Genomic DNA, 132657 nt, shown 5'->3' with positions numbered 1-132657 from the left:
GCACCTATACCCCTTACAAAAAAAAAAATCCTCAACACAATGCTCCCATCGGTGCACATCACAGTAGTGTCGGTATTCTCTGGCCCAGCACTTCATTTCTGGTTTAGGGCATATTTTCACAAGTTTTATGTTTTTTTTTTTTGTCCCTGAGGTTATTTGCAAATTGCAGTCTGGCAATTTAATATTGGTTCGGAGACAAAGCGTCTGCGGGAGTGTGAAACAACAATCTCTGATCTCGGCATCTTCACGGGGTCACTTGCTTTTGTCTTGTGGTTAATTTGTATATTTTGCTCAAAAACATGTTTATCTCTGAGACACAGAACCTGTCTCGTTCTGAGCCGGAGGGGGATGGCGGCACATTCCCATGGGGTTTACACTTGCGCATGTATATTTTGCCTCCAGGCATCTAGGAATTAAAGACGAAACAGATTTCTGAGGATCCACAATTCTTTTCTTGATATGTAACGCCAGGAAGCAGGGTGTTTGAAGTGTGCCTCCAATTAACCTATCAAAGGTTTACAAAGCTTAAAATGATGTGGGCTTACCTAAACTGTTTGGAGGCAAAGATTTCTCATAGTGTATGTAAACTTCTCACAAGTAATATGCACCTTCCCAAATAATGTACTTTCTTACTACTTTATTTTCTAATTTGATGGAAAAAATGTAACCCAGACTGATGTAAAACAGTAAACATTTGGTATTATTTGCTGGTGAGAAAAAAAAAAAGATTGTCAGGGTATACACTGTATGTAATAACAGGGGAAAAAAAAGGTTTACAAGCTTTTATAATAAGACTCCTGTGAATTTGTATCAAATTAAATCAGTCTGTCACACAGAAGCACACAATCTCTATTATGGTGAGTTGTCACAGAGTTTGCATCCATATAATAGAGAAAAAAATAAGATATTTTTACCAGTCACTGACCTTCACTAAAATATATACGTAGACACACAGTATGTGCAGCTCAGATTATGCCCGATAGGGGGCGCGGTAGGATGATTCGCTGTTTGTTTTGACGCGGCTTCTTACCGAGGAAGAAGAACTGGTGGGAAATTTGACAGTGCGGAGAAAAAGTTGGCTAACACCGCCAAGAAGCCACAGTTTTTAAATTATAAACACTCAAACGACATGGACCGCTACGTTTTGGTCATATGCTTTTGTCAAAGTGATGACCACTCGACGGACGATCATAAATGTAAGTTTTTTTTTAGCTTTGAAGCGATAATTTTTACACCGATAACAAAAGCCAGGAGGCGCTGAGACATGCTGGGCTAGCCAGCTGTCTGTTGTTGTGTTCAGAAATAAAACAGCTGTTAGTTTATATTCACGCTCAGCAATGTGATAATGTGGAACTGCGTCGTGTTTATGTCTCATATGGGCTTTGATTCAGCGATAGCGTTAATTTAGCGTAAACTTAAGTAATGAATGCGGCTGTGGACGGATGGATCTGTGAGATTAATTACAACAGTAATAAATGCAATCATAGCTATTGTAGTTATTCAGCAATGAAGTCCTCAAACAGATTTTTGGACACTTTAAATACAGGGAAGAATGCTAATTATTTGTATTTGTATTTAAATCAAGGAAATTAACTAAATATTCTCAATCTTTTGTCAAGATACCAGTGCTTGACATTTTCTGCATCTAAACATCGGATAACATTTGGTTTCACTTTAGTTAAACCTATAAAGATATGCAAGATTAATACTAGTTTTATGACCTGAAACTCAATATATATTTTTTAGTTATTAATGGCTGATCATGGAAGTATGTGTTTTTTTTTTTTTTTGTTTTTGTTTTTTTTTTGTGGCTAGTAAAGCAAAAGTCTCATTTCACGAAGCTTGACAGCATTTTGTTGTTTCCAGGTCTGGAGCCATTAAATAATATCTATAAAAGACTCGTGGAGATCTCCGCTCAGGAGTCAGAGAAATGCATTTCCGAGTTTCCAGGTAACACGATCTATAGCTGTGGGGATCGGTAATTAAACACGTTTGTGGTTTTTAATGCCGTAATCTCTCTTGTTTCCTCAGCCTGCTCCCTTAGTGGCAGCCCAACAACTCCGAGGTGGCACTTCGCTGCGCAGGCGTGCCGGGGAGCCGCACAAGTTAGACAATTCAAACCATTTTTGCAGAGGGTTTTTAGTTTTTCCAAATCTACACAAATGCTGTTTACTAGTGAACGAACCACTAAGTTAATGTAGTTATATTTGCCCATTCAGACTGCTGATTTAAGCCTACAAATATGAGTTTCATCCTTAACTCGGTGTCCTTTGTTCTGCAGTTTTGCAGCTCTGATTGGGAAGAGTTGGGGACAAACCATCAGAAAACAGACTCTGAGGAGGAGAGCCTTACTACACCTGAAGCATGTCTGACCTCTCTTGACAACCAGGAGGCTGCAGACCAAACAGATGGCCGGCCAGCACTGGCAGAGTAAGGCCTGATTGGATTTTGACAGAACATTTAGATGCACTATATGTTCTCCATCAGTTTAGCTTTATTACAAATTTAGTCATCTGGGTGTTTTATCTTTTTAATGCAATTGTATTTATTGAAATAAATATGATCCCAATCAGGGCTGGGTATCGTTAAAGGTTTATCGATATTACTACTCTTAACGATACTCCTTATCGATCTGTATTTTCTCGGTGCTATTATTGACACTTTTTTTTTAATTAAACAAAGAGGTTAAAAAAACCCAAAACAAATCATGATCACTGACTGGTTTATTTTTTTTTTAAACATTTGGAACAAAAGCAAACAAAATAAAAGTACAAAATACATATATTTTTTATAGAAATAGAGCAATAAAAACATTATATAAACAACTTTATAAATAAAAAAGCTAAAACACTATCATGAATAAAAAGTATTTTGTAGAGGAATGGATCACAGCTGATGGTTTGCTGAAGAGACAATAAACTCAGAGCGATCGGGGCTTTTACTTGATGCCAAAGCCTCAAACATGGGGGGGGGGGGGAATCACTAGATCCATTGTTTGCCTCTTTTGAATAAAAAAGTCACTAGAATGGTCTGAAAAGTTGCTAAATAGTTGGTAACAGTGTTGATGTGCGAGCAGAACAATAGTCCCTCCCATCATCCCCCTCGGCGTGTTTCTTAAGGTGGAGAAAATCGGCTAAACAATGTTATTTCACTTGGAGTCTCCCTGAAAAATTTAATGTGACCTTAAAAATACCTCTTAAATATAAGAGGACCGATAAGGCTGAAGCTTGATGTGACCCCGGGGCCGTTTTGATACCGGGTTTTGGTACTCATCCCTAATCCCGAGTTAGATTTTGCATGTTAATAAAAATAGTAAAAAAACCACAACATTATATTATGAAGTAATTTACAAGGACATTTGAAGCTTAATTGTTGTGAATATCTTTTGTCAATCAGGCTGTTAGAAGAGGCTGCAGACGGACTTCATCAGCTGACGGACAAGCTGCCACCACCAGGTAAATAATGCATTTGTTTAATAATTTAAAAAAAAGTCTATATGCTTGTATTAGTCAAGCTCATTGTTTAGTTTTTTGTCTGTGAGGCCCTCTGAGATAGTTACAGGCTTTTTCCCTGAATATTTCCTCACTATCATTTATAGTTTCGATATAATAACAGAAAATATGTTTAGTGCAGAAAACAATGTTTGTTGGGTAAAATAGCTCCTTTTTCCATTGCCATTCAAAAGCCTGGGGCTTTTCAAATCCTGAGTAGCGTTTCCATACGCATTTCCCCGACTAATTTCAGTTTCCTGGGGCTTTGGTCCCTCAAGCCGTCCTGTATTTCACCGTCTGTGAATTCCCGCAGATTGGATCTGTTTGCTGCGGCTGAAAATTTACCACAAAGCGTTTACTAAGCTAGTGTGGAATATCTGCAAATACTGGATATCAAATGTCAAAATCCTGGCTGGATGTTTTCAGCATTTTAAGTTAATTGTAAAAAATTTTGCCACAGTTCTGTAATTAGACTGACATTTTAGTACTAATCATCAAATGGAGGCCTTTCATTTTCCTTGTGAACAGAAAACACACATTTCCCTAAGACTGACTTTTCATCTAAACCTAAGCTGGTGGACTGTGAACCCTTTTACTATTTGCAAACCACAGATGCGCTCGCTGTATTTAGTAATCTGTATCAGATCGGAGAAAGCTGGCTCTGATTTTCTTCCGCAGCAGCCAGATCTGCGCAGCGCGTATATCCTATAACCTTATAAAAATCTGTTTGCTCCCATTAAAAGTCTGCTGTATTGTCCTGACCCCCCCCCCCCCCCCCCCCTCTGCTTATTATTCCCATGGATGAGGCAAACCTTACTCATAAAGCTCGCAATTTTAAGTCCACGAGGCAAAGTTTGTATCAGACAGATCAGTCTATCTGCTCTCCCATGCCGTACCAGTGCGGCCCCCGCGTACGCAGAGAGAAGCTCTGCTTTATTTTCATTTATTTATAGCAACAGGAGTCAAATAGAGTAAAGCCCGGAGGATCTGAGCGGGTAAAAAAAAGGTAGGATGGGTGTAAAAGGGGTTCAGGAGGTGTAACGGCATCAACAGAAGTTGTCCATCCTGTTTTATTCGGAGCCTGGATGAGTGGCAGGAGGACACGGATACGGCTTCTCAGTCTGCCTTTCTGTTCGACCTACGGTGTCTTTTTGCTACAACTCACTAGACCGGAGTGGTGCCGCAGTTTTCCTCACAACTTCCCCAGATGTCATAACCCGTTTTACATGAATGGCCCTTAGCAGATGGAAACACGAAACCACAAAAGCCCCAGACTTGGTTCACCCCAGGAAACCAAAGTCTGAGGCTTTTAATGGAAAAAGGGGCTATACTCCTCTCTGCTAAAAGCTGCCAGTGACAAGGAATCTAAACCTCTCTGCTCAAGCTGTGGACAAACAGGCAGTGTCATAAGAATAAGGCTCTAACAATTGGACTTGGTGGTTTGCAGCTGAGTGTAAAGTGGCTGGGATGAAAGACGGGTTAAAAAAAAGGGATTGCAGCCTTTCCTGCAGTAATGCAGGCGCTTCTCTGGTCTGTTGTGAAGCAAAAGCTCTCAGCTTATCGGTCTGTCTGTGGTCAGATCCACCTATGGTGAGGAGAGATGAATTAAAACCGAAATGACAAGACGACAGAAAAGAGCTTAAAGCTGAAGGGAGGCTGGGCTCAGCCTTCGTGATCGAACGAGGAGCTCAGATTAGTAGCTGTGATGACAGGGGCATCTGATCAGGAGGCCTTCTGGCTGTATAACCTGTGTTAGACTAGGAACATGTTTCCATTACGGTCCGAGAACTCCCCCAGAATGAGCTGGTCAGTGAGGTCCCCCCTGGACATTTTACTCCTGTTGTCCAACCTTGGAGAAACACCGATGGACTGTTTCATTATGTATATTTACAATTATTTTAGTTTTTTTTTTCTTTTATTATTGTGTTGTTTCTTTCTTTTTTTTTTTTTTTAGTAAAGCGATGTTTCTTTAGCTTGAAAATAAAGTTTTACAGAAACACACTATTAAGACGCTTTTAATAAATCCAGTCCAAAAGTTTCAGTGTTCAAACTCTGCTAACTTTGAATTTTTGGCTGGAAAAAGTTGACTAATAAAAGGAACCTCTGGAACAGGAGACCCATCTTTTTAGTTGTCTTTTTTTCTCTTTCTTAGGAAAAGCCTTGCTGGACGTCCTGCTGCTGGCCTCGGCCGAGAAGCCGCCCTCAGTCAAAGAGCTGCTGGCTCTGCTGGGAGCCCTGAAACACATGGCCTGCTGGCATGCTGCAAAGATCAATATCGTCACACAGAACGTTGATGGGTGGGGAGACAACAATAGCACGCTAAAAAAAGATCAATCTATCTTTGTGGGAAAACGTAGAAATATATGTACATCATTTACATACAGGGATTAACCTCGAGTTCTTCCAAATCTATAGTTTCTATCTCTAGTTTACCACTAGGGGGAGTTAGACGAGTAAAAATGAGCAGGTGAAGGCAACTGTTAGCTTTAATTGATTAATAGTATGTTCAGTATTTATATTAAGCCCCAGCTTATCACTAATTGCTATGATTGTTCTGATTAGTGGACATGAATCAGGCCTAGAGAGGTCAATAATGGTGCCTTATTTTCATCTGTTCCAGGTGGGAAAAGGTAGCATCCTCTCTGAGCGCCGGTCTGATCCAGCCTGCCGACCTGTTCACCTGCATCGACCGCAGGGAACTGTGGAGGGGAGGCCTGCTTATCAGGGAAAACAAGGTGAGGAACCGGGATCTTTCATTGCAGCTTATCAGAAAGTTGGCAAATGTGTTGGGAAGGAGATATAAATATGATTGAAATCAATGATGTAAAGAAGAAACAGAGAAAACCTGAATCACTGGTTCCTGTTTAAATTGGCTAACACCCAAAATAATGTATTTATTACCTCGTTATTTTTATTAAATGTTATTATTTGATTCTCTTTTAGAACCATTAATAACTACTAACACTTCAAAATCATTTCAGTCACGGTTTCAGGACTCCCAGAATAAAGGAGCTGTTCTGAAATCATTGCATAAATATTGTATATTTTGATTCCTCTGGACCAGAAAACAACCAAAGTAAAGGAGGCGAAAACTTAACGCAGCGCATTAAAAAAACATAGTCAGTTTTCTCTCACAGTTTATAAGAGAAAAAGAAAGATGGCAACATTAAGCAGTAAGAAAATGGCTCTTTTTAAATAATTAATTTAGCATTTTTCTTATTTACTTGTTATTGAAGTAAACTGTACTTGGCTGAAGCAGCATGACGCAGCAGAGCGGGTGGTACTGATCCAGAGCTCCGGTCGAGGTATCCAAACGGGGCGTCTCATTAACGGCCGGGAAGAACAAAAGTTTCTGTTTTTTTTTTCCTTCTAGATGACGTTTGCATGTCTCAGCAGGTTTTTGTTGGTCCTTTGTCACGCACAACAAAAGGAACCATGCGCATAAATGCACACAGGAGAGGGAAAAAGTAACAATAAATCTAAAAGTTATTTTTATAACTCTGTGCAAACAAGCTGAAAGACTCCTGGGTTTAGGTCTAGCAGAAAACACCATTTATATTGAAAGCTGAATTCAAAGTCGGTGGGATTGTTTGCTTGCTTCGTGGACAAAAACCTCACCGAGCGGCAGACAGAGTAATGTCATTGTAGGCCGAATCAAACTGTTGGACGGTCTCAGGGAAAAAATATGATGAAACAATGTTTTCTTGCGTCCGTTTTAACTGAAGAGCGAAGCTACAGTGTTGTGAAAAGGCCTTTGGCCCCTTACAGATTTTGCTCTTCAGTCACACCTAAGTGTTTCAGTTTTAAACAAATGTTATCAGCCAAAGATGATTTGGTTCATTAAAGAAAGCAGCAACACAAACCAGCCATCCAGTGTGAAACAGAAATCACCTTGTTTAATAATGAATAAACTCCCATTACGCTTGTTTGGTTGAGTTTCTTTCGCCACACCCGCACTTCATTGTTATCTGGCCTGTAGAATCAACAAGCCCATTAAAATGTAACTCACCCCAAAATCAACTTTTTTTTGAAGATAAACTAGGCCTGAAGGTGCTATTTTAATCAGGGTTCCTGCGGATCCTTAAAAAGTCTTAAAAGGCATTAATTCTGTAATATAAAACTAAGGTCTTATTTGGCATTAAAATGTCTTAAATCAGTCTTTCTTAGGTCTTAAAAGTGTTACCAGGTCATAAATAGGATTTTATTTTTGTAATCCTTACCAAACAGTAAAATAATTGACACAATTATATTTTTTTTAAATTTACCGAACGGCTCAATGTCACCATTATTGTTTCCGTCCCGATAGCGGAACCAATAAAAACTGTTGCGGCCGGACCATAGCTGTGAAAAAGAGTTGGCACTGGTTATGTTGTGGTTTTTAAAAGTGATTTATAGTTTATTTTAGTAGGGAACAAAACAAAGTTTGTGAATTCAGTTCAGTAGTTGTTAAAAATAAATCTGTAATTTGTGTGTTTTTTAGCTTTCTTCCTATATGGAATGTTTTTCAAAATCTTTAACATGTCTGCTGAGCCAGAAAGTAATGGTTTATGTTAAAATAAACATTTGGGTGAAGTTGTCGCAACCAGGTTTATCTTGTTTATCGTGAAGTTGGTCTTAACTTTTTATTTCGAGTGGCATTAAAAAGTCTTGAATTTAACTTGCCTTATGCTGTAGGAACCCTGTTTAATGTTACTGTGCAATCTTTTTTACGTTTTTATGTGAACTTGTTTAGTTCTGCAATAATTGTCTTAAAAATGTGTTAGTGCTGCCCTCTTAGGGTTGGACCGTGGCTATCGCAGGTGAATTTTTCCTATTGGATGAGGCTCAGGCCCGCTGGGCTCCACAAAGCCTCTCTCAACGCGGCGTAGCTATCAGCACCACTCAATATACATGTTTCAGCATATCAAATTAAACTAGCTGCCACTTTCCCTCATCCAGCCTCTTTGACCACTTTGGTGGCATTTTTCAAAATGTTTCTGGGGGCGGGGTTATGCTTTTACGTCGGGGTGAGTTCCACTTTAAATAGGACCCGTCTGCAACATTAATAAGGCTGAATGATTTTGAAAGACAAGACATCGTTCCCAAATCTAATGAAATTCAAAAAGAGATGAGAAATAAATCCTTGACAAAGCCTTTTGTAATAAGGCTTAACCAGTATCCACATACGAGGTAAAAATATAAGAAAGGGGAACCTTTCTAGGAGAGCTGGCTGACCAAAATTCCTCCAAGAACGCGTTGGTGTCTCGTCCAGGAGGCCAAAAAAAGAACTGCTGCAGACCAAGTTAGCAAATCAACAACTGAATCTCTAAAAAACCCAACCTGCAGGCTTTGGAATGGTCTAGTCAAAGTATGCACTTTGATCATTATAAAATAAGGTTATTTACACAAAGCCTCCATCTTGATAGTGTTTTGATTGTCCTTTTTGAGCTAAAAGATAATTCCCTCTCAGGCGCAATTAACAGATATAAACAGAAGTTGCTCAATCTAGTGACAGTATCACAGAACTATCATAATGCCAGTTTTCTTAATTTATAAATCAATTGTAGATAATGCAGTGGCACTGACCTTCTGCAGTGCCTCTCAGCTCGGTAGCTCAACATGATCAAAGACCAACCGTTATTAATTCAATAAACCAATCTACAAAAACTTTAAGAGCCTCATATCAGAACATTTACTCATGTCAATTAACTCTGCGGTCACATCTGAGCAATCGGCTGGTTTAGCGTCCGCTTCAGTCAACACCAATGGCCATGCTGTATTCCCAGCGACGTTCTGGACGTTTTCCTCTTGGAATCATATTTTTTTGTGCTTTTTTTCACTGGATCTTGGACTTTTCTTCATTGTTTCGCTGGGAGATGCTAATAGCCGTTCGCTGCTTCCTTGTTTTTAACCCCCTGCTGCGCATGCGCAGTACGTACTTCTGTTAAAATCATAAATAAACACGAAAGGCTTTAGTTACTAACAAATTCAGCAAAAACAAAGCATAAAACACCAAAATAGCAACTAATACGCCTGCAAGATGTGACGATTTTTCATAAAAAGTTTGTATGCAATGAGAGTGAGCTACTGATGCATAAATAAAAAAAGTCAAATAACGTGGCTATGCACCTTTTAAACATGCCCATCATGCTTGAAAACCTTCCCATGTGGCTGAATGCAAATGATGGAAAGACGAATGGAGTTGAATTTCTCTGTCGTGATTTTTTTTTAAAGGCTCAATATCAGTTATCACAGTTAGATATAGGGTACAATCACTTTTTCATATAAGGTCAGGTTGGTGTGGACGGCTTTTTTCTGAACACATGAAAGTATCATCTTAAAACCGCAGCTTGTATGGATTCAGGTAATCTTTGTACGATATTGAAATTTATTTTTTGATCTCAAACATCTAGACGTGACAAAAAAGAGGGGAATTTTGTGAGGTGTAAATGCTTTTTTAACGGTACTGTAAACAGGGAGAGATGCGTTACACCCAGTCCTAATTCGTTCTGATTTCTGTATATCAACACTAATCCCAGTTTTCAGACTCGAAGCAGGCCTCCGTTTTTTGTTGCTGTGTCCTTTAATTCCAAATTATTCATGCAGTCAGACCGGGCCACAGGGTAAATTTTTACACGTCTTCTCTTTTGTCTCTCCCTTGGGAGGCCAGCAGTCTTTCACTGCTGCTGAATGAATCTGGAGCAATCAGTGCAGGTCCTCAGGAGGTCATGGGAAATATCTTGGGGTTGCCAGCACTACACTGGCAGAGCTGACTCTGGCTGGCCCTGGCCAGCACAGCCTGGCAGAATTACCCACCAAGGACGTCTCCAAGCAAAGCTTGCAGGGATATTCCTGCTTCATTGAGGCAAGTGTGATAAAATGTTTAAAGGGCAGTTTCTGTCTATAGGGAGAAAGTTGCAGGTGAAAATGATTTCTATGATAAAATATGAGGAGATTTTTGTTTCTAGTATAGGTGGAACTATGTTCTGTGTGAATCTGCAACAAAGCAGGGTTTAGCTAAAATCTGGTACTTGGGATAGATTCAACTACGCGGAGGAAGATGGGTGAGCTGAACCTAACCTTTGCGTCAGCCATTGTTTTAACAGCGATAATTTGCTTTTCTCTGAACTTTTTATGGCTCTAATGAAACGAATGCAAACATCGCTGTCTGAGTCCAGCGGCCTTTGGCGTCCGACCAGCCCCAAACGCTCTGGGAGTTTTCACAGCCGCAGACAAGCAACCAAACTCCAGAACTGCGTCCAGGGGAGTCCGTCTGTCCCCAGCCAGGTGCACCAAACACAACTAAACACAGAACTTAGTTTTTAAATGAACCTTTTCATTATTAAAGGAGAAATAAACCTACATGTGAAAGTGACTCCCACCACATACCTGAGGTTTATCACACCTACTTCACCTTTTCTAGCAGCACCCAGGCCTGATTGCTGCCTGACAAAGAGGAGTACACCGAAATATCCTCAAAAGCTAGACATCATACTGAGAAGTTCAGGAACAAATCGGTTTGGAAAGGCTTACAAAGTCATTTCTTAAGCCTCGGGACTCCAGAGAACCTCAGCGAGAGCCGTTATCAGCAAATGGTGAAAACATGAAACAGTGGTGAACCTTCCCAGGAGCGCTGCGTTGAGTCATCCAAGAGGTCACAAAATGCTGACCCCACAACAACATCCTAAGAACCGCAGGCCTCACCTGCCTCCGTTAAGGTCAGAGGGATGCCTCCACCATCAGAACGACTAAAATGGGCCGCATGACCAAAACCGCTGCTGAGCAAAAAACAACATTTAGGGTTGGCTGTTTCGCTGCTGCAGGACCTGGAAGGTTTACTGTGATAAATGGACCCACGAATTCTGCTGTCGACCAAAGAATCCTGAAGAACATCTGGCCATTTGTTTGTAACCTTAAGCTGAAACAAACTTGGGTTCTGCAGCAGAACAATGAACCAAAACACACCAGCAAGTTCACCCCCTGAATGGCTGAAGAAAAACATAGTGAAGACTTTGGAGTGGCCTAGTCAAAGTCCTGACCCGAATCCTGTTGAGATGCTGTGGCGTTCCCTTAAAAAGGCGGTTCATGCTGGAAAACCCTCCAATGTGGCTGAATTACAACAATTCTGCAAAAGTGAAGGGGCCTAAATTCCTCCACAGCGATAGAAAAGACTCAAGTTATCCCAGACGACTGGTTGCAGTTGTTGCTGCTGAGGGCGGCCCAACCAGTTATTAGGTTTAGGGGGGAAATCACTTTGTTACACACGGTCATGAAGGTTTGGATTTTTTTTTCTCCTTTAACAAGAAAAACCTACATTCAAAAACTAGCTGTGCCATCTTTGACTAATTTTTTAAATCTGTTCGATGGTCTGAAACACTTAAGTGTGATAAACATGCAAAAAATACGAAATCAGGACAGAAGCAAACACTTTTTCACACCACCAACACAACACACGGTGTTATAGAGTATATATCGTCATTGTGCGCTTATTAACTCATCGGTGAAGATTAAAAAAAGTGTTTTGTCCCGACCGCAGTAGATCCTTTGGATGTCTTATACTTTTAGTCTTTTATTCCAGTTTTGTTTTGTTTATCTGTCAATTTGATGATATTTTCTGTCAAATTTTAAAAAGCACTCATGTTTTTTTTTTTCCTGAAAATGCATTACAAGGTTGTTTTAACTAGACGTTTTATTTCTTTAGTGGTTGTAGCACAGCGTTCTCTATTTGCAGTGAAAGCAGAGGGCTCAAGGTTTCTTTTAGCGCCTCCAGGAGCCGCGCGATGTTAAAAAAAAAAAAACATTCCTCACTTGTTAAAGTTTAAACGCGGAAGTTTGAACTCGACATCATCAAAAGCACAGATGAAGCAACGTTCTCTGAACTCTGAATTCAGTCCAGATCTTTTTTTGATTTTATTTTTGTAAGAATTTCTTTTATTTCCCGGCGGACCCTGGGCTTCCTGCCCCATGGTCCGATGAGGGGGGGGGGGGGGGGGGATCATGAACTGCGACGGCAACATGAGCACGTTTTCTAGTTATAAAGTTATAAACCGGCAAGGATCTGATGGAGGTAATTGAGTGTTTTAGCAAATTGATTGAAACGTTTCAGTAATTAGTCGCTTGTTGCACAGTTTAAGACTCTACTGATGCTGGATAATGCCGTGAGCGTAACATCACCTCTAATTATCAGGACGTGGGGGTTAGCAGTCTTGCTCACCGGTCAGGGTTAACATTGCTGTAGATGATTCATCCATATGTCCGTGTGCTGGTTACTCAGCCGCATGCAGGAGGAGACGTTTTTTTTTTGTTTTTTTTGCCTCTGCCGTCCCTGTTCTGTCTGTTTAGCTGAGAGTCTGCTGAGGCAAGCATCCTGCGTCTCCTTCACTAAAGTGACCTTTTCTGAGTTGCTGCCTTCAGAAGTGAGTGGGCTCCAGCTGCCACTTGCTGAAAGGTACACGGTTGGAGGGAGGTAAAGCAGTCTCTACGGTCAGCGTGGTTTTAAAAGAAACACCACCACTTGCCGGCGCGTGCACTGGTCTTCGTACCCGCAACTGAACCGGCAGGTTTGCAGATGCATAACACGGCTATTGTTTCAGCTAATACTGCGTAACAAGCACTCGATAAAAGGATCGTTTAGCGGAATATCGGTATTTGATTACGTCTGTGTGAGCTGATAAAGCCGCAACTGGTTTCTAACTGGAGCGGTGCCTGTTTACTGAGAGAGCTTCTTAGTAATTTCCTATTTTCTTTTCCCCCCCTTCCCATGGGTGTTTGCCTCAGTTTGTGTCAGAACTCCGCTTTGATGGCTTTTCCCTGCGCTCTCCTGGCAATCAGACATCAGACCCCAGGCTCTTCCAGGCTCCTACCACAGATCACAAACTAAACTCCGAGGTAAGTCGCTCAAAACCAGCAGTCTATGCATCCCTGACCTTTATTAACACTCGTGGTATTAAATACGAGAGCTTGGACAGCTCTGAACTAAACCTCAAGTTTATTCACTCTTTAAATCTGAATATTTGTCACTTTTTTCTGTGAAATTAGAAATGCATGAAGGCCTGAACTCACTCCCAAGCTTTGTTCGTGTGGGCTTATTGTAAAGTTCAATGCGATGGCGGTTGTATTTCCTGGTCTTGTTCCTGCGTCCGGGGAAGGTTTTGATTAATGGGATGAGCAGATAACCGCTGGATCGCCGCTCTGTCTGTTCCCAGGACCCCATTTGGCCTCCTCTTTACCTCCCAGGTGCTTAGCAGAATGGACTCCATGCACTTCTGTCTCCTCGCGGTTTCTGATGGCCACAAGGAGATGAGGTCAAGATGGCCACTTTCTTCTTGGCCTTTAATCGCACAGTGGAACCTGCAACATTCAGGCACTTGAATCAAATCGATTTTATCAACCAAAGAAAGAGGGGAAAAAGTACCGACCTCTATTCTCCCCCATGGCCATTCAGCCAGAAAATTACATTTTCATTATATACATTCAGGCCATTGTCCCGGGGGTCTGAAGAGAGGAAACGCTTCTTACTATTCTTCCACCTCCTTTTGTCCGTTCTGTCAGATTTTCTGTTGTGTATTTTTTTGACCTGTTTTATCTTTAATTGTTCCCTCATGTTGCTACATGTTTGATTTGAATTTCAGGAGCGACTCAACGTCATGATGTTGTTTTGGTCGAAATTTAAAACATTCAAGCCGAATCCCTGTTAGTATATATTTTTTTTAAGCAAAAAATACTGATTTGTGTCTGTGTTTGATGCACTACTCTGACAAATAGTGACTTAAGTACCTGCACCCTAGATAACAGGTCAGGTCTGTGCGACGTCCAGCCTTAACGTGAGCAGCTGCAAACTACCGTACGCCGTCTGTGAGGGATGTTTGTTGGAGTTCTTGCAGAAACGTGAGAGTAAATCTCATCTGCGGCAACAGCTACCAGCTCAGACATGAACTGCGTCTGCAGAGATTTGGCCAGACTCATTAGGCAGAACCATTACTGTTGCGGCAAAGGGCCGTTCTATCCCTAATGTCTGTTGTCTACAGACAATATGCACTTTTAAAGAGCTTTATTTGCCCGGTTTGTGGGTTATTTTCCTATTGGAATGTGTTTTGTAACAATTGCATTAGAAAGGCTGGCGTAATGCAGTAATGGGTTTGCTGAACACATTAATAAGTACCAACAATAAAACATAAAAGTGGAGTTTTTCCTCAAAGGATTGACTGATATTTGGCTGTTCATATGTGCTCAGAAAGAGGATATGTCTGTTTTTTCCTAATTAGAAGACATTTAAAAGAATCTGATAAAAACCCTAAAATGAAATGCATTACTTCTTCCAATGCAAACATTAATCTAAGTAAATCCTGTTTTTATATTGTGCATGTTTGACTATTTTATTCATTCTGTGTGTGTGTGTGTGTGTGTGTGTTTGTAATTATTAAAACAGCTCCAAAGTTTAGACGCGTCTAGGTGTTTGTTGTGTGTGCAGCTTATTTACTTGTCCGCGGGGAATAAAACCGAAAGCATGTGTCTGTGATCTCATCAGACTCCTGTACAGAGAAACAGATGGCAAAGATTGTTTTGGCATAAAAAAAAGACGAAAACAAACAAAAAAAGACAGATGACAACAATCATATCTAAGCACTACTGGGAAAATGACTTTAAAATAACCTGCACTCAAACACTCACACACAGGGTTTATTAACTTTCCCGAGAAAGGATATCTAGCTTCGGTTTTTTTCCCCGAGTCCACACAACAGAGTCGGGCCTGTGGGACTCCCGTGGGACTCCCGTGGGACTCCTGTGGGACTCCTGTGGACCGTCCTGCAGGAGGGACGGGGTGGACTGAGGCCGAGCCCAGGGTGTGCAGGAGTTGTGGATTGTGGTTGTAAGACATCTCTGTTTCAGCACGGCTCTGTGGGATTTCAGATGCTGCCTGGCTGCCGTGGTTTTTAACAGCCCAGATCACTGCGCTCCATACTGCTTTTTTTGTTTTTGTTTTAAGGTTTTATTTATCTGCTGATTAGATATGTGTATTTTTATAAGTCTTTGTTTATTTCTTTATTATTTTCATCACTCTTCTCTGGTATCTACTCTGGTTTTGCAGGTCTTCCATTACTATGCTCCAGTTTTAGACTTGGTTCAGCTGGTTGATCTCTCAGACCTGCCCACCTTCCTGATGTCCAACACTCAGTTCGAGTTGTATCCTTCCTGACGTATCTGTCTACTATGCGCATATGTGTGCTTATGAATGCAGGGGCAATTGGCCATATGTCATTTTCAGGCCTTCATTTTCAAATTTATCATGTCACAGATGAGCACATAAGTATTTTTTTGTCCTAATGACACATGTAGGTAGGTGCATGGACAGGCAAACGTTATAATTACATAATTATGATACACTGTGTGCTGATATTGGTAACCTGGAAAAATTAAAGCTCAACCAAAATGCAGAAATGGTTGGGAGGGGGAAAAAAACAATGATTTAAAGTGTGGTATTTTATGTTAAAAGTCTGAATTAAAAACAGTCGCCAGCCTTCCCAGGATTAAGTCCTCAGTCATGTTCAATCCACCTGCGCACCTCAAAAATCCCCGTCCCGCAACTATTTTACCTGTGCAGTCGCTGACTTGTTGTCTGGTTTGCTTTGGAAATGTTTGCTCTCTTTGGCCTTTTTTTTTCTCTCTCCAAAATTCACTATTGTTCTTTATTAGACATTTTATTGCATTGAAATATTCAGACTGGTCCCTAAATCAATTGAAATGCAATATTGTCAATTGTGAGAATATTCAAATAGCCCCGAGCTTTTTTACTGTGCCTCTACATAACAGATTATGTGGCTTAAGTGTGCATACAGTCCTTAGCAGCTAATGGACTCATTTTCTGGTTGATAAAAACGGATAGCAGTCTACAATACTGTGCAATAAATTTAGTTACAGAATTGATAGATCCATCCCATTACATCCTTGCAATGTGCATGGATGTCTAAACAGGCAGTCCCTGAGAGATCGGAGCGTGCAAATACACATCCGCCAGTAAGAGGCGGTATAAATGATTTGATCTACATCGGATCAGAAACCTCTGTAACCACTAGTGTGTTTGTAACATGTAACACAATATGACCTGGGCTGATGGTTTATGTGTTTTCAGCAGGGGGCGATAGCCCTCACAGCTTTGGGGAAGAAGCTGTTTTAAGTCTCTTAGTTAAATAAATAAATCAATAAAACAAGTTTTCTGGTTTCCTTAACAACAAACAAAAAGAGGCCTGTCTGGGAAGTCAGTGAAAGCTCAGCTTCTCTTGGACCAGCTGAGGACTCTTCGTGGAAAGGTATTTTCTACCTGTGCTGTATACATACTTGCATACCTTCAAAAGATTTTTGTTCATATATATTTGAATCTCCAGCCGTGTAAAATGCATTCAGAAACCTTTGGATAAGATGGAGATGCCATTCAAAGGACTGGGGGCCTGAGCGGTGTCATGTTTACCTGATTCTTTTTTGCCTCCGTTTCCAGATTGGCGCTTTGTTCAGCCTGTCCTGCATAGTTACTCCCCTCGCCCAGCCTCCAGCCAGCCAACTAAGCTCCCAGCGCTGGAAAGACTGTTTATCCCGCACACAAAAGTTCTTCCTTGGTATGACTTTGTACTTTTAAGCCATGAAAGAAATGACTTGCAGCACCTGAGATGTGCCCCGTCACCTTCTGCAATCAACAGCAGCTACACTGAATTATTGAGGCACTTTATCAGGGATGCAGCCGAGGATGTGATATACCAAATTAATGTGGAAAATAAAACAGTAATGCCAGGCAAATCCAAACACAGAGTAGGGCATGAAATAAATGATTACCTTCACCTTGAGTAAATTCAAATTTGCTCTCCAAATTGAACAGCGGGAGTATGAATACAAAATCTGAAATCACCTGTTCAGGAATGGAAAATGAGAAGAGCAGGGGATTACTGTGGAAAACATCCCCCCCCCCCCAGGCTTTTGACTCCGCGTAACATCTTGTCCTGCAGGGCCCGACGTTGAGGTGAAAGGTGAGAGCGCCGTCTACTTCCTGTTGGTCCAGGGAACAGACGATGTCGGCTCTGCTACCTGCAGGGTCAGGATGATGCGCTCGCACAGTCAGCTCAATGGAGCTGCTGCTATGGCAACCGTCTCCAGCTTGCTACGGGAGAAGCCTCTTTCAGCAGGTAATTTATATAAGGCTGTTGGTTTTGTTTTTTTTGTTTGTATCTGTGTCAAGAAAATTTACTGAAATGACCTTTTTATATGTTTTTTATTTCATGTGTGTGTCTCTTCAGTCTGAATCTCTTAATTGAGCGGACAGCGTTAGTTTGCCGGCTGCGTCATTGAACGGAGGGGGCAAATGGGCCCCACTCGTGTCTCCTTTTAATCCCCGATCCTGCAAACACTCTCGCCCTGTGTTTCTCGTTCGTCCACTCACACGCAGCGCTTTACATTATACAGTTTCTGCTCTCTGAAAGCAGCCCGTTTTCTTCTCAATCAGCATTTTTCTTTACACGCTAATAAGTCGAGATTCACCAATCAGAAATCTTGTGGCTGATTTCGTATCTTTAGAGATTTAATGCAATTCTCTTTAAGAGCTAAAAATGACGACGCTTTACTTTTTGTACTGATTTATGGATAAAAAAACGTAGCAGTCTTAACAATTGAAGGTTTATTGCAAAATAAAATAACTATATCTGGAAAACCAGCCTGAAGGAACAATGAAAAAAAAATTGTGCAGAGCTGGAAGGAGCTGCCTTTTTTATAATGCACATAGCTTGGTATATGCTGCAACATAGCTTTAAACTGATGCAATGTCTTGGTTTGAGTTTATAAATACTGATCTGGTTGATTTAAAGCATCATTATCTTAATCTTTGGCTCCTATTCTTGTTCTCTTTTAGCGCTTTGTTTTAATAGCATATTTTGCCGTTGCTCTGCTTGCGCTGTATTTGATTGTAAAGTATGCATGTGAGAACTATTAATAGTGAGGCCTCTCCCTTAATGGGCTTTCACAAGATTAAATGATGGTAATACAAAAGTCAGTCTCTATATCCCTCACAGAAAATGTACAAATAATGTATATCTCAGTTCTAAAGGGCAATTTGAACTAGTTTTACTTTACTAACTTTGTTTGGCACACTCCCATGTGTGGAAGCTTTGCATATAAGAAATGATCATTTTAAATTAACAGCCATCTTACTTTAAATTGTACCCAAATTAAACTGTTAGATTGCTAAATACATTTTTCTTTTATCGTTTTTATACAGGAGAATTAAAGAGCCTTTCTGTCATGATGGATCATAAATATTTGAGTTGCAGTTTGTGCTCTACAGTCAAACAGGATTAAATTTTTGTTTTAAAAATAGCATTTAATATAATAAAGCTAGCTTGATTAAGGTTATTACTAAGTGTGTGTTCCCTGTAGTGTAAGTGGAGGCTTGCCTTAATAGAGATTACCAAAAGGTAATTTGTAATTTGGTCTATGGGATGACAGACATAATTAGACTCATGAAGAGGATAAAACAGAGCACTTTTGCTTTCATATCAGCTGAAGTTTAACTTCCTGCGTAAAGTGTAAAATACGTCGTCCTTTCCAAAAGCTCTTCACCCAACTCCATGTTACGAGGATGATTTGATTTTAGAAATAGCCGAGTCCTTATTCTTTACCAACTTTCACTCTTAAAAGTGTTGCTTGGCAGTTCGACTTGGCAACGTTTGGGGTGGTGCATTCACTGACCGGAAAAAAGATGGGATACTTAGCTTCCGATCTGCCAGTTCTGCGAAGCAGCTGATTTCTTGGTGCATCTCTAACAACGCAGCTTAGTCTTAAGTTATTTCTACCCTAAGCTGGTTTAGTTTTAAATTAATCTTTTAAATTTTACCCAGCTGCTTCTGATTAAAAGACACATTGACATTTTTTTTTACAGAGAACCAGGGGATGGAGCTAAGGATTAGTGATGTATAGGAGGCGTTCCAGCCTCAAAGACTTGGGGCTCATCATTAAAGATCAAAAAATATTAGCCGAAACAAGCAAAATGGTGGTCAGCAATTACAAGAAGTGCTTGATTGCTGGAATGTCACATGAAATAATAATTTTACTTTCTACTGATTAGGGAGAAAAGTCTCTAATTTATGGCCTTTTTATTAAAAGATGAGCAAAATCAGATTTTTTTTATCGATACTTCTGTATAATGTATAACAAATCTCTCAACTGACTGAAAGTCATTTAAATTTTGAGGCTTTACTATCAGCATGTTGGGTATTATCAGAGGATCAACCTTCTCATCTTTCGATTGAAAAACAACCATTTAAAAACAAAGCCATCAACTTCTTGCACTGAAGAGTTGCATTGAACTCAAAGTTAAAGTGCATAGTTGTGTTTTCATGCTGTTATTTCTGTCATTTTGACAATATAATAGGAGCAAGGCTTAAATACGCATCATTCGTTTGGGACAGTAGGAAGTAGAAGAGTGACGTTTGTGAGAAAGAAGACGCTGGATGGTCTGATTTCGGCGTAGTTATGAGTAAATGCTAGAGTGGACATGTAAGAAAGTCCTTCAGCTGAAAGTTTCTATTCTTCCTCTTTGGCTTCATATGAGATTTCAGACCTGCTGTGAGGTTTCCCCTGGTGAGTTGGCACTGTTGCTAACATTTTATGCAACCTTGAAGACACAGTCCTTTGTAGTTTAGATGCTTTAAAATGCAGAGCTTGGATACAAAAGGTGCCCTTTATGTTAAATAAGGATTTTGTTGCGTGGGAAATCTGAATCTGAAGTCCATTCTGAGTGCCGTGCTAATTTCGCAATGACTTGTGGCCGACTTCCCATCGTCAAGCCTTTTAAAGCTTGACCTGCCATTAGTGACTTTGTCTCACTCCGATTGCTCTTTAATAACTGTAAAAAGCCTGGTTCAAAATGCTTCTTAGAAAATAAGCCTTTTGTAAGGCTGTTTAAACTATATAAAATATTTCTCAAGTAAATGTGATAGTGTGACTAGTTAATGCTAACTGTAAAAATCAGTCTATTTTGTATTTTGTTGAGACTGCAGACTCTCAGCTGGGTAATTTTACCAAAAGCCAGCCAGTATTTCCAGGTCCAACATGTACAGACTGGGATGTGAGGCTTAAAGGAATAAAACAATATTATCTGCCTTCCTGATATCTGCTGATATCTGCTAAATTGTTTCTTAACCAGCTTGGTAAAGCAGGCTACAAACTGATATCCTGTGGCAGACGGCTTTTTTTTTTTTCCTACGTTGAAAATTGGGTACAAAACAACCCCGGCTGGTATGGCACAAAGTGGCCAGGCGCTAAAATGGCCAGCTCTAGCCAAAGTCTAACTCTTTGTTTTCGCAACCTGAGGTAATGACTGACTTTGTTTCCATCTTAAAAAAAGCTTCTAAGCGTGTGTTGACTTCATTTTAAACACGATTCACTGATATTGAAGATGGACTTTATCCCTTCATGGTTCAGGGCAGCAAAGAAGTGGACTGATTTACCATCAGGACGAGGGGTCATAATGTTATGCCTGATTGATTTATCTTCTACGCGGATTTTAAATATTTCCTTATCTGACGACGATTGTATTTTTTTTCACCATCCGGTAAACTTGACCAAAGCTAATGAAATACACTTTTATATGCAATCGAAGGTATAAATCTATACAAGACCTAACCAAATAATAAAAATTTTTTAGTTCCTGTTATGAATGCAAAATATAATCTACATGGTCATCTATTATTATATCCCTTTTACTTAATTACTTATTTTCTGTTTATTTTCTCTTTGATCAGGAGACGCCGACAGCAACTTCCTCCATCGTCTGAGGTGTCTCCAAGGAGAATCCCTCCTGAAGAGGGAAAGAAAGGTGGCCCGGGTTCAGGCGCTGCTTCTAAAAGAATATATTAGTAAGCGCAACACTTACTAATATATGATGTGTTAGCTGTGATCAATAACCCTGCAGAGGAGCAGTGTGATCAGTGATCAGGAAGATTTCATTGTCCCTACAAGATGCAACTTTTACTTAATAATACTACTACTACTAATAATAATAATAATAATGATTATAGTTATAATTATAATAATATGAATAATGATAATATTAATACTAATAATAACTAATGAGTTTAGGTAAATCAGTGTGTTCATACAGAACTAATCAATACTGGCGAATGCTGGATCTGACACAACCAGACACATCTTTTAATGTTTGATCTCAATAAACTGATATCTTTATATATATATATATATATATATATATATATATATATATATATATATATATATATATATATATATATATATATATATATATATCGTTAGCAGCCATGCAGAAAAAAACAAAAAAACATCAAATATCCAATATAGTTTTTCACCTGTTTTGAAGATAACCTGTTGAATACTTTCATCATTTCTGTCTGAGCAGCTCTGCTCAGCACCGTGGTTTCATACTGGAAAATAAGCCTTACTGAGATTATCAGATCAAAATATATTTTAATAGCCACATGGTTATGGTTATCTCTGCTTGTAGCCAAAGGGTATAGATCTCTTTTTTTATATATATATATATATATATATATATAGCTGATTGTAGAAAATATGATGGTGTTGAATGAGATGTATTTACAACTGTAAAAGTCAGGGGACATTTTTTTTATTTCATAAACTGCCGTCTAATTTTAATCTCCCTGCAGCCTTGTCGTTTTCCTGATGTTTCCTTGTTGGCCAAAGATGCAGAAACACCAGCACAGTTGTGCTAGATTAAAGGCAGCTCAGTGAAAATCTTCACGCTGGCGGAAAAGCAGCAGGGCTTTTTTAAAAAGGCCCCCGAGCAAAGCGTAACATTTCTGACAGGCTGCTAGACTTTTTTTTTTTTTCCCAGGCATGGCATTAAATAGTAAAATAGCGTGTGGGCCAGCTGCAGTCGTTCTCAAGTCTCCTCGGATGTTGTTGTGATTATTATGAAGCGTGCTCCCTATGTTTGGAGAGGCTTTTTGTGCTCATCAGCCACTCTCTGCACTGTGTGTGCGGTCACCGTACCGGCTGAAGCTCGTGTGCTTCAAGAGCTTCATCTATCATTCTCTTTATGTTTCCCTCCCTCTCTGTTTGCCACGAAACTTCAAAAATCACAGCCACACCTACGGTCTGGATTGTGCAACTTAGTACATCATAAACATCGCTTATGATTAAAAAAAACAATTTAATCCCTAATGTTTTAGATTACCTTGCTGTTTGTTGTTATTGTTTGACGTGGACTATAAAGATGGACCTTTATAGTGTTTTTAAGCTTTAAGCTGCCAGTTTTAGCCGAGTCTGTTTTTGTTTAAACAGTTCAAATAATATTTTGTCTTGCTTGCTTGCTGTATTTGGTCATACATTCATATTAGAAACAGAGGCAACGTCACACTGTGTGTCAGAGAGGAGTCGCTCTAAAAGAAGGTTTTGCTTTGATATTAAAACGCAGAGCAAATTGCGTCTGTATGGACGTTTTAACTTATTTTCTTAGACTTAGACAGCTTTATTTGTCATTTTGTATGCACATAGTGCGTACAGAACGAAATTTCGTTTGCATGCAGCTTGAAAATTACAGTAAATTGCAGTAATTTACAGGATAAAGTAAATTACAGGATAAAGTGCAGAAGTGATTTAACAGTAAAACAATTGAAATGTAAACAATGCAGGAGAAAGAGACTGTGCGATCCCAGTGTACAGGTGAGTATTTTTTAAAAACCATTTGTATGTGCAGAAATGATTAGTGCAAGAATGCATTTTAGAAACTGAGAGTTCGGCAGCATTTGTAATGCTAGATAAGGATGCAATGATGCAAATATGCAAATGTGGTACAGAGTCCAGTTTATAGCTTCAGCAGTTCAACAATCTGGCGACAGGGAAAAAGCTTTTGCAGAACCTGGTGGACCTTCAGCATCTTGCTGCATAATAATCAGCATTACTAACTGTAAACATTACTCTCTTTGTCTAAACCTTATGGAAGGTAGCTTCCTTATACTTAGATTTCAAGATGGCTGCCAGTATTTCCTGATTTAGCCTTTTCTATTACAGATAGCTTGAAAAGACTAAAGCAGAGCAACTATGTATTCAGCCTCCATGTTATCTGAAGTCTTGCTCCCTATTTAAAAGCAGGATTCTGAAGGCTGTTTTACTGTCTATGATAAAATGTGTAAATGCCTGCCTGATACCTAAAATAGCTAGCTGTGTCTTATTCCCTCAGTAAACCAACTTATACAGCAAGCAGCACGGCTGTTAGTGCGGCTGTGATGCATTCACTGACCAGTGAGTGGTGGGAACTTTTAGGTGTCCAGCTGGCAGGTTGCCAGTCGTGTGATTTCAGTGACTAATTAATTGCTGTTAAAAAAAAAAAAAATTTACAAGCGTTAAAGTCAGCTTTACACAAAAAGCGACGTGTTGCCGAAACTAACACCTGCTTCTTGGTTTTATTTCCAACCAGGGCAGAAAGAAGAAGCTTCGGCCTCGTGTCTGGTCCCCGTCAATGACCTGAAGGCCATGCTGAACCTGGCCAGGGAGCAGTACCTGAAGATGTGTGACTCCACTCTTCCAGCTGCCGCCAGCTGTCTCACAAATGAGCAGCAGGCCGGATGTACAGGTGGGACGCGAGAAAATCCCACAAACCAGCAAATACCTGCATTTTACCCAGAGAGAAGAAAAGCCGGCTCATATATGGATTTTTTTTTCTTCATCCTGTCATGTCAAATAATGCTTTTTCACTTTAATATCTGATTGTTTATAATTTACCAATTCTATGATAACAATGCTTTATGTTGTGCTAAACAATAATAATAGTAATACCTAGTATCGAAGCTTGTATGAAAAAGGTTAATCGTCTTATGTAGGATTAGGGCTAGGCAACATATTGAGATTTTAAAAATATAAATTTTTTTTTTTAAAGGAAATACAAGATGAGATTTTATAATTTATATCGAGATGGCCTATGTTGCGTTAGAATTATACTTTCATGTATTGCAGGAGGTTATTTTTCAGGTGTTGCTCATATTTATCTACAGCTGTTTAAGAAATGTGCCTGTGAGACATTTGGGGTGAAGCTTTGATTCAGAGATGCCTTTTTATAATTACTTTATGAAAAGAAAAGCGTATCGACATAAATATCGTAGGCTGCCAATTTTAGGCTGCAAATATCATATACAGCCTAAAATTATCAAGATATTATTTCTGGTCCATGTCGCCCAATTTAGCGCTTCAGTCGGTTGTAGTCAACTAGGAAACAAGGCGTTCGACATACTGTCTGCTAGAATAGTTGCATTATTTCTGACTACTCTCTGTTTAGTTCATCAGTTGTCACACCATTTAGGGAACAGGACCGTTTTTAGATTTGCAAATAAACTATAATAAAATGAGTTAAAGCTAAATGCGGCAGCGGAGGTAGCACTAACGCTGCGAATGTAGCTTTAGGTCTTAAGGACCCAGATGTCAAGCAGTTTTCATGTCATAAATGGTGTCATATTAGCTGGAAATGAGTCTGCTTTACTGTCAGTTATGTTTTTATTATAATTTATTCGTCTGTGCTCGACGGTTGAGGCTTTCACGCAGCGTGTGCAACAACAACATCAAGAGAAACGGCCTCAGCGGAGCAACGATTTGTCGACACGTCTCCCAGAACGGCCTTATTATCGCGTGTCTTTTATACGTTCTGGATTCTGCAGCGCTCGCATAAGCGAAGCGTCCCTGAACGCCACGCAGAAGAAGCGCCTGGGTTTTGTAAACGTTTGAGAAAGGAGGACCCGGGAACAGCAGCTGATGAGCTGCTGACAGCATGTACTGACAAGCAGCCTGGAGGGCAAACCAGTTTATTTACCTAGAAATCCCTCATCACCCTCGGCTGGAGGAAGGTGAGAGCTGACAAACTTTTAGGGCAAACCGTCATCTCTTCATGAGAACCACCCCCCCCCCCCCCACCAACAACAAGCCCTCGGGCCGTGGCCGTGTGTGCGTTCATACAGCGGTTTGTCAGCAGTATTCAGTGCCCGTCCCGTTTAATGTTCTTCCTGTCCGAGCACAAGGAAATGTGCAGAGCTGGTAATATTTCGCCGGGAGTTCATTCCTTCAGAGTCTCATTCTGCCAAAAGCTCTGCGTGTTGACATGCATCAGGGGAAAGTTCAGATCACTCTTCTAATCCATCAGGCTGCTCCTGTTGCTTACATTATGCAGCTCGCAGCACTGTAAACCCTGCTTGTTTGTCACGCGGGCAGCTTTTGCTCCTCAGAACTGCTTTCATGATCTGGGACATATTTTTCCTCGCCTCTAATATATAACACCACCGGTATAATGTCTTAGTTATTCTTTGTGGCGGCGGGGATCGTCTTCCTTGTGAGGATGCTGATAAAGGTCGTCCATCCACATCCGAAGATGATGGATGCGTCCCGCTTCTCCTCTCTCTCTCTCTAGCCAGCCGCTGCTGTAGGCTGCAGCTTGTGGGGCGAGAGCAGAATAACTGAGCACAGGAGGTTATGTCGGAGCGCAGCGCCTCACGCTTACTCATGGTGGGAAGGCAAACTTTTTATTGAGGTTTTGCACGATGGACCAACTCAAAATAACCCAATATTGTAAAGCTAAAAGAAAAAGATGGATGGATTCCCAGATTCACTAAAAACATGTGCTTTTGTCGCTTGACCAGTTTATTCTGCTGCTGAATATTTGACTTATTTTGTAGAAAGTTCTTTCGTTCTCTCTCTCCTTCTATAGGTGACATTTCCAGCTGCACATTCCCACTCAGCCTATTTAATTTGAAATGCACAGTATGGTTGGCTTTGACCGTGCAGGTTTTTGGAGATAACTGGTCAACTCAAGCTCCCCTCAGACTTGTGTAATTTTTAAATCCAGCTCTGAGATGAATGAACCCGCCTTTCATTTCAGAGTCAAAGGCTGTTCCCCAACAACCCTCAGACTGGCCTGAGAGAACCGTCCTCCACAACGTGGAAAACCTGCAGAGAACGCGGCAGAGGAAGAGGTGAGCGGCGTTTTCTCGGTCAGCTCTCTCCCCGGGGCGGACTCTTGTTTTCTTAGGATAAATGTATTTATTATCCTTATGTTTGTGCGTCTCTTAGGCTCGGCCTGCTAGGCCCGGGCTCCAGTGAAAGCCTGTTGGGTCCCAAAGACTGCCAGAGGGGCTCATCTGCTTTGCTCGATGCCAAAGAACTTCTAAAGCACTTCACATCTGATGGCTTGCCCACCGGGGATTTACAACCGCTGGCTGTCAGCAGAGGGTGGGTTTCAGAGCTCCTCTCTCTGATGGTTCTTCCCAGGCTTGCTGTAAAGGATCTCTGGAGTGAGCGCAGAGGGGAGCTTGAAAATCAGCTTTAGCTTCCCCTCGGCTCTATGACTGACCTGTCCGCTGTGCTCCTCGGTCTCCACCAGGATGTTTATTCACTAATGTTCACTAGCAAACCTCAGAGGCCTTCTCAGAGCAGCTGGAGGTAAACTAGAGGCTGACATTTTTTCAGGAATCCAGCGGGATGGTAGTCAGTATTAGTAAAGATCACGTGATTGGGACGGTACAGGATTAAACACGAAGCCAAACATTTAGTTTGAGACACGGGAGTGTCACCCTCTAATGTACACTAAGATTAAATCACAGACTGGTCGGCTGTTTTTCATTAAAAAGGTGACCTATGAGGGCAGCTGGTGGCGCTGGATCTTGTTGCAGGGAATCAGTGAGTCGCCACACTACTTTCAGGGTTTCTTCTTGCAAGGTTTGGCAGGAGCATCATTAGGATGTTAAAATCGAGTTATATCAGGATATTACTCAATTCATAAACAAAAGCCTTTTCATCTTGCCCCCTCCTGCCTGTGTCTCTCTTCATGTCCTCATCGCTGCTGTGTTCCCTGTTTCTCCCCAGTAATAACATGTTCCAGCTGACGCCGGACCTCTCTCCCAGGAGGATCAGCAGGATGCCCTTCAGCCAAGCCTCGTCATCCCATTACCACGGCATAGAGTAAGTTTCTGTGAAGCCTTCATCACGCTTTGTGAATGTCAGCAGGCTCAGGTTTGGACTCGGATGTCTTTGCTTACACAGATTCTGCCTGGACAACCAGCGATCCCTGGACCGAGACCAGGCTTTCCTGCGCCTCCAGTCCCGTCTCATTCGCTACGAGACCCAGACGACCTGTTCCAAGGAGCCCTGTGCTCTCCCCTTCGCCCTCAGCCCCGCCCCCTCGCCTGCTGTTTTGTCAGAACCGGGAAGCGTTCCCGACGGAGAGACCCTCCAGAACAACGACGTGGCGCAGCTGAAGCGCAGGTCCTGGGACACCGACGTGGCGGCAGGTTATCCTCGCAAGAGGTTCGAGGTTTTATTATTGCCCTATTTTCGCGTGAGCCAAGTGGAAGATCGGATGATAGCCCAGGGGAATCTGGAAAGTGCAATACCATGATTTCAGTTTTGCACCTCTGTGTTCATCAAGGCTGGTGAAGTCGGAGAGCAGTGACTCGCTGTGTTCGCAGAGCAGCGGCAGCAGCGGTCCACCTCCAGCCCTAATGTGCCTACGGCAGCAAGCGACCAGGTCTCAGTCCGCCTCATCCTGTAAGAGCGTCTCCTCCGCCTCAAGACGCCCGTCAGGTACAACAAGGACGACTGAAGCAGAAACCTGTAGGAAGAACTGCTCTTTCATGACTCTTCCATCTTCTTGGCACTTCTTTTTTTAATTCAATTTTTTTTTTCAATTCAATTTTATTCATATAGCGCCAATTCATGAAACATGTCATCTCGAGGCACTTTACAAAGTCAAGTTCAATCATATTATACAGATTGGGTCAGATTATACAGATTGGTCAAAAATGTCCTATATAAGGAAACCAGTTGATTGCATCAAAGTCCCGACAAGCAGCATTCACTCCTGGGGAACCGTAGAGCCACAGGAAGAGTCATCTGCATTGTACATGGCTTTGCAGCAATCCCTCATACTGAGCAAGCATGAAGCGACAGTGGGAAGAAAAACTCCCCATTAACGGGAAGGAAAAACCTCCGGCAGAACCGGGCTCAGTATGAACGGTCATCTGCCTCGACCGACTGGGGTTACAGAAGACAGAGCAGAGACACAACAAGAGAAACAAAAAAGCACAGAAGCACACATTGATCCAGTAATCTGTTCTACATTAGATGGAAGTAGCGGGTGATCTGTCTTCTCTGGATGATGTCACAGTTAACAGAACGTCAGACCAGGTGTACCTACTATGAAGATAAAAGAGAGAGAACAGAAAGTTAAAAAATGAAATCACAACGGTCATTTCAATTTAATGCAATGCATAATTGGAAAACAGTAGAAAAATAGGCCCTGATGTCATCCAGTAGCCTAAGCCTATAGCAGTATAACTATAGAGATAGCTCAGGGTAACATGAGCCACTCTAACTATAAGCTTTGTCAAAAAGGAAAGTTTCAAGCCTAGTCTTAAAAGTAGACAGGGTGTCTGCCTCACGGACCAAAACTGGGAGTTGGTTCCACAGGAGAGGAGCCTGATAGCTAAAGGATCTGCCTCCCATTATACTTTTAGAGACATGCTGTAAAGCAAGTCTCTAAAAGTAGCAGCCAGTATAACAATCTAGTTTTGCTGTTGCAGAATTAAAATATATAAAATAAATGTATGCATTTAAGTTGATCGGACTCTGCAGGTTTGACGAATCCACCGTGTCCTGAGAGACCTAAACTCCAGCAGCAGAAGGTCACCCAGGGACAAGCTGAGGACAAAGCTGCCAAAGAGTCCCGCTCCCAGAAACACAACAGGGTGAGCGATGCGTGCCTCCTTATGCTGTTTGCTCAACATTTAGGAGCTCGCACATATTCATTTGGCCTAAAATCTGATTGAAACTATTTCTCATGTTTTGTGCTGCAAGTTGTTCTTTTCTCACACAGAGTTACAGGAGGAGCATCTACTGTAAGCCAACACAACTAAAAACAGCTGTGGTTGGAAGCTAACGCGCATTTGCAAAAATGGATCATGGATTTATTTATTTTTTTCCAACGGTGAACCGTTAATACGAATCAGAACTTGATACATAAGTTTATAGATTTACTGTGGATTTTCTCTGACCTATGCGGCCAGATTTGGTGATACAGGCCCGAAAATATTTACAGCCAATGCTAATTTTTGGCTAAATGTTTCTTTAAGTTGGACCACATCGGGGCGCGGCGGTGGTGCACGGGTAGAGCGCCACCTACGGATGCCCCGGTTTCTGACAAGGTCCACGGGTTGGGTTTGAGTCCCGGCCCATGGTCCTTTGCAACATGACTTCCCCCTCTCTCTCTCAACCCATTTCCAGTCAGCCTGCGGTCAAAAAAAGACCACAAAATAAAAGATTGAGCACAAGCTGTTTGTAGCCACTAGCAAACTTCTGGTGCAGGTCTTGTTGGATGCTTGACCAGCCTTCTTGGCAGAATAGGCAGTGCTTATTTAGCTCGGTTTTTCAGTAGGGATACTTCTAGAAGCCGATTGTGAGCTGGCAAAAGCACTTTTGATTTCATTTTGTATATTTTTAGGTTGGAAAACCCAACTGTGTCCAAGTTTCAACGTTGCAGCTATTAATTTCTAAGCTGCTGCGGTGAAGTTGAAGCAAACCAGCCCGACTGCATGATGCTGCCACCGCCACGCTTCATAGTGGGTGTAGATTTCTTAGCTTTGTGCCTGACCTGCCCTCCTGAAATGTGCTCCTTGCTTGGATCCTTCACAGCTTGGAAAAGCTTGGACCTTCATTTTTATGGTTTTAATATAATATAATAATATAAAGCAAAAGTTTTGAAAGATATTTGTATTTTTAGACTTTTTTCCCCCCAACCCATCTATTTAAATGTGCGCTTTTGTCTTTCCTTCCTTCTTTCCTCCTTTCCTCCTCATTCCTCATTCCTTGTGCCCCTCTGTCGTTTCCTAGTTGAGCCCTTCCTTCTTTCCTTGTGTTTTCTTCCTTTCCTCATTCCTTCCTTCCTTCTTGCTTTTTCCTTATTCTCTCCTCCTTTCTGTCCTTCCCTGTACGTGTCTTTCCTTACTTGGCTTGTCCAACGGGGGAGCTACAAATATCAATCGTGTTTGGTGGATTATATTTTTGAGCCAGGTGCTTCGCGTTGATCTCAAACCCGTTTCACTGTGGAGAACGATCCTGATGTTCCAGCAGTTTCCATTTTATAACCTGCTTGAGCCTTGTTGTTGGTTCCTGGGTTGTTTTTAATCATCCAGGGTGTCTGTCTGTGTCAGACGGTTGAAACGTGGATAAACTGAGTGTTCCTTTGTTTAAAAGCCCAGTCAGTCCAAGGAAGCCAAACATTTAGTTTTAGCTCGAAAGATTCAGCCAAGAAAAGCAGACAAATAATCTCCCTCAATTATAACAGGCTCCGAAAAGCATTTGGTTTCTCTTCAGCTTGTTAAAGGACATTCTTTGAGTTCAGTTTCTTTAAATAGCAACAACACATCATCTCAAGGCACTTTATGTTCATTTTATTTCCCTGTGGGATTAATAAAGTATTTTTCAAAATATGCAGACTATGTTCTATCCAAGGATACCCGGCAGATTGTATCGGGTTATTGACCCGCAGCTTCCACTCCTCCAACAAAGAGTTCATAGGGGTCTATGTATCTATATCAATATTTATACATCGATATTTGTGTCGATTAGAGAAAATCATGCAATAAATTGCAACTTTTTTACCCATTTTTCTTCTTTAAATCCGATAAAAGTTGTCTGTTTTGTAGCAACTTAACAGAAGAAAAGGACTAGTTCAAATAAATCGTTAAAAGATGTGCCAATCATGTCCACGATAAATATATGTAATCTGTACAAAAAGGACAAACAGCACAGAGTGATACCTTTGAGTCTGTTGGTCACACTGAAAGTTTTTGTAAAACCAAACAATCAAATATAATCTTTTTAATCTTCTTTTTGTTGTAGAAAAAAAAAATCAGCACAGAGAAAAAATGTCCTTTTGTGAGCATAAACATCTCTAAAGCAAACAAAAAAACCGGGATGTTTTCAAGCTTCTAGAGTGGGATTGATTCTCGCTAAAGCTGTCAATTACTGCTTGTTATTTTTGCTCCAATTGTCTGAAAATGCCTCAGAACAACAGGGTCTCCCAGCAGGAGAACGGCTTTTTAAAAAAACAGATTCTTGTACGTCTCTTAAAACCACGTCAACCTTTTAAATTGTTGAACAGTGTATAAGGGGTAACGTCCAGTTAATTTGAAACAGCATGAATAAGGCGTACTGCTCCTTTAACTTTTAAAAAACGGCCGTGTGGAAGCCGAGCCGGTAGCTCCTCGCTATCTTAAAGTTTGTTTCATTAGTTCTGGTCACCTTGAGTCTTTTAAGATTCAGATCTGCTCTGTCTGTAGAATATCTACAGTGTTTGTATGCTGCTGCTGTTTTTTGTTGTTGTTTTTTAAATCAGCAAACTGAATATTCCTCCCCCACTGGCCACCAGCTCTAGTGGCAGATGGACACACAATCAAACCCACAGTCTGTCTGTGTCGTCTACAGATGAGAGCCGTGCAACAGCTCCAGCAGGAATAAATATTTTATTTATTCTGCACCATCACTTTGAGAGTGTGGGCTGCGGCGTACCGCTGCGGCATATCCACCATTTCTCTCTGACGTTACCATCAGCTACTCCCTGCCTCCAGAGCCACACGCAGACTCTTGTCCCTCGTCCATGGGAGTCATAGTAAGAAACCCACGCAGGACTCGGCATGGAGTCTCCGCTCCCACGTTCAGCGCACACGCCGCGTCCCGACCGTCACTCGTTTTGATTGGCGATTACTATGCAAACGCGCTTATCATCCGAACCCGAGTGAAGGGGAGAACAGTTGGCCCTATTCAGGAACAATGATCACTCTCTTTATTCAGGACGGAGATTAAACGCTGCCTCTCCAGCCCTCCTGAGACTGAAAGGCACTGATGATTCCTCACTGTGGTTTACGGTGCTCCCAGAGAAGCGTTGCTCCGGCGAGATTAAAGGCGGATCTATTTATTTCAGGAATGCGTCTTTCCCTATCAGGACCGCCAGTGAAATATTTCCATGTTTGTACCTGCAAGCTCGGGGCGTGAATGTAAAAGGCGAGTATTTACGCAAGGACGTGTCTCCCCCTCCTCCCAAAGTAAAGAAGTAAAGACTCTTTGGCATTCGTTCTTCTTAAAAGGAAACCTGTGCTAAAATTAGTCTCTGTGAACATGCCTTTGCATTAGTTGGTTGGGGAATAGACAGAGGTACTTTTTGTTATGTTTGCGCAGTGATACTAATGCAAAAACGTCTGTGTTTTGTCCTCAGATGCTGCTGGAGATTGTAGCTAAAACGCTAAAACACCATGGGATCACTGGCGAGCATGAGTGCTTTGAGGCCTGCAGCAAAAGACTGTTTGACATCTCCAAGTTTTATCTCAAGGTTTGTCTCTTTACTGCCCCCACCATCACTTTGTTTCCCTTTAAGTCAGGGGTGTCCAAACTTTTTGGCACGTGGGCCGAAATTCTCAAGTCAAAAGTACTCGAGGGCCAAAAAAATGGATTAGTGATTAAAAAAAAAACAACCCAAAAATATATATATATTTTTTTACTTTACTAAATATGATAACTTTAATTAAACTAATTATTCAGATTTTCTGAAGGAAAAGAATGTTAAATCCCTGTGGACCCCAAAGTTAAAAACATTGTGGTCACCCAGTTTGCAAATTATGTGTGACTGGATTGAAAAACAAGACTTTTTTCTATTCTAGCAACATGAGAACAGGATTTGAGCCATTATTTCTTTGAAAACACTTGCTGTATTTAGCCAATTTTAATAGATGGTTCGGGAAAAAAAAACAAAAAAAAAAACAGCTGCACAATGCACAAATGTTTGCATCTGAGTTAAAGTCCTCAGACAGATGTCGTATTTAGCATGAAATTAACTAGAATGTAAAACGTGTGGTTATTAAAACATGAATACATTGTGTTTTACCCAACATTTTCGTTTGTAAGATATTAATTTTACCCTAATAAAAATAAAACGTTTCCATCACCATCAGCCAAATCTTTCCAATAGATTTGGCAGCCATTTTTGCCCTCGGTCCAGCTAAACTAATTTTGTTTAGAGCCGCAAAAGTTACACATCTCTTTGAAACAAGAGCTTGTTTTTATATTATGCTACAGGAAATTAGTTTCCTTTTTTTTATATCAAAGATCAACAGTTATTTAACCAACTGTGTTTTTATGTTTAGGTTTAATGCATTTTCTTCAATTGGACATTTGATTTTTATAGCAAATGGCATCAAAATGATGAAAAAGCAACCTATTGACAAAATGATTAATTTATCTATAGTAAAATATTCTATAGACTATTAGTTTCTTTCTTTCTGGAAATGTTACACATATATTGCAGAACTAGCAATTTGAAATTACCTTTACATTTAGAATCATTGATAAATTTTTTTCCCCCTCGCATTTTTGGTGTAAGTTTTTAAGATCCAAAGCTGAAGGTGTAAAGAGCCTCATGCGGCTCTGGAGCCACAGGTTGCAGATCCCTGCAGTAGACCAAATCTTGAAATGCAATTAGGGGGGGCCACACACAATCGGTCCAGGGGCCACAAATGGCCCCCGGGCCGCACTTTGGACATGCCTGCTTTAAGTGAACACTTTCTTTATTTGTGCGGCTCTGTACTATGAAACCTGGTATATTGTTTGTTTAAGATCCTTCTTTCAAAGACAATCTTTGTAACAGGAACTATTGAAGATTTATATATATATATATATATATATATATATATATATATATATATATATATATATATATATATATATATATATATTCTTTGCCTGTTGTTTCCTATCAAACTCTTAGAAAAGTTATACTTTGCTGAGGGAAAAGCTAAATGTGAGCGGATAAATGGGAAAGGTTGTTTACTGTGGCACTAGTAGCGTTCTAATTCTTCAAACTTTGCGTGTGGACGCTCATATATACAATATGCTACTTTAGCTGGTACCCCAGTATTTGTACAGATAACGACAGGAAGTCATTTGGTTATCTCTTAACAGTGCTGTAAGAGATTGTAATTTCCTGGAAAACAATGAAAACATCCTGTCGCTCAACTGTGGTCTTGCTCTCGGGTACCTGGCAACTCTCAGGGCGTTTTATTCCTTATTATAATTATTATTATTATTCATAATTTAGTAGGTTCATGGGTCAGAGGTAGATTCGGATCATTTACTTGTCCTTTGATTGCATAAGGTTACCCAAAAACCTCCAGATCTATGTTTCTCATCAAGGTACTTTGGTGTGGCATGAATGCAACATAAAAGCCCATCACATGAAACCAATCTTTAATTTGAGTCAATTTGTTCAGTGAGAGGGAAAAGAAAATCCCACACCAGTCATTGCTCTAAATGTAGACAGGGGTATATAGGGTATTTTCCTTACCTTAATGTTCACTTGTCTTTACCCTTTTAAATAGTTTGTTATAGAAGTTAGTCTGTGCCTTATTAATACCTCAGGTACTCACAAATTACAGCTAGACAAGTACAAATGACAGAAGTGCTTCAGCTATATTTGATAAATCCATGAATAAAAATGTACTGTGGTTCGGAAAAACATCTCTTTCTACTCAGCCAGTGGCTTAAACCTCCAATTTTGTGTCAACATTACGTGGTTTCTGGCCAATTTCTCTAAAACGTTTTCGTTTTGCCAGCTTAACATCTGCGGCCCCATGTGGAAACTGAAGACAGTTTCTGCCCGCAGCCTCTTCTATCAGAGCCGTTTTATATTTTAATTATTTTACGTTGCCACTCATACCTGGTCTAATCTTGGGTTTATATTGATATAAAAAAAAAAAACATGTAGAAAGTGCTCGGGGTTATTATCAGCAATTAGAAAAATGATCGCTGCAAAGAAAATAAGCGTCTGCACTGGCAGGTGAGCCGGCCGTTTAATGCGGCTGATGATAAAAGCAGATAATGACGATTAAAGCTCCGTGTATTTGAAGGAAAGCTGACGGCAGAATTTCCTGCAGGTTACAGCGAAGCACAAACTGCCTGCTGTACTGGTGGGGCTCACTGGGTCCGCACCGATGTGCTTTGAAGGTTGTTGGTTTTATCTGTAATCCTCTTAGACGGCAGTCAAAGCTGCTGCTTTTGTTCATTACTCTGGTGCAGACAGTGGGGGAGATATTTAAAACAATTAACAGATATATATTATAAAAGCACAGGGAAGGCTACTGGCTCAGCGCAAAAGACGGATTAAAGTTCTGATGCATTACGATGTTTTTTGCTCAGAGAGACGGAGGGTGAGTTTTTTTTAGGAACTGCGAGCTCTCTCTCCCCAGCTCCTTCCTGGTGCTTTTCTGCAAAAGAAGACTTGAAACGTGGAGCTAAAAATTCAGTTTTAAACACTATTTATATATGCAGTTTATTTAATGATAAAGCGTTTCGGAGTGTCCTAAAGGCTTCTGGTGTTTTTCATTGTTAAATAATTACAGCTGAATACATCAAACAGAATAAAATAGAAATAAACTCTACAAAAAAAGGAGACTAAAACTGGCTTTTGATGGGGCTAGAAAGCTGTTATGTTGAGACCCGAAGTCAAGAATTAGCATTTCTGACTATTTTGTACGTCCAAGAGACCCAGGTGGAACAATTTATTCATGACTTTGTCCAAAAAAAAACATGTTTCTAAAAACATTAATCTTTCATCACTAACGCTGGCATTTGAGGGGTTTAAATAAAATAATTAAAATCAACCAGTTATGTGAGCACTGAAGATGACAATAGTGCTCATAAAGAACCTAAACTCACCTTCCCTGAGCAAAAATGAACTGATGGACAAACATTAAGCTCTCTGTGCTATTGTTATGATTTTGCCTACTTAACGACGTGTAGTTCTGGGATTGCTGGCTGTTTTAGACCGAGACTAAGTTTGAATAATTTATCTATAATGAGTTTTTTCCTCTTTTAACCAGTTTTTTTGTTGTTTGATCCCAGGATCTGAAGACATCTCGTGGTCTGCATGATGAAATGAAAAAAGCAGCCAGCAGTAACGTTAAACAGGTACAGCGAATCGTTTAGATTTTCCTCCCGTCGTTCCCATTTCCACTGTTTTATTCATTGTTTCTGTTTGCAGGTTGTTGACTGGGTGCTGGAGAAAAGCTCCAAGAAAGGGAGGTGACCATCAATAACGAGCGCCACGTAGACGGCTTTAATTGATGTTTGCTGAGGGTTTTGCCTCAGCGAGCAGCTTTTGTTATATATTTTAACACGTTCGCAAGAGTGATTGATGTTTTAAACTTTTGATTGGTTTTAAATTGTTAGATTAAGCTCATTTAATTAACCTAATCCTTTATTTGATTTCCCTTTCTTTTTCTTTCCAAGAAACTTTTCAAAGAAAGCTGGCATTTTTAAACCTGTGTGTGTATAGTTGTGTGTGTTAAACCTACTGATATGTGCCAAGCAGAACACAAACCAGACAGAGCCACCCTGCTCAAGAGGCCCCTAGGGGGGTGATTTTTGCTTTTACGTAGCTAAAGCTATGCTTGCTTACTGGTTTCTGTTATTTCAGACTTAAATTTACCTTTGTTTCTAAACATGAATCATTTTTTATTTGTAAATTTAATTTTTAAACACAATAAATGTATTTTATCTTTTGTGCACCTTTTTGTTTTATCGTGGAAAAAAGAGTTTTTGTGGCACAGATAAGAGTGCTTGTTGTGTTTAAGAAGAATATATTATATTATATTATATTATATATTATGATATCCGAGCTAAAAGCTTCCAACCCACTCCAGATGTTGGTTGTTAGTTTGACAATGAAAACAGCTTCCAGCATCGCAGAGGATTATGCAGCACTAATTGCTCCTTAATATCACATCTCTTCTATCTCTGTTAGTTTAGGTGCGGCTAAAAAAAAACATGTTGCCGGGATTTCACTATAACTGCAAGGAAACCAAAAAAATAATCGTTTTACAGAATTTTTCAAACCACGCAGTGAATTTTCAGAGCTGCTGACTAAACATTTGGTTTTACAGAGTAATTCGTTTTTTTGTGATGCTTGAGCTTCTTCATTTCTTATTTTGCAAATTGCAAAAAAAAGTTTCCAAAAAAAAAAAAGTACTTGGATTTGGTAGATGAAGCATTTCTGTACAATCATCTCACTTTCTGCTCTGCTCATCAGACAACAGATTATTCAAAGCAGCTCATTTAGATTTCATGGCAACTTTAAAAAAATAAATAAAAAAATCATTCAAGGACAGTGAAAAGGAAGAGCGAGAGCAAATTAGCTGAGAATGCTGCCGAAAATTGCCCAAGAATGATAAACGTTAAATTTCACCATGATGCACTAGTGTATTATTCATGCAATAAAAACAAAAACAATAAAATAAAGTGAAGTTTGTAGTTTTAGGATAACATGAAAAAGTTCAGGTGGTATGAATACTTTGAACGTATACTTTAAAAAAAACAAAAAAACATGAATGGTGATTTAAACTCAGGTTTACTAAGTTTATAATGCCAGAGAGATGTACACCTCTGTGGATTTGATTTACATTTCTTAATATAGAGCTGCATAACATGTTGAGTCTAAACTTCTAACACTTAAAACTATCACTGTAGTGTTATTGTGCTTTTACCCTTTTTACATCAAGATTTTAAGAGTTCAGATTTGACTGAAAGGGAAGTCAAAAGTTAGCTGAAAGAGCAAAGCTTTGCCTGAACTAGAGAGAATCTGTCCATGCATGAAGCCTGAGCTCATTTTAACCCTGAGGCCCAGAATGTGCTGTGTTTGGGATTCTCCGTGCGAAGGTCAGCTCCAAGCTCGACTGCTGGCAATCGACTCTGTTAAACATCTGAATTTCCTGGTCAGTTGAAATCTACGGATCACCGTCAAAACGACCTGTCACCACAAGGATCTTCTGTCAGAGATAGTAAAGGGCGTGTAAACAGAACCGATAACTTTGCTGTTTGCATTGGGGAATGGACCTTAAACCACACCAGGCACATGTGTCAAAACAAATAATACTATCTGCCTGTACTGAAGTTATTCCAACAGACCAACAAAGCAGTTAACTTCTATATTTACGTCAGACAAACTTTGTGATAAAATCTCCTGTAAAGGAAATTGTCGTTATGAAGGAGATACTGAATGGTGCCTTTTTTCACTAGTTTTAAAGTACAAGCTGTTTGAAATGAACTGGAGCACACGCTCCGTGTGACTGTATGTACACTAGATTAAGTCATTTTTGTATCAGTTCAAAGAGGAGGGGGGAAAAAAAAACATACTTTAGTTTTTTTGAGGGGAAAACAAGTTGACTGCAAAAAGCCTAAATCATACACAGAGAAGTTCAGCAGGGCACTTTAAATGAGTAGAAAGGTGATGAAATGCGACAGCTGTTTGCTGTTCTAGCATCCAGAGTAAAGGTTACTAATTCTCGCTCCCAAGGGTTTGATACACATTACATTCAGTGCTGTGGACAGTTAGAACAAAGGGATACAGTCCCTTTCACAAGTATTCACGCCCCTTGAACTTGTCCACATTTTGTTGTGTCACAACTTATCTGACAGGACAACAAAGTAGAGCAGAATTGTAACATGTAAAGAAAATTATAAATAGCTTTTCAATGTTTTGGCTTAACATTTGTATTTAGGTCTCTTGATTCAGTTATCCATTAATAAAATTAATTGTAACCAGTTGCTTCCAGAAACATAAAGTGCATAATTCAGCTGTTTCTTTGAAGGCCTCGGAGGTTTGAACCCTGGTGAAGAAACAGCCACACGAAGAACGAGAAACACAGCATTAAAGGTCAGGGAGAGATTTATGGAGAACTTTAAATTAGGGTTACGATAAAAAAAAAAAATCCCCCAAGCTTTGGACGTCTCACCGAGCTCTGTTCAGTGCATCGTCCCAAAGTGGCAGGAGTAAGTCACATCTGTAAACCTGTCTGTAAACTTGTCCAGTCTGTGTGTACAGACTGGACAAGGACGACATCAATCAGAGGTTCAGGTAGCACTCCAGGAGCTGTAGAGATCCTCGACTCAGGAGGCGAAATCTACAGATGGGGTAATTAGTCATGCACTTTAACACTGCACAAAATCCCAAACACAGCATCCCAGAGGTAAAACATAGTTGTTGCAGCATCATGCTATGGGATGTCTGTTTGTTTTTACAGCAAGGGGAGAAAAGCTGGCCTGAATTGATAGGAGTATGATAGTATGGTTTGAGCTAAATGCAGGTCAATCTTGGAGAGAGAGAGAAAAAACTTAACACAGTTGCGAATGACTTTGGGCTGGGATGGGTAGGATCAAAGCTTACTCACATTTTCAAATGGTCCAGTCTAAGGTCAGAGATAAATCTAGTTTTAGTTTGTGGCTAGATCTGAAACTGCAAAAACCAGACTGAACTTGCTCTGTCGTGTATTTCCTAATTAGGATGACTGTGGCTAGGTTGGTAGGGTAGTGGCCTTGCAATGGGAAGGTTATAGGTTTGATTCCAGCTTTCCCTTGGCACATGTCAATGTCCTCCTTGGCAAGGGGCCAGGTTAAGTTATTCATTGCAATGTGTGTCCTGGCCCAAAACATCCACCCGGGACACCATTGCAGCAGCCCTTCATTATTCACTCTCCCACCTGGAAAATAAAGACGTTCACATTAGAATGCTCGCTAATAAAGTGAAGCTCAGCCTTCAACGCGGTTCTCACCCACAAACTGACCGCACTTGTCTTGAACCCCACCCTCTGTAACTGCCTCCTGGAGTTTCTGACAGGCATGTCAGGGCTGATGACAGGACTTCAGCCGTCGGCACCCCACAGGGGTGTGTCCTCAGCTCCATCCTCTACACCCTGTTCTCCCATGACTGTGTCGTCTCCCACAAGGACAACATCATCCTGAGGTTCGCAGATGACACTGCAGTGACAGGACGCGCCACTGGCGGGGATGAAGTGGCTAGTCTTGTGTTCTGTTGAGAGGAAACCAACCCCGCCCTCAACGCAAAAAGATCATGGTAGATATGAGGGAAAGGAAAGGGGTTTCTTAATGAGCCACTGATTATCCGGGAGCTTGAGGTGGAGAGGGTGGACAGCTTCAAGTATCTAGGTGTTCACATCAGTGAGAACCTCACCTGGACACTCAACACCACGCAACAAATTAAAAAAGGCTCAGCGGCGGCTGGACTTTACGAGGAGACTGAGAAGGTCTGGTATGTTTCTGACGATCCTCAGAAACTTTTACAGCTGCATTGTTGAAAGCATCTTGACCAGCTGCATCCATGTCTGGCACGGCGGCACGAACGCAGCAGATCACGAATGCCCACAGAGAGTGATGAAGACAGCGGAGGAAGTCAGCAGGACTCTCCTGCCCTCTGTGCAAAGCATCTATCACTCCAGAGGCCGCAGAAGGGCTGCCAGCATCCTCAAAGGCCACCCTCACAAGGGCCTCTTCACACGTCTCCCACTAGGCCAGAAGTTCCAGACAGAAAAACTAATTCTTCTCTTCTGCCATCAGGCTTCAAAACTGCTGACAGTTCTCTATAATCGTGTGCAGCACACACTCCCTTCTACTAATCTTACTACTATTTGGCAGGTACTCCTCTGCTCATTGCACGCACCTGATTTAGAACATTTGCACACTCATTTCTTTCTATTTTTGCACACATTCATATTTGCATATCGCTGATGTGCCATCTGATTTCCTGTCGGTTCTGTTCTCTTTTCTTTCTTTTTTTTTATTTGCATTGTTACTTCTCCAGTTTGTCGGCATTCACGCTGTCGGGAAAAAGGAAGAATTTCATGACACAGGGAAACACGACAACAAACTCCTGGAGAATGCGCTCGGGGCTCATCACAAACTCACTTTCAGTTCGAGTAGAGAGTCTGCCGCTACCTTTTGGAGACATCCTCAAGGACCTCCTACGCTGTGTGTCCAGACACAGCATTTCTTGTCGACACAAACACATGCTCCTCAGCCACGAGTCTCCGTAGACAGCAGCAATTCATCCATGGCTGATGGATGTGATGGAATCCGTCTGCTGATGCCAACAGAATAGATGGAGGGAATGTGTGTGTTCAGTAAAAACTGAACTCATTCAGACAGTTAAGAAACTTGCTTGTAATGGACTCAGTGTGGCAGAAACTTAAACAGACTCTGTCACTTTCCATACAATAATTAATAGGACATGCTGCAGTCTTCAGGCTGGCTTAATATTTAACCTCATGTATGAAAATCACACTCAAAGCAATGACGATGATTTCTGTGTACCTGAGATGGAGATTTAATTGCAGGGAGTTGAAAGGAAGAACTCCCGTGAGACAAAAAAAAAAAAAAAAAAAAAAAAGGTGTTGCAAGTGTGCATTTTCCCCAACAGTAATTAGTGCAAAACAGACTACAAAGCTGCTGTAAGGGAAGTGTGTGTGTGTGTCACGCAGTGTGTGGCTGCTTCGCTTTGTGTCAGCATCGGTAGGTGGCTAATTTGAGTGAGAGCATCAGTGTGTGACAGCGCTCAGTTTGCTGGTAAAGGCAGTGATGCAAAAAACACACGTCTGCAAATGTTTCACGAGACTCGATGGAAGCTGGGAAGCTGTTCTGAAGAGATTGTAGTCTGGATTGCACCATCTAGTCTGCACAACAGCAATCTGTGTGGAAACTTTTTTTAAAAAAATAAGATAATAATAAGGTAGCCTGTTTACTAACATTCATCCATTTTCTGACCTGCTTAATCCCTCATGGGGACCCAAGGGGTGCTGGTGCCTATCTCCAGCTGTCAATGGCCAAGAGACGGGGTACATCCTGGACAGGTCAACAGTCTGTCGCAGGGCAACACAGAGAGACAAACAGGACAAACAAACATTCATCCACACACCTAACGAGAATTTAGAGAGGACAATTAACCTAACAGTCGTGTTTTGGGCTGTGGGAGGAAGCTGGAGTACCCAGAGAGAGCATGCAGAAAGACCCAGGGTTGGAGTCAAACCTAGGACCTTCTTGCTGCAGGGCAGCAGTGCTACCCACTGCAACACTGTGCAGCCTCTCTCTAATGACAAAAACTGAAACATATTATACACCATTTTTGGAATACACAAAAATAAAAATTAAATGTCCAACCTTTCTGAAGTATCACAACCTCTGGTCTTGTAGGATTGGCCAGTATTCACCCACCTCATCAGGCTCCCTGCTCATGCTAAAGAAAAGCATTCTTACAGCGTCATTCATCCATCACCTTGTATCACCACAGGATGGTGAGCAGTTGAGCTTTAAGTGGAGTTTGAAACCGTTGTAAATAAAAAAATATAGAAAATAATCAAGAAATAAATAGAGTTTATGTAAATGGTGCACACTGTTTACTAAGTAACAATGTTAACATAAGCCATCCTACCCCAGTGTCTGTGTTTATTTGACCATAACACCTTCTGCTACACGTTTAATACCAACATTGTACTCCTCCATAAAGGTTTGGTACCACTAGTAGCTGTACTGCGTACCCTGCAGCTCCTCCAGAGTTACAGATTGACTGCCACTCAAATGCCTTCATGCTGTTGTGTCACATTATTTCCATTTTTTTCGGTTGATTAAACATTGCAAAATAATCATTAAATATAAAAAATAAATTGTTAAATATTATATTTGTGCCAGAGCTGGGGTTCTCAAAACATGGATGTGGCACAAGAACTAGATTTTACAAGTACTTGTAATGGTGGTTCAGCTGCCTTCAGGGGTGCTCAGGATAACATTTGGCAACAACATGATTCAGTCTCAGCTTCATGCTAATTTATATGACTGACACCTTGTTTAGATTTAAAAAATGTTGGGGTTCATCGTTTATCCTCTTTTTCTTTTCCTTTAAGGATTCAAACTTTCTTGTAAGCTTTTAAAGAGACATTTAACAATGCTCTACCTGACCACTTACAGATGAATGTTTTTTTTTATTTCTTTAAGCCATTCAGTCTATGAATTATTCAGTGTTAAGAAAACTCCCCTAAATTTACGGAATATAGCAGCGTTTTGCATCCAAATAACAGGACACCTCACAAAGGATGCGCTTTTCATTAGCGAGCTGTCAAAAAGTTTCAATTTCTTGAGCTTAAACAACTAGAAAAAAACTATAAAAATCACAACAAGAACACAGTTTGATACATAAAATTATATTTTAGCAAAAATAAATGGGATTCTCAAGAGCCATTAGCTGAAAACTTGTCATCTCTTAGCTCCAAAACAAGTCTTTGTTGTATATTTTCATATTTCATAAACCGCTGACCCTCATTATGTACTCTAATGATCAGCTTTTGTCATGTTGTAAGCACAAACTAGACTATACAGCAGCTGCAGTACCATCTTCAAGTACTCAGTCTGGACAGAAAGACACCCGAGAAAAGAATGAAGATCAATTAATCAAGACTGATAGAGTACAAGAAAGTATGTTTTGCTAGCCACACAGTAGATAGAAGAGTGCTTCAGTACTTTTGCACCTATTGTAAATGCCATGGAAATGACCAGGTTACAGTTTTTGCATTCTGAAGATTTGGTTTTTACCTACTGTTGCATCCTCCCAAAAGATCAATGCCGTGTTACATTCAACTCACAATTCATTTGTCAACATGCAACTTTCGATCGTCTCCGTGTGCCTAAATGTGGGTTATTTCCCCCTTAAAGCCGTCCATGTGGGCTTTTATACCAACCCTGCACGCTCTGCTCTTCAATGGGGACTATCACACTCAGTTCAACTCACGCTCGGCGGAGCAAATCAAAACGTTCCCCGCCTGCTAAAACTACACAGTGAGATTCCTGCCACAGAACAACAAGTGGGATCACACGCTTTTTCTCTGCCTCCGTGGGTTCACATTATAGAGGTATGTGTGTGCAGGGGGGTACATTAAGGGGACTTGAGGGGACTTGGCAGCAGAATCCTGAAACATTCCTTCGCCCTACACACATCAATCCCTTGATCAGCCCACATCTCTTTTATAATTAGTTTCTAACAGATGGAAACTAAGTGCTTTTTTCCCCCCCCCTGTATACCAGAGAAAGAGAGGGGCCACATATACAGCGACGTATTTCTCTAGTTGCCTAAGGCAGGTCAGGGGGAAGTTTCATGTGTACATGTGTGGGCGTTTGTTTTTCAGAGCAGCGGAGCTTGAAGTACAGCCCTCCATAAGAGGGAGGGACGCGGCGACATCACCTGACGAAACACGCCGCTGTCTGTTTGTCTGCTACTTTTGCACGACTATGTGTCGTCCTGTGTGTCAGTCTGTGCTGCCGGGAAGGTTACTCGCTCATTGTAGTCTTTTTTTTTCCCCGTGAGCCAATAACAACAGGGGCTGTGTGAAATGACCCAGTTTTTATCTCTTTCAGAGGCCACAATGTGCGGCTTTGTCTCACTGATTTATTGTTCACGAACAGTCCCTTTAAAAAACACGCACGAAACCTCAGCCAAAGTGTCTGAAGTATGAGCTCAGATATCAATCAGAGCACGTGTGAGGAGGGGCTCCTCAATGAAAGGGAACAGGAAAGAGAAGCAGGAACTTTAAAAACTCAACCGTGCAGTGAAATAGCATCTGATTAACTTATATTTAGACGGCAAGCCTGTGATACATCTCCTCTTGGAGCAAAGAGAAAAAAACCTGCTCCGAATGTTGACATAAATGAGGAAATGCAGCCGAGAGAGAGAGAGAGAGAGGATGAGAGAGGACGAGAGAGAGAGCTGCAGAGGAGGAGTAGAGAGCGAGAGAGACGAGAGAGCGTAGAGGAGAGAGGTGCTTGGAGGAGAGGAGAGAGAGAGAGAGAGAGAGAGAGAGAGAGAGAGAGAGAGATGAACTGCTGTTTTACTCTGTCTAGGAAAACCGTACGCACCTCTGGAAGGTTTTCCCACTTTGTCAAATGACAGCCACAATTTAATTCATTGGTATTTTATGGGATAACCCAAGAAAAAGGGGTGCGTAGTTGTAAAGAGGAAGGAAAGTGATGCATGGTTTCCTGTGCAACCAGTTTGTCTTTAAAGATACAACTCAATTTAGTACAATTTAATATCAATACGAATCCAGCTGTTCTGTGAAAGCCTCAGAGGTTTGTTGGAGAATATTATCTGCAATTAACAATTCGATCACCTTCCAAGACTAAACTTTTTTTGCAAAGAGGAATGAGCATAAGCTTCAGCGTCTGTGTGCAAAACTGATGGAGACAAAAAGGTTTGCAGAGCTTACTGCAGTGATGGGCGGCTCTACAAAGTGGGGCTATATATGCACAACATGCTTTTCAGAAACGCTGGGAAATTATCCCATTTCTCTCCAACTTCACAAAGAAATTTGCGTCGGTCTATAAAACAGAATTTCCATTGACACATATTGACGCTTGTATTTTTTTAAAGCCACAAAAAAAGAAGTTTATAGCAAAATGATATGTAATGTTTGTGAGATCATTCATACACTACCAAATCATGCTCTTATCCAAGCCTCTATGCTCAGACTTGTCATGCATCTTGTGCTAACAGGTGTTCCTTAAACATACACAGAAAATAACCAAACTGAGAGCACAACCTGAATCCTGTTTGTTCAGTCACGTGGTAAATTCTGCGTTTCCTTTTCCAAGACGTTCACTCAGAAATGAGTGATTGGCCGAGCTCAGAAATGTAGAAAAACATTTTAAAGGGCTTCTACTTAAAAGAAGAATCACACATTTTCAAGATTCTGGGAAATAATTACACACAACTCTGTCCTCTTGGAAATCCACCAAGTTTTGAGCCAATCCATCACTCTTTTGAATCCTGTGGTGTAGCCAACAGCTGAACCACGGTTTTCCACTCCAGCTATTTACTACTTGAATGCTGATACATCATCATATAATTTCCCCCCATTTTTATCCAACATTGTGGAAATATATCAGCTCTCTCTGTCCACACAGACTGTTAATCACTCACGACCAAAGAGCAGTAAAACATAACTGCTCCGTTCTGACTATGAAGACCGCAGCCTCTGAAGCCATGAATCTCTCCTGTTGCTTACAGATTCAATACATTTTATGCGTTTAAAGTGCTTACTAAAAGTGGTTTTGCATATGTTGTCACATTACAACCACAATGGATAAACACAAAGAGGAGCATTGTCAGCATTTGGCCGCCGGAGGCTCAACGTTGAATGCAGAGGCAGGACAATAAGTCCAAACTTGGTTCTTCCAGCGCCTGTCCTTGCTAATAAGAAGATTTCTGCCACATTTTCCGCCTCTTCTGCAGACTTTGGGGCTCTTTCCCGGATCCAAACATCCTCAGAGACTGATCATCAGTCCCGCCATGTCTTTAACAGTTCACTGCTCCGGTTTCTCCCACTTATAGAACGTGTCCTTGAGACGAACATAAAGTTATTTTGGCGTCTAACCCTGATGGATGTCCAGGGATCGAAACCTCCTCCTACAGGTGTCACAGTTATCTCATATTTGGTGAGAATGGCATCTTTAACCTCGTCATGTCTCTGAGAACCAGCGATGTCCATCAGAACGTAAGCACTCCGGGCTTTTCCTGTGAGGAGAGGAACCAGTCGAGCAGTCCATTATTCTCTAGGCCAGTTGCAGACCTGAGCCATCCTTTTAAAAAGTTGTTAAAAATGCTTAATGTCTTCTTCATCTGAGGTCAATGGGAGCAGCTTTGGTTCTCTCTGTGTTGCTGGTAGCTGATACATCCTCCGGCTTGGGATGTCGCCCTCATTTGCATCAATGAGATGATCCCCATCCATGTTGCCTCCATCATGCTGTTGTTCCTCTTTCAAATCCTTCACTTGAGCCTGGAGTTGTCAAAACTGATGGTGTGAAGTCTTCCATCTTAGCTCTGGACGGGCTGATTCTTCGTTCTGTTGGTCCCGTGCATTTTGAGACAGCGTTAACGATTTAACAAGGTTTGCCAGTTCATCACCAGAGCTAGCCCCTGGTTTCGTTCCATCCACAGCCGCAGTGCACTCTTCACAACCAGCCTCAGCATCTCGTCTCTTTCCACCTCTCTGCTCAACATTGCCTCATTGGTTCTTTAAAATCCCACTCTTGACACCCCTTGTCAGGCGGACGCTCAAAGTGGAATGTAGAGGCAGGACAATAAATTACCTTTGCGGCGGCTTTATTTAGGAACTTGCACCAACACCGTCCTGACCGACAACAACGTCTGTCCTTTTACAGCAGCGTACCCTGATTGTCTTGCTGGAAAGAACCCAATGAAGGGGATGCTCAGAAAATATGAAACAAACAATGCTTACAGAAAACAACACAATAAATGAAACCTAATAAATGTTTAGATAAAAACAAATAATTTCAAGCTTTACCCTCCTTCCAGACGGTTTGCTCCAAGAGCTTTTGAGCAGCACCTGCGGCTTGTTTCTCCCCTTTGCTGCCACACCCTGCTGAGGAGCCAAAGCAGGAAGAGGTAAGTGCTTTTAACTAAACAAGTGTATTATTAACTCAAGAAATCAAACATCAAGAAATTTAAGGAAACATAAATTGACATTTAAATCTACACTTTCTTTACGCAGAATGGATGGTCAGTCTCCCCGCCTCTCAAGAAGGTATATTTAAATGTCAATTGATGTTTCCTTAAATTTCTGGATGTTTGATCTCTTGCTGTAACAAAACACTTGTTTAGATCTGATTTCTTCCGGCTGGGCATACATGGAAACCATCCATGTGGTTTCCTTCTGGGTAAATTCTGCTCCATAAAACAACTGATTGGTGAAACGTACTGAATCAAAAGCATGACTTTACTGCGGATGATTTCTTTTCATGTAACAGAAAACACAGTAAGTCCCTCGGTTTTGCTTAAAATTGCTGAGGTGGCACTCCTACGTTCCCTGGATGTTGGTGATTCAAACAGAGATACGACCCCTTAACCCAAAGCATACATCCAAAAAGTACACTCAGTAAGGAGCTTACAGGGACTGTTTTGCCCCTAGTTTGAACTTTTGAAGGCAATGGAAATCAGGGTCAGTGCTCAGTGGAATGCAGCACCGCAGCCAGGGACATTTTAACTGTGGTTAGAGTTTGATATCTTTCTCTGTACCACAACTTGGCCGATAACTTGTCCCCGAGTCCTGAGAGTATCACGGTTATCACGTTTTAGTAAACAGGGAGAATACTTTAGGTTAGCGGTTTCTGTGAACTAACCACTAACACAATTCTGCTTGTATATGAGGAAGGAGATTTTTTTTTTTGGATTTAAACGTTGGATGATCTGTTTGTCTTTACTTGCCCCATTTGCTAATGATTTACAGTGAACTCAATGTTCAAGGCCTTCATTATGCCAACCAGACGTTAATGTACAGCTGGATAGACCACCCTTTATGTACTGGTTTGCTATAAAGTCACTTTTATCTTGATGGTAAATTTCTCAGTTTGTTAATTCAACCAGTGTTCAATCAATAGACGCCCACTGCATTGAGACAAACTACTTGTTGCATGAAAATTGCCCAGGCTGAACCCTGCCCCCTCTGCTCACACAATAGCTAAGAGTGAGAAGAGTTTTGTACTTATTATTGTTTCTGATACATTTTTTTGTTTTTGCGATCAGAGTCCGTAAATAGTGTAAAATGATTTACTATGGGTTAAAGCCTCTATCCAAAGCATGAAACATTACCTTTTTTTGGTTTTATCTCTATTGAATTAAATATTTAATGACTCTCAAGATGTTCTTTAAAGAATGAAATTAAAGCTCAAGTTACGGTTTAACCTGTGTGGGCATTTTGAATAACGGTTGATAAAATGTAGTCAAGCTTACTTAAAAAAAAGTTGAAATAGCCCTGTAATTTAGCACGGGATAGGAATCTCAGATTAGATACCAACCAGAATCATGACCAGCCATGCTACGAGGGCATCCTTTCGTCCTGACCTTAAACGGTGCACAACAAGGAGGCACCCACTACCCGCTGAGCAGATATCTAAAAACGCAAAATAAATCTCAAATGTTCGCCCTGCCCCCTGAAGAGGTGGAGCACAGGGGAAACAGCCATACCGCCCATCAAATTTAAATCGTTTTACACAAATCTCAACGTGCAGTGTTTCAAGAACATCCATCAGTTTTTTTTTCCCCAACAGGTCAGGAGTCCCTCAGAGACACACAGGAGAACCATGCAACACATTCACACCTAAGAGCAATCAAGCATCACTACTTAGCCTGACACACATGGACTGTGAGAGGAAACCAGAGAAGATGTTTGCACGGGGGCAACATTCAAACTCCACACAGAAAGGCCTTTGGCTGGGACACCAACCCAGAACCTTCTTGCAGTGAGGAAGCGATGCCAAGCGCTGCGTCAACATGCAGCCTTGTTTGTTACTGAGACTGTAGTTTTCAGTCTTATAGCCTGAAAAGGCTTTTGTTTTCAGAGACACACAACTAAGTGAAGATCTTTCAATGGTTCTGTTTCATGATCCAGGCATGCGGTCTGTGTCCCATTGGACTTGAATGTTTCATTGTTATTTTTTTTTAAGATACAAATGAGCCAAACTTTTCCTAACAGAAATGTATTTCATTAGGTCACAAGTTCAGATAAAGGAGTTTTAAACAAAATGTTTCGTTTTCTATCGGCACTGTTTTTTTTTCCTGATGCCTAACAGACACTTATGAATCAATTTTGTAGACATTCCAGAAAACAGATTCTTTTTATTTAATTAAACCGCAGTTCTCATCCACCCGATGAGTAAAAGATGCAGTTTGAACCTTGAGAAATTAACCTTTTCCCCCAACAAATCGCATGTGTGTTGAGTTCCATTTCAGATAATAAAGCTTAACTTCTCACTTTTCTCTTTTTTTCCCACTTACACTTATTCAAGGTGTTCTCACTCGGATTTGTATTTACACTTGCAAACCAAACTATTTAAAACATTTTTGTAAAGTACATCCCTTCCAGCAGTATTAGTTGCTCTGGCTGAGCCCAATACAATAACTTAATTCATTTGATTATTTGAAAATAATATTTACATATTTATTGATCTTGTTATCCTTTATTAACTGCCTTTATTTTATATATAATTTGCACGAACAGCACTGGTGCAACTGAAAACGTTATCAAATTTGCTCTTCAGATGAATAAATGAAACAAATTAGATCCATGAACAGACATGTGCACATAAACAACAGGCCTGCAGCAGCAGCAGAGAAATGCAACAATCATTTGAGCCAAGAGAGAAGCCGGTCACTCAGAGCCGCTTCGTGCAAAAACAACTTCAGGCCAATGGTTTGCATGAGAGAGAAGTATCTGCCCTGCATGGGCATCAACATTAATTGCAGACAACTCCCACAGATTCAGAGAAAAGCTGCTAGTCCCAGTCCTTCCTCACCGGCTCTAAATCTGATCACTGACCCTCTAAGAAAACAACTAAAAGTCAACATTTGTGCATTTTCAGGAGTCTCCAAATCACATGACTATGAGGAAAAGCTCTCCTGGAGAAAGTTGTGTCTCTGCCTGCTGATATTTAGCGTCTCACCGAGTGCCTGCCGCGACTCAGCAACAGCCTACCAGCAGAACGAGGAGAAATGAGAAGAAATACGAGTAAGTGGGCAAATACTTTTGGTGAGGAACGTCAGGCTGTAAACAATTTGAAGAATTACTACAGTGTCGAGGTCTAAAACCTCTCGCCCTCATTAACATTAATGCAGCCATCTATCTGTCTGCGCGAGGGTGCAGGAGAGGGTAAGGATGCCAACTCATTACCTTGGAGGCGAGTAAACAACGGCAGGAGTTACGGCCGTGTTAAGTGCTGCCTACAACTCAAACGATTCTTTCTGCTGGGGAAGCCGCGTAACGGCTCCCCCAAATCACGCCGAACAGCCTGTAAATTAGCACATCTCGTTCATTTCAACGGCTCCCACAATAACCTATCCAAAAGATACCGTGTGTGTTTTCTGTAAGGAAAGGGGGAAAAAAAAACACCCTTTGGACCCTTTCAATCTTTTACAGCAACAGTGCCTGGCTAAAAAAATAAAAATAAATTCTTACCATGTAAACACTGTATATTAAAGTGATTTAAAGTGTTAGATGAACAATAGGCATTGCATAACTGGAAAGGGAAGAAAAATTATATAAAAAGTTAGAGTTTTCTTTTACAAATAATAATATGCAAAAAGTGTCAGATTTATATTCCAACCACAATAGTCCCATAAATAACCTGCAGCGCAACCGATCACTTTCAGAAGACAACTAATTAAGAACTAGGGTCCACTTATGTGTAATCTAATCTCCATATACATCCAGCCGCTCTGTGAAGGCCTCAGAGGTTTGTTAGAGAACAAACAGCATCATAAAGAACAAGGATAGCTCGACAGGCTGGGTAAGGAGAGCACTAAACAGAAAAGCAGCCAAGAGGCCCATGGAAACTCAGGAGGGCTCCACGGTTCAGGTGGGAGAATCAGTCGAGAGCATCACTATTTGTCAGGCACTCTATGAATCAAACCTTCGTTGCAAGAAGAAAGCCATTGCTGTGAGAAAGCTGAGATTTCCCTTTTGCAGTTTGTTGCAAACCCTAAAGAACACGCAGCAAACACGGAAAAAGCTGCTCTGGTCAGATCAAACCAAATTAGAACATTTTGGGCAAATGGAAAACATTTTATGTGGCTGAAAACTAACTGGGTGCATTTTTCTAAGCTACATTTACTTGAGTGATTTTTCCTTTTGAATCAAACGTACTTTTAGGATTACGGTAGGTTTGCAAAACCGTATTTTTCACTTTTACTTGAGTAACATTATTTTGAAGCAACAGCACTATTGAATACATTTTCTAGCCACCCTGACCACCTCTGGCTCCTTCTTTTGATGAAAAACAAGGATGCTTTAACCAAAAATGCACCAGACACAGACGGACAACACAAACTGTATCGTCCCACTGTTATTTTCCATCTGCTGATAGAAGTAGACGGTCAGGGGAAGATATAGTAAATTATATACATTGTCATTAGTAATACTTTGCACTGTTCTGACACACACACACACACACACACACACACACACACACTTGTTTAATGTACGTAGTGAGGACCGTGCCTTGACTTTCACAGACTTCCATTCATCTTCAAGCCTTTCTATGGCCTAACCCTGACCATAGCCCTAACCCCCCACCAGTTTATACCTCACCCTACCCTAATTGACACCTTAGTCCTACCCCATCACCTGGCCTAGAAAGAAGTGAGGGCAAAAGAAGGGAAGGACCTCAATTTTACATCAAAGTCCTCACTTTAATAGTGAGCAAAGAAATTTCTCGTTCAGCTGCAAGTACAACACACACACACACACACACACACACACACACACACACACACACACACACACACACACACACACACACACACATACATTATCTGTGTATGCATTTCTTTTTTTCTGAATGTGTCATCTTGTATTGGTGTTTATTTGTAAATGTTTTTATCTTTATTATTTGAAATACCAGAATTTGCACATAACCTCATATATTTATCTGTCTGATTGCATTATTTTCACAAGTAACTTTAGATGCTATGATCCAGCAGTTACTCAAATAGCCTTATAGCAAATACTCTTCCTCGAGTGACTTTTAGCTTTCACTTCTACTCGAGTAAAAACATATTGCAGTAATGTTACTCTCTTTAGTCTAATCTCTGGACTACTCTCACCCCGCTCTGCACCGCACATGGCCCCTGACAGCCTACTGAGGCACCTGTCGCGGGCCACGGGGGACTTGAGACTGGGCTACCTTCCAGCTGGACCATAACTCTAAACATTGGACCAGAGCTCCAATCAAATGGTTTAGAGATTAAAGCATAAGCAGCAGCTGAGCAGTCAAAGGTCTGAAACTAAATCCAATTGGAAATTTGTGGCAAAAAAAATATAGTGATGTTTAGAAATGCTCTCTGCCCAATCTGACTGAGCTTGAACGTCAAAGAATAATGGGCAGAAATCACTACATGTGCAAAACGCTGGCACAAACACACCCCATTTTATACAGAGATCAAATACGAAAAAGTTCAACAAGTCTAAATACTTTTCCCAGGCACTGTAGTATCAGGTATAAAAAGCAAGAGTCAGTGTTATTAGCAAACAGATTTAATTTACATCTTTATATGACAGAGGAGGTGGTTTGTTTTGCTGCTGATGAAAAATAATAAATCACAGCCGAAGGCGATAAAAAAAAAAAAAAAACAACAACAACTAATCAACTGTTGTTTATCACAGGATTTATGTGCAACATCTGAATTAAAAAGTAAGCGTCATCATTCTGAGTGACAGTCGCGTAGCTGCCGAAGGCATCAGAGCTCTGCATACGAAAGCACCTTGTTACTCGCAGAGCTTCCCTCTACTTTCCATCATCCGCAAGTGCTGGATTCTTCAGTGTTACAAATCTTTATATCAACAAAACATATAGTTTTTTTTCCAACGGTGCGGTGGATTTTCAATGCATATATTACTTTATACAGTGTATGTGTGTGTGTGTGTGGTATGTCTACAGAAGGCTGAGCATCTGATATAACCATCACAGAAGCCTTTTGCTCTTCATGTTCAAGCTCTAATTTCTAGTTAATTTATTTGAAAAGTCAATCGTTTCTATTCCTGCAGTTTCTGCAAAGAGAAAGGGATGAGACCTGGCAGGTAGCCACGTCAGAGACGCATCAGTCATGCAGAAAGAATAATGACCTGCGCAGCTGCTGCTGGGGCCGACAAAGGCCCCCCCAACACTGCGATGCCTCCTCGCCGTAATGACGATACTGGATGCGACGTCTCTGGCCCTGTTTTAATGACTTTTATCTTTGCTATGAATACTGCCGATCAATCAAATCCCTAATAGCGACTATCATCTTGACGAATGTGAAACTGCAACAGTATGATTGTCGTTTTGTTCTGGGAACGATGATCTGGAAATGTCTGAGTTGATGGATGTTCCTTGCTGAAATGACAGAAGGACTAAGCGGCATCGTCACGGTGGATCAGACAGGGAAAACCTAGATGAACACTTCAGTATTTTTGAGAAATGGTCAATATTTGTTCTGACCAGATTTTGATACGTTTGAGCTTGCGGTTTTATAGACCTCTCAAGCTGACCAGTAAAACTCCCTCTCATTTACTTAAAACGAAAACAAAGAAAAAAAATAAAACAGCCGACGCCAAGCTGGGGTCTAAAACAGAGGCTCGATGCCAAAACACAGTAGTCTGAAACCTGAACATTTCCAGTGTGAAGGTTAACCTGTCAAACGTATCTGAATGTCTGTGAAATACACTGGAATTGTTTTATAGTTCTATTTTTCTCTAAAAATGAAATGCTGGAGCTTATTTAGAGTACTGCCGTTGTCTGCACTAGTGTTTTCCCACCATCACACATTTGCATTTTGGCTCCATCAGTCAAACAGAGATCTTTTGTGGAAGCACTTACTTTTGAACTCACTGTTTCCACATTTGAGATATTATTTATGTAACATATGATTTAGCTGTTTTGCACATTGTAACACTAATGTAATATTAGTCGCTATGAATCCCCATTTGTCTCCTTTTTTTTAACCATCATAAGATTGTTAACATCACTCTCCATGAGTTTTAGCATCTATCAGACATGGGGATCCAAAGAAATGTGTCTATCTTTAGCCAAATACGTATACAGTGTCCTCCACAGTAATTGTAGTCCCTACATGAATGTTTTATTCCAGAAGCATTATATCACACTGTCTGTAACACATGACTTTTTGTTTTCTTGGGGTACAAATTTGACACTGAAGTTGCATCATGACTTTTGGGTGTGGACGAGGATCCATGGACAGGGATGAGGATGTAAAACAGCCAGCAAACCTCTCTGTTAGACATCTGCAGCAATGAGTGGCTTCTTGGGTTACCAAGTCTCCATTCAGCAACCATCTACCAACCAGTTGTTTGGTTTCCCCTGGGAACCAGGTTAGAGTACGTGACAGCTTTGGAGTCTTTGAAACAACAGGAGAAACTGAACATGTGTTGTCATCGGGTCTTGTAGCAGAACAATGATACAAAACATATGGACAAATAAAAGCTGAGATGGTTCACCAGGTATAACAAAATCATATCAATTCCAGGGCCGAAACCAGGGGTGTCCAAACTTTTCAGTACATGGGACAAATTTGTCAAGTCAAAGGAACTCGAGGGCCAAAGAATGAACACATTTTTGTTTTACCAAAAAAAGTGTGTACATTTTTTTACCTGCTCTAAAAAATATGATTTTAAACAAATTAGTCAGATTTTTGTGGGAAATTGTCAATTATTGTAGATCCAAAATAAAAATAAAAGGTTTTGCTCACTTGTGATATTAAAAGACATTTTACCTTTTCTGTAATACTTTTGCCCTAATTAAAAACTAAAAGCTTCCATCGGCCACCTGTGCTGGGGACCAAATATTTCTTGAAATTCAGTTGGGGGGGAGGGGGGGTAAAATCAGTACATGAGCCACAAATGGTCCCGGGGCCACACTTTGTATATTCCTGACCTAAACCATAAAAGAAAAGTTAGAGTAAACTGAAAAGATGCGTGCCTGAGAGATGACCCATGATCTAGAAATACTGTCCAAAGACCCTCTTTCTGAATGTTCCACCCATGCGAGATATTATAAAAGTCTAGAGGCCAATACATAGTTTACAAGGACAGAGAAGCTTGTTCTTGCCGCTCTGGGAGAGAGAAAAGGGCAGCAAGAGTCCTCTTCTCTCTCCCAGAGCTGCAACAAGAACAAAGGTTGTATGATTTTTCAGAAAATCTAAGTGGGTGTGTTTACTATACTGACAAATGCTGCAGTGGGAGGGGCCTATGATCAGATCCCAGGAGTCCTGCATTTGAGTTCTTGTGAAGTATGAAATGTTTTAGCCAGAATAATTATTTTTTTTTATCTTGTCACCATGAATAAAAGAAGAAAGGCCTCTGTTCTTATGGAGTAGGTATGTGGCCCGTGCTTTCCGCAAAAGGGAAGTATGCAAAGTATTCTTAGTAGGGGTGCCAATAAGTGTGCCACTGTGAATTTTGTTCAAAGCATAATTTCTTAACATGTACCCCACCGTGCATAAATGGACTACAGTTGGATTTTTCTAAAGTTTTCAGTGAGATCGTGCTACTGAGATGAAAAAGAAATGCATTATAGAACCTTTTTTTATACCAGGTGGATACCAAAAAGGTCTCTGTTTCACTGTTCTACTGGCAACGCATGAATATAAACCTCTCTGAGTGTCACAGCCCACCAAATCCTGCACCTCATGCTGACGGAGGTTTGGATTGTGGTCCGATAAGTGGTGCAGCTCTGGTGCACAACATGTAATGCGCTGTTGATCATCTAAAATGTTACATCTCCAATTTAAGGATCAGGTGTAAGAAAGGCTATTTAAAAAATAAATTATTTCTATTATAGATATACTCTAAATCAATTCTTTATCTAATGCTGTAAGTAGTTGATAATGATCATTTGCCTAAAAATATATATATTAAAAAAAAAATTGATCTCAGATTATTTGGTTAAACTATTCCAAAACTCTCCCTAGTGTTATGCTCGGCACAGCTGAAGAATCAATCGTCTGTGTCTTCAGGTCCGCCGGGTCCCTAACCCTGCGTGTCTGTCACACTGAAGTACCTTAAAAACACAGCATGGTCATCATGAGCAAGCTGTTAAAAGAACGCCGAGACAGTTTAGATCTGAGCGAGCTGTCATTCTGCGGTAAAAGCCCCCCCCCCCCCTCTCCCCCCTCCTCCAGTCTGGAAGATGAATGCCGACACCGATAACAAGCCTTACCGGGGGGAGGGGGGCGACTCTAATAAAGACTAATGTGCAAAGTTTCTCCACGATGTGCCATGTGTTTGAGGAAGACGGATGACAAGTGAAATTAAGGACGTCCTTTCAGAGTTGATGGTAAATAAATTATATAATTGGTAAATGGAAGGCAGGTTGCTGTTACATTTTGATTGGATTAAAAGTGAATTCATCTCCATCCTGCTACACGCGGCCAGACCTTCCCATCCCGGACGTGACAGTAATGCCCAATGTCGTCTTGTCACTTTGTTGGTACGTCTGTATAGATCACCCATCCGCTTCCAGTCCGCTTCGCCGTCTCCTCTCTGGTTCATAGGCCGACTTTCCAGTTCCTGGAGCTCTGACAGGGGGGTCATTTGCCTCGCCCCGAAATATGTCTGAAGTACGGCTAGTTTCAGGCTCCTTCTAAGACACGAGAAACCCAGGAAGGCTCAAACGACTAATAAAGGCTACATTCATCCAGTTTTGGGTTTCCAATTAAAGGAGTTTGAGGCGGCGTGCTGCGCATGAGCTGCGGCCAGATGACCAAACAAGATGAGTTTGTTTCCCGAAGGGGTTAGAAAGTCCTTTTGAGGAGTTGATCAGGCCACCAGACCCAGACGGGAGATCTTAGCAGACAGGAAAGAGTGGAGGATGAAGACAATCGGCTTCGGACACGAGTGAAGATCCAGTTGCTAGAAGAAGAAAGAAAAAAAAAATCTAAATTAGGACGCGGAATAATCACTTGAAAAGGACCAAAAGACAAAAACATAAATAAGGACAAACAGAACTTTTTCCTTAAAGTCTTTAAATTCAGCCAGAAAACCACGTGTCAATGAACATGTTCCATGTAGATCTTATTTAATTTTATGAAGCCTATTTATTTTTTGACAGCGTACTAAATTATTTGCAGCAACCATACAGATGTGCACAGTGTAAAGATAATTCAATATTCAGGATTATTAAGGACAGAGCGCAGTAAGCAAAGTCAACAGGTTACAGATTTCAGCCCATTTCACTGCAAAAATGGAACTTAAAATAAGTAAAATGTTCTTAAAATTAGTGTACTTGTCCTTGACTTGAGCAGGTAAATAAGATTATTTGCCAATGGAATAAGATTTTTGCACTTAAAATAGGAACAACTCATCTCCGTCACCTTATTTCAAGTACAGGATGTCTAATTATCTTATTTTGGGGGTCAAAATACTCATTCCACTGGCAAATAATCTTTTTTACCTGCTCAAATCAAGGACAAATACACTAACTTTAAGAACATTTTACTTATTTTTAGATCCGTTTTTGCAGTGTTGTTCAACCTCAAGATTTTCCACTTGTCTGTTTACCCGTAACTATTGTTCCGGTGGCCAGTTTACGACTGAGAAATCATCCGACGCAACCTCCTAATGCGCCACAACATCGTTCGAGTGAAACAAACTCTTGGCCGAGCAACAAATCCTGGCCAGCCAGAAAATGTTTCCTGAACGAGAAGATCAGGGCAACCCGATAAATTAGACATGCACAGTTCCTGCCAAGATGACACTATAGTAAACAGTGGGAAAAAAAAAAAAAAAAAACCCCAGCCAGCTGACTCTCAAGCACTGAGCTAATGAGCCGTCAGCTGCATCCACAAGTGCCTTAGGATTGTTTATGGAAGCCTGTCTGAAACTGCGCTTGGATTTAGAAATAATACAGACGCAGAAATCTGTTCTGCTCGAGTAGCCAAGAGAGGGTTTTGAGTCGGTGCTCAGAAGTCTTTGCTTATTTGCCTTGAGCATAAGGAGAGCAGTCACAACGGAGCGCGTTTCTGTCTGATGGCTGTATAGCAGGACTGTTGTTACAGTCTGACGCATTAACATAAATCACTTCAGTTTCCAATTTCCTAAATCCAAGGAGCTCAGGGAGTCCACTTTTCAGTTTTCAGAATGGCTTCTTATCCACTAGGCAGCAGCCGTCCTGCACATGATGAATAATAAAACAGCGGGCCTCTTGGTAGACAAAATAAAAAACCATAAACAACCAACTAGATGTTAATAAATTTGAGTTAACCGCAATGAATAATAATAAAAAAATAACCTCATTATGTTGGTAGAACCTGATTACTTTGCTCCACACATTATCCAGAGAGCTCCTGAGAGCTGCAAACGGATGAAAAGTCTCACAGCCAGCGACAGGCTATTTTCAGAGAAAACCTTCGCCATCGAATGCTGCGATGTAAGAACTAGTTAGCCAAGCACATTTCATTCCAGGTGTTATTTTCTAACAAAAGCACTGTAATTTACTTTCAGCAGCACTTCCTTACGTCTTCTTGTCATGCACGCTTTATGGCGCAGTTAGTTTCTCGTGTTATTTTGCAGGCGCCTCCCCCTGGAGACAGAACGAGGGGGTGAGGTGGAGACGGCCTCAGCCACACGTTGGTAAAAGCATCCCAGCTCACTCCAAGGCCATTGTTTTAATGGCAGCTCTGTTTAAATGATATTTACAGTGGGGCAAAAAAAGTATTTAGTCAGCCACTGATTGTGCAGGTTCTACTACTTAGAAAGAGGAGAAGTCTGTAATTTTCATCATAGGTGCACTTCAACTATGAGAGACAAAATGAGAAAAAAAATCCAGGAAATCACTTTGTAGGACTTTTAAAGAATTTATTTGTAAATTATGATAGAAAATAAGTCACCTACAAAAAAAAAAACACAGCCCTCTTCTCATACCTGTAATAATGACACCTGTTTGAACTTATCTGTATAAAGACACCTGTCCACAGCCTCAAACAGTCAGACTCTAAACTCAACCATGGCCAAGACCAAAGAGCTGTCAAAGACTGCAGGAAGACTATTGTAGACCTGCACCAGGCTGTAACACACAACACCTGTGCCCCCCTGCTTAAACCAGTGTATGTCCAGACCTGTCTGACGTTAGCCAGGGAGCATATGGATGATCCAGAAGAGGAATGGGAGAAAATCATGTGGTCAGATGAAACCAAAATAGAACTTTTTTTTGGGCACAAACTCAACTCCACGTGTTTGGAGGAAGAAGAATGCTGAGTTGCATCCCATGAACACCTTCCCTACTGTGAAGCATGGGGGTGGGAACATCATGCTTTGGGACGTTTTTTCTGCAGAGGGGAGAGAACGACTGATCCGTGTTAAGAGAAGAATGAACCATGTGTTGTGAGATTTTAGGCCAAAACCTCCTTCCATCAGTGAGAGCACTGAAGATGGAGGGTGGCTGGGTCTTTCAACATGACAACGATCCCAAACACACAGGCAACGAAGGAATGGCTCTGTAAAAAGTATTTCAAGGTCCTGGAGTGGCCTAGCCAGTCTGCAGACCTCAACCCCATGGAAACTTTGTGGAGCTCATTTTTTTCTCATTTTGTCTCTCATAGTTGAAGTGTACCTATGATGAAAATTACAGACCTCTCATCTTTCTAAGTAGGAGAACCTGCACAATCAGTGGCTGACTAAATACTTTTTTTTTACCCCACTGTATATTTAACTGGATAAATCTGCATTTATTTTTCAATCTCAAATGCCATTACAGAATATACACACAGGAATGTTGTGTGGCAATAACATCTATTTGGAAGATAATAATTGAATTCTTATTTTGAATTACTTAGTAGTGTTAGTCAGTCTTTGATGGAACAACTTTTTAGTTTACATTTTCTCAGAATTGATCCCCATGCTTCCCCTGCATGTGCCATGTACAATTGTTTAAAATTTTAAACACATAAAGTAATAATCCTAATATGGCAACTTCACGCAGTTGGAACTACATATGTAGAAAAGACACATTACCACTGCTTTACTCGCTATCTGACATTAAATCAAATGAAACATTCCCTTTTTTAAGTCAGGATTATCAACCATTTGCTACTACTTGCTAAATGGGCAGGCAAATGGCTAATCAGAAAATGTATTTTTAGATTCTTCACCATATTTGGAGGCATAACTGTAACTGTAGTTTAAGGGAAAATCTCAAACATGCCGCTTCCTTGAGTGACATCATGGGGAAACTCAAAATAATTCAACCGAGATATCAAAAGGAGAATTATGGACCTCCAGCCTGGCTCATCCTTGGCTACAATTTCCAGATGCCTGAAGGTGCCGCCTTCATCTGTTCAAACGCTTCAGCACATGTAGACGCACCCTGGGAAGGTCCAGCAACCAGCCTCTGTGTTGCAGGGATAAACGTGTCTTTGTTGTGAGGTGTGTGTGTAGCCGCAGAGCCAGGATGAAAAACCTTGTGAGGATGCAGGCTGAAGCGATTTTACCAAAACACTAAGAACATGTATGCAAATGTATAAGTTTAGCATACTTTGTTTTTAATCCCAACTAACCTTAAACAGGAAAAGTATTCAACTGTCTTATGAAGTGAAATCTCCAGTGTGAAAATCTGTGTATTTTACACTATTCTGCAGCCGCGTCTCAACTATCTTAACTTTAACATGAAATAGTATCAAAAAACAGGCGATATACACTATGCATGTGTCTGTCCAGAAATCCCTAATACAGGATTTTAGATTAGCAAAACGGTGTAAAATTATTGCGCTAAGACAAGAAGGAACAAGCAAACACCTGATGACTTTATTCAAAATCTAAATCTGCCATCTACCGTTAAGTTTGATGTTTTTCCCCCCCTGTCAGAATAGGCTGATTTTATTTATCCGTTTGCTTTTAGTTAAACACAACCACAGACGACAACTTTATTTAAGTCAGAGTATTTTCTGTCACGTTTGAAATCCATCCATCCATTTTCTAACACGTCTATCCCTCGTGGGGTGGCGAGGGGTGCCTATCTCCAGCTGTCACGTTTGAAATGTCAAATCTAATTTCTCGAGGACTTACAATCTCCCCCTCCTTCCCGCCAAAGTCCAGAAGAAGGATGCGTACGCCGTCGTCTGCGGACATTTTTAGTTTTTCAAACGGGTAGGAGAGGAGCACTTGGGGCTTGACCGATGTGTCAATTGCTCTCTCCTCGCCGTCCTCCCCGTATCCTATTTTTGGGTCCGCCAGCACAGAGAAGCCCTTCTCGTAGTGAATCACCAGCCGGCACTCCTGACCGCGGTACAGGCAACCTGGAAAACAGAGATATTTTTATTTGCGCTGGTCCTAAATAGATCTTCTGGTTCTGATGAATATAAAAAAAAAAATTGTTTGTAATGTAAGAAATAGAAAAGAGTTTAAATACAGTTGTATTCAAAATGTTATATTTTCAGTAACCGACTCCACCAAGTCAAACGCACGGATATTTTCTAGCCTTTGTCCTGTTACTACTGTTGATTTTTCTGTCAACAGCTAATGAAAACATGGCGTTTGATAGAATATTACATCACACCAATAAAAACCTTTTTAATACAGAAATATGGGCTCAAAGATTATTTTCACAAGGTGCTTTAAATCTTACAAATGAGCCTCATCAGAGCACACATGCCTACATATGTACATAATCTTTTCTGTGTTTTGAATCATTTGAAAAAATCTGAAAAAAACAAAAACAAATCAAAACTTAATATTTTCATATAATGAAATCAAATACATACATGGGACAAGATTTGTCTCTTATTTTAGGGTTTGTCAGACGATAATCTCCCTGTGAAAACAACTACCTTTAAGTACGTATTACTCTTTATTACATGCATACTTACATTTCATATTTTTGACTGAAACTGTACATCGATACCAAACATCCAATAAAACACAAAACTTGACGAGCATTTGACGAGGCCATTCTAACGTAAATATTCCTCAAACCAAACCATCCTACTGTGGCTCTGTCTGCATGCTGGCAGTCATTGTCCTGCTGGAAGGTGAACTTCCCTCCCAGTCTCAGTTATTTTCCAGCCTCTAGCAGAGTTTCTTCCAGGATAGTCCTGCATTTAGCTCCATCTATCTTCCCTTTACACCTGACCAGCTTCTCCATTTCTGCTAAAGAAAACACGTCTCCACAGCATGATGCTGCCACCGCCATGCTTCAAAGCAGAACTGTTGTATTTGGGGCAGATGTGCAGAGCTGGTTCTTTTTCATAATATTCACTCGGTGTCTCGCTATGGGATGCAGCCTCCTGCAGCCCTGATAGAAGCATTTATCTCAATCTGCCAATCCTGATTGGCCGGTGAAAGTGCTCGTCTTACGCCACGCCCAGTAGCCCCGACTACTAAAGCGTGCGCAGATCACGTCACTTCAATTCAAAACCTCTTCTCACCTCAGAGCTTATCTCACGTCGGAGCCTTTTGCTAGCTTAACTGCCCATAGACGGACCTTGCTAGCTTCCGTCGCCGGACGCTAGCACTGTGCTTCGATTTCTGCCCTGTCCGCTCACTCCAGACCGGACCGGTATCGTTTTTCTTTTTTTCCGTTCACTCCACGGCGGAATCCCTCTCGGCTCCCCTCCGCGGACGCTCGAGTCGGTCGAGCATTTGGCACACCAGCGAATTTCTCGACCCCACCACGCTAGCACACCAGCTAGCCACGATCCCTTTCCCTACCAGCACTCCAGCTCGTCGGAAAATGGCAACCGTGAAAAACCCTCACACCAGAGGAGACTACCGTCTTTGTGGTTGCGGGAACAAAATTTCGGGGAAGGACACCCACCCGGTGTGCAGTACCTGTCTGGGGGTCGACCACGCCAGGTCAGCCCTCGAAGTTCCCGGGTCCTGTGGGCACTGCAAAGTGTTCACGGTCAAGAGCCTCAGACGAAGACTAGCCCGCCAGGTTAGCATCTCGGACCGTGACCCATTCCTCCCCACCGCCGCCCACGAGGCAGCCGCGGAGGAGGACGAGGTCATGGCTGGGGAAGCCCCGGAGACTGGCTACGACTGGGGTGCCCAGTGCGAGCAGCTCCGTGCTCCCCCGTTTCCCGAGGAAGACGTGCTGGATGTTAGCCCCATGGAGGAGGATGACGACGCCTCGTTCCTCATATCAGAGGACGAGGAAGAGGATGACATCTTCATGGCGCCAGTCCAGACTGAAAAGCCGAAGCTGCCGAGCCCTTCCACCAGGGAAGACAGGGGAGCGAGCTCACCAGCTCCCTCCCTCCATGTGGACCTGCTCGACGTGTGCAAACGCGCGGCAGAGAAACTGGAGATCCCCTGGCCGATTGCAATAGCGGAGCCCACCCGGTCCCGCTATGAAGGCAAACGGCTTCCCTTGGCGCGAAACGCGATGAAGCAGCTTCTTCCTGTCTTCCCCGAGTTGCTGACTGAGCTCTCCAAAACATGGACTAGCTGCCCGTACAGCAACAGGAGCCCCATTGCGGGCGCGGCATCCCTCGATTGCGAGGCGATGGACGCCCATGGCTTCTTCTCCATGCCTCCGGTGGAAGTCCCGGTAGCTGCGCATCTCTGCCCAGGCAGCGCGAGCCAGCTGTCCGCGGCTTCCACCAGGCGCCCGACGCTGCCAGCTAAGCCCGATCGTTTTCAGTCTGCGCTGACCGAAAGGGCGTACAAAGCAGCTGCCCTCTCGGCCAGAGCCCTCAACGCCCTCTCCATCCTCACCGCCTACCAAGCGGAGTTGTTTGGCGCGTCCGCTGAGGAGCAAGACCCGGATGCGTGGGAGGAAATGGCGGTCATCGCCGATTTGTCTCTCCGCATCCAACGTGTCTCGGTCCAGGCCACGGGAAAAGTGATGGCAACCCTCGTCGTCCAGGAGCGAGCGAGATGGCTCAGTCTCGCTAACCTGACCGACAGGGAGCGGGATGACATCCTGGATATGCCAATCGTCCCTGAAGGCATCTTCGGCTCCGCATTGGCCACAATGCAGCAGAGATGCGAGGCAAAAAAGAAGGACAACGAGGCCCTCAAGCTTTGTCTCCCTCGGAAAGCCCCAGCGCCTTCACCTCCGGTGCAGCGCAAAACCTTTGGGCAAGCTGCCTCCCAGCCGCCGCGTTTTAAAATACCGAGACGGCCACCACCACCTGGCCAGCCCCTCCCGATGAGGAAGGAGCGCGGAGCCGGCTGGCATGGGAAATCCGCCTCCCCGACCGCTGCGCCGCCGCTGCCCACAGCCGCCGCGACCTCGGTCCCCCGGGCGATGAAGAAAAAGAGAGCGGCCTGACAGCCGCCCGTTCCTCAGTTGGTGCAGCCTGCAGTTCCCCGTTGCGCAGGCCCACCGTTTTGGCTTGTTCGTGCGCGCCCCGTGCCACCGCTGCCCGTTCCAGAGCCGGTCCGCGAGGAGAGGGACATCGCCTCGGAGAGTTGCGCTGTTGCGCCCCGAGCAGAATGTCCACAAGCACACACATACACACACGTTCGAAGGTTGAACGGTGTGAAAATAAAAACAATAAATCTGTCACATCCAGGCCACGAGCCGAGGGTGCAGATAATAAAAAAAGCCAAAACAAACAATGCTCTCTCCATAAGCAGGGTGGCCATTCAGCCTCCTGCAGCCCTGCTACCGGGATGGGCGTCGCCGTCCCCGCGGAGCAGAGCAGAGCGCCCCGTCACACCTGCGGTGGTACCCGAGGATCATTTCCCGGCTCTACCACAGGGGGGCGCGGAGCAAAAGCCGCAGTATGCTCCTGCTCTTTCTCTCAAATGGGAAAGCTGGAAAGCAGCAGCGGCTCCACCGTGGGTATTACGCACAATTTCCCGGGGATACAGGCTTCAATTCGCCACTGTCCCTCCCCGTTTCTCCGGCGTAGTACACTCACATGCACAGGGAGAATCAGCTCGAGTCTTACAGGAGGAGATCCTCTCTCTGATAGACAAACGAGCGGTTTCTGTCGTATCTCCCGAACAGAGTCTGTCAGGGTTTTACTCCAGATACTTCCTCGTCCCCAAACGGGGGGGGGAGGGGAATCCGCCCTATTCTGGACCTGAGAGCCCTGAACAAATTCCTGCGGAAATACAAGTTCAGGATGCTGACACATGCAGCACTGCTGCGTCTAGTAAGACCGAACGACTGGTTTTCGTCCGTGGATCTGAAAGATGCGTATTTCCACATTCCCATTTACCCCCCTCACAGACAATATCTCCGATTTGCCTTTCAAGGGGTGTGTTACGAATACCGTGTTCTACCATTCGGCCTGTCTCTCAGCCCGAGGGTTTTCATACGGTGCACAGAGGCCGCGGTAGCCCCGCTCAGACGCCGTGGGATACGTCTGGCCACGTATTTGGACGACTGGCTCCTGTTAGCGCAGTCAGAACAGGAAGCCAGGGTTCACACACATATTGTCACAGCACACCTGATGGATTTGGGTTTTGTGATAAATATGGAAAAGAGCCACCTATCTCCGACGCAGGAGATATGCTTTCTGGGGTTATCCCTGCGCTCTGTGCCGTTCACAGCTCGCCTATCAGAGGAGAGGGTGACGACTTTCAGAGCTTGCCTTGCACACTTCCGTCGGCACAGATCCGTCCAGTTCAGACTGTGCCTTCGGTTGCTGGGTCTGATGGCCTCAGCCATCCTCGTGATTCGCCTCGGCCGTCTTCACATGCGGGACTTTCAGCGCTGGGTCGCTTCGCTCCGAATGGACCCCGTGCGTCATGGCGCACGGCGGATAACGGTCACAGCGGACTGTGTAACAGCTCTGCGCTGTTGGCGAGCCCCGTCCTTCCTGACCCAAGGGGTGCCCATGGGCACCGTCTCGTCCAGGAAGGTTGTGACCACGGATGCCAGCCTATACGGCTGGGGCGGCATTCACGAGGGCAGGTCTGTGAGGGGTCGCTGGAGCCAAGCTCTCCAGCGCCTGCACATAAACTTCCTCGAACTTTCAGCTGTGTTTCTTTCCCTGAGACACTTCCTCCCATTCCTCTCAGGTCACCATGTCCTGGTGAGGACAGACAACACGACAACAGTGGCGTATATCAACCGCCAGGGAGGCTTGCGCTCTCGTATGTTGCACGATCGGGCACGCGAACTGATCCTCTGGAGCAGTGCCCACTTTCTCTCCCTGAGGGCGACGCACGTCCCGGGAGATTTAAACACAGGTGCGGACCTGCTGTCCAGGGGCGCGCCAATGTACGGAGAATGGACGCTGCACCCGCAAGTCGTGGAGCAGATATGGGCGCGCTATGGCCGCGCCCAGATAGATCTGTTCGCGTCCAGGGAAAACGCTCGATGCGAGCTGTTCTTCTCTCTGAGGACCCTGAATGCTCCCCTGGGCGTAGACGCACTAGCGCACGCTTGGCCGCACGAGCTGCTCTACGCGTTCCCCCCGCTGGCCCTGATACCCCCTACTCTCGCCAGAGTGAGGGCATCCAATCACAAGCTGATCCTGATAGCTCCACACTGGCCAGCACAACACTGGCTGGCGGAGATATTCCAGATGCTGTGCGCCCAGCCTTGGCAGCTGCCGCTGCGCAGGGACTTGCTCTCGCAGGGGGCGGGGACAGTGTTCCACCCGCACCCGGAGCGACTGCAGCTGTGGGCCTGGCCCGTGAGTGGCTCAATTTGACCACTGCTGGGCTCCCTCAGAGTGTAGTTAATACTATACAAAATGCCAGGGCTCCCTCCACCAGGACTCTATATGGCTCCAAGTGGGGACTGTTTGAGCGGTGGTGTCTTGAACGGGACTACGTTCCTTTTCAGTGTTCTGTACCAGCGATTCTGTCGTTTTTACAGGAACTGATTGATAAAGGAAAAGCCTTTTCCACGGTTAAGGTCTATCTGGCTGCTATAGCGGCGTGCCATATAGGATTTGGGGACAAAACGGCGAGCCAACACCCTTTGGTGTGCCGGTTTATGAAGGGCGCGCGCAGGCTTCTCCCTGTCTCCAAACCTTTGCTGCCCCCGTGGGATTTGATGGTGGTTCTGGAAGGGCTCAAAGGGCCCCCTTTTGAGCCATTGTTGGGGACCAGTCTTAAACATCTGTCTCTTAAGACGGTGCTGTTACTGGCTCTGGCCTCTGCGAAACGAGTCAGCGACATTCATGCGCTCTCTGTGAACCCCGCATGTACTCGGTTCGACCCGGGGTACACGCGTATGGTTCTGAAACCCAACCCAGCTTTTGTTCCTAAAGTAGTTGGTTCTTGTTCACCGATCGAGCTGGCGGCGTTCTCCGCTTCCCCCGGTGAACAGCGAGCGCACATGTTGTGCCCTGTTCGGGCCGTACGCTCTTATATGGACAGGACACAGAACATCAGGAGGAGTGATCAGCTCTTTGTCTCCTGGGCGGAGCCCCGTAAGGGACAGCCGATCACAAAGCAGCGCCTCGCCCACTGGGTGGTAGAGGCTATAGCTTTGGCGTATGAAAGCAGGGGTCTGCAGCCCCCGGCGGGTTTACGTGCACACTCTACCCGCGGGATGGCCGCGTCCTGGGCTTTATTCAGGGGAGTGTCCGTTCAGGACATTTGTTCGGCAGCGAGTTGGTCCTCGCCTCTGACTTTTGTGCGGTTCTACATGCTTGACGTGTCCAGACCGTGCGTGGCCAGTGCGGTCCTGAAGTCATAACGGAACTTATGGACCTTCCCCATACGGCCGGTTCTTGTTCGATAAGCTGTCTGGCAATACGGGAGCTACCATATCCCATAGCGAGACACCGAGTGAATATTATGAAAAAGAACGTTTGGTTATCTAACATAACCCCAGTTCTTAGAATAATATGAGCGAGGTGTCTCGCCAGACAACCCTTCTTGCTGGGCGGTGAGAAGAGGTTTGCTTGTTGAATTGAAGTGACGTGATCTGCGCACGCTTTAGTAGTCGGGGCTACTGGGCGTGGCGTAAGACGAGCACTTTCACCGGCCAATCAGGATTGGCAGATTGAGATAAATGCTTCTATCAGGGCTGCAGGAGGCTGCATCCCATAGCGAGACACCTCGCTCATATTATTCTAAGAACTGGGGTTATGTTAGATAACCAAACGTTTTCAGGAACTTGTAACATTTTAAATGCAATCTAAAACACTTGTTGGTCTCATCTAACAGGAGCACCTTTGTCCACATTCGCTGTGTCCTGAACTCTGCCTGCGGCAAACTGCATACTCTTTCCAGGTTCAGACGATGGACAGTGCTCTGGAAGATGCTAATAACTTGGGATATTACCTTTTTTAATAACCTTGCTTTACTCTTTTCCATATCTTTATATATTATCTACTTGGTATGTTACTTCCTCTTCATTGTTTTCTAATGTTCTCTGACAAAAAACATTATTGAGTTTAAATTACAAACAATACCATAGTATTTAGTGTTTAGGTGACTTCCTAGGGCAGCTGGTACCATTTAGGGTATCCGGGTAAAGGAGGCTGAATTCAAATGGATGCCATGCTTTAAAAATTATTTTTATGTGTTCATTAATCAATAAACCACAAGTATAAACCACATACCCTTTTCTTTCCGCATTACAATTATACACTACTCTCCACTGGTCAACCACATAAAATTGGCAAAATTTTTAGGTACCCTTGTGTTATGAAGACCAGATTGAAATGTTTAAAAAAAGAAGCCACACTCCAAAGGTCTGTAGCTACTGAGTCTACACAAAGGTTCACGTGGCAAGATGTTAAACTAGTGGGACGGTTTTCAAAGCCTGAGAGAAACCACACGTAACGATAAAAAAAAAAGAAATCGTAGATATAGCAGGTTTACTCGTACAGTGTGTGGTCAGACGACGATCACAACACACCACACACCAACAGATTTGGCAATTTACAAAACAATGTGTGGTAGAAATGAGACAATAATTAAAGTTCAGGGAATATGAATTCTTCTCCAAAGCTTTGTACATTACCCTCCCTCTAACTTATATATTTCAGAGGTGCTTGCTTCAACATTCACGTCTAGGTTGCAACATTTCAGTGGCGCAGCCCGCTCTGCCGGTGGAGATCTCGCTGTAAGCAGAGGGTGCAATTTCTCAGATTTACACCATTTCTTGCCACTTATTTCCAGCTCCTTCTCCTCTCCTCGCCACACAGCAGGCGTCTTGCCTGAAAGCCGAGCGAGGCCCACCATCTTCATCAGGTCCCTCGTTTTAAGTGTAGTTTTCATCATCTTTGTCTCACTCATACACAGCGTAATTGTGGCACGCTTGCTTTCATTTGTCAAAGACAGCTGAGTACTCGCGCCCTGGCAGTGGCAGGCATTAAGGTCACATGCGGAAAAGTTTACTCGCAGCGTACGGTAACCTCGCCTGTCAATGACATCTGATACGGCCAAGCTGTGAGTTTGTTTGACAAAGGGACAACAAGCGAGAGGAGCTGTTATCGCTCCTGTTTGCTGAAAGCCAGAGTAAGATGAGTGTGTGCACGTGTCTGTCAACAGGGAAGGGTGTGTGAGTGTGTTTATATATGGCAATAAACGTGTCTATAATGCTGCGTGCAAAGAAAACCGTGGATATTGTCATGAGCAGATGTTTATTGTCTGAATGCATGCATGCATATGTTTGTTTCCTCGGGGCGTATGAGTGATTTTACCTTATAGATAGATTTATTACAGACTCATAGCCCAAAATCACAGAAAAAAAAAGAAAAAGAAAAAGGAGAATAAAAGTACATAAAAGAAAATACATAAAAGACTTATAATCTTTCAGGAGGCAGTGATGCCAATTGTTTCCAATATGCAGATGTATATCTCCTTATACAGCAGTATATACCTATAGCATCAACATGATAAATGCCTCTGACTATCTGTAAAATCATTATAGGAAGTCAAACTTTGTGAGCTGCTTTAGATTATTAATTCCAGCTCTGAATTTAAATGTTACGAATTTTGTTGGAAAATGAAGAACAATGAAAAACACAAACGTGTCTAAAAATATTCTCATAACTGTCTTATCCAGTAAAGGGTAATAAACAAAAAATACAACAATGTCATAAAACCATAGAATACATTTGAAATGTCTCTTCTGGCTTCGTACAAACATGACAGATGTAGTAACACTGTGATTGACTTCATGAATTAGCAGGGAGATCAATTTATAAGCATGCTCGTGCACTTATTGGCAATTACAATCACTGCTGGTGAGCTGATTGCCACTTACAGTACCAGCAGTTGTCCACTGAAAAACAGTCCACCAATCAGAGCCTGGATGTGGGAACTTACCAAATCAACTTTGTTTACAGAGCAAATTTAAAGCACAAAAAGATGACAAGGGGTTGGTGATTTGAACCCCTGAAAACAGACAAAAGTAAAAACTGAGGTAATCAAATTAAAAACGCAAATATTTTTGAATATCACTCACAGGTTAATAATGCAAATGATTTCAAGTGGTAAGAGACCTAATAGCAGGGAACATATATATGTATTAAGTAATTTAAAAAACAAAAACAAATTATTAAACAAAGATTGGCAGACAGTGGGAGGCTTTTCCTTAGCTTTGGGGTTGCTAAAGAAAAAGCACAATCGTTTGCATGTAAAATTAAGTGTTCAGATGACCTAAAAGCTGCAGCTTTAGAAAAGGGGAAAAGTAGTTCTAAAATATTTATGAAGAACTACCTGGCTTTAAAAAGAAGCATTTTAGAAAGCAATTCCTAAGAGGAAACATGAACACATTGGAGTGATTCTAACGTTTCTAATTCAGAAGAAACAATTAAAGTTATAAACTTGGTGCTTATTTCTAGCCGTAACTGGGTGAAAGGCGGGGTACACCCTGGACAGGTCTGCGGTCAAAGCGCACCCCAGAGACACACAGGACAAATAACCCTGCATGCACACAAACTATGGGCAATTTATAGAAACCAATTGCCCTTATTCCAAAAAAAGTAAAAAACAAAGCAACTGGACTTGTTTTCCGTAGTTGAAGACATTTCGCTTCCTCTCCAGGAAGCTTTCTCAATTCAAAAAGTCTGTAGTAAGTTTCCTGGAGAGGAAGCGAAATGTCTTCAACTACGGAAAACAAGTCCAGTTGCTTTGTTTTTTACTTTTTTTGGAATGACCATGGATGACTGAGAATCTTCACCAGCACTTGCCCTAACAGTGATCTTTTTGGACTGTGGAGAGAACCAACACATGCACGGGGAGAACATGTAAAAAGTCCCTAGGCAAGGATTCGAACCCAGGACCTTCTTGCTGCCAGGCAACAGTGCTACCAACTGTGCAGCCGTATCACCGTATTCATACAGTGCTTATAACTATGTGTTATGTCTATAAAAATTATAATAATTGAGCAATATGTTTTTCTAGGATTCTCGATGCAACAAAAGGGAATCGTACTAGCGTCCACAGGTTCAGAGCCTCAAAGTCCAGTGGTAAAAAATAAAGGTTTACTATTAAATTAGCCAACTTTATGCTGAGAAAATCAATCCCCTGTCTATCGTTTACTCAACGCACACTGAATATCTATGATGAAGAGATAAATTATTTGGCTACATTTGCAGACACTAAATGGCCAGTAAGATACAGTGATATGACAGAGGACAACTTTGTAAAAGCTCACACCACCATATCTCGTCCTCTTCACGCTATTTTTTAGGGGATCTGTTTTTTTAAATCAAGGAAGTACTTCAAAAACGTAATCTTGTTGAGCGTTGAGGTTTATCCGAGTTCTCTTCAAATAGTCAAATCTATACACCTAGAGCACAGAAACGTAATCAGATAGAAATATGTCCCAAGAGTTGAGAAAAATAACTGTTTAATACAGAACATTCCAAATGAATAGTAAGCCAGGTTGGCATAAATGGGACCTTTACCGAGCTTAGGAGTGAGTATTAGACCTGAAACTGTACTCTACTATCTGAGAACGTGGTTCTGTGGGGAAAGCAGGTTTTCCATCAGAATACACTCGCACATAAAGGGGCTTTTCAGGCTCGAACAAAGACCCCTTTTCTGACACCGAGTGGAGGAGACAGAGGGAAAGATGAGGGATCAGAGAGTGATAACAGAGTGAGTGAAAAAGCCAGAGTGGAGTCGGACAGTGAGAGGCAAGAGATCCACTACTTCTGTGACCCCTTTAGGCCTAGCAACTAGAAAGGTTACGAAAGGACATCTGTTCAACTTTTCTGGCTCTTATCTTAAACTTGTAGGTCATTAGTGTCTGAAAAAGTACCTCAGATTTTCAAACGGAAAAACAACTTCAAGTGTCACAGCGGGTTAATAGATTATTTCTCCACCACCGCCTAGGTGCTTTGATTTTTTAAAGAGCGTCAAGTCATTAAGCTGTTTTCCTGTTCGCCGAGACCACCTCAGTGACCCCAAATGCAGCTAAACAAGTTTTAAAGCATTCGCTCTTACAACTACTTTATTGAGAATTTCAAGAAAATAGAAATGGCTACTTGAAACAAATCTTCACGTCTTCAACTTAAAATAAATGTGCATCCCAACCCTTAAAACAAACCTTACAGACACCAAAAACATGTTTTGTTATTGGTGTCTCAAAGGTTTGGGGAACTTAAATGAATTGTTCAGGATTTTTCTGAACAGGAGGGTTATAAGCAGTTAACATTTTACCTGCAGTGGATAACTCTCCCTTGGTGTTGTCATTTAGCATAAATTCAGATAAGGTCAAGCTTGTCTGAGAGGGGCAAAGACCAAAATTAACTTGTACCATTTAAAAACTAGAACAAAGACGATCATAATAGCAATTTTGTTTAAAGAATCTTTGAACCATCCCCCTGTTTCCATTTGAAACTTATTTACGCAGAACTCAATGATTATTTTTTATTTTTTTTTACACAGAAAATTGAGGTTGGGGGCGTTGCACCACATAATTTCTTCCTGTATGAAACGCAAACTGTAAATGAAACTGTCAATGATCTGGGTGCGTTTGTTTGAGTCTGAACTCGGAAAAATTTAATCAGAATTTGGAAAATCCGGTTTTTGAGTACAAAAATAAATCAGTAACTTTATTCACGTCACGTCGTTCATACCCAAGAATCTACACAAAAGTAGGCTAAGTTAATTAGCACACTCTTTGAACTGTGCATAACATGGTAAATATGATACATTTTCAATAATGTTTAATTCCTGTGTTCATTAAGATAAGCAATTTCAAATACATTTTTATCAAGTAGGTTAACAGAATATAAATAACAGAACACACATGTCTGCTAATTGCTGAAATTATCACTATGCCCTCAGAAGTGTCGTATCACAAAGAAGATATGCCAGAAGGTCAAGTGAAATTTGATGTCGGAGCCATAAAAACTGCCTTCCCCTTTAAAATCCCACCGCCTGTTGAGTGACTAAGAGCTGATCTATCTTCAGAGCAAATCTTCACTGTGGGCCCTGACAATGAATAAAGCACCAGAGTTTAGGATGTTGCACAGATGAGAAGCTGACAAGGTCAGTGGGCTGACTCCTGGCAAGTGCTTAAAACACAAGTGAATGTATTTTGTATGCAACGTCACACTCCTTCACAGGGAAGAGGGAGTTTCTCTCCTACTTTCGCAAGATCCAGCAGAGAATCTGGTGTGTACAAGATCGTTTGAATAAGGTCACTTTATGAGATACGTGTCTAAATGAAAGTCTAAGATGAGGTGAAAACTAATTATTCTTTAAAAATAAATGACTGGCCAGCATTTTGAATCAGAATTAAATATGATAGATGTTATAGGACACATTTTCATCTATATCTTAGTCTAGCATGGCGATCTGAAGGTAATGTTGCCCTGGTGGTCAGTCAGGCATTCAGTAAAGTCCAACATTGTGTATTAAAACACTCTAGCAGGAAATTTTAAATGCTGAGCGGTTTCCTAAAATGATGCAAAGATTCAGGCAAAACCGTCGGCTTATAATATCTTATAATATCGACACGAGGCTATGAGAGAAATGCCTCAACAGCTGAGCAAAGGATGGCTAATTTTCTGTGGATTTAAATTCTTTCAACCTGATAAATTAAAACGAACCCATGAAATTTTCCTTTACATCATCAACTCGAAACGGGGCTTTTCAGTTGACAACAGGTGGACCTTTCACTTTTAAACAACATTTTCATTTTGATGGAATGGAATATCATCTTATTCCTCCTTTTTCCAACAAAAGCCATTCTTGTGGATTATTACTTCTAGGACTATTAGGAATGTAGATCTGGTATCTTGAGGTTGCCGACTGCTAACTAGCTAACTTTGTTCAAACAGAATAACCTGCCGGAGGTGCTTTAGGAAATCATTTCTTGAAAAATCCCCGAAAGAGCCAGATAGGTATAGCGAACAGATGATAAAACAGTATATATTCCCATATTCTAATACAACATATCTTGTCAAATGAATCCATTAGGTTTTAATATATCAGCCCATCTGTTGCACCAACAACAGCTTTAACTTTTCTGGGAAGGCTTTTCAAAATGTTTAGGAGAGCTTTTGAACATTTCTGGGAATTCCAGGTCAGACACATATGTTGGACAAGAAGACCCAGGCTCGCAGTCTCATTCTCAAGCCATGCTTTGTTTGCATGGTCCACAGTTATGTTTTAAAGGAAGGGGCCATGCCTAAACCCAGATTCTTTACTCCAGAGAAACATGTTTCTGTTGCTCTAGAATACGGTGGCAGCGTGATTTACTCAACTGCATCTGATGCTTTGCATTGCACTTGAAGCCTTAGAACTTGGATACAGCTAATCAATCAGGGTAACATCCCATGAATCTCTCTTTGCACCGCTCCTGAGCCAAGCTGAAGACCAGATGAAGCTTGGAGGTCTGCCACAGACGCTAGGAGATCGGGGCAAGACAATCCAACATGCTGAATATCTCCGATTTGAGGTCGGAGTGGTCCCTATGTCCTTCCAAGCAGAGCAGATAACTCTTAACACACCACACACAGCAGGAATATCTCTTAAAATGATCTTACGAGCCACCCCGATAGTCGGGGCCAGTTGGAAAGGGAAGATCGGGGCAAAAAAAGTCGGGGTAGTTATCCTTCCATGTGAACCTGCCTTTAGTGACCTTTTTTCTGCTCTGGGATTTTACAGAGAAGGTTCATGCCTGATCACTTTCCCTTGGTTATGATGCTAACAGTCGACTAGTGGATTATTTAGTAGTGAAAAAAAATCCTGCATCCTATCACCGTATCGCGCAGGAATCCTCCTGAGGGCAAACCATTCTTTCAAAAATGTTTCTGGAATCACTCTGCATGCTGAGGTACTGCATTTTATTCACCTTGGCTGAGTGGATACTTTTGGCAGTATAGTGTGCGTGACATACTGTCAGGGCTAAGGTTCAAAACCAGCCCTAATGTCTTTATACATACCTTTCCTGCAATCTTCTAAATTACTCTTCAGAGTCTTTCTGTGGACTTTGGCTGCTTTTTTAAACATTTCAATCTGGTTTTCATAACACAAGGGTACCTAAAAATGTAACTGGCTTAAAATGTGTTGCTTGGCAATTTGTCTGTTATATTCAGAAAGGACACTCTTTCATACAACACAAAGGTTAAGACGTAAGTCATCAGATACTTGACTGAGTGCAAAGTAGCTGAAGCCCAAATAAAATGTTTTCGAAGACATTTAGAAAGCCTGAAAACTTGTCAGCATCACGACTCTGACAAAATGCACTGCTCCAACAAATTAAAGGATCAACTTTTAATCAGAGTGTAGTATTAAATCAGTTAAACTTCTGGATTATTGATCTGCTCAGTTAAGCATAGAGGAGGTTGTTAATCAGTGTCGGCTGTTGTGGTGAACTAAAGGGGGCAACAATGAGGCGACACCAGAAACAGGAACGGTTTTGCAGGTGGAGGCCACAGACATTTTCCTTCTTCATTTTTTGGACATCTTTTTAGTAGTTTTAGCCTTTGGCCAGGGTCAGCGTCACTACTGGTAGCATGAGGCGATACCTGGATGCTACAGAGGTTGCACCAACAGTGGATACTATTGACTGACCTCCACGCTTCCCTGACCTAAGTCCAATAAAACATCTCTAGACATCCTGTTTAGGTCCATCTGACGCCACCAGGTTACACCTCAGACTGTCCAGTGATGCCCTGGTCAGGATCTGGGAGGAGACGCCCCAGGATACCATTAATCATCTCGTAGGGGGCACGCCCAGATGTTGTCAGGCATGCATGCATACAAGCATGTGAGGGCCATACTAACCACTGAGGGCCACATTAATTTGCTTCAATGACATTTCAGCAAACTGGACTAACCTGTTGCATCAGGTTTTAAGTTTCACTTTCTCTGTGGCTTTGGATTAAGCCCCCAGTGGGTTGAGCATTTTCACCAAATGATTGGCCTACTTATTTTCTTAACACATTACCCATTCTGTATCGGTATGGTTATCCAGCGTAGTTTTTTTTCTCCTTGCATTTTTTTGAACAGTCTATAATGAAATGTGGCAAACTTTTGCACAGTGTTTAACACAAGTCCTCTATTAATTTATCAATGAATGTGCCAATAGGAAGGTTTTTAAAAATGAGAACTTCTGCCTCAATGAGGCTCCCTGGAAAACTAAAGTCTTGGTAATATAAAATTAAAAAAATTGAAGCTCCCCCTTCCCATTCACCATCTTTTAAAATATATCTCTACCTGCAGAACAGCCAAAATAGCCAGTCACAAACTAAAGAGAGAGGTGACAGGCAGTCGGTGCATTCATTTATAAACAGATGGGGATTAAAGGACAAAAGTACTTGACGCACATTTATCAGGCACTCTGAAAGGCGTCTCCCATTAGATAAAAAGGATTAACCTAATGGTGAGTGCAACACATAAGGAATTATTTACTTTATCAACCTAAAAAAAAGCAATACAATGTCCTTGCATAGTGTTTGAAGTATAGATTATGAAAAAAACAGTCCACCAAAGCCTGCGGTTATGAGTATGCCTCTAGGTGCTTTTACTGATTAGACATCTTATAAACGCTGAGAGTGAGACAGAATGAGCACAGCGCCAGGAGACGAAGAGTACCCCAATCAAACAGCAGCCACACACACACACACACACACACACACACACACACAGCAACAGCCTCTCTCACACAAAAGAGGACAAGTTAGCTGTTTGATTGCGCCATTGGCTGTGGCGACTGCTCAACTTCATCCGACGACGCCGACAAACAACACAATGATTAGCAACCTGTGACTCTAAGTTTACACTCCAAACAGTAACCTTTACTTTCACTTTAAAAATCAAGCTTCCCACATGTCGGAAAACACCCCGCCAATTACCGGAGACGCTCCGACCCCGGAACAGTGGGAGCAAAGACACTTTGGGTGAGTTTTAACGAGGATTCGGTGGTAAATGACAGCGAGACGACTGCGCGCATCATACGCTGCCGGATGCACGCTGCTTCGTAGATAGAAGAGAGCGATCTGAGGTGAAGCTTAATATGGCGCGCAGAAAGAGGAGGAGGACCCAGGGGAGAGGAGCCGTTCCCAGGACATTTGGGTGTTTTGAGAAAGAGGAAGGCCATGAGAGAGGGCTGGGAGGGGGTTTATACCCACATCCCCTGAACAACACATATTCAATGCCAAACAGCAAACACACACACAGCATCCCCTACTATAAATAGCAAGTGCTTTGTCCACGTCTTCTATAAGGCTGTCATATTATATCAAAGAGGCTCTTCTATCTAAGAGGATGTGGGAGTCTGCCCTCACATGTATACATACTGCTTTATGCAGTGAATCCAGGCTTGTTTGACCCAAGGCGCTGCTCACCACTGCAGCGTCTTAAATCTCTCGGGATGCGTTGTGTCACAACATGCCAGAACAAATCTGAGGAAGCGTTGCAGAAACCCATAAAGTGACCGGGACGCCTCACCTTGCTCCTTCCACAACCATATGTTGTTGTTGTTGTTTTTTTTGCCTTATGTGTTGCCTAGAGTGTCCCTTTCTGTGCGTTTCCCTATGAGGCAACATTGAATGTAGAGAAACTCACTTGTTGTGACTTCTTTGATCATCTCGGCTGATGCGTGACATCCGTTGACGATGTGTCTGGTCCACATGGACAGATCCTTCGTGGTCTCAGTCCGGAACAGGTGAGTTTCGATGCCAAGTCGAGTGCCGGTCCGAGTGGCAAAGAAGAGCTCAGTACCGGAGCACGGAGACCCCCGGTCAGGACCAGAGTGGACCAGACTAGGAAAATAAAACTCATCATCATCAGCCATAATATATGTACATTTTTAATGTACAATATTCTAAATAACTTGAAAAAAATAATTGTGTGACTGTAAGAACAGAGTTTTAGCGCCAGTAAGAATTTCATGCTGCAACCATTGAAATAATAATAATATATGCTAACATTTTTGTAGAACCTTGAACTTAACGAAGCGATTAAAAGAGAGACGAAGGAAGGAAGAAGTCCAGCTGGGTTTGCAGGTAGAAAAGAGGTGAACTGGGGAATAACTGCACATTTACTGTATTCTCTTCTAATTTAATGCTCTCTCAACCATAGAGGTACCTAACGTATAGAGAAAAAAATGTTTCAGCTTTTAAAAGTGTTCTTCTGTTTTATGGTCAACATGTCTGACAACCATCTGTTTTTTATAAATCCAGTGATTCATGTCCTGCAGAACCACACCATGTTCGACTTTTACTGCTGTGTTGTTTTTCCAAAATACTGTGTCAGGTTTACAAGGGCTGTAATGAAAGGCACAGCATCCATAAGGTTTCACCCCCCCCCCATCAGTTTGCTTGCTAAACATTAAAGCTACAATATATACAAATTGAAAATTGCATTTTGATTATACAGAAAAAAAAAAGAACAGCACAGAAATAAGTGCATGTAAATAATCTGCCCAAGGCCAGGTAGCAAATGTCGTGCAATTATACCGGCAGTATGCTAATTGTCAAATTTAATTATGACCTTTATAAATATTTGTACACTTCATATCATCAAAAATGTGATGAATAAATGAGAACTAGTTCAGAATGTTAAGGAAGTGGATTGTGAAAACGAATTAATTCAGTTTCTACCTCTGAGAGCTAAATTTGGAACTAGTTGTTGTCAAGAGAGGACCTGGACAAAACCTCATATTGCCTCCGTTTGTAAAACTGAACTTAAGGGACCTACCGTGTTGCTAAAAGTGGGAAATTGTGCGCAGGGTTTTGCCAGGCCTCTTTGCTTCGAGGCAAACTGTCGTACAGCAACAAGTCCTTCTCCGTCACCACCACCAGCACCGGCTTCCAGCACTGCTTCTCACTCTCCGTCTGCCGCATAAACAGATAAACAATGAGGCTGGAACAGCTGCTCCCACCCAGCCATATGCTGCGTAATAAAGGACTGTGTGATAAAAAAAAATAAAAAAATCGAGGTAAAAAAACCTGCAGCCTGTTCATTCAAATCAGGTTAGTTATTGTGCACAGTACAAGCATCGCCATGGCCTAAAATATGATGCATTATTCTGAGCTTTTTCCTTTACCTTGTTTCCTTCATTTCGTTCCTTTTCCCTCAGTTTGAAACTCATTAAAATGATTACACTAATCAGGGGATTTAACTCCTAACACCATGAAATTGTGGATCTTTTTGGTGCAAGTCGTGCACAATAATATTTAGCAGTATAATTATGTAAATTGAGCAAATTTTCAACAGAAATTGCTTTTTTTTATCATCTACATACCCAACTCAGAAATAGAGTCTGACCAGCAGAAGAAGAAAAAAAAACACTTAATGAGTACTAGATGGATGATTAATTTAAACTGAACAAGTGATTACTGAAAGCTGAATGTAATGTCAAGAGACCAACTAAACAATTAATCCAGCAGGGCCACTCGAGTTGAATTTGATTAGTTGCACGCTGCACGGAGTGAAGAACCTGTACCAATGTTTGTGCTTAATGTGTAAACTTTGTACAAAATAATAATAAAAAAGAAGCTAAACCCATGGTGGATAGTCTGTAGCTCTGTGTTGTGCATCCATCAGGAAATGAGCTAAAAGTGAATATAGCTGTTGTGGGATGTAGGTACACATTTTTTATCCATTTGCTTTGCCCCCTTCACCCACTCATCTCCACAAGCCTCTCACTTACACTCTCTCTCTTTCACTCTCTCACACACACAAACACACACACACTTGTTTTATGTACATAGTGAGGACCGTGCCTTGACTTCCAAAGACTCCCATTCATCTTCGAGCCTTCCTACAGCCTAACCCCGACTGTAACTCTAACCGGATTATACCTAACCCTAACTTAAACCTAAGTGATACATTAGTCCTAAAACTAACCCTTAGCCCAGAAAAAAAAGTGAGGACCTTTTTTTCGGTCCTCACTTTACCAGTAAAACGAACAAATTTTTTTTTTCTGGCTCAGCTGCGAGAACAAGAACACACACAGACGCACAATGTGCATTTTATGTGACAATACTCCAGAACTCTTCTCATTATGAGAGCTTATCTGCAGCCGAGCCGAGGAATCCAAAGCAGCTCTTTGAAGTTCTGCTTTAACCAATCGCTCCGCGGGACTCGGAGGGTCAAGGGTCAGCTTTTTAACATAATGAGGATATGTTGCTAAGTAACTGTATTGTGCAGCACTTGGAGGATCAAATATTGGCAAATTCATGAGGACTAAATTAGACAGATATGGATGTGCGCGCCTGTTTGCACAGGTGTTTGTATATGAAAGAGGGAGTGAAGCCGATGTATGAAATTCAGATATGTTGCATGTCTGTGTGCAGGAGCTGGAAGATAATTCCTAATATGAATGCAGTGCCAGGTATATACACACAAGCACACAAACACTGAATATTTTCATCTTCCAATCCCATCTCATTTAGTTCCTCTTAAAACACACTAGTGCGATGCCTTTTTGACACGCAGAAAGTCAATCTCACACTTTCTGCATCAGGAGGAATGGTGACAAAGTGTGTATTTAATAAACGTATGAATTATGTTCCCGGATTTTACAGCTGGTTAAATGTGGACTTGTTTTTAATTATTTCGAGGACAGAATGGACAAAACACCCACACCACATCTCAGCGTTATAATAACACCTGGACAATGTGAGTCTGACTGACAAATTCACCTCCAGTGTGGTGTGAGATTCTTGTTGTCTGAGGACCTTGTGTAAAAAGTACAAATTTCATGTTGTGATAGTATTTACATAAAATACAAAAAAGAAAAATAATCCAACATGATCTTATTGTTTCAATGGAAATATATATATTTTTCATAATTATTTTGGTACCCAGCCTTAAACAAAAATGGAGAACATGCTAAATTTGAAATTAGTTTTGAAGTAAACGTGGTTGTGTGTATTGCTCAGTTTGTTTTTAAGCAAGATTAACAAGCTATTATTAGCAGGTTAATCAGCAGGGCAACTGTTAATCTTGCCTGCAAGATGAGTTATTGTGGTATTTGTGCATTCACAAACAAACAGACAAGAATCCATCTTGCACCGCTCTGGCTTTAACCATTTGTGTACGAGCCAAAAACGGGTCGGGCCAATCACGTTGCAGTATTGTGGTTTAAGGCGGGTCATACCTGTGCGACAATGGCAAGAGCGGCTGAGCACTCAGCTGAACCAACATAAACATGGCAGCGCAGGAGGACGCACGCATAGCTGCTGCCGTCACACTTGCTTTGTTAGAATCCACGATTTTGTGCTTTCTCAAGACGTGCGTGCTGCTTCAGTTTTAATTTAATACTGTGGTTGGCTAAAACCAACCTTTATTAGATGGACACTAGGTGGCGCTTCGCCCAATCAGCACGGAGAGCTCTTCTGAATGTCCCTCCTTTTCCCAAACAGATTCGATGGGAGCAGACCCAGGTTGTTAATGTGCAGAATGAAAAGTGCTACACATTGATCGAGGCAACAGTGGCACAGGTGTTATGGAGTTTGTCCTGCAATTGGATGGTTGCCTGTTCGATCCCCCAGTCAGACTGTCTCAGTCGTTGTGTCCTTGGGCAAGACATTTCACCTGAATTCCCCGCTGGCAACCACAGGATGCGTCATTTGACGTGGTTGTTTAAGAAATGAGAAGCAACTCATCGCACCAGTTGGGGTTAAATAACTTGTTGCCAGCTGAAACATAATCACACATGCAGTAGTTACCCAATGTGAGGCTTGTACCGACTTTTTGTTTTGGCCAGACAGTGTATGTGACACAGTGCAGATACACAGACTTGCTCAAAGGCAGTTGCAGCGTCACAACGTATCTTTGTGCCGCACTGACAGACGGAAGCAGTGGGTGCCTGTGGGAATGTGTCACCAGAAGTTAAGCCAATAGGTGCGCTCAACTATCAAGGGTAAAGCGTCCGTGGAGAGTCTACACGGCTCACAGCACAACCAGGTGTGTGGGAACCTTGTGTGTCTCCAAAGTCATCGCTCCTACTTTCAGCTCAAAGTCACTTGAGTTCGCATGCAGGTAAACTCGCACTGAGAACACGTTGAGCCGCAACACATTCTCACTTGCTTTGGTAAACATATCTGCGTTTTGCAAATGCATCCCGTTTCGGGAGCACTGAGCGTCTACTAGTCGCACATACGTCATCGTAGTCTGTTGTGATGGGGCGTACTCTGCAATAACTCTGAGCAAGTAGTTTTCCCCAACATAATTTGTATCGCTTGTGTCCGGAGCACGGGTTACAACGGGATAAATGTGTCCTTTTTTGTTGTGTGTTACAACAGAAAAAAGACATTTGTTTATTTCACGTGGTGCCCAGATTACTTCAATATGCTGACAACGTCTCAATACAAATAGAGAATGATCAAATCTGTTTAAAAACTCGATTATTATAAACTAACGCTCAATGCAGCACATTCTCAACAAGTAAACGGCTCTATGGTCCTACAAAAATACCATTTGCTTTGATTGTCACAAATCACCATGAAACAAAAACCCACCTTCCTACGACCATCTATGAAATAAGATGTTTGCTTTGTTCTTGTAAAACACATTTTTGTTGCTAGATAGACCCCATGAATGGATCAGAAACAGATCCCAAACGTAATAAGATAAACACTGAATAAAGTTATGCTCAAAATCATTCTAAACTCAGACAGACAAGGATTTAAAGACATTTTCGTTCAATCAAGAAGTAGGAAGGAATAAAGGCAGGAAATCTTCAAAATATAACCATGTATAAAGATACATGATAGAGACAAACATAAAAATACAGACAGAAAAATGGATAAATAAAAGAAAGATTGAGAGACAGAAGCTGGCCGCTAATATAAAGCTGGGGCGTGGTTTGCAGTGTCTGTGGCTGCAGTAGGGTCTTATTGTTATTTCCCCATTTTAATCATTTATCTAACAACAAGGGAAAAAAAACACCTGAGGTTTCTTCTTTTCTTTTTCTTCTGATTAGACTATATGATGCTACAACAACTGTGTACTGGTCTAATTTAAGTAATAATGTTCTGGGTATATTGTGCATACAGCTGCATACTTTTTACTTTTGTTGGTTATTACTAGTATTATTTCAGCATACAGTGTTTCTGGGTGTGTTCCTGCATCGGGGATTAATATCATTCTGTTCCACTACGAGTGTAGTGGACCGCTGCGGTTGAAGAAAAACAAAAAAAAATAGATATGCATAAAGAAAAGGTGCTGTCAAGGTCCGAGCTGTGTATGGACACAGTATGTAGAGGACTTTATTCTGCTGAAATAGGTTTAAAATCAAACACAAACAACGGAATGTATTTAATAAAACATTTGTTCATATACGGCGTGGGTTCTGCTGAACAAAAGCAAAGCCCTATACCCCAGATAATGGGCCTGTTCTTAAACATGGGAATTTCTGGAAGATAAAAACGTAATAATCCAATCAAATAAAAAGTTATGTTACAAGACTCTCTCTCTCTCTCTTAATCAGCTCTCATACTTTAGTTCCACCAACCCTAAGCCAAATTTCTAAAATTAAATCAAATTGCTGTGCCTTCAGAGAATTTTCATCCCTACAACAAAGACCAACAGTATGACTGTAAAAAGACCAAATCATTTCTGAGCTGTCAAAGCACACACACACACAAACACACACACACCTACCTTCCCTGCCAGCCATCCCAGGTGTCGGATCTCTTTGCTGCCAGCTACCCCTGTCCTGGATGTATTCTGGACGACCTCCGCCACCGCCCGCTGTGATGGGGGGGGGGGGGGGTGACAGGTTTAAGCCTGGATAATCATTCAGCATGCACAACCCGCCACACAGTTCAGAGGAGCAGCACAACGGTCGCTGACGCATCTAAATGTACTCCGTTGATAAGCGCTTACTGTAAAAAAAAAAAACGATTCACAGTGAAGACAGACCTGTGCCAGCGTGGATGTGACCGAGTGCATGGAAGAGAACCAGGACAGGGCAGATGGTTGGTCTGGGCACCGGAGCACGATGGTGTGCCTGGCGTCAGGACTGTGCAGCTCCAGTTGTCTGGAGGAGGAGATAAGGAAAAGTTAGAAGAGCTTTTACCTCACTCTTCTCATTGGGGGGATGAAGGTGTGTGTGTGTGTGGGGGAGGGGGGTCCATTTACAAAACAAAAATATCAGGAAACTCTTAATTTGGTCTAGAAACAATTTTTTTTTATTACCAAACAACATATCAGCTTCAACAGATGCTCCATTTATCCCATCCACTTTTTTATGGGCCCTCAGTCAAAAACAATTAAAGCCCGTTAAAATTTTCAGTTAATTCAAGCAAGCTGAAAATGTTAAAACAGCAACACCCATGCATTCTGTGTGGGAGAGGCGATAAATAGCCGTATCTCAGGAAATTTCCATAAACAATCTGCTCATTTCGCATGGGAGCATTTCTGGTCTGGAGATTTGCCTCCCCGCTTCTCGATCGCTCTGGATGCAGCTTTGATTGTGTGCTCTCTTGAATATGAATTTTAAAAAGGTGCGCGCCGTTTGCCGCTACAGAACACTACAGCTACCGCTTGCTTTATTGTGCACCGTGATATATTTAAATATTTAAATATGCAAGTGAAAACATGCATGAACAGGAGAAGGAACGGTGCCACTGCAGTGTTCAGAAGAAGGCAAAACTTATTTCAAACAAAGATTTGCGAGGAAAAAAAAAAAAGAAATCAAACAGAGATTCTGTAGGCAACGTAAATGTCTGACTCATGCTGACATTTATCCATGCTGGAAGAATATAAATTGTTTAACTCTTGGTGTGTATAAAAAGAAGGCTACAAGATATTACAAATTAAGCCCAGATAAAGACATATTGAATTTCAGCATTTATAAATATAGATTATGCCATTTGTATTTGTCCAAGAACAGGCGTTAATAATGTTAAACCAATAAGGATAAGCTGAAAATAACGATTAAAGCAGTCGATAACACAGAAAACCCATTAACTATCCAGTTGCTTGCTGATGCTTAATAAACTGTGTTTTCTGCTCGTCTCCGCACCCTTACTTTATCAGATGATGAAAGATTTCATAAATCCATGAGGCACATCACGCATTTACCATTCAATAACCTCATTGTAAACACAAATAAGACCATCTACATGACACCAACACCTGCTGCCACTCTGGATTAAACATTTTTACCGGTTCCTGTAAAAGGCAAGTTGAAAGACACAAGCCAAGGGGGACCGGAGGGAAGAAACTTCAGAGACAGACCTGTGTTTGGTGGAGGAGGTTCTTTAAATACGCTGCTTTGGCAACACTTGATTGGCAGAATTTACACTAAGAGCTTACAGAAATGCTAAAAGACAAGGTTTTGGAGCTGGAAAAGAACATCAGATTAGATTACTGCAACGTCTTTACTAAATGATTTTCTTCTCAAAGGAATATCACTATCTTACCATGGAAGATTCTCAGTTGGATTCAGTCCTACAATTTGACTGGACCAATCCAGCTCCCAAATACACTTTGATCTACATTCCAGCTCTGGCTTTGTGTTTAGGGACATTTTCCAACCGGTTTCCTTCATGATAGCCCTGTACCAGATTCCATTAAACATCTATACTGGGGGAAGGCATCTCCGCAGCATGATGCTGTGAAGGCCAGGTTTTATGGTAGGGGGTCATGCCTTCACGGTGGTATACCTAGGTCTCCCACATGGGTTGTGGCAAACAGAACTTTCTTTTAGTCATTCTTCCCTGAAGTCCAGATTTTTGAAGAGCTAACTTAAACCAATAGTTGTGCGGTCAAAAGATTCTCCCACCTGAGGAGTGGAAGTCTGCAGCTCCTCCAGGGTTATAATGGGCCTCTCACCTGCGTGTCTGATCGTTGCACTTGTTGCCTGGCCTGAGGGGTTCGCAGCTTTGACATACTTTCCACTATGAGACGATGGACTGAACAGAGCTGTGCGAGATGTTCAAAGCTTGAGATATTGTTTAAAATCCATCCCTGCTTTAAACGTCTCCACAACGTTCTCCCTGACCTCTCTGACGGGCCCTTTGGTCTTCATGATGCTGATTGTTCACTGATGTTCTCTAAGAAAAAAAAACTCTGAGACCATCAGAGAAAACAGCCAGATTCATACTAAGGTTAAACATTTTTATAGATAATTTATTAATTACATGACTTCGTAATACAATTTGTTAGATTTTGTTTAGTGGTATCATAACAATTTAAATGTACACCACAATTCAGATATGTTATATTCTTCTTCCTTTCTTTAAAACCCATCTATTATTTTCCTTTGGGGAATGAAAGGGGATTTAAGCTAAAATCCCAATGAAATATATTGACTTTTGTAACATTAAAAAAGCTAAAGTTAAGTTCACAAGCAGCGAATACTTTTGCAAGGCACCTTATAAAGATATCATCCATGACATGACTTTATTACAAATGAAATCCGACTGAAGCGGTAAAACATACATTTTAATGTTTTCCATGTTATAAAATTCTAGGGCGTTTTATCCTGACTAACCTTTCACTAACCTTCGGAAAAAAAGGAGCACGTCAGGTGAGCTGTGAACCGTACCGCAGCCCGAGGCAGTTGTTTTCACTATTAATAATGTACAACATACATGAAATAACTTGGCTTGATTTAAAAATCCAATTTCTTCCCAGGGTTAATGCATGCGGGTTATCTGAAAATGTTGGCTCGGGATAACACTATCTTTGAATTGTTGAAAGGAGACATCAGGGATTCAAATCAAGTCTACCTTCGTTCCGCAGAAAATCTAATCTCCCCAGGTCCTTAGCATTGTTTTCTATCTGCTCTTTTCATCATCGTATGCGTCCTGTCTTCTCCCATGGCTCGATCTTTTGTATTTCCTCTTGGGCTTACACATGGTTTATACATCATCTGGTGAAATGAAATTAAGCCCCTGAGGGAACTGCAACATTGCACTCAGTCTAGAAAAGGAAGATAAGCCAGAGTCTTCTGTCACTTAAAATAAAGCCTCCAAAAAACATTTTATCCCAGAAAGCCGAATAGGAAAAACAAGTTCCAGGCCTGAATTGCGATCTTTGATTTTAGCTTACTATCTGGGGACAATTGAAGGCTGGGAAACGTTTAACTTTCCAGGATAAACAAGAACACATTTTCACAGATTAAGAAGAGCAAGTAGATTTCGGCTTGGGTGCATTTCCATTTAAACATTTACTAAACCTCGTCTGTGCGGGCAAATTGGGAATTTGTTTTAGATGGGAAGAAACGGAAAGAGCTTCATAAAAACTTGCTGGTCGAGAAAATCTGCCCAAGGCCGACCTCTTCATCCACAAATCTACTTGAAATATTCACAAAGGAGAGAACAGTGTTTTTAACCTTTGCCGTGAGGATGGGATGGGCATTGACCTTAACTCCTTGTAAAACTCACCAATAAAGTCAAAGTTATGGGCGACAAAGTCAATGTTCAACCCCGAAGTGCTCTGAAATAGTCTTCAAGTCAACAATAACCTGAAAGTTTCTCTCAACAGTCTTGGGTGACTTTGAAAGTCGACGCAGAATATAAACTGTCGTATTCATAATACTGACCCTGCTACAGTGCGGTCATGAGGCCATAGCCTAGAAGCTGACACGGAAATAATCTCAAAAGTGAGCGTCGGCCTCTAAGGTACATCTTGGGCCCCTAAAGCCAGAGACAATCTGATAATGCGAGTATTAAACCAAGATTACACACAGATATTACTGCTCTGACAAAGCTGCAGGGAAATAAAACTGCTGAGAGAAAATTTAAGAGAGAAAATATGGGAATATACAGTAAAACCAATCCAGGTTTCAAAATATTATAATTCTCAGTAACTGAGTCCTATTTAATGCATGTTATGTGACAGAACCTGTATGTACAAGCCCTAAGTCCTTATGAAAACTCCCATGGGTCCTATTGAATTCAACAACAGATCATTTCAGTTAATTTATCACTAGGTTACAATGTTAATTTATGAAAATATGCAAGAAAATGTCGCCCTGTTCTTTCCAGACATGGACCAGTATGAGACTATGAGAAATACCAGCATCTCAAGATATTGCAGTATTTACACAACAGATAAATACAGAAAGTGTTCTGATTTCTTCTATTTAAAGCTGAAAAGAACCATTACGGTTAATACAGTTAACATTTTTACTATCACCATTTTGATAGTGCGACTTATAACATTTATTTGTTAAAACTATTAGATACGCTTTACTTTGAAGCAGTGTTTTTGAAGAAGACTTTTAATATTGTTTTTTTCCATTTGAGGTTTTAGGTATAGGAGGAAGATTGACGCGAACACGTTGCGTTTTTGTGCGAGCCTAAAGAAATGTAATCACACCCGGTTAAACATAAATCCTAAAAATGTATATGGACAGCAGGGATATTTAAATCCGCTCTCACACAAAAGCTGTTTGCTTACATGAAAATTGAAGATGTTCAGGAGAACAATTTGGTTTTACACCTCTTCCCCAGACGCCTTTCACACAAGCTCATTACGGCGAGAGATTGCTCTGTTAAGGATGCGCGTCGCCACGAGAGAGAAAAAAAAAAAGGAGGAAGGAGAGACAAGCTAGAGTCTCCGTGCTGCGTGAGAAACAGGATCTGATGCAAAGCTTTCGGTGTGGCAATCAATGCGTGCGCTTTACAACACAACAAGAACGAGGAACGAGGCCCACTGACGACCAGATCTGGGGTTTTTTTTGGCCACCATCACATCTTTATGCAACATCTGAAACATGAAAAACGTGTTTGCACGGGATGCGATTAAAGATTACACACAGAGAAAATCTCTAGAGCAAATGCTGCATACAAACTTCCCTCTTAGTTTCCGTGATTGCTGGCGCGCCACTGTACACTACAAACTGAGCGTTGAAGAAACAAAGATGGAAATTACTTTAAAGTAACTTTAAGGGCATTGACTGTTGCGTCTTGGCTTTGATGAGACCTTTATTATGCATAGCTTTCGAGATAAAGACCAACCAAATCTGCAGAGACGGACATGCAAGATAAAGGGGACAGGATCACAGCGAGATCACAGAGAGATCTGTTGAGAACGAAACAAACCAAACAACAGAAGAAGCTGAATGATAGGAAGCCGGACTCTTTTTTTTTTTTTTTTTTTTTCGAACAGGGAGATGATGAAAGAGAGGAAAAGGAGAGGACAGCAGGAAGTCGTCGGGGGCAGAAAAACACAAACAAGTTCAAAAGATTAAAACGCAGACAAGAGAGAGCAACGAGGAGAGAGTATTGCAAGTGGAGAGAGAAAAAAAAAAACGTGTGAGACAGCACACGGCGAACAGCGATGCACACAGAAAGGGAAATGGAAATAAAATAAAGCAAATCACATCTGGGTATCTGTTTGCTGTTTGGCTCAGCTACCGTCAAATTACCAACCTATCAGCTTAATGACACCTTCTAATGGACTCTACACACCCCAAACACACACACACACACACACACACACACGCACACACACACGCACGCACACGCCTCACCACAACTACTTAATAGGTCTGAGAGCTGCTTCAAGTGGCTGTCTTCAAGGAAAATGGCCTGAAAAAGACACTTTAGTACTTCGTTCTTTCAAGGCGGCTGATGAAGCTCTCTGACCCAGGGGCAGACACTAATGAGCAAACACAACCCGACAAAGCAAAGCAGAGAAAATAACGTCAGGTAGTCCCGACAAGAGAGAAGGTTTCTAAATCTTACCAACAGTTATTGTTGTGTAGTCTTTATAGTCTCAGTTTTTCTTTGTGCAAAGGAAATTAAATCCAGCAAACTATGTGACAACAAAACAGTGCCAGTTTGCAGCGACGTTGAAAAGAGATTTGGCATTGTAAAATCAAACATTGAAAAATTAAACATTGAAAAATCCCTTGCTATGACATCGAAAAAGATGTTTGGCATTGAAGAATTAGACACTGAAAAGTCAAACACTGTTAAAAAGTTATGATATTTATGATATACTAATGATATTCTCATTTTATGCTGTGGCTTTTTTCAATGACAGACGTTTTCATTGTCACTGCAGAGCTCCTTCAGCTACAATGTCGCTACAAGCTGGCACCGTTTTGCCGCCATGGGCCTTCTGTTTTTCCGGTACTCATCATCTACCTGCAGTGAACTTATGGAAAGGTCCGGTCAAGTACAACTGCTCGACCACAAGAAAGGGTATTACTTTCATTAATATTATCTTCATTACCGTATACAGCTAATGATTGTAGTGACATGGAGCTAAACCAGTGACAGCAGGTAGAGGATTAGGAGTGATAATTGTCTGAGAGCTGTTCAGCTCAGCGGCCGTCCAAAGATGACATTCTGCAAATATTAAGGAGTCTCTAAAAGAGCTCTAGGAAAATCATTCATTGTCTGCTGCTACAACTGACAACTGGTTTTTATGCTCCTTTGCTCTTCTTTTGTCGCCGTTTTGGAGTTTGACTTTGAATTAAGAACGTCAACACCCAACACTTCGTGTCCATTCATTGTTAAACTGCAGCAACCATTCGGCTGTCCGGCACATTTAGCTCCCATCTTGTTCCTTGCCAACTGTTTTAGCTTTTTTGATTTATCACTGTATTTGGTGGGTTTCAGAGCCAGCTTAAGACCTAAGACTGTGGTGGAGTTTGAGGTTCTAACACAGCAACACCGCAGTTCGAAGTCGTCCAAACCGCAGTGTTTGCTGCGTTTGGACGACTTCCGAAACACGGCGGTTGTTAAGTGATTGAGGCGTTTAATGCAACGGGACATTTTATGCTACTAGTCCACAGATGTCAAAAAACATGATATTCATCCCTCTGTCTGGACAAACTATTGATAAACTTTTCTGCTCAATCAATACATGTAGTCTATAGTAAAATATTGAAATGTTCTGCTTGAATGTATTCCTTTTTGTAAAATGTGCAATGACAACAATTTTATCCAACAATAGCCCCGTATGTACATAGGATCTGTCAATAAATTGTGGCTTGTCAAAATCAGGCTTTTTATGTAGGTTTTTTTTTTTAACGACCCCTACGTGAATTGTGATGGATCAACTTAATTCAATTACTTGTTACCAATTGAAACAATTCATTTAAGTATTTTTCTTTCCAGAGTGTTTCTAGACTAGAGTGATTCTGTTGGTAATGAATGACCCACATCATTATGACTTTGATGAAGATAACTAAAGAATCCAGCAGGAACAAGTTTAAGCAAAGTTTAATTTTAAAGTGGGGAGAAGAGGCAAAACCACCCAGCTTTGGGACCATAAGTGAAAACTTTCAAGGGTTTTTCTTTCAATTGCCAGTTCGGGGAAAGACAGACAAGAATTACTCTAAATGTGTTGCATAAATAATTTCGTGTTTTTATTGTTGACTTCATCAGAGCAGCCAGAAACCCAGTGAGACACAAAGGATGCATTTCCAGACTTAAAAGACTGGGGATCTGTGACAGTCATGACAGCCTCATTTTTTGTCTATGAATGTTTCATTTAAAGGCAGAGCCATCCACACGGAAAAAGTCGAAGATTGATTGAAATGACATCTGATGTTTTTAAGAATGGTCTGCAGCAAGCCTGCGGTTTCATTGCTGCAGGTTACAATGGGTGGTGTGCTTTTTGTGGTGGCTGATTTCGTCCCAGTGAGCCTCCACCTACCTGTTGTCAGGATCTGCTCTGGTCATGGCTCGTGTTACGCAAGACATCTTCAGTGGTATCCACCTCCTGTCGCTGTTCAGAGACAATGGGGGCTGGCTGGGAGAGCTTGGAGAGTGAGGCGAGAAGAAGGAAGTGATGGCAGGGCTGCCGGGGCGCGGAGACTCCGGAGGAGGCGTCTCCCAGCTAATCTCTGACACAGGGGAGCCCTTTGTGACGTAGGGCGTAGCCTCACGCATGTACTTAACTGGGAAGAAAAGAAAACAAGCTTTTAGGGTAATTAGAGGAACTTAACACATCTAAAATGAAGCACAAATGATTAGGATCAACTTTGTTTTGTCATAATGGCATTTATTCACTATCCTGTTTCTCTAATACAAATTCAAAGAGAATTGCACAGTCTAAATTCTTATTAATAAAATATACTATTTGAATCCCATTTAATGCCAAAGAAAAATCAAGTGTATTTAGCTGGAACTGGTCTTGAGTCAATGTATTTCAACTGAGGGAAATGATGCAGTTTGTCATGAGTAAAAAGGAAGGATGTGGTGTTGCCACATGTTTTCAGCTGTGTAATCACACCAGAGCTGATGAACAGAAGATTAAACAATTTGTAGGACAGCAGCAGCAAGGTAGGCCTCAGTAGCAGAATTACGCAATAATGCTGCTTGAACTTCTCTGGAAAGGAAAACGAGGGGGTGTAATGACTGACATTTGCAATCCCAAAGCGTAGCGTATTGTGTTGGGATTTGATGCGCTAGACGAGCAGAGCAGTACAGAACTGAAATGGAAGGAACAGGATGCGTGGTTTTTATTTTGTTCACGTATAAAAATCTGAAAAGTGCAGCATGCATTTATGTTCAGAACCCTTTAGTCTAATACCTCTAAATAAAACCACAGAGCAACAAAGTTCTCCAAATATGTAGACCGACACAAACTGTGTAGTCTGTTCTCTGTTTGAATGCAGCTGTTTGGTAAAAAGGTCTTAAAAGATTTGTCAGAGAACATTAGTGAGGAGGAGCCTGTTGTTTTTTTTTAGGTTATTAAACAATAGGGCAATATTTGAACATCCCAGAGTCGGTCAGTTTCCGGATATGAAAGGTGTTTGTACCAATTACAGATCCAGATGATGGAATGCAAATAAACTCATCACTTTCAGATTTTTGGGGGGAAAAAACAGTAAAAAGGCATCTCTCCATTTCTTCTTCACAATTATGGACTGCCTGCATTGGTCTGTCGCATAAAATTGCAACTAAATACATGGATGTTTGTGGCTGTAATGCGACAGCCTGCCTCCTCACATCGCAGCAGTTTGTTGCATATGATGCAACTTGACTTTCGGCTGTCCAAACGAGCAGCGAAAACGCTCTCAACAATGTAGACAACTCGGTGCGCCAAGATTAATAAGCATGGAAATAAAAGAGCTCCTGTTTGTAGCAGGGACAGGAGGAGACTGTGAGAAGATTACCGTTTGCCTTGTCTACCACAATGAGCTGGCACAGTCGGCCCCGCCGGCTGCCAGTCTGAAAGGAAAGCAGCGATCGCAAACATGCCAAAAAGCCAGAGCCCCCTGCTGTCTTTTTTATCTCCCAATTAATTTGTTACAATTTATAGATTCCTTTTACCTTCATCTCACCATAACAAATCCCACTGAGATCAAATTCTCCTTCAGAAACTGGCCGTGGCTGAGTGCAGCTTTACAGACATCTAAATCAAAAACGCATCCTGATATAAATCCGCAATGTTTTGATGATTTATGCAACTATGTCTAAGCAGCAACACTGATGGATAATTAAGGCCCGAAACAAAAAAAAAGCCTTGTTAAAGCTCGAATACTGATTGGACACCAGCGGCCTGTGCTGCAAACCTCGGACACTCTCCAAGAAAACGGAGAGCTTTACATGTAAAATTCAAACTGCGCATCACTGCAAGCTTGATAACGATTTTAAACCCTTCATCTCCTTATCTTAAGAGGGAAGCAAACAGGGAAAAAAAAAATAAATGGCGAGACTAGGGAAAAAGTGGGTGTTCTGCTTATTCTCTGTGTGCTGAACGTTCCGCATGCCTGGTATGGATGTTGGATGTTTAATTGGATATACAGAGCCAGGAATAATTGGAATATGGCTGGTGCCATTTGCAACCCAGCTTGTGAACTATTCTGGGTAAAGAAAAATCACCATAGATTCCTGTGAGATGGCGTAACGAGCCTTACTGCCAACCTGTAGAGACTGACTCATAGCGTAGAGGAGGAGACATGGAAGATGTGAGGAAGTCCTCAGCGGGCCCTCTGCGACGACACAATCCAGTTACAAAGCAGATTCATCCGCGCAGACAGATCGGATTAAGGGGCTTTAAAAAAAAAAAAAAAAAAAAAAAAGAGGCTGAAATATTTGTTGCAATGTATCGGAACGACAGAGGTCAATGGATGCGAGAGATAAGAACCAGCTGTGGCAATCGCTGAGGACAGCCATGTCTGACTGCCTGTAAGGAGCCAAAGCTAAAGTCTGAGATTTTAATTCAGCAAGGAAGAGAAAACATACAGCCGACACACAGGGTGCACCTTAATCTGTGATGATGAAACAGGAAGAAAAAGAAATACAGGATCAGATAGAGCCATTTCATTTGCAGGGAAAACATTCAGGTTTTAAAATATGGCATCATAGTAGTGATGATATAAATAAACTGAACTGCACTGAATTATAGCTATAACTAACAGGTAAGTTTTAAAAGTCAAGTAAGAATTATTATCATTTATTACATTTTTCTTTAGGGAAAAAAAATCTGAAGCATTTGGCGATTTAGATTAGAACAGTGGGAACTAATAAAATTTAAACCAGTTTAAGTCATTTCATGTGTAAAGAGCAAGATTAAGCTACAAAGCTGAGTTAGCAAAGTTATGAGTTAAAATGTTCAAGTTTTTACACTAAAATTTACAATATTATCACAATTTACATTTGGAAAAAAAAAATAACCCTTAACTAAAGCGAATCACTTAGTGCAAAATTTAGCTCGTGCGATTTTACCAATTTGTCCACAAGAAGTATGCCTACAGTGCCAGTCACAATTTTACATACAACCATCATAAGCATGTCAGATTCATTTAAAGCTTTTATATTTGAACCACTATTTTTCTTCCAGTAAGGTACGGATAATTGGGTATAAGTTTAAAATACAATTGCTTGACTTAGAACTTTAAATTTATTAAGGATTTTCTCTAATCTGCACAGGTTAAAAATTACATCAAAAAACAAACATTTATACATAGATGTCCTATATATTGTTAAATATCGGGGAGAAAGTACCATTCCTTTGGTACAAGCTCGTGGCACGGTTCTGTCCGGATGATCATAAATGGTAGATCGTATTTATATCTGTCGGTTTCCTGCCACAGACAAAGAGGTCAAGCATTGTGATTGATGTCAGGTCTAGAAGCTTAATGTTAGCTTCTGCATCCTCATGCAACATCCATGTGTGCCCAACTTTTGTTGGTTGGCTGTAAAGTTGAAGGAGGTGGTTCTCCTTTTCATTAACCCACTTGCTTTGTGCAATACACCAGCACCACTGGCAGCATACCAGACCCTCAGTAAAAAGCTGCCACCCCCATGCTTAAAAATTGGTACCGTGTTGTTGGTTTTGAAATCCTCAGTTTGGTTCTTTTTCCATCCATCCATCCATCCATCCATCCATCCATCCATCCATCCATCCATCCATCTTCTGATTTTGGCCAAACAGTTTAAACTTTTTTTCATGTGACAATAATTTTTTTTCTCCCTAATGTATTTGGCTTGTTCATGTGGGTAAGCACCAAATCCATCCTTAAAGGTGTCAATTTCCGAAGTTTGATTCTCAGTCAGCTCGGTCCCCTCACTTTCCAATTATGATAAACCAGTTCCACAGTGTGTCCACAGTAAAAACTTATTTTTGCAGTTAACGATAGCCTTGAGCCTTGGTGTTGTATTAGTTGTTCTTCAACATTTTAACCAATTTCCTTCTGCCTGAGAGTAACAGGTTTGGTCAGATATGATCAAAGTGGTTTAACCAGACAATGTTCCCAAACAAAGATCAAAACTAGTTTTGGGGATAGCCAAAATGAAGCTTATGGAAAAGCAGCAATCTCAACAATATTAACAACGCATGCACCGTGTCTAAAAGGACAGGTCTGTACCAGAAAAACGACAAAATTAAATAAATGGTTTCTCTGCAGCTTGTCTAGATATACTTTACAAAACATTAGAGAGTGTATGTATACACTTAGAGTTTTAGAAATTATTTAAAAAAAATGCAGAATACCCAAAATTTACCAAAAGTTTGTATATTGCATCATCACTGCAGCCCGCTAAAGGAGCAGTTCAAGTAGTTTATCAAAAGCCAATAATTGCTATGACATTCATGAGTGTATGTAAAAAAAAAAAAAAAATGGATCTGAGACAGCTTATCCACTATCAAAAAATATATTTTATAGGGTAAACAAAACCATTAATAATAAGATAATGTGTAGCCTTGCTACATAAAAGCCACCTTATGAAACTGTAGGAAAAGATGGAAAATAACACAGCTGTGTCTGTCCATCTATGCAAAATCGTACAACAACAACAACAACAACATACATAATGTACCATGCAGAAAGTGACCTCTCTGCTATGGCAGGTCATCTTCATGTTGTAATCCTTCATGATCCAATATCATCATTTCATGGAGATATACACAGAAAACAGGTTCAACTCAGTTGACAGTACAGTCAAACTTCTTTTAAATTGAGTCTATTATATATAGCTGGAATTATTATGTTCATTTTTTTTAAATAGCACTGGTAATAAAACCAAAGATTACTTGAAAACTGGAACAATATTGTGCTCCACAGGATAAAACAAGAGTTTCTCCATTTGCAACTACAGTTAGAGCACAGCCGATAGCCGAGCAGCGACAAAAGACGTCTAAAATGAAAGCACAGCTGACTTGTACCACGTATGAAGACACCTCATGGAAACCACTGTGGTTGATCAACTTGTGTGTCATCGTTGTGGTAGATGCACATGATGTGAGCAGAAAACAAACGCAGTTACCCTTCTTTTCAGTCAGACACGTCAGACAAGCAGTCCCCACTGTCATTCCTAGTCGTTGCTCTTCACTTGTTTACACAAAAAACATCTTGAACTGAGAGTGTGTCATATTCCTGACAATAAGCATGGATATGCTTTGGGTTATTTTCATGTTGTGGATAGGAAGAAAAATTATACCTTTGCATCCCATTTACAGAACTGTGAAAAAGTGTAAAGCGTTGTTTGCTTTTTTCAGTTAAAATTTTCGAGATTATTTAAGTAAATATTTATGAGACAAAGATGACCAGTTTCAAATTATTCATTTCTTATGAAAAGAAATGATACATACAAACATGGCCTAACGACAAAACAGTAACTGTCCCCCTCTTAGATGAGTTGTGATTAACCACATTTATTTTGTTCAGTTTCTAGGAGAACCAGAGCATCATTTAAAGCTGCAGGCTTCACCTGCCACTGTTAAGGTCTGTCTTTATAGATAAACTATAAATAAGGGAGACTGGGCAATACTGGCATCTGGGTGAGGCTTCCAAAACCAAAACCTCTGCTAACCAACAAGGCACACCTCATATCTAGCCCCCAAAAAACATGATGATCGCCAAGACCTTTGTAAAAATATTCTGTGGTCTGACAAGACAAAAGTGGAACTTTTTGTAAAAAGTGTCTCTTATTACTGTAAATCTGGCGTCAATCTAGCAAGGTACATCAGAAAAAGAGAAGAACACCAAGAGTCAAACATGGCGATGGTAGTATGATGGTCTGGGCAGTGTCAGGGCCTGGATAACCTGTTGTAATTGATGGAATCATGAATTCAGCTCGCTACCAGAACATCCCGCAGGAGAACATCCAGCCACCAGTTCTGACTTTAAACTCACTTGGGTTAAGCAGCAGGAAAAAGCAGGATCTGTGACATACCAACAAGTACACCTCTAAAAGGCTCAAAGCAAGCAAAGATTTACTCAAAGCTCTCCAATGTGGCTGGATTAAGGCCCTACACAACAAAGTTGTCTGATAAAAATTGAAAAGTTTGGTTTTGTTCTGATAATTTACATGACAACGGCAAATGTTTTCTCTGACAACAGCACCGAAAAAAGGAAGACCAGTTTCTGTTGTCGTGTAAACAGAAAAATCTGATTTTTTCTCACAGGGCAGGAATCCCTGCCTCATACGCAGTATTACAAAAATCTGTAGAAATGAATGCATACACGCACAACATAACGGCTGCCTCCAATTTTAAAAACCACAGAGGCAGAAAATATAAATGGCGGATAGTGGAATACTGTTTGTGCTGCTGCCTCAAAGTAATTATAATTAAGTCATCTTAAAGGTGCATAGTTATTTGACTTTTTTATTTCTTTATACGTCAGTAGCTCACTCTGGTTGCATACAAAGTTTTTATGAAATATTATCATGTCCTGCTGGCGTATTAATTGTTATTCTGGAGTTTAGGCTTTGTTTTTGCTCAGTTTTGCACTTAAGTAAATAAAGCTTTTCATGTTTATTTATCATTTTAACAGAAGTACGTAGTGCACATGTGCAGCAGGGGTTAAATATAACAAGCTGCTTAACTGACGGACGCTAAACCTGCCGACTTATATTTTGGCACAAAAAGGACCATCAAAACACTAGCAAGATGGATGTATATAACCTTATTTTATCATGATTAAATGGTTTTTGCTCTTTTTTTAACAGCATATTACCTGGCTATCTTTAAACAACAGTTGAACCTCGTCATCGGTCCCCAGGAAAACTTTATTCTCTGCTATCTTGAACATTTATTAGTTGTGGCGGCTTTTAGGCAGAAACGTTTTGTACACATGCACATGTTAAGTTTCAGAAACATAGCACCAACTAGTGGCGTGGCAGGGAAATTACATAATTTTCAGAATCAGAATCAGAAATACTTTAATAATCCCAAAGGGAAATTGCTGTTTCAGTACAACCGCCATCACAAACATCACAAACATTTCAGGGGGAGACAATTTACCGAGGCCTTGCTGCCAAGGACTCCGTTTACACGGTGCCCACAGGGCGCTGCCATTACTCTGTGGAAAGATAGGGGCCACAATAGAAGGGAGGAAAAAACACATATTTCAAACTTTATCCTAATACAGAATACCGCTGGAGATATCAAAATCTCCAACGGTATTCAAAAGATATGCTTCTACTGTTGAAACAGGGGAAAACCCTGTTTTAAATGGATCATTGTCGTGTAACGAGTTCTACAAAAGGAAGTGGCAAACTGTTTACATTGATGTAAAAAACTATTTGCCTTTATCGCAAAGCTTTAATTGCTGTTATTGCTGTCAAGGTTGGCACAACCAGTTAGGGGGTCAATTACTTTTTTTTTTACATGAAAAATAAAATATTGCACTTACTCAGGCTTTGTCTGACAATAAAACAAGTTTAATGATCTAAAACACTCAAGAAGGACATAAAAGCAACAACAGAAGATATCTGTCGATGTAATAAAATTCCTATTTTTCTTTCATCCATCTATTGTCTATAGGCCTAACCAGCTTTCTGGGCCGGGCCACAAGGAACAAGTCAAGTACCCCTGAGAGAGAGAAAAGCCATGCATGCATGGGGAGAACATGTAAGCGCCACGCAGGTCGGGATTTGAATCCAGGACCTTCTTGCTGCAAGACATTGCTACCAACTGTGCCACCACGCAGCTCTTTTTTTTTTTTTTTTAGCTAAGCACAGATAGAAAAGCGGTAAGTGCGGGGGGGGGGGGGAAGTAGTTCATGCAATCATCACCCTGCATGTGTGTGGTTCTCCCTTGGGTCATGTTTCTATTTCACTCCAACACAGCCAACCCTGCACAATAACCTCAATAGCAGAAAATGAACTTGGAGACATTATCATGCTACTTGAGCCTTCGTTTGAAACAAGAAGGCTTTGCACGTTACACAACTTCAACGAAAAGATCCAAATAAGGGCTCGCCCTCCCCCATCTGTTTGACTTTATTTCCCTTTTTTTTTCCCTGGCTCATGCTGGAGACTAACAGAGCATGTGGATGCATGCATAACAAAACCTTTGTCAACATGACTGAAATAAGAACAGGCTGTCACTGCAGTCTTTATAGAGACTGTTGCTCTCTGTTCTGTACATCTGTGCATTGCTGTGAAATTTGTTTATTTTTTATCTATGCGCATTTGTTTGCATATTTTGCAACTGATAAATTGCATTTTCTCTCCTGCTTCCCTGGATGGGGCTACTGGACCTCAGTCCATATCAAACGCAAACAAACCAAGTTTTAGCCCCATTCTTTGGCGGAGCCAACCATTTAAACAAACACAAACTCTCCACTCTTAAACAACTGGCTTAACCACAATATCTGTCTCTTATTTAATGGTGTTTAGGAGTACTTAATGAAGTCTGAAGTCACAGTACTTTCTACCATATGCTCTCAATGCGATTTTTTCTAGTGAGAAAATACACCACAGGTGGATGGAGGCCTCCTCTCATTAAACCCAGTGGGAGAGAAGCAGAGGGTGGAAGGAACTAATCAGAGCAAAAGGAGTACAAAAGAAGATATAGGCTCCGACTGCTTAATGAAGCCTTGCAAGCCGGTGTTATCTGTTCACCAGAGCAGCACAAAATGGGCGTTAAAAACCCACCCTTGGGGCATCTGTTATTGACAGATTCTGATTAATGTACCAAAGAGTCCAGATACTATCAAACCTATACAATCTTCCAAGGTAAATCACCTTTTAACAGAGAGAATGCGGCATTCAAATTTGAAACGCATGCATAGATGAATGACCGTGAAATTCAGAAAATGTTCAACTTCACAAACAAGGATGAGTCACTCTCAGCAAAGTAGAACAAAATATGTTTAGATATTTGTATCTAATTAAAATAGTTATACTCTAATATTCTGCCATGGGCTAGGTAAATAAATATATAACTATTAAGAAAAAGACAAAACTGCTGTTTTATTGTGCAATGTAAAAACACCACCACGAAGAAATTTTAATAGAAAATCATCAACAGTGCTTAGTGTGTTTTGAAAATCAGAAGAAAAAAAATCCTCAAGCTTCAATTCTAATAGTTTAAAAACAAAATAAACTGTGATTTTAAAAAGTTATTGTGTAACAGCCAAGGACCTTGCAGCAACAAAGTGCTGGGAAAATCAGGCATGCGGCGATTATTACCCTGCACTAGATCAGAAAAAAAAAGAAGACAAAACAGAAATAAATGAATTACACGGTCTTAAATCAGGCTCTGGAACGGCAAGCCCATCGTCCAAATTCAGATGTTGTTTTATTTATTATTAGTGTTTATGATATGGCTGGACGATATTAGGAAAAGTTGCAATATGCGATAATATTGGAAAATGTTGCAATAACCACATCGCCTGCGATAAACACATAAAAAATTAAACGCTTTCTTCTTTAGGGCCATAGCAAACAGAAACTCCAGATAATGAGTTGTCTATTCAGCTGCTAAAAACAAAAACAATCACATTTCCATCTCAAACACAGGGCCTTAATGAAAAGGTTGCCTCTGTCAGGCTTGTGATGTTTTAGCAATGAAACAACTTATCTGCTTATCATCATTAACACCTCTTTACCTTCTCAAACTTTTTGTGTTGCATTACACAACAAATGTCACCAAACATGTAAGTGGCACTAAGAACGTGAATGCAGGGTGCTTAAATAATTAGCTAACACTTATTGCACTCCAGGCGCTTCTTTGTAATGTATACATTGCGATCATTGTGATATTGCGATAACGATACATTTGCGATATATTGTGCAGCCCTAGTTTAGGATCACTACAACAACTTGCTCTGTCAGTATCAAAAATTCATTATTTATTCACAATACTGTAGGTCCTTTTTATCACAGCTTCATACATCAGTGTCCTAATTAGGATCAGAATTTTGTGACCAATCTTCACATCTTCTGTTTTTTTTGTGTGAAACGATGACCTACCAATACCAATTTCAGTTGAGTACGATTTATCTTTAAAGATTAACACAGAAGGAGATTACAGGAAAACGTTGAGGGTATTTCTTTCAATGGTTTTCTCTTCAGGGTTTTACAAACATTTCAAAACAAAGACGAAAGGATCATGGAGTTTACATTTTAATCCAAGTTTAGCGTTTCATATTATCTGTGAGTGCACCATATGTATGGTCTTTGGCGTGTGATGTTAGACCAACTACACTGCACTAATCACTTTGTTTTTGTATTTGAGATCCCAACCTTAAGGTCAACAGTCAGATCTGATCCATTTCTGGCCAGCTGTTTATCTCACTTATCAACAGCATGTTGTTGCATCCATCTATCTGCTGTGGACACAATATATCTGCAGTTCCATAAAGAAAACCTACAAACCAACATCCATAGATACATTTTATTAATTTATGTAACTTCTTTTAGTTCCAAAAGGTTTCCTTTTAAGAGCAGCGGACAATGTTATGTGAAATACTATATTTTTCATTAGATATATGTTTTAACTGCAGCTTTAAAATAAACAGTTTACTAAAGATAAATTAGCAATCCCCTTTATTTGCACGACATCTAATCATGCATCTGTATTGAATTTAATCCTTTGAATTAGTCAGATGAAAAAAAAATACTTAAATATCCTCGAATTACGATGTAAAGCTCTTACTTCTAGTGCCACAAAGCCTAAAAGCTCTTTGAACACCACGTACCGTGGTTTCAGCCGCTGAAAGCATTTTGCCTGTGAAGACCATCTCTATTTTGAAAGAGCGGAAATACGGGAGACGAGCCAAGAGTACTTTAAGATTGCAGAAGAATGGCAAAGCAAATTGCCCAGAAATCTGCCTGCCTAACCTCCCACAAGCCAGTAGGCCCATTAAATAGACCACCAAATCTGCTTTAAAATTGCCTTGGACGGTAAAAGCAGAACCGATGCTACCTTGAGACAAGTCGGTGCCGAATCAACGCTCTCAAGGAAGTGAGGGGGGCTGATTGTTAAAACAATAAATACAAAAGGAAAGACTGGTAATGTACACAAGGATTGGGAGTGAGTAATACGGGCTTAAAAGGGTTTACTGCCATATTTCATAACACTATATAGTACAATGACAATAAAAAGGATGATAAAAAACTGTTAAAAAAAACGAACAGCTTTATGGCTATAACTCTCAACAAATACAGTCAGACTTACACACATTATCCTCTACAAATAAAACAAACCCATCCTTCAACAGGATACTTCATGACATCTTTTTTTGGTAAGTACAGCAAATGCATTTCTAAAATGAACATAATATTTATGCTTAATAAGTGGAAACATAAATGCTGCCCTTTTTACGCTCTAATGAAACTTCTGGTGGGAAAGTAGTTTCACACAATCACTGATTCCTATAATCATATTTTCTTCCCTTGGCACATGATAAACAATATTACAACAATAATATTGCTGGTCCCTAATGAAATCCATAATGAGGATTCAGAGTTCAGTTGAAATGGGGAAATACCTTACATGTTACAGAGTTTTTAAATTTTTTCCAACGTAAAATGTCCTTTCCAGGAAAGAAAAGGAGATGAATGGAACTGAAAGAAAGAAAAAAAATTGAAGGAAATAATTAAAGCATTTAATTAAAACAGGGAAAGAAAGCAGGGATGGCAAAAGATAAGGTGAAGATCCTTTAGTGTCCCACGATTTGGGTGTGACAGTGGCAAAGACACAGACAGAGTTACACACAGTTTATAGTAGCGAAAAAACAAACATAAAGGTAGAAAGGAGGAAGACATTAGGTACATGGGAAGAATGCAAGGAAAAAAAGAAAGAAAGGAAAGACAGAAAAAGGAGCAAAGAGAGGACGAGGGAAGAGCGGACACGTGAAAGGAAGGATAAAAAGCATGTAAGGAAAGAGGGACAAAAGTGCATATGGATGAGAATAAAGCCTAGAAACAAATATTTTTCCATACTCTCACATTCTTTATCCAAACGTGGCCAGACCTGGAAAATCTACAATCGCCATCCCTGCTATGACTTTTAAAATGTGTTTTAATTTATTTGCAGAAAGTAGACAATATGACTGATGACTAAAAGATTTTTTTTAATCTATGACTTATTTGACTTATTTTATTATTAGTTTGTCTTTGTTAATTTTTTTTTTTTGTCTTGGTGCGGTAACCAACAAAATTTAGTGTGCTGGTGTGCAATGACCAATAAACGTCCAATCTCATCTTATTTAAGGAAGCTGGCTTAGAGGTGGTGTTATAAGGTGTGATTTATCTATTTAAATTTAAAACTGCTACATTAACATCTGGAGCACTTCCCATTGCTAACTTAGGAGCATAGAAAGCCTGATGCATTACTTTTACTATCGCCACAGTAAAACCAAGAGAACTTCCCCTACTTCCCTAATTAGCAACATTAAACCACTTCACTTCCTAAAAACCACAGAGTCATTTGCTGCGAGAACAGATGGTAGGTTTCACACCTCGCTCCTGTGTTTTCAGCTGTGACACAGAATCAAGCGAAGTCAGTGGTGTGTGACTGAATTTTTTTTTTTTTATTACGTACGATCTTGGCCAGCTGTCTTTAAATCTTCTGTAAAATGTAAAAGTCACTCCAAAACTAAAAAGCTTCCCTGATGTAGAAAACGTCAACTTTGATGACTACAGTTCCATGTAAACTAAAATGACGACAGCGCTGTTCAGCAGGAGCTTTGTTTCTTGTAAAGCCTACAGGAGGAAACCGGGTCTTACCCACAGGTCTATGGTTTTGTTTTGGCTGTATAAGCATGTCAACACGACAAGGACTGAGTGATTCAATCTGTCATCTTTGCCACAATAATCACCAGTGTAACACCACAGCTGCTGTTCTTCTCAGCCCCGTCTTCCACTCTGAGTCAGAACCTCCATGCAGCAACAAAGCCAGGAGATGATAGTTTCTCTAATGGCATAAAGAGTCAGCTTGTAGACACAGTGACTCTGTATCACACCCACATGACACAGTGAACCACACACACACACACACACACACACACACACACACACACACTGAGGCATCAGTCTAGACTACACTACTGGGGCCTCAACTCTCATTGGCACAAACAAATACACATACAGTGAGGCATATGTTCAGAGACAAATACAGGGGGCAATCAGAGTGCTGACAGTGGCTCACATTTACACACACACACCAACACACACCAAAATGAAAGTACAAAATGAGGACCGTGACTTGACTTCCATATATATTCAGGCTTTTCTATGGTCTAACCCTGACCCTAACCCTAAGCTTCTCAGGTTTATACCTAACCCTAATTGACACCTCAGTCCTAAAACTAACCCCTAGCCCAAAACAAAAGTGAGGACCCAAAAAAAAGCTCCTCACTTTACATCAAAGTCCTCACTTTACTAGTGAAATTAGCCAAAAAATGTTCTCGCTGAGCTGCAAGTACCAGAACACACACACACACACACACACACACACACACACACACAAAGACCCTCAAGCCATCAGCCAATGACAGGTTGGGCTCGTTAAGGACTTATCACAGGATCCTACAAGACACTGACTCATATCCTCCCTGCTGGATCTTTGCAGGTGTTCTTTATTGTCGTCTGACTTTTTTTTTATCCTCCATTCACACTGCTTCCATGTGGAAGCTCCCAATGTGTGTTTGTTTGCATGAGCTGAAATATATGTGGTGAAATATTTCTTCTTCTCACTCTACTGTTTGCTTGGGCACCTTCTTTCCAGTGCCATTTAAGTAATTACTCGTGAACTCTTTTTACACATTTTTGTGTGTCAATGTCTTTTGTTGGGAATTATATGATATAAAGTAGGACATATTTATGAAGTGAAGGGAAAGTGTTACATGATTAAAATATATTTTACAGCTATGAGCTATTTGGAGCTTTGATCAAGTTCAGTCAGATTAGATGAAGAAGACCTATGAAACACTTTTGAATTCTCATTTGGATTTAGGTCTGGATTCTGACCTAAATCCTAATTTGAAAAATGTAATTAAACAAAAAGCAGAAAAGAAACAGGAGTGGGTTAAATTAGATGCTGGAAAGAAAGGGAAGAGACGGGCGGAGTAGAGAAAGTTTGGATGCAGCCAATGCCCATAATTAATTGACCTTTTTTTAGAGGGGCCAAGGTCACCGCAACTAGTCAGCCAGACCAGTGACGACACGGGACTGAGCAGCATGGCTACAGCAACAACCATTGTGGATCAAAGAGTAGTGAATATTAATGAGGATGAAGTAAGAAAGGCATTGAAAGGAATGAAGAGTGGAAAGGCAGTCGGTCCTGAGGATATACCTGCAAAATATGGAAGCGTCTAGGAGAGACAGCAGTAGACATTTTGACTAGTCTGTTCAACAAAGTCTTAGAGAGCGAGAAGATGCCTGAGGAATGGAGAAGTGTCCATTTTTCAAGAACAAGGGAGAAGATCAGAGTTGCGGCAACGACAGAGGAATAAAATTGATGAATCATACAGTGTAGTTATGGGTAAAATATGCAGTTTGGTTTCATGCCAAGAACAATTTCCACAGTTGCAGTTTTCACTTTGAGGATGTTGTTAAAGAAGCACAGAGAAGGTCAGATGGAGCCGCATTGTGTTTCTATAGTTCCAGATAAAGCATTTGACAGGGTGCGGAGTGAGGAGTTGTGGGATTGTATGAGGGAGTTTGGAGCAGCAGAGAAGGATGTTAAAGTGGTGCAGGCTATGTCTGAGAGCCATAAGACAACAATGAGGTGTGCTGTAGGTGTGACAGAGGGGTGCAAGATGGAAGTGGGACTGCATCAAGCATCAGCTCTTAGCTTCTTCTTGTTTGCTGTGGTGATGAACAGGTAGACAGACGTTAGACAGGAATCTCCATGGACTATAATGCTTACAGATGACATTGTGATATGTGGTGAGAAAAGGGAACAGGTAGAGGAAAATCTAAAGAGATAGAGGTTTGCCCAAAAGGAGCCTTGAGGTTACAAGGAGCAGAGATAAAGAACGTGGAAGATTTTAAGTGGCTTAGGGTCCGCGGTCCAGATCAATGACGAGTCTGGAAAAGACGTGAAGAAACGTGTCCAAACAGGTCGGAACGGGTGGAGCAAAGTGTCAGGCGTGTTGTGTGATGAAGGAGTATTGGCGTGATTGAAAGGAATGGTGTACAAGACGGTGGTGAGACCAGCGATGTTGTGTAGTTTACTGCAGTGGCACTGAGGAAGAGACGGGAGGCAGAGCTGGAGGTAGCAGAGATGAAGATGTTGATGTTCTCTTTGGGAGTGACAAGGATGGATAAGATCAGGAATGAGTTCATCTGAGGGACAAGCTCATGGTGGATGCTTTGGAGATAAAGCTAAAGAGAACAGAGGGAGATGGTTTGGACATGTACAAAGGAGGGATAGTGAGTACATCGGTAGAAGAATGCCACCAAAAGAGGAGATTTATGGATAGAGTTAGAGAGGACATGAAGGTAGTTGGTGCGACAGAAGAAGATGCAGAAGATTAGGTTTAGATGGAGACATATGACTCGCTGTGATAACCCCTGAAAGGGAAAAGCCGAAAGAAATAGTTCTCAATCTTCACAATCTCTATTGAATCCTGTTCTCAGGCTTAATACTCAATAGGATCAACAGAATGCAAACAGGTCAAACAATGTGTTTCATAACATAACGTAAAAGGATTTGCCTTTACACAACAATGCAGAGATAGACAGCTAGACTAAAGCTGGAGGCAAAGGGAACATTGTTCCTGTAGTTGGAGTAGTTGTTGTCTTTAAGTCTATATCTGATGTGTCATTATATTGAGTTGCCTTAGTTTAACAAAATTGTGAAATAGACATAAGATAATGTCTTAAAACTAAAATCACTGTTTTGTGTTTGTATTTGATGCTGTGGGTCTGTTCTTCTTCAGCGGGAACAAGAAAGCCAATCAGTTGATGAGAGGACGGAGTAAAATACAAAGAAATCCTGGAGGAAAAACCTGTGGCAAAAATAGTTCCACTTCCAGCAGAACTATTACTTTAAAACTTAAAGCCAGAGCTACAAGGAGATGGTTTAGATCAAAGCATGTTCATGATCCAATTGCGAATATGAGGCATTTCTTCAAAACCGACGTTCACAGACCTTTTCGAAACTATTTTGCACAGAAGAATGGGCAATAATTTCAATCTCTAGGTTTGCAAAACTGGTAGACATACTCTAAAAGACTGCAAAATATACTGAAACGCATCAACTCAGGGGTGTTGAATACACTCATCTGTGTTGGTCCATCATATATAATCCTAGTATAAGACATAAGATTTTGTGGCTGTATTGTTACAAAACATGGTTGTAAGAAATTAAATCTACAGGAAATGCAACTTTCAACTAAAGTAGGAAGAAAAAAAAAGGTTATTCTTATTTATAGCCAGCTCTATAACGTCGGCCCTTGTGGATTGATAGTATGGGGGGAGGTGTTCGTATATAGCAAGCAGCCCCAAATCCCTGGAGAACGAGTGAAGGACCCAGTACATGGGCAACGTAATGTTAATTAGAAAAGACATCAAACAATGTCAAGAAGACCAAGTGTTTAAAGGAGAGAGAGAGAGAGAGAGAGAGAGAGAGAGAGAGAGAGAGAGAGAGAGAGAGAGAGAGAGAGAGAGAGAGAGAGAGAGAGAGAGAGAGAGAGAGAGAGAGAGAGAGAGAGAGAGACTCTCTTCTGGCTGCCTAACGATCTCTCCACTTTAAAACTTTTCCTAAATGAATCATGCAGTTGGAGGAAAGGAAGCTTCTGTGGTGATACTCCACAGTGCTGAAGGCTCCAGAGAAGCTGTCTCTTTTCTCATTTCTTCTGAGCTATTAAGGCCTCGTCACAGAAGACGTTTTGACATGTTATCGCTGGAAAGGTACAGGAGCAAATAAAAAATAATGGCTGGATTCCTCTCCTTGTCTGCAGTTTCAGGTCCTCTTGTCTCTCATGTTCACTGTGACATGTCAAAATGTCACAACGGGAGCTAAAACCGGGGGCTTTATTACTCTGACTTGCTGTATGTTGTCATTTAGGGGGATTTGATGAGACACTGGCCCAAGAGGACCCTGCTATAAAACAATATGTCAAGTTGAAAAGGTGACGCCAAAGTTGGGACATTTTTTAACTTGATCTGCAAAATTGCTACCACTACCAAGAACTTTGCAGCACAGTTTTTTTTTTATGTTGATGCATTACTGTTGGTTTGAACAAAAATGTAATCGATTAAAACTAGAGTTAGCAGGTTAGACCTTAAAGCCTGATCAGCGTGTCCCTACTAGTTTCCTAGGAATTAATCATGGGTCATTTACTGGTACTAAGGAATTCAAATGGTTTTAAAAGCGGTATTTCATAACCAGTAAAAGGTCCCATCAAACCCTCCCAACGGTTTAAAGTAATTTTGTTGAGATGTAAACCAACATAAACCACTCCAGAACCAATAGTAAATTCAGCAGGTGTATATACAGCTGTATGATAATCTAATACATAATCGCAATGACAATTATATTTTAACTGGAATAATCATTGTGGTACATCATGCAGCAGCAGCTGAGATAGTTTATAGTTTTAGGTCTTTTTAGGCACTTAAAAAATATACTTTTTGTGTAAGTGATTGCTTTGAGTATACTCCCTGTCTAAATGCATTTGCGATTTTACAGAAACATCAGTAAACCTAATGGCGATGTCCTGTTTGCTGCTCAGCTGATGGCTGATCCTGTGATGTGGGCGGCAGAATCATTTGCATATAGGCCAGGTAGCTAAGTTCATGTTACCAGCGTTTACTGCTGATGCATATCAACCTCAAATGTAAATAGAGCCTTTAACGTCTGTGTTTGAAATTTGGTTCTGAAGTTGGAGCACAGATTTAAACCTCAGAGTCAAATTACTGCCCTTTTATTGCCTATGTCTGTCTCTCCCGCTCTTTGTTTTTCTTTGATGCTATAATTTTATACCACTTTTATATACTGCTGGCCACATTTATTGGAACCTACTGTAAAGGTGATCAAGAAGCCTTCAGAAGAAAGTATCATAACCTGAACTACAATAACTCTTCTTTCCAAATCAGCACACTCCTTTTCTATATTTTATTGAGGTGGCCATTGGGGAAAAAAAGTCAATTTTGTGTTGTAAACCATTTCAGTTCAAGACCTTTTTTTCAGTATTTCACCAGATTTAATTGTAAAATGTTGGTTTTCAAACATTTTGTGTCGAAACACAGTCTAACAAGGTGCCCACTGTATCATAGATTCCCCCTCGTGCTTAACAGTGGACTTACCTGACTCCGCCAGATAGATTTGCTCCGCATATCCATCTGGAAACCTTCCGTTGAAGTAATTTTGGGAAGGGGCGAAAATACTGGTTAGCTGATTGGCCTATGTTGGTGATAGACGGGCCAAATAAACCAATCAGATTCGTCGTCGCTCTGTTACGAGCGACGACGAAAACACAACCACAAGCCAAGCTACTCTTGCTGCTGCAAGTAAAGGCTCGTTAGCTCAGCAGAGAAATACTCTGTAATTCCGATAAAACTTGCTCGATAGCCGCGCTAACGCTAGTTTCATCGGCTGAAGCCACCATGTTCTTTAGACTGAACTGTCGCGCTTCTCGTTGCGTCACACCTCAACCCGCCTCAAAGCCAACGCTGATTGGACGTTCGTTTGGTGAACGGCTCCAGATTTTCTTTAACGGAGAGTAGCCAGACTGATCTGCGAGTGAAACCTTGAAAGCTCGCGAGATCAGGATGGTCTCACGAGGCTAACAGTGGACATGAGGTGCTTTTCCATTTAACCATCCTTTGTTTCATGGCAAGCCCAATTGAAATGTTTGGAGAAATCAATATCTTAGTCACCTCTGACCAACCCCAACAGTTCCAGTTAAAGTCCCAGTAAAGTTTAGGACACTCATGTTCACATTGTGAAAGCAGGACGGAACAAAATATTATTTTTTCTCCTTCTGCATGACCTCCCGTACATCCAGCTGGAATGTCCCTTCTCTGAAGCAAATGGGCCTTTGAGCTATATTTACATCCCAGGAAAAACATAAAGTCATAAATTCATATTCTGAATATGACTGAGATCAACTTAAAAAAAACTGAGGTATTAATAAAGAAAATAATTTAGTTATATTTATTTTACAGGAAACTGATTGTGATAAAAAAGTATCTCTGGAATAACAGATACTCAAGTTTAAGGTTAATGTTACTTAGAAGATGTATTCATGTCAAGACTTTTTGCAAGAGTTATCATATTTGTATTTCCAAAAACACTGGTCATTGCTTCAGTAAACTACACAGACATGCACAAGGAAGCACTGTTTGATGCACAAAGACACACAGCAAACACGCACGAAGCGAAGGCAGCATCATCCCCCTGGGACAGGTTGCTCAGGAAGTACTGAGGAAATATCACTCATTTTTTTGGCTTTAAATAACACAGAACTCATCATGCTGACGTCAAACGTCATTTTGTGCATGATACAAAGCATGCTCAGTACAAGTCTCACATCTAACAGGCACAAATCTGATATACTGCACTTCGCAAATGTTTTGTCACATTTGCATATGCAAATGATCTTTGGTCATTTATAGATGTATCTAAAAACACAGTCTATCATTTTAAAGTCAGCTCTCACTGCCGCTCAACACTTTCCCAATTAAGTTCTTGTTTCAACCATTTTCCCTACCACTTCCCTGTCCCTCAGTTCCCCTGTTCTCCACTCTCTCCAATGGTGCGTTCCAGTTCCCTAGGAACTCGAAACTAACAAGTCACAGTCGTCTTCGACTTGTTGCATTTCAGTTTGCCTCTTGTATGACAGTAGGAGAAAAAGCATAGACTCTCGCACCAAAGCCATTATTAAAACCTACAAATACAGCAAACCCGAGTCTCAGAATGCCTTTTAAAGTAACATTTGATTGCAATATCTTTTTTAAGCAGTGCTGAAGAGTTTAATTGAACATAAAGAACGGTAAATAACAACAGGTGGTGATTCTTAATTGCTCATTTAGCCACTAAAGGCTATTGTTTTCTCAAACAATAATAATAGCACTGTTCTAAGTGGTATGTTGGGCATATAAACAGCGCTGAAACATCCCGTCTTATAAACATTGAAAAGTAGTACCGATATGACAGACTGTTTCATAAATAATAGAGAACTGCTGAATAGTTAGAAGTGTTTAGTTTTACTCAATGTTGCTGCAAGTAGAAGCCATCATGAACGCAGAAGTCGGGTTCCATCCTGTTGCACCGACTTTCCAAATTGTAATTCCGACTTTAGGGGCCGATTCAGTTGAAATGACCAACTCAGAGGTTGGAAATTTCGACTTTTGAAGACAAATAGAGCTCAGCTTTATTATCTGCATAACTTCCCACATGGGGAAGCACTTTTGTCTTATAGTCTTCCCTGAAACAAGAAAAAGCTCAGACGCAAAAGCTTTTGCTTATATGTTTGTTAGTAGTTTACAAGAGGGTTTACATCACACAGCTCATATCAGGGTAGATGTGGCCACTTTAGAGCCTGAAATGGGATAATTACAAAGAGGGAAGATGCTTGTTTGATCTGAAAAGATTCTTCCACAAAACCTACTGTCGTTAACATGCAGTATAATCTCTGTAAGAGAGGTCAGAATCGGCAAAAATTGGCATCGGTAGGCAGATCTTCAAGAACGTTGGGTTTGAAGTCAGCCCAAAAATCTCAGCTTTGTACGTGTGTGTCTAAAACTCTCACAGAAGGCAATCAATGAGTGACCTATGAAATGGCAAATAAAAAATTAAACATCTGTTGTGGGAGATACTTGAACTTTACCCTTCAGCTTCATACTCCCCAGGGAGGCCATGGACTACGTGGTGAGCAATTTAAGAGCTGCGGAAGGCTGCTTACAGGAAAAGTAATTTTACGGGACTTATTTAAGCACTGACAAACAAATAAGCACAACCTAAAATAAATGCAAAATTGCAAATTGTTTATTCACACAGGTGGGTTTACAAGAAGCTAATTTCATCTCATGAGAGGTGGCAACGTACAGGTGGATCTCAGTCAATTAGAATATCCTTTGAATGTTCATTTATTTTACTACTTCACTTCAAAAAGTGAAACTCACATTATGTCGATTTATTCCACAAATGCACATGTATTTGTTTCTGTTAATTCTGACTATTATAGATTAAGAGCAAAATTAAAATTTACTTTTTTGGAAACTTAGAACGTCACATTATAAAACAAGTCAACACAAGGAGTGTATTCACTACACAATATAATATATTTAATATTTGGTCTCGTTTTGCATGAATCAATGCAGTGAGGCTTGGAGGCGATCAGACTGTGGCCCTGCTGAGGTGCTCAGGAAGGTCTGGTTGCTTAATTAATGACCCTTAGGTCATCTGGAAGTGCCCAATGTCTCTCATTTTTTTCTTGAAAGGTGCCATGTCCTGCTGGAAAATGAAATCAGAAACTCCATAAATGTTTCTCTGCAGGGGGAAGCGAGCGACGCTGCTGGTGGTAGACGGCTACACTGACTTTTCACTTGATAAAATACAGTGCACCAACACCGGTAGGTCACAGGGTGCCCCAAATCATCACTGACTGTGGGAACATCATACTGGACCTGAAGCTACATGAATTTGGTTCCTCTCCACTCTGTCTCCAAACTCTTGGTCCTCGATATTCTAAATGTATGCAAAGTTTGATTTCATAAAAAAAAAGAGGACAACTGAGCAACAGTTCAGTCTTTTTCCCCCTTAGCAAAGAAAATCTGAATGTGGTCTCTGGTTCAGAACTGGCTTAACACCAGCAATTCAACAATTACAGTCCATGTCCTGTATGCGGTGACTCTTGAACCACCGACTGCAGCCACAATCAGCCCTTTGTGATTCTGTCGAACATTCTTATATGGCCATTAGTCCACAGTCCCTCTCAAGGCTGTGTTTGTCACAGTTGTGTCCCACTTTTTTCTTCCACTCAACTTTTCAATTCAGTGCTCGAGTGCAGAACTCTGGACAGCTTCATACCAATGACCTGTTGTGACTTAGCCTCCTTAAGGGTACAATTGTCAAGACAGGATTCTTTTTCATGATTAATTTGGCAGCAACATCCCATCTTTGCATAAAAAAAATTGTCTAATGTAATATTCAGTTTGAAAAATATATATATATTTTGGGGGTTTTATTGGCTCAAACAAACGCTTGAAATATAGCACTCTGTGTAGCTCACTAAACATACGGGAGTTTCACTTTTTAATTTGACTCACCAAAATAAATTAACTTTTCAATTAAGTTGTTGAGATTCACCTGTAAGCTGCAAGAAAAAATGTTTATGTTCTTGTGCTCCCCTCTTCCAGCGATCCTCTCTCCTACCTTCCAGTGTCACCTCCTTCCCTGCTCGTTTCAGCGCCTGCACAGCCTCGTCGTGCGTCGCGTCCCGCAGGTTCATGCCGTTCACAGAGAGGATGGCGTCTCCCACATACAGAGCTTGGGTCTGGTCCGCAGCAAGCCCCTTGAATATCTTGCTGATGAGTATGGGCATTTTGTTCTCCTTCCCTCCTTTAATGCTTATCCCGAGCCCCCCGATTTCCTGCTTGGTCACCTTGACGCACCGCTTTCTGTTGGCGATCGCCTCGGGCACCCGCTCCGGGAGGTCCGTGAAGGCGGTGCGCACGACTTGGGGGCCGTTGTTGGAGTTAGTGTTGCTGTTGTCCAGGTAAGATCCATTGGTGAGCCCGTTGGAGCTGACGCCGTCGCCTGAGCCGCAGTCCTCGCAGCTCAACGTGAGCGCCTCCTCGCTCAAGTTTGCCAAAACTTTGTGCCAGCTCTCCCGCACCAAAACCTCCACAAATCCACTTTTAAGCGCCGTGGAGACACTCGAGACTCCGACTCCCGCTGCTACCACCGCCATCTTTGGAGCATTTCGATTAAGAAAAAAAAAATCACATGTGAGTAAGTTCTGTGCGCGCCCTCGATCACTCACTCACACTCTCAAAAGTCTAGCTCATGCCGGACTTTGGTCCCTGTGAAGTTCTCCGCGGGACTTGTCACGCACGCACGCACGCCGCGCAGCCAGCCAGAGCCCACTCTGCACGGGCTGAACCTCCGCTCCGCCCGCCCGAAGATCCTGAAGCTGCGGGGTGGAGCTCCCCCCCACCCCAGCGTCAACGCATTTCCAAACATAAAAACCGAGCATTACTATTTGCATCTTCCGACCGATTAAATAGATGCAAATAATGTGTCAAAAGCACACTGGAAAGACGCCAATAACCTGCATTATATTCGATAGTCTCCAACACAACGAATGAATTATAATCACAGTAGTCGGAACGTGTTGGGTTTGTGCGTAATTTGGATGCAGGAAATTGAAGTGAAGAACAGATGTCATGTTTTTGTAATTTAAAACTAAAAAAAAAGACACCTGGTCTTCTCTCTACTACAGTATTAATGAAACACGTCCTAATTAAAACCTAGCTCACGCCAAAAAAAAAAAAAAAAAAAAATGCACCTGGAATGAAAAAAAAAAAGTAGCCTACATTTGATCAAGCAGATAAAACGCGTAAATATTGTCTTCCTCTTATTTTTATTGCCCTCCAATACGTGATCGTGACCATTTTTTTTATTTGTGTGTGTGGTCTGCGAGTCTGCAGCCAGCGTGGGAGCTGCCCTTCTGGTCTAAAGAGCTTATCATTTGCAACCCAGAGAAAGGATGCAGGCAAATGCAACAAGAGTCTGATCACTTTTTTGGAAAGGAAAAAAACAAATCTGCTTCCTCGTTTTTTTTTTTTTTTTTTGCCACGAAAGCAGCAATCTCCTCCCTAGAAACGCTTCGGATGACGAAAAAATTTAGTTTTCCTCGATTTTCCAAATTCAAACTGTCATCCAGAAGCGAAGTTTGCGTTCATCGCTGAGGAGTTTTTTTTTAAGTGGTCACTGAAAAGTTTGCATAATCACACGTGTTAAAGCAATGTGACAGCGACATCTACTGGTGAATCAAGAACTAACATCATCTGGTGATTAAACTGCCAGCAATGCCACACGTTACAACCATAAACCCAATGCACACTTAATTTATTCTATGTTATAGACAGCATGGACTAATACAAAATGATCACTGGTTTTCAAATGTTGAAGTAAAAATCAACCTTCAAGGGATATATTCATTGATATATTTAAGTGACATATTCAAGGCAGTCAAGAGCTGAAAGTTTTTAGTTTTTTTTTTCTCTCCCCAGAATCTGTGCTGTTAACCAGACTGTTAGTTTAGGTAGATGACTGTGTCTTGGTAGGTTTGCAGCCGTGTCGTGCTCTGTTCATTTTTGGATGTTAAATTAAAGAGCGCTCCATGAGTTTCAAGCTTGGGATATTATTTTTCTTTGCATTAAGCTTCTCCACAACTTTCTCCTTGACCTGTCTGCTGTCTGTGTTCCCTGGTCGTCATGATGCTGTTTGTTCACAAATGTTCTCTCACACCCTGAGGCCTTCACAGAACAGCTGGATTTATGCTGAATGCAACGCACACAGGGGGACTATTTAGGTGATTTCAATCGGTTATACTGGATTCTCATTAAGGGTATCGGCGTAAAGGGGACTAGATAAATACGACATCACTTCTGTCAGTCTGCCTCAGGGCAGCTGTGTCTACTAACATAGCTCACCACCATCAGGGTGTGAATGCGTGTATGAATGGGTGAATGACTGACTGTAGCGTAAAGCGCTTTGGGGTCATCACTATACAAATAAAAGCCATTTACCATCACACTTCAGATTTTTTCATTGTAAAAAAAAAAAAGTTTTGAGAAGCATGAATCATGTTCTTCCAGTTCACAATTTCACACTACTTTATTTTGGCCTATCACATAAAATAGGCCAAAAAAATATAAAAGTTTGTTTTGTAATGCGACAAAAATTATTAAAAGGTTTACTCTACAGCTTTTAATAAAGAGTGAAGATTACTTGTGCATTTTCTCTAAAAAATACTACTGTGGTGTATTCATTTAAGTTTTTCATATGTTTATTGTGATTTCTAAATGTAAATTTGTTTGAAAACAAAAAAAATTAAAGCATTGAAACAACCACTGTCTTTTTTTTTCTTTTTTTTTTTGCAATAGTTCAGTTTTCCTTTTTGAGGCTATAATTTTAATTGAGGTTATATGGTCTGGGGTATTGGAAAATCTTTTGGTGTTTTTCTGTGTTGCACCACTATTTATTTAATTTCATAAATTAAGTGCAAAATAGTTGACATTTGTATAATATGTAGATTTTGACTCATTTTAAAGGATGTTTGCAATTACAAAAAATAATGAATGCAACTGTGTCGTAATTGCATTGCAGGGATGCTGTGTATTTTTAGAGCCAAGCAATGTTACATCTTCACTCTGTGATCTGGATTGGTTCGTTATAACTGAACTGTGCCAAAGTGTAGAATAATTACTTTTAAGACGTGGAAAAAAAATCATTACAAATGTTTGGTTTAATGAGGTGTAGGAGGTACAATTGATTTTTTTTTTCACTTTTATGTGGAAATGAGCTATCAGATAGAATAGTACTGCTTCTTTCTTGTGGTAATTACCTACAAAATAAACAAATAAAGTTGAGTCGTATAAAAGGTGCCGGTAATTAAAAGTTGATAATGAAACTTGCTTTAATCCTCAGTGAGCGCAGCATTTGGAGCTCACTGTTTGTTTTCAGAGCAGCAGGAAGCAGGTGCAGAGAGGTGTAGTTGTACAAAAACACATGGAGGCAGGATTTCTGGTTGGAAAACTGGCTTTCTGGGATGATTAAAAAACCCAGGACAACGTCTCAGTAGAATTGAGACATATGTGTGAGAGGAAAAGCTTTATCTTTCCTTTCTTGTTTTTGACTTCATCATTAGATGTGATAAATAATCTAAGGTTTTGATTCAACGTCTCTCTGGTCTCCCGTAGCCCTTTATCCACATTAATTCCTGCAGTGACTCTTTTCTCGTCCGATCTCAGCTGTCTGTTGATTTCTGATTTGTTCAATCGGTCCTCTTTCTTCTTTTAACCTTTAGCATGTCCTCTATTCGTCATAGCTCTTTGTTCATTTCAGAAGCGTTTAAAAAGACTTTTGTCAATTTAGCACTGATTAAACAGATTGGCACATTTGACATTTCAGAGAGAGGATGGATGGATGGATGGACCTATACAGTTTTACTCTAACAAGGATTTAAAGATTTAGGTGTTCTACATTTAGCTTCAGCCATATTGTGCTGGGATCGCAGTTTTCATCTGCTAGATCATGGGTCTGAAACCTGCAGTTCCTGAGACAAAAGTGGCTCACTTAAATTTCTGAAACAATTAAATATTGCCCTGTTTCATTGTTTTATTTTTTTATTCTGTGCCCCTATGATAAAACACTGGCCTCCCCTTGGCCCCCCTGGTAAATTTGGTCTAGAACCGCCACTGGATTTGAGGCTATTTCACAAAACCTACTGAGATTAAGCTGGGGTTTTCTATCCATCCCGTCATTGATTCGGTTTGACAACAGCAGTTATATATTGATTATAATGATCTATATCCATTTTTACAGCCCAGCAGGAGTCATGCTGAACAAAATTGTCCACTTTAAAACACTTCATCCATGTTTTCATCCAGTCTAATGATTTAGACAAGAAAATAAATATCATTGTACAGTGGGGGAAATACAGACGCGCCAGCATTTGGTAAAGCCTTTTTACATTACCAAAGTAAAAAGGCAAATGGAAGCATGTAGATAGATAAGGGTAAAATAAAATATATAAAAACAAAAAATAAGAATAAGAGACTGTACAGTAAGAGCAAATTACAACATATGAAAAAAATACTCTACTGTACTCTAAGCAGAAGACATAATTAGAATAATAATATGAATAAAAGTCCAGTCAAAATCTTTTAAAGGGGGTTCAAAGGTAGAGCAAACAACCCATGTTCAGTCCTCGACGCAGCCATCCCAGGTTTTTTGCTGCATGTTTTCCCTCTTTTTCAACCTCATTTCCAGGCAGCCTGCTGTCAAATAAGGGTCACTAGTGCCACAAAATAAAAACCTTTTAAACGATCAAGATTCTGTTTGACTCTTTATGTCATAATTGTAATTGTGTAGAAAGAGCTGAGGATGACAAAATGGGAGCTTTTAGGACAGGAAAAAGTAAAAAAAAAAATACGTCTCAAACCTTCACAGAATCCAGCAGTAAGTATTGTCCACTGTAAGAAAAATATGTCCGAAAGAGTGTCTTAAATGTCAGAGGGTCAGTACAGCTGCCCAATGGTGTGTTCACACTGAACGCGAAGGAGTCGACCTGAGCACGTCATTTACATGTTATCCCTGCGTTCATTTTGAAGCGAAGCAATGTGTTTCTAGAAATGCAAATAGTGCGATAAGGACAAACAGAACGAAGTGAGAGCGAAGAGAAACCCACAACAACTTTCACCAGAGTTCAGAAATCTGAACTTTTCTGTCAATTAGCGTTGCATCAACCAATCAGGGACTGGATGTTGTTGTGACCTACTGTGAAGGAGCGCAGCTGAGACAAAGCTTTTTTACAATCAAAATGGAGGATAGAATAATTAATGTTGACATGGGATGAAGTAAGGAATGCTTTTGTGTGGCTTTGAAAAAAGGCATTTCAATTCAGCCCTTAAAAGCACAGTTAAATAATTTACCATTTGTTCTCGTCTTGTAGCTCCAGAGCTGGTCGTGGCCAGCCACCGCCTCTGTGTCCGGCTCTGGCGCTCTCTCTGCCCAGCATCTAGCTGTCCTTCCTTAGCTCCTCTTAGTCCCAAAAATAAACAAAGATGCAGCTAGGGTAAATATTTATTTTATTATTTTGTTCTGGTTGTATTGCATAATTTATTTCATCATTTAATTTTTTTTCATTGTTTATATTTATTAATTAAGGTAATGTTGATTTTACACTGTGTGCAGCACTGTCAGCTGTTGTTTTAAATATGCGATTAAAAAACAATCTCTCACTCCACTTTGACAGGGCTGTTACTCGGCTCATTTCCTGCTAGAGTATAAACACATGAAAATGATCCTTCGTGGGGAAACAGCCCATAAAAAAAGAGCGTTGTGGTCAATGTAGGAGGTGCAGCATTCTATCCAGGCAATTAGCTTAAGGGAGTCTGAAATTCCTCTGTGACGCCAGATGAGAAAACACTGAATGTGGCTCTACGCTCTTTCAGGAGGAGTGAATGCTGCTTGTCAAGACGTGATGCAATCAACTGGGTTTCCTTAGATAGGAAACTTTTTGATCAATCTGTATAATCTGATAGAAACTTGACTTTGTAAAGTGCCTTGAGATGACATGTTTCATTAATTGCCGCTATATAAATAAAATTTAATTGAATGCAAAGAGCTGCTTTGCACACTAAAGGTTGTTTCACATTAAATCCTTTCAATTTCGCACTCAGTTTTAACCTAAGAAACATTTAGCATAAAATCTTTACAATGATTACTTGTGTATTTTATTTGAATGATCATCCTTCATGATCCTGCATTCCGTTTAATAAGCGAGTCCTGAGCCACTGCACGTAGCTTCCTATAGACAGTTAATGGTATGAGAGTGAAAACCACAAACACAGGACCTGTTTAGAGGAAGGAATAAATAACATAGGTACTGTATTGTTAAATAAACGACCTGCTGCGGTCACCCCAGGTTAATTCTCTGAATAATTTGGTGTTTCTATTGTAGACTTCTGTAGTAATAAAAGAAACTCTTGAAACCGTAACTATATTTTACCATATTTAATCTAAAAGGCAGAGGGATGTTTAGAGCTTCAGCACTGGGCTCTCACAACAACGCTACAGGCAGATTTCTGGACGTCAGAGAGTGCCGTTCATTCCTCACACAGACATTAAGTAGGACCCATTGTGTTCACCAATTCAAGGATGTCCCCAGTATGATATCAGTGTTCGGTTCATCACATTGATGGAGAGGATACTACAATGCAGACGTTTCATTGCGTCTTCCCCTATCATTCTTTCTAATCCAAGTATGTCAGACTTTGTGCCTCCAGAGTCTGTCCATCTGTAATTTCCATGGTAACCAATTTTGCAGAACAGTCTCTGCAATCGCATAATCTCTAAAAGTATGTAAAGATCGCTGAGTGCATTGTTGTTAGACATCCAAACAGGTTTGGCCTGTTTTATAGGAAATGTTGAGAAAATATACTCAGCGGCTCATTTGTAATTGAAATAGACTATTTCTGTGAAAACCAACACATCTCTGTCATCAATAGTTTAGGAGCTTACGGTTGGCTCTGAAGTTTTATTTCTTGCTACTATGTTGTATATCTGGTTCTGATTTATTCTTGTATAACATGAGTAAAACATGCAGCAACATGGGAGGAGCAGATCTGCATCCTTCACAGAGAAATGAAACTACAGGTTCACAGCATTCTTACCCTTGATAAACACCAGTCACTTCGTACTCAGATACAGAGGATCTCAACTTACACCTGGTGAAGGTTAGGCTTAACTTTTCTTTTATTTAAATAGATGTCACAAAACAGCATTTTAATGGAGTGAAATTAATGGGTCAAATCACTTATTTTGACGATCTCCAGGCATTTGATTTAGATTTTTTGTGTGTTGTGTTTATAGTTTTGGCTATTTCTTGCTGTTATGATTCCCAGGTAGTCATTTCTTCAGGTATTTCCTTATTATTATTATTATTATTATTATTATTATTATTATTATTATTATTATTATTATGTGTTTAAGTGTCTGTTTTTTTCTTTTTTTCTTTGTTCCTGTTTACATTTTCTAGTTGTTAGCTTTTTAGTTTGTTCTATGTACGTTTGTAATATTTCCTGTGTCTCCCTTCAGTTTCTGTTCACTGCACTCCTCGTCTTTTGTCATTAGTTTCTAATGGTATAAATCCCCAATTTGTTACAATAGGATTTACATTAAATTCAATTAAGACGTCTGTAATCGACTAGATGCAATATCATCTGCCCATCTAACACCATTATTTACAATGATATCAACTCACAGAAAAATTATGATTTGGTCATGTTATTTCTAAGCTCTTACAGGTATCAGGGATTCAAATCCCAAAAAGCCATTCTTATAATAATAATAATAATAATAATAATAATAATAATAATAATAATAATAATAATAATAATAATAATAATAATAATAATAATAATAAATCACCTGTTCACTAGGGATTGATGTTTTAAATTTGCAATTTGTTGAAATTTGGATTGTTAATCATTTAATCGATGTATCGTTATACCCTAAGTTTCGGCTGCTCCTGATTAGCCTGTCACTTCTCCTGAGTATATATTCTCTCTGGTTCTCGTTGTTCCCCACTAGGTTCCTTTGTTTTCTTTCCTCCCTGTGGCTCCGTCGTTCTAGTGGATTTTGCCTGCTGCAAGTATGTTTTTGTATTCTTTTTTCTATTAAATATTAATTTTCACCACGCAGCCTACAACGTCTAATCTGCGTTTCTTTCCAACTAAAACCTCATGGAACATGAAACTTATCTAATATAGTTTCATTGCCACAGTAAGTAAACAGTAAGCTGCTTTGTGTTTGTTTATCTAAGGCACAGGTGTGAAAGTCCAGTCCTCAGGGGCCGTTGTCCCGCAACTTTTAGATGCGTGTCTGACACGCCTGAGTCAAATAATCTAAGGCATTTTCTTCCACGAGCAGGAAGAAAATGCTTCCTGATGCCTGACCTGTTAGGTGTTCACTGACGTAAAACAAACCTCTGAAGCCCACAGAGAATAGATAGATTTATGAGATTAGACTATACACAGGCAGACTCTATTTGATAAATACTGTAGCTGTTTTTAGAAGGTAAGGGGTTGCACTGGAACTTATTTCAAGGTATCAGGGTAAAAGCTACTAAAATACATGTTACATTTTTTCAGATTTTTATTTTAATTTTACTTGTGGAGTCAAAAACAATGATTAGTTTTACTTTTTCCTGATGATTGTGCACTAATTTGTGTTGGTCTCCAACATAAGATGTAAATGAAAGACATTGAAATAATTGGTTGTAAGATGACACAATGTAAAATAGTTGGTACGGCTATTTTTCCTAAAGTTCTGTAGTTTATGGTTTTTATCTTTGGCCTAAACTGTAACAATCTGTTTTCTAGATATGGCCACATCCAGCAACTTCCTGTCTGACAGTCAGTTCCAATGCTCCATCTGTCTGGACCTCTTCACAGAGCCCGTCTCTACTCCATGTGGACACACCTTCTGCAAGGACTGTCTGACCAGGTACCGGGCAGACAACAAGGAATGTCAGTGTCCTCTGTGCAAAAATAAGTTCAACAAGGACCTCAAACTATCCGTCAACACCACATTCAGGGAACTTGTGGAGAATTTTAAGAAACACCACCAGATGGCTGACGTTGCATCCTCAGTAAAACCCTGGGAGGTATCATGTGACCTTTGTCCAGTGAGGAAGCGCAGGGCTGTAAAAACCTGCCTGGTGTGCTTAGCCTCGTTTTGTGAAACACATTTAGAGCCTCACCTGAGAGTGGCTGCCTTGCAAAGACACGAACTGTCAAATCCTGTTACCGACCTGGAGGAGAGAATATGTACGGAACACAACCGGCTTTGCGAGTTCTTCTGCCTGAATGATCACGTTTCTTTTTGTGCCCTGTGCACAGAACATATTCATCACCACAGCGTCAACTTGAATGAAACACGTGTGGAGCCACCTCACCTTTGGAGGAGGACAGGGACTGAACAGAAAAATAACCATGCACAGAAAGCAGGGGCAAAGGGCAAAAACAAGGGCAAAGGTAGAAGAGCAGAGAATGGGAAGGCTGATCAAGGGGAGCCCCCACAACATTTTAATGGATGTGACTGTATGTTTCATAATCCAGGCATCCATGGAGGAAAAGCTCTTTTTGAGTTTCAAGTCAACGGAAGGGACGGCTGTGATTTAGCAGCAGTTAGAGAGTCCGCTTTATTTGCCATGCCATTCCCACCAAATTGGGACAACTGTTGCATTGCAAGGTTTAGAATTAGGAAAAACGCTTCTAAAATAATGGTGGTAGTAGATTATGATAATGGCCTCATAATCTTTCATGATCTAGACAATGACATCCTGGTTTGCAAACCTACAGGCAGTCGATTCAATGAGAAAATCGTACTGTGCTTCATCCCCAGCCAATTTAGTCATTTAAACTGGGTGAAGGGCTTAACAAGAGGAGTTCAGAAGATACCACTTCATGTACAGCATGTCTTATTGCTGCTTGGCGTGTTTTATATAATTACATGCATTTGCAAGTTATTTTTATTTTAAGGCCAAATTACACCGAATTCCAATGGGGATTCCCTGAGACTGCAGATAAACAAGCTATATCTTTTATGTTTATAAACACTTTATATAATTTTAGGTTTGCATTAGATTTGCTTGTTTCATTGTCAAATATTTCTGGTTATTTTTTTATACTTTTGTATTACACTTTTGTGTATTGGTTTGGTTATCCATTAACACGGTTTAAATTAAATAAAAACCCCTCTGTAATTTCCCTCTGGGATTATTAAAGTATTTCTGATTCTGATTTTGATATTATTGGGTTTTATCAGAGGGCTGTACTGTATATGTAAAGTTATGTTGGTAAAAATCTGTCTGTAAAGTGTGTGACAAGATCAAATGGCTTTTGATATGGTAAATCATTTATGCATTCTATTATAAGATGTTATTGGGACTTTACATTGCTGCTTAGAATGTTGAGTAAATTTATTGTACTGTATTTTTGTAGGACGTTTGCCTTGACTTTAACTGAATGAACCTGACCAGTTATAGTGAAAATGGTGAAAATGATCCAAAAAGGTTTCAAGACTTTATGCAAATAAATAAATAAATAAATGTCTGTGTGTTTAAAATTTTTGATGGGGTCTCTAAGCTACTTAATACAGTCAATTGATAATAATGATAACATTGGTGATCCCCTGATATCCTTTCATGTCAGGACATATTTTACATTATATTAAAAAGTCTGCAGTCGTGGTAATATTAACTTTTGATTTTAAAGTTAGCGAGGCAAAACAAATCCAAGAGTGACAGCAACGGAGTGGGTGAAATTATCCTTTTGACGATCAGGAACTACTGAGCTTGACATTTAGTTACATAGTTTAGTAGATTCTTGTTCTGTAGCATAAACCCCTGAGGTAAAACAATTAGTTTCTCTGCTCTAGGTAAAAACGTAGTTCCATCTTGTTGCTCAATAGACCAATGACCTAAAGTTTTTTACTTCCTGTTTTTTCTGCATTTTTTTTCTTGCAAGATCAAAAGCTTCAACCTTACACCAACTTACAAACATTATTATATGTATTATTCTTGCTTGAATAAATATCTGATTAATACATTTATTATTAATTTTGGTGTCACAATTAAACACCTATCCTGTTGGACCTGTGACATTGTCCATGTTCCCACTTTGGCACCTTCTGTAATTTAATTTGGCTTCACTGCAGTTCTCACACAGGTTTCTCAACAAAGACATTATCAGTCATGCTTCTTAGTGCTCAGCGGTTGCTTCAAATAGAAGTTTTAATGCTGCGCTGTGTTGCTTTGGGATAGCTTTTATTTCTTTGCTGTTGTAGAAGAAATGAGTGAAACTAAGAGGAGCAGAGCTGAACCATTTGCAGAGAAGTGAAAGTGAACATTGCAAACATGCTTAAAGCTGCTGTACACAAGTCAATTATGCTCTGACGCACAGAAACCCATCTTACACACCCAGGAAGGTGAGGGTGAACTTTTATCTTATGAAGGCGAATTTGAGTCTTTATGATTAATCCAAACTAGTCCTATCAGGCTCCTCTCCTGTGGAACCAACTCCCAGTTTTGGTCTGTGAGGCAGATACCCTGTCTACTTTTAAGACTAATCTTAAAACTTTCCTTTTTGACAAAGCTTATAGTTAGAGTGGCTCATGTTACCCTGAGCTACCTCTATAGTTATGCTGCTATAGGCTTAGGCTACTGGAGGACATCAGGGCCTATTTTTCTCACTCTGCTGATTTCTACTGTTCTCCAGTTTTGCATTGTATTACATTGAAATGACTGTTGTCATTTCAGCTTTTAACTTTTTGCTCTCTCTTTTTTTTCTTCATAGTAGGTACACCTGGTCTGGCGTTCTGTTAACTGTGACATCATCCAGAGAAGACGGCTCACCCGCTATTACCATCTAATGTAGAACAGATTACTGGATCAATGTGTGCTTCTGTGCTTTTTTGTCTCTCTTGTTGTGTCTCTGCTCTGTCTTCTGTAACCCCAGTCGGTCGACGCAGATGACCGTTCATACTGAGCCTGGTTCTGCTGGAAGTTTTCCTTCCTGTTAAAGGGGAGTTTTTCTTTCCACTGTCGCTTCATGCTTGTCAGTATGAGGGATTGCTGCAAAGCCATCATCAATACAGAAGACTCTCCCTGTGGCTCTATGCTATTTCAGGAGGAGTGAATGCTGATTGTCAAGACTTGATGCAATCAACTGGGTTCCCTTAGATAGGAATCTTTTTTAGAACAATCTGTATAATCTGATCCAATCTGTATAGTATGATTGAATTTTACTTTGGAAAGTGCCTTGAGATGACATGTTTCATGAATCGGCGCTATATACATTTTTTTTTATTGAATTGAAAATCAGGGGTGGTGTGTTTCATGTTTTATTTCTACATTAAATTAAGCTGCACAAGGGATCGTCCACCAGAGTGTATCAGTGACTCCACATGTTGAGATTATTACTCCCCTTCCTTCATGAGATTTGTGACCTCTTATTCAAAGCTGGATGATACTTTTGCATGCTCCATGAAAAGCGCAGGTTGAGAATCACACCACTAGAGGGCGCCATTTGTCAACTTTCCTTATTCTGATTGTGGAGCCTCTGCTGTAGTAGCACCGGGAGGTTGCCTCCTATATTGAGGTATTTAAATCATTACTTAAGACACATTTCCCCTTGTTTTTATTCAGATTATGTATTTCCTTTTAATGTAATTTATCTTTTAGTAGCATGCCTGTATGTCTTGATTCTATTTGCTTTCTTGCTTGATATCGCTTTGAGAGTTACTGTACTTCACTTTGGCAAACTGTAGTTGCTATACAAGTGATCTTTATAAGTAAAGTCGATTGATTGATTGATTGATTGGTTGGTTGATTGATTGATTGATTGATTGATTGATTGATTGATTGAATGATTGATTGAATGATTGATTGATTGATATACCCTACGGTGATTGACTAAAGTAGGCAGAGAAACCTAATTAGTTTCCATGATCAAGTTGAGTGTCTGGAAGGAATGATCAGTTAAAATCAGGATAAACCCAAAGCAATTACATGCAATAACTCAGTAGCTGTTTGCCCCACAAATCCAAATGTTTGTTTGACTGTTACTGAGGTCGGGGCGGTTCAAGTCACATACTTGCAGACTTCATTTTTAATCTCCACTCACACTAACAGGTTTTTGTGGGCAAGAGATTCCCTGCCGACTCACTGCAATTAGTGCAGACTGACGTAGACTTTTCCCCAAATGGGAGTAAAATCAGGCAGAAAAATTTTATGGTGTTTCCACCAGCTTTAGGGTTTTTTCTTTTTCCCCAATATACCATACTATAGAGATATCTAGTTTTGCGTGTCTATTTGTTGATAACTTGAACGCACAAATTTAATTTTACCACCAAAAAAAATCTATGTTCTTCTATTCATTAAGTGTTTTTATTTGGGAAGTAGTTGATTCTGACCTACTTTATTTAATTTCCCTTAAGGATTAATAAAGTATTTTTCAGTTGAATTTAACTGAATTGATTGAGCCTCTGCAGAGGTTTTTATGAGTCTTATAAAAAGTAAAGGTTTGATGGTTGGCTCTAAGACCAGTTTTATTTCATTCTACTATGTTGTATATCTGGTTCTGATTTATTCTTGTATAACATGAGTAAAACATGCAGCAACATGGGAGGAGCAGATCTGCATCCTTCACAGGGAAATGAAACTACAGGTTCACAGCATTCTTACCCTTGATAAACACCAGTCACTTCGCACTCAGATACAGAGGATCTCAACTTACACCTGGTAAAGGTTAGGCTTAACTTTTCTTTTATTCTGTTTTCTTTTATTTAAATAGATGTCACAAAACAGCATTTTAATGGAGTGAAATGAATCGGCACTTATTTTGACGATCTCCAGGCATTTGATTGAAATTTTTTGCGTGTGTTTATATTTCGGCTATTTCTTGCTGTTATGTTTCCCAGGTAGTCATTTCTTCAGGTATTTCCTTGTTATCATTATTATTATTAGGTGTTTAAGTGTCTGTTTTTTAAATGTTTTTCTTTGTTCCTGTTTACATTTTCTAGTTGTTAGCTTTTTAGTTTGTTCTATGTACGTTTGTAATATTTCCTGTTCGATTAATTTCCTGTGTCTCCCTTCAGTTTCTGTTCACTACACTCTTCGTCTTTTGTCATTAGTTTCTAATGGTATAAATCCCCAATTTGTTACAATAGGATTTACATTAAATTCAACGAAGACGTCTGTGATCGACTAGATGCAATATCATCTGCCCATCTAACACCATTATTTACAATGATATCAACTCACAGAAAAATTATGACTTGGTCATGTTATTTCTAAGCTCTTACAGGTATCAGGGATTCAAATCCCAAAAAGCCATTCTTATAATAATAATAATAATAATAATAATAATAATAATAATAATAGATCACCTGTTCACTAGGAATTGATGTTTCAAATTTGCAATTTGTTGAAATTTGGATTGTTAATCATTTAATCCATGTATCATGATACCCTAAGTTTCGCTGCTCCTGATTAGCCTGTCACTTCTCCTGAGTATATATTCTCTCTGGTTCTCGTTGTTCCCCACTAGGTTCTTTTGTTTTCTTTCTTCCCTGTGGCTCCATCGTTCTAGTGGAAGTAAGTATGTTTTTGTATTCTTTTTTCTATTAAATATCAATTTCTAATAAAAACGGCTAATCTGCATAAAACCTCGTCGAACATGAAACTTATCTAATATAGTTTCATTGCCACAGTAAGTAAACAGTAAGCTGCTTTGTTTTTTTTTATCTAAGGCACAGGTGTCAAAGTCCAGTCCTCAGGGGCCGGTGACGCCCCTGATCTAAGGCATTTTCTTCCACTAGCAGGGGTGTCAAGCTCCAGTCCTCGAGGGCCTGTGTCCTGAAACTTTTAGAGGTTTTCCTGGTCCCACACACCTGAATCAAATGGCACAATTAGCTCCTCAGTATGCAGTCAGGTTCTTCAGAGTCCTGCTCATTACCTGATTATTTGACTTCGGTGCGTCGGACCACGGACACATCTACAAGTTGCAGGACACCGACCCTTGACGACTGGAGCTTGACACCTGTGCACTAGACAGTACCTTCATCCGATGACCATGTGAGCACATATTTCAAACTGGTTAGGAAGCAAAACTTTGTAGGAAACATTTCACTACATTTGCAGCTAGGATATGTGGTACATGATATGTGGGCACTGACATTTCTGGCCTCTTGCTGGGCCTGTCAGTTTAGATGGACAGCCATGCCTTGGTATAGATTTGCAGATGCACCATACTCCTGTTTTCAGACGACGGCTTGATCAGATCCAACTGACATTTTACACCTCTCCACAACCTGATGCCTGACCTGTTAGGTGTGTTCCTCGGTCTTCATGAGGCCCTTTGTTCACTGACGTAAAACAAACCTCTGAAGCCCACACTGAATAGATGAATTTATGAGATTAGACTATAAATTTTTCCTAAAGTTCTGTAGTTTATGGTTTATTCTTTGCCCTAAACTGTAACAATCTGTTTCCTACATATGGTCGCATCCAGCAACTTCCTGTCTGACAGTCAGTTCCAATGCTCCATCTGTCTGGACCTCTTCACAGAGCCCGTCTCTACTCCATGTGGACACACCTTCTGCAAGGACTGTCTGACCAGGTACCGGGCAGACAACAAGGAATGTCAGTGTCCTCTGTGCAAAAAGAAGTTCAACAAGGACCTCAAACTATCCGTCGACACCACATTCAAGGAGGTTGTGGAGAATTTTAGGAAACATCACCAGATGCCTGACGTTGCATCCTCAGTAAAACCCTGGGAGGTATCATGTGACTTTTGTCCAGCGAGGAAGCGCAAGGCCGTAAAAACCTGCCTGGTGTGCTTAGCCTCGTTTTGTGAAACACATTTAGAGCCTCACCTGAGAGTGGCTGCCTTGCAAAGACACGAACTGTCAAATCCTGTTACCGACCTGGAGGAGAGAATATGCACGGAGCACAACCGGCTTTGCGAGTTCTTCTGCTTGAATGATCACGTTTCTTTTTGTGCCCTGTGCACAGAACATATTCATCACCACAGTGTCAACTTGAATGAAACACGTGTGGAGCCACCTCACCTTTGGAGGAGGACAGGGACTGAACAGAAAAATAACCATGCACAGAAAGCAGGGGCAAAGGGCAAAAACAAGGGCAAAGGTAGAAGAGCAGAGAAGGGGAAGGCTTCCCATTCTGATCCAGGCATCCATGGAGGAAAAGCTCTTTCTGAGATTCAAGTCAACGGAAAGGATGGCTGTGATTTAGCAGCAGTTAGAGCGTCCGCTTTAGTTGCCATGAGAACCGGGTCGAACCAGGACAAACACTGCATTGCAAAGTTTAGGATTAGGAAAAACACTTCTAAAATACTGGTGGTAGTAGATTATGATAATGGTCTTATAATCTTTCTTGATCCACACAATAACATCCAGGTGTATAAACCTACAGGCCGTCGATTCAATGAGAAAATCGTACTGTGCCTCGTCACCAGCCAATTTAGTCTTTTAAACTGTGTGAAGAGCTTGAAAAGACGAGTTCAGAAGATACCACTTTATATAAACCCTGCCTACTTGCTGCTTGGCATGTTTTATATACTCATATGCATTTGCAACTTATTCTCATTTTAAATTCAAGTTACACCAAATTCCAATGTGGGTTACCGGAGAGGGGAGATAAACAAGCTATATCTGTCATATGTTTATAAACACTTTATATAATTTTAGGTTTGCATTAAATTTGCTTATTTCATTTTCAATTATTTCTGGTTATTTTTTTTAGTATTTTCGTGTTTTGGTCTGGTTATCCATTAACATGGTTGAATTTAAATAAAAAATCCCTTTTATTATTGGGTTTTATCAGAGGGCTGTACTGCATATGTAAAGTTATGTTGGTAAAAATCTGTCTGTAAAGTGTGTGACAAGATCAAATGGCTTTTGATATGGTAAAGCATTTGTGCATTTGATTATAAGACGTTATTGGGACTTTACATTGCTGCTTAGAATGTTGAGTAAATTTATTGTACACGTTAGTATTTCATACAAATTACATCACAAAAAATATTTCCTCTGTTAAGATTTGCATTTTCCTGCCCTGTCTCATGATTTTAAAGTCTTACTAAATGTAGTAATGAAATACATGTTATCACTGTGTAAATGGATTAGTTTACCCTAATGATAAGTCTACTTTTATTCATTTATCAATAAATGTAATTTGTCAGTCTGATGTTAATATTTTATCTTTCCGTTGAAAGACTTATGATGTGCCACAATGACCATAACACACCATATCTAGGAATCAATCAATCAATCAACACTTTATTTATAAAGTGCTATATAAGGCAGAGTTAGAAACATAATAATGAAAACAGAAAGCAATAGCACAATAAAATAAAGAATAAAAGGGCTAGCTGCAAAGGCTGGCCTACTGGTTGGTAAAGGCAGGGGTAAAATGATGAGCTTCTGAAAAAAAAAATAGATTTAAATTCTTTAAGCGCTCTGGCAGATCTGACAGAAATAGGAAGACTGGTCCAGAGTTTCGGAGCTACAGCTGAAAACCTTCTGCC

General features: G+C 40.9%; 4 protein-coding genes across 4 annotated transcripts in view; 3 read left to right on the top strand and 1 right to left on the bottom strand.

Annotated features, from left to right (window-relative positions):
- The first annotated feature begins 1016 nt into the window (after window positions 1-1016).
- Window positions 1017-37093, top strand: LOC105918970 (MDM2 binding protein). Its single transcript, XM_012854177.3, has 23 exons — window positions 1017-1196; window positions 1867-1950; window positions 2032-2105; window positions 2282-2430; window positions 3397-3455; window positions 5644-5788; window positions 6112-6226; window positions 13248-13358; window positions 15559-15653; window positions 16711-16777; window positions 16963-17080; window positions 17465-17641; window positions 21251-21364; window positions 23923-24078; window positions 26365-26458; window positions 26556-26714; window positions 27348-27443; window positions 27525-27788; window positions 27910-28064; window positions 29115-29227; window positions 32752-32865; window positions 36429-36494; window positions 36568-37093. Exons 1-23 carry the CDS (start codon window positions 1130-1132, stop codon window positions 36610-36612), a joined length of 2637 nt encoding a protein of 878 aa, XP_012709631.2. The 5' UTR covers window positions 1017-1129; the 3' UTR covers window positions 36613-37093.
- A 19146-nt stretch (window positions 37094-56239) lies between these two features.
- sntb1 (syntrophin, basic 1) lies at window positions 56240-115956 on the bottom strand. Its single transcript, XM_012854178.3, has 8 exons — window positions 115187-115956; window positions 92828-93071; window positions 85124-85241; window positions 84863-84952; window positions 79949-80085; window positions 78815-79011; window positions 61982-62211; window positions 56240-57832 (listed from the first exon to the last, which is right to left on the bottom strand). Exons 1-8 carry the CDS (start codon window positions 115722-115724, stop codon window positions 57740-57742), a joined length of 1647 nt encoding a protein of 548 aa, XP_012709632.2. The 5' UTR covers window positions 115725-115956; the 3' UTR covers window positions 56240-57739.
- A 6275-nt stretch (window positions 115957-122231) lies between these two features.
- On the top strand, window positions 122232-125261 carry LOC110367065 (E3 ubiquitin-protein ligase TRIM23-like). Its single transcript, XM_036128105.1, has 3 exons — window positions 122232-122280; window positions 123137-123197; window positions 123928-125261. The coding sequence occupies exon 3, from the start codon at window positions 123930-123932 to the stop codon at window positions 125085-125087; it is 1158 nt and encodes a 385-aa protein (XP_035983998.1). The 5' UTR covers window positions 122232-122280; window positions 123137-123197; window positions 123928-123929; the 3' UTR covers window positions 125088-125261.
- A 5345-nt stretch (window positions 125262-130606) lies between these two features.
- LOC118557486 overlaps window positions 130607-132657 on the top strand; it is a 3338-nt gene continuing 1287 nt past the window's right edge. Inside the window, exon 1 of the mRNA XM_036127607.1 lies at window positions 130607-131594. Within this exon, the coding sequence (XP_035983500.1) occupies window positions 130607-131594 (988 nt within the window). The remainder of the gene's footprint in view (window positions 131595-132657) is intronic.

The sequence above is a fragment of the Fundulus heteroclitus genome, chromosome 3 (assembly GCF_011125445.2).
Source record: "Fundulus heteroclitus isolate FHET01 chromosome 3, MU-UCD_Fhet_4.1, whole genome shotgun sequence".
NCBI classification, from domain to species: domain Eukaryota; kingdom Metazoa; phylum Chordata; class Actinopteri; order Cyprinodontiformes; family Fundulidae; genus Fundulus; species Fundulus heteroclitus.
This window is presented reverse-complemented; position numbering and strand designations above follow the sequence as displayed.

Bases quoted from the DNA above. Each gene is read 5' to 3' on its own strand.
- LOC105918970 (XM_012854177.3), top strand. From the start codon at position 1,130: ATGGACCGCTACGTTTTGGTCATATGCTTTTGTCAAAGTGATGACCAC. The intron at 15,654-16,710 runs GTATCCTTCCTG...ACAAACAAAAAG, and splicing joins TCCAACACTCAGTTCGAGTT to AGGCCTGTCTGGGAAGTCAG. The intron at 36,495-36,567 runs GTACAGCGAATC...TTCTGTTTGCAG, and splicing joins CCAGCAGTAACGTTAAACAG to GTTGTTGACTGGGTGCTGGA.
- sntb1 (XM_012854178.3), bottom strand. From the start codon at position 115,724: ATGGCGGTGGTAGCAGCGGGAGTCGGAGTCTCGAGTGTCTCCACGGCG. The intron at 84,953-85,123 runs GTCTGTCTTCAC...CCCCCATCACAG, and splicing joins TCACATCCACGCTGGCACAG to CGGGCGGTGGCGGAGGTCGT. The intron at 79,012-79,948 runs GTAGGTCCCTTA...TTATTTTCCTAG, and splicing joins TTCCCACTTTTAGCAACACG to TCTGGTCCACTCTGGTCCTG.
- LOC110367065 (XM_036128105.1), top strand. From the start codon at position 123,930: ATGGCCACATCCAGCAACTTCCTGTCTGACAGTCAGTTCCAATGCTCC.